At 32.4% G+C, this 120,082-nt stretch overlaps 12 protein-coding genes, 1 long non-coding RNA gene and 1 other non-coding gene across 19 annotated transcripts; 6 read left to right on the forward strand and 8 right to left on the reverse strand.

Annotated features, from left to right (window-relative positions):
- Window positions 1-1,332: 1,332 nt before the first annotated feature.
- Window positions 1,333-2,893, reverse strand: LOC108213925 (uncharacterized). The gene is made up of 5 exons (XM_064090203.1): window positions 2,849-2,893; window positions 2,504-2,663; window positions 1,949-2,390; window positions 1,611-1,772; window positions 1,333-1,445 (listed from the first exon to the last, which is right to left on the reverse strand). The coding sequence occupies exons 3-5, from the start codon at window positions 2,012-2,014 to the stop codon at window positions 1,353-1,355; spliced, it is 321 nt and encodes a 106-aa protein (XP_063946273.1). The 5' UTR covers window positions 2,015-2,390; window positions 2,504-2,663; window positions 2,849-2,893; the 3' UTR covers window positions 1,333-1,352.
- Window positions 2,894-14,872: 11,979 nt separating this feature from the next.
- LOC108213963 (uncharacterized) lies at window positions 14,873-16,424 on the reverse strand. Its single transcript, XR_001805424.2, has 3 exons — window positions 16,295-16,424; window positions 15,603-15,707; window positions 14,873-15,370 (listed from the first exon to the last, which is right to left on the reverse strand). It is a non-coding gene; the product is annotated as an uncharacterized LOC108213963 (long non-coding RNA).
- A 2,829-nt stretch (window positions 16,425-19,253) lies between these two features.
- On the forward strand, window positions 19,254-21,288 carry LOC135151721 (uncharacterized). Of its 2 annotated transcripts, XR_010290606.1 has the most exons (3): window positions 19,254-19,340; window positions 20,313-20,493; window positions 20,991-21,281. XR_010290606.1 is itself a non-coding variant. In XM_064090855.1 (2 exons), the coding sequence occupies exons 1-2, from the start codon at window positions 20,109-20,111 to the stop codon at window positions 21,092-21,094; spliced, it is 489 nt and encodes a 162-aa protein (XP_063946925.1). In that variant the 5' UTR covers window positions 20,094-20,108; the 3' UTR covers window positions 21,095-21,288. The 2 variants fall into 2 exon arrangements, 1 of the variants encoding a protein (XP_063946925.1); XM_064090855.1 differs by lacking the exon at window positions 19,254-19,340 and having other exon boundaries at window positions 20,094-20,493; window positions 20,991-21,288.
- A 24,668-nt stretch (window positions 21,289-45,956) lies between these two features.
- Window positions 45,957-47,640, reverse strand: LOC108211847 (probable inactive patatin-like protein 9). The gene is made up of 2 exons (XM_017383553.2): window positions 46,572-47,640; window positions 45,957-46,303 (listed from the first exon to the last, which is right to left on the reverse strand). The coding sequence occupies exons 1-2, from the start codon at window positions 47,499-47,501 to the stop codon at window positions 46,082-46,084; spliced, it is 1,152 nt and encodes a 383-aa protein (XP_017239042.1). The 5' UTR covers window positions 47,502-47,640; the 3' UTR covers window positions 45,957-46,081.
- A 2,705-nt stretch (window positions 47,641-50,345) lies between these two features.
- Window positions 50,346-51,366, reverse strand: LOC108210956 (mavicyanin). Its single transcript, XM_017382421.2, has 2 exons — window positions 51,192-51,366; window positions 50,346-50,707 (listed from the first exon to the last, which is right to left on the reverse strand). The coding sequence occupies exons 1-2, from the start codon at window positions 51,364-51,366 to the stop codon at window positions 50,346-50,348; spliced, it is 537 nt and encodes a 178-aa protein (XP_017237910.1).
- Window positions 51,367-53,096: 1,730 nt separating this feature from the next.
- Window positions 53,097-57,667, forward strand: LOC108210955 (ribosome-recycling factor, chloroplastic). 3 transcript variants are annotated; one of them, XM_017382419.2, is made up of 11 exons: window positions 53,097-53,241; window positions 53,507-53,657; window positions 53,752-53,821; window positions 53,959-54,054; window positions 54,696-54,793; window positions 55,066-55,177; window positions 56,004-56,045; window positions 56,692-56,748; window positions 56,820-56,870; window positions 57,099-57,155; window positions 57,458-57,667. In XM_017382419.2, the coding sequence occupies exons 1-11, from the start codon at window positions 53,145-53,147 to the stop codon at window positions 57,473-57,475; spliced, it is 849 nt and encodes a 282-aa protein (XP_017237908.1). In that variant the 5' UTR covers window positions 53,097-53,144; the 3' UTR covers window positions 57,476-57,667. The 3 variants fall into 3 exon arrangements, with proteins under 3 accessions (XP_017237908.1, XP_017237909.1, XP_063946279.1); XM_017382420.2 differs by having other exon boundaries at window positions 53,507-53,645; XM_064090209.1 differs by lacking the exons at window positions 56,692-56,748; window positions 56,820-56,870; window positions 57,099-57,155; window positions 57,458-57,667 and adding an exon at window positions 56,308-56,505.
- Window positions 57,668-71,055: 13,388 nt separating this feature from the next.
- On the forward strand, window positions 71,056-77,621 carry LOC108215027 (ent-copalyl diphosphate synthase 5). Of its 2 annotated transcripts, none has more exons than XM_017387340.2 (15): window positions 71,056-71,273; window positions 72,269-72,355; window positions 72,460-72,554; window positions 72,650-72,959; window positions 73,050-73,233; window positions 73,878-74,092; window positions 74,400-74,520; window positions 74,745-74,857; window positions 74,963-75,189; window positions 75,894-76,009; window positions 76,092-76,190; window positions 76,282-76,536; window positions 76,628-76,742; window positions 76,925-77,119; window positions 77,302-77,621. In XM_017387340.2, the coding sequence occupies exons 1-15, from the start codon at window positions 71,153-71,155 to the stop codon at window positions 77,533-77,535; spliced, it is 2,487 nt and encodes an 828-aa protein (XP_017242829.1). In that variant the 5' UTR covers window positions 71,056-71,152; the 3' UTR covers window positions 77,536-77,621. The 2 variants fall into 2 exon arrangements, with proteins under 2 accessions (XP_017242829.1, XP_017242830.1); XM_017387341.2 differs by having other exon boundaries at window positions 71,058-71,273; window positions 72,656-72,959.
- A 3,279-nt stretch (window positions 77,622-80,900) lies between these two features.
- LOC108215029 (N-terminal acetyltransferase B complex catalytic subunit NAA20) lies at window positions 80,901-89,292 on the reverse strand. Of its 2 annotated transcripts, XR_010290226.1 has the most exons (7): window positions 89,108-89,292; window positions 88,765-88,855; window positions 88,013-88,145; window positions 86,873-86,942; window positions 84,998-85,246; window positions 81,318-81,378; window positions 81,189-81,231 (listed from the first exon to the last, which is right to left on the reverse strand). XR_010290226.1 is itself a non-coding variant. In XM_017387342.2 (6 exons), exons 1-6 carry the CDS (start codon window positions 89,183-89,185, stop codon window positions 81,140-81,142), a joined length of 525 nt encoding a protein of 174 aa, XP_017242831.1. In that variant the 5' UTR covers window positions 89,186-89,288; the 3' UTR covers window positions 80,901-81,139. The 2 variants fall into 2 exon arrangements, 1 of the variants encoding a protein (XP_017242831.1); XM_017387342.2 differs by lacking the exon at window positions 84,998-85,246 and having other exon boundaries at window positions 80,901-81,231; window positions 89,108-89,288.
- A 1,981-nt stretch (window positions 89,293-91,273) lies between these two features.
- LOC108211166 (F-box protein At4g02760) lies at window positions 91,274-97,735 on the forward strand. The gene is made up of 12 exons (XM_017382689.2): window positions 91,274-91,665; window positions 93,738-93,913; window positions 94,244-94,447; window positions 94,558-94,668; window positions 94,894-94,979; window positions 95,577-95,701; window positions 96,505-96,569; window positions 96,683-96,743; window positions 96,821-96,883; window positions 96,988-97,052; window positions 97,126-97,191; window positions 97,274-97,735. The coding sequence occupies exons 1-12, from the start codon at window positions 91,429-91,431 to the stop codon at window positions 97,455-97,457; spliced, it is 1,443 nt and encodes a 480-aa protein (XP_017238178.1). The 5' UTR covers window positions 91,274-91,428; the 3' UTR covers window positions 97,458-97,735.
- Window positions 97,736-99,767: 2,032 nt separating this feature from the next.
- On the forward strand, window positions 99,768-102,197 carry LOC108215002 (COMPASS-like H3K4 histone methylase component WDR5B). Its single transcript, XM_017387303.2, has 2 exons — window positions 99,768-100,418; window positions 101,657-102,197. Exons 1-2 carry the CDS (start codon window positions 99,783-99,785, stop codon window positions 101,942-101,944), a joined length of 924 nt encoding a protein of 307 aa, XP_017242792.1. The 5' UTR covers window positions 99,768-99,782; the 3' UTR covers window positions 101,945-102,197.
- A 778-nt stretch (window positions 102,198-102,975) lies between these two features.
- LOC108215001 (uncharacterized) lies at window positions 102,976-108,800 on the reverse strand. The gene is made up of 3 exons (XM_017387301.2): window positions 108,451-108,800; window positions 103,923-104,064; window positions 102,976-103,220 (listed from the first exon to the last, which is right to left on the reverse strand). The coding sequence occupies exons 1-3, from the start codon at window positions 108,726-108,728 to the stop codon at window positions 103,137-103,139; spliced, it is 504 nt and encodes a 167-aa protein (XP_017242790.1). The 5' UTR covers window positions 108,729-108,800; the 3' UTR covers window positions 102,976-103,136.
- Window positions 108,801-110,433: 1,633 nt separating this feature from the next.
- LOC108211462 (small ribosomal subunit protein uS13z/uS13y/uS13x) lies at window positions 110,434-113,603 on the forward strand. The gene is made up of 4 exons (XM_017383067.2): window positions 110,434-110,575; window positions 110,661-110,821; window positions 112,864-113,052; window positions 113,175-113,603. The coding sequence occupies exons 1-4, from the start codon at window positions 110,573-110,575 to the stop codon at window positions 113,278-113,280; spliced, it is 459 nt and encodes a 152-aa protein (XP_017238556.1). The 5' UTR covers window positions 110,434-110,572; the 3' UTR covers window positions 113,281-113,603.
- A 463-nt stretch (window positions 113,604-114,066) lies between these two features.
- TRNAV-UAC (transfer RNA valine (anticodon UAC)) lies at window positions 114,067-114,139 on the reverse strand. Its single transcript has one exon. It is a non-coding gene; the product is annotated as a tRNA-Val (tRNA).
- Window positions 114,140-115,151: 1,012 nt separating this feature from the next.
- On the reverse strand, window positions 115,152-115,745 carry LOC108213408 (transcription repressor OFP12). Its single transcript, XM_017385196.2, has one exon. The coding sequence runs from the start codon at window positions 115,743-115,745 to the stop codon at window positions 115,152-115,154; it is 594 nt and encodes a 197-aa protein (XP_017240685.1).
- Between the last annotated feature and the right edge of the window lie 4,337 nt (window positions 115,746-120,082).

Below are 120,082 nucleotides of genomic sequence, written 5' to 3' on the forward strand. Positions count from 1 at the left end.
AAAATTACACATAATAATCCAGCAAAATCCACAATGTCATATAGTTCAAAGAAATCCTTTAATTTTTGAATACCATTTAAAGAATCATAATTGAATACTACTAGATTTTTAATTACACATTTTATAAAATCCAGATTTAAGGATTTCAAAGGATCCGAACTCCAATCCTAATATTAAAATATTGAATATTGTCACACGTGTCTATTTTACTAGTTAATATTTTTTTATATAAGTTTGAATTATTAATTTTTTTTAATAGATTGCTAATAGGACTTGAATTTTTAATCTTTCAAAAAAAATTCTTAAATATCATAAGATTAAATATTGTGTAATGTGAAATCTAACAATTCTAATTTATTAAATATATATGAGATCTAACGGCTATAAATTATCATACCAAATTATAAATCAACGGACAAAATTTTTGTATGTTTGGGTTTAAGAAAATATAATATAAATATATAGGCTAATTATTAGGTAGAAACCAATTATTAATTTAAATAGGAAACTAGTCCCACAATTAATGTGACAATTCTAGAAATCACTCCTTGATATAATCAGCCCTCTCATCTTTTTCTTCGTTTTTTTTAAGAATATCAGCCCTCTCATCTTATGAGCAGGCCAAAAATGTATTTATGTTTGTATGAAAATAATTAAGAATCATGCAAGCAAAAGCCAGAAGACAAAGATTTGTGAGTTTCTGACAGGGCCGATACCAACTAATTTCCTGAGAATTCTACAATCAAATACAGAACATGTTGTTCACAGTTATCATAGCAACGCAATTAATTACATATGCAGTCACTCCACAAAATCAACAAAAGTAATAGAATTTTTTACATTAAAATTAGAATAAGGTTTTTAGTGCACGGCCAAAACTTCCTATTTTAATTCTGATGGTCTTGGAGGAACAAACCAGCGTAAATAAATTGTTGTTCACTAACAGGAATGTTGGTGCTAATAGAGATACAATAATTTGGACATCACTGATCACGGTTAATTTTGGTCACATTTAGACAGGGAGCCTCATTTTGTGACAGTAATGGGTGATGATTAACACTCCGGGATTTGTCTAAGCTACCTGCAGCACCATAGAGAAGGAAGTCTTTTATAGACTCCGAGTGTGTGTGCAAGTATAATCAACGAGCTAGTTTCATATAAATCCTGCAAGTTTAGAAACTTACCCATGTGTCCTTGATATTTTGGAGCATTTTCTTCATTATTTTCTGCAATTATAAACATTTCACAAATATATTTAACTATCTATAAAATATTATTACTTTGGTGGCTTTATTTTTCACTGGCATCATACAAAACAAGTTTAAGATTAACCTCAAACAGAACTTCATTTCCTACACCGCAAATTGGGAAAACGAGTGCAGGGGATTGGTAAAAGCTCTTTTGAATGAGAATGTCTTGGTCCAAGAATCAACAACACCAAGCTCCTTCATGACCCACATGCCCAAGAAAAAATCAGCATCTCGAACTAAAACACAAAGGCACCCATCCAACAGTGCCAAAACCTTTACTTCTCCGTGATTCATTCTCTTATGTAAAGAAATTGTACTAAATTCCTCTATAGCAAAATCAAACCTCGTAATTTTACAAACCTCGTAGTTTGGGGGATCACATGCTTCAATTACCGGAGGCACCACCACATGAACAAACTCCGGGTAATTGTATTCTGCAACTTTTCTCCAAACTTCATTTAGTAATTGTTGTTTTTTAGCTTGAAGCATGTCGTTTCCCGCTCGTAGAGCATCGTTTTTCTCCTGAAAAAGTTGAGAAGTTAATTAAATGTAAGTATTAACTACATAAACAAGAAGCAGCCTAACTGTACACTATCTAAGTTATCTTATAAGTACCTAGACTACATATATATACAAATAAAGGCACATTGTACACATGGTAGGAAAAAGTCGGCAAAATCATCAAAATTTTTTAATACCTTCAGTTGAGTGAGCTCATTCTCCAAGTAACACTGGACTTGTTTAAGCTCGTCCATTCCCAACATGTCAAATTGCCCACCCTCGTTGAAGTAGCTAAATTTAAATTTAAAAAAAGTATGTCAAGAGAAATTAATTATGAAAACAAATAATTAATACAACACCAATACTTATCTGTAAGTGGCTATATATATTAAATTAAACTTAGTCTCACCACCCTGCCCCACACCAATACTATAGTCTCTCGTTTACAAGCCCTAAGAAACGGCCTCCTCTTCGAAGACAGCCCTCCCAGTCAAAGCCGCTAAACAACTCAAAACTCCTGCCACCAAAGACCACCGTGCCTCCGCCGCTAAGCCCGTGATCACAGAACGCAACAGCAAAGTTAATGGCCGAAACTGCCGTATCCGCCTGCCAGCCACGTGCGCAGCTCGTGTGTTTCAGCTAACAAGGGAGTTGGGGCACAAAACCGATGGCCAGACAATTGAGTACTAAATTTCGATTAAGTCTTTAATTGATCAGAGTGTGGAGAATATGTTGGCAGCTACATGGAGTACCTTTAGATCGTCTGCTGAGGAGGATTGCTGGAGGTGGAGTTCAGTGAATTGGTGAGATTTGAGAAACGTGTTGAATGATCCTGATGCACATTTTAGTTGGCTTAGTGTTTTGATTGGAAAGCCTATCAGGATGTTGGTGTTGATTTCAGGTGGTAGCCATCTGAAAAACAAGGGGATAACTCAAATAAGTTGTTGCCATTAACATTAACATTATGGATATGATTGGATTATGTAGTACATCAGCAACAAGAATTTACAAAAGTGTTTAGGTATGACAATATTTATAATTAAATAATAATATAACCAACGATATTTTATATGAATCTTATAAAATTATAAACTTACCCATGGTTGAAGAATGTATATTTTCTGGAGCATTTTCTTCATTATCTTCATTATTTCTGCAATTATAAAATATTCACAATTATACATAAATCTTATATTAATCCACATATACATCTGTCATTAAAAATAAAATTCATTAATCATGATTGCACATCAATTGTAAAATAGTAGTCATCAATCATAGAAATCAATAAATATATTACAAATTCAAGTATGAATATCACTTAACATTCAAGTGAAAAATTTAAATATAAGCTAACTTAAAATGGGAAGTAAGAAAATTATATAGTAATATACTAGTTTGACCATCGATAAAACGAAAAGTAAGACTACTTGACATTTGAACATCTAAAATACGCATATATGTTTCAAACTAGATATGATGATCCTAATAGAATTTGATCTTATATTAATCCGAAAGAAATGTTATTTTGCTGGAAATTGAGTCGAGGCACAATCAACCCTTGGAACCGCAACCAGTTCAATTCTTGCAAAATCAACATTAGATCCAAGCGAATCAGATCTGATCTTAACTGAAACTTATCAATATATGTTATAACCAAAAACGATCCAATCCAAATGGATCCGATCGAAACCGATCTGACCCGAATTATCAAGTATACTTACAAGATCTAATAGATTTAATAGAAATTGAAAATAAAAATATAACGCGTGCCCGATTGTACGACTTGAATGAAAACCAAATTACAGACGACACACATATTAAATCACATAAAGATTTGGATCATACAATAAAACAACGATCCCAAGTATTTTTGCACGATATCTATGTTTATAAACAACACAACGCTCTGAATTTAATTTGTATGAATTTTGTTGGTGACAACATTCGTTGTTATAGGTGTATTTCTCTATTCTGAGTATAAAATGTTCAGATGAGGAGATGAGATGGGAGAAAGGGGAAATTATGGGAGGCGGCTATGAATGAAATAGGGTAAAAGATGGTACAATATTTATAGGAAAATTATGTATGAAATAATATGAAAAAGGCCCATTTTAAAAACATATAGGCCCAATCCGGATGAACAAAATTTTATAATTGCGATCAAAAAATTATACTTTGGTGGCTTTATTTTTTACGGAATAATACAAAACAAGTTTAAGATTAACCTCGAACAAAACTTCATTGCCTGCACTGCAAATTGGGAAAACGAATGCAGGCCGGGGATTGGTACAAGCTCTGTTGGATGAGAAAGTCTTGGTCCAAGAATCAACAACACCAAGCTCCTTCATGACCCACATTCCGAAAGAAAAATCAGCATCTGTGAATAAAACACTAAGGCACCAGGCCCTCTGGATCCTCCTCCGAGAGAGCATCTCTGCAGACTTCTGCTGTTGGAAGTATCAGGCTCTTCGAAGTTCCCGACTTATTAGGGCCTTCTGTTGCAACAGAATTAAATTTTCTCATATATGATAATGAGTGGATAATATATCATTCACCCGGTCTTAGAATTTAATTTGATATCATAACTTATGTCATATATGATAATGAAGGGATTATGTATCGCTTTATTATATATATGACCACCACATCTTAGTTAGTTGGACAAAATTTTATATTACAAAAACCCAAAATTTAGAAAATTATCAGATTATTTTTTTTGTGGTTCATGAGGAAGAGGAACAAGATCCAGTAATTCCTCCTTTATGTGATCTTTGTCAATTGTTTTTGTCGTCTTTGTCATTTGTTTAGTCACGAATGTATATATATTTATTATTATAATTAAAAAAATTAAGAGACGCAAACACATATATATTTTGTTAGTTATATACTATATCAAATTTACAGATAATGTAGACTTTTTATCGAGGACTTATCATTTAAATTTAAAAATATTTCTAAAAAAACAAATTTATCAATGAAATGTTTGATTTGACTAAATATACTCGATCAAATTAATCAATCATATAAACGAAATTAAATATATTACGATGTAGTCTTAGTGTATATATTTCAATTTTTTTGGAAGTAATTTTGTTTTATTTTAAAAGATGTATATGACACATATCCTGCCATATGCCGGCCTATGTTACTCAGACTCGGGTTCGGAGTGTCCGACACGACACATATCCGAGTGTCAGATTCGTTAATCTCGAAAATTTAGGACACGGAGACACCGTCCAAATTTCAGACTCGGGTACGGGGACACGACAAATTTTAAATATTAATTATCTTTTATATGTTATAAGTAAATAGAAATATATTTTTATTCATTATTTTTTTATTTAAAATAATTAAAATAAACAATTTATTTGGAAAATAATTGTCACGTGAAAAGTAAACCCATTTTCTTAAAAAAGAAAAAAGTAAACCCATATTAACAGTACAGACTTGATGTCAGCTGGTTCCTTTTATAATATTCAAAATGGATATGCATCCAAATGAAAGGTTTCGAGTTCTACTATTTTAGATAATTTTGTTGGATTTTTAAAATTTTATCAACTATTTATCCCTAATACACATTCAAATAGAGAGCAACATAGGCAAATACTTAACAAAATACATAGCACTATACAGAAGCATAAACAGAGGCAAAAAAAGGGCACAAAATTTAAAGTTTCAATCAAATACACCATCGAACAGAGCAACATAGTAGATACATAGCACCATAAATAAGACACAAAATCGAACAAAAAAACATATTAGATACACAGCAACATTGATAACTCTCCAACCTAACCCTAATCAAACAAATTAAGATACAAAATCAGAACACAGAGAAGAACACAAACCAAGATAAAAAACCCTAAAAAGAAATGAATTTTAAGACACAAAATATCAAACGAATTTTAAGACACAAAATATCAACAGAAAGCTCTAATCGAAATATTAAGACATGCATTAGGACAAAGATACGAATATTACCTGATTGATTTGAAGATTTGCAGCCTGAGAGAGGAGAGGAGAGAGCAGCGTGAGAGAGGAGAGGAGAGAGCAGCGTGAGAGAGGAGAGGAGCCCGGTGAGAGTGGAGAGAGCCGGTGAGTGAGGAGAGGAGAGAGCACACTGAGAGAGGAAAGTGGAGTGGAGTGAAATTGTAATTTTGGGGGTTTATTTTGGGGGTTTATTTCATTGTACCCGCGAACATAAAATTAAAGAGCCCACCTATTTTTTTGGTACCAATTTCACCAAAATGTTGCAAACTATTGTGACACTAATAAAAATGTTACAATTGGTATCACAATTTTAAAATCTGTGAAAAAATTACCATGCGTGCAACACTTTTCAGTTTAGATAACATTTTCAGAAAATGTTGCAACTGCATAGCTATTTTTTCCCCATAGCAACATTTTTAGCAACATTTTTGACTTTTGTCATTGCAACAGGCCAAATATGGTGTAGTGTAATTTTATAATTGTTTTATTTGATTCAAATAAAAATAAATAATTGATAAAATTTTAAAAAACTAATAATATTAGTTAAAATAGTAGAACTCGGAACTTTTCATTTGGATGTAATATCATTCATAACAAATGTGCAAAACTCAATACATAATACTTTTAGAATTCGACTAACGATAAAATGATAGTCATGATACAGATTTTTAAATGAGTAACTCATTTGAATCACTTTTTCAATCAGTGACCAATTTGAGTCATCGGACTGCAATGAGTCACCTGATTGATATTTAACCCTAATATTGTATAGAGTACGCTTCGTTTATACACACACATATACATCCACATCGTCTTCTTCATTCCATTTTTCTTTTCATCTCCTTCGGACTTCTTCTTCTTCTTCTTCTTCTTGATCTTTAATGTCATCTCGCCTCTCCTCAAAACGTGACTTATCTCTGACGAGTTTTGATTTAAATTGCTCCGACGACCTTTAACTTTTCCGGCGACGGAGAAGAAGTCTCGGGTTTTCAATGGACGAATCCGCCCCATATCCCGTGTCGTGTCTTGTCGACACGGGTACGGTCGCCAACTCCGGTGACTCAGAGTAACACAGATGCCGGTTATTTTGGCAAAGGAAGCCATATGGCGGAATGAGAATCTCCTCATACCTAGCAGTGCAGTCTACATGCATTTTTCTAATTTCTTATAATCAGGCACTAATTTTGGTGGGTTTATTTTTCACGGAATAATACAAAACAAGTTTAAGATTAACCTCGAACAAAACTTCATTTCTTGCACTGCAAATTGGGAAAACAGAATTAAATTTTCTCATATATGATAATGAGTGGATAATATATCATTCACCCAGTCTTAGAATTTAATTTGATATCATAACTTATGTCATATATGATAATGAAGGGATTATGTATCGGTTTATTATATATATGACCACTACATCTTAGTTAGTTGGACAAAACTTTATATTACAAAAACTCAAAATTTAGAAAGTTATCAGAATTTTTTTTTTGTGGTTCATGAGGAAGAGGAACAAGATCCAGTAATTCCTCCTTTATGTGATCTTTGTCAATTGTTTTGTCATCTTTGTCATTTGTTTAGTCACGAATGTATATATATTTATTAGTTCTATGGAGACCGTAATTTTATCGAAGACCTCGGAGACCATGTATGTTCAGCAATCAAAACACTATAAAATACTTTATTTTGTAAAATATGTTCTACAAATATCATATATTCATTAAAATTGTTAAAGATCATCTATGTTTAATAAGTAGATAATGTATGTTCTGCAAGTTGAACAAATGTTCTGCAAACTAAACATATTTCATAGAACAAAACATTTTGTAATGTTCCACATGTGAAACTTATATGATATTCAAGATTTTAAATGAAATAATGATTTCGTAGAACATGATTTGCAAAACTATACGTTTTGCAATGTTTTTATGAAATATTTAACTTGCAGAACATAGGTGGTCTCCAGGTTTTCAGAAAAAATGTGGTCTCCATTGAACTTAACTCTTATTATTATAATTAAAAAAATTAAGAGACACAAACACACATATATTTGTTAATTATATACTATATAAAATTTACAGATAATTTAGACTTTTTATCGAGGACTTATCATTATTTAAATATATTTCTAAAAAAGCAAACTTATCAATAAAATGTTTGATTTGACTAAATATACTCGATCAAATTAATCAATCATATACACGAAATTGAATATATTACGATGTAGTCTTAGTGTATATATTTCAATTTTTTTAGAAGTATTTTTGTTTTATTTTAAAAGATGTATATCCATCAATCGATTTGACCATATATATTCAATCTTCCGGAAGTGAATATACAATCAGATATATAATTAAGAAAGTATCTAAACATGTAACATAAATAAATTGTTAATTAATCAACAATTGGTGCCTATTAAATAATATATATAATTTAGGATTATATATTAAGACTTAAGTTCTATGGAGTACAAAAAAAATTGGAGTATTGGAGTACAAAGTTTGATAAAATGTAATCTAGTCATCTAAATTTCAATTTTTTTTGTCTAATAATATTTTTAAATATTTGACAACCTGCATATTATGTTCTGCAACATAAACATCATGATCAAATGGAAGAATAATTACTTTTATAAATCATAGGACTCTCTGTTCTGCAATATAACTAATAAGCAGAACAATAATCTTAATACTTGTTAAAGTTGAAAGATATTAATGATTAATTGACAATTATGTGCAAGACAACTTATAAATGATAGATTATATCAAAATTTGGATAATCAAAGATATTATATAGGATCAAACTAAAATATTATGATTTGTACTCCAATACTCCAATGTTTTTATGTACTCCATAGAACTTAACTCTATATATTAATATTGTTTTATATTAGTTTCATGTCATTTCAAATCAAAATAATCTCGTGTAGGCTTATACTTCTATTTAATAAAATAATATATAATATATATTATAAATGAGATCATATTATATGTGTGTGTGTTGTTGAAATAATAAATTTACTATCAATTTTGTTCACCAATATTAATTGGGGGGAGGGGGGGCTAACAAATATGATAGAGACATAAAACTGTTACAAGCGGAAGCACTAGCCGAAGAGCTTAAGATTTAGGTCTAGTGCATTCTTTTCTTGGTCCTCATTGTCGTTGTCAAGCACTATAGGATGATTGCTGCTTGAATCGCTTGATCCAACAGGAGGAGCAGTCGGTGCAACAGAAGCCCTAATAAGTCGGGAACTTCGAAGAGCCTCATACTTCCAGTGGCAGGGGTCTGCAGAGGGGCTGGTGGAGAAGGAGCCAGAGAGGCAGATACAAGATGATACCCACGGACCGGTCCAAAAGAAATGAGAGCCGCTGATGCAGGTGGATTAGCCGGAGTGGGTGGTGGAAGACGAGATAAAAAAGAGTAAGATGATCCCACCATTGTCCCCGGCGGATTAGTGGCGGACAACCCTAAAAAGGGTTGACCGATCCGCTACGGGTCATGGATAAAGGATTTTGACGGTGGGTTTTAGCGCTCCTCCGCCTTTTTGCCGGCCGTCCCTCCCTGTGGGCATTTTGGTATCCTCGTGGTATGAAGGATGTATATTTTGTGGAGCATTTTCTTCATTATTTCTGCAATTATAAAATATTAGCAATTATACATAAATCTTATATTAATCCAAATAGACATCTATCATTAAAAATAAAATTCATCATGATTGCCCATCAATTATAAAATAATAGTCATCAGTCATAGAAATCAATTAAATATATTACAAATTCAAGTATGAATATCACTTAACATTCAAGTGAAATATTCAAATATAAGATAACTTAAAATGAGAAGTAAAAAAAATTATATAATAATATACTAATTTGACCATCGATAAAATGAAAAGTAAGACTACTTGACATTTGAACATCTAAAATACACATATATGTTTCAAACTAGATATGTTGATCCTAATAGAATTTGATCTTATATTAATCCGAAAAATTTCTTATTTTGCTGGAATTTGAGTCGAGGCACAATCGATCCTTGGAACCGCAACCAGTTCGATTTATGCAAAATCAACATTAGATCTAAGCGAATTAGATCTGACCTTAACAGAAACTTATCAATATATGTTATAACCAAAAACGATCCAATCCAAATGGATCCGATCAAAACCGATCTGATCCGAATTATCAAGTATACTTACAAGATCTAATATATTTTATAAAAATTGAAAATAAAAATATAACTCATGCCCGATTGTACGACTTGATTGAAAACCATATTACAGACACACAAATTTAATAACATACAAATTTGGATCATACAATCAAAATTTATTAACATATATTAACATCAATTCATAAAATTTGGGTTCAAATTCGAAATTTATACAAAATACATGTATATTTAAAAAGCTTGAGATATTAAATATATTAACATCAAAATTTGAAATATCCAAGAGACAAAACAAGTATCCATCAATTCATAAAATTACCTAATATGTAAATTAATAATTTAAATAATAACTTCCAATTTGAATTAGATAAAGTCGCGATCCCAAGTATTTTTGCACGATATCCATGTTTATAAACAACGCAACGCTCTGAATTTAATTTGTATGAATTTTGTTGGTGACATCGTTCGTTGTTATGGGTGTATTTCTCTATTCTGAGTATAAAATTTTCAGATGAGGAGATGAGATGGAGAAAAGAGAAATTATGAGAGGCGGCTATGAATGAAATAGGGTAAAAGATGGTACAATATTTATAGGAAAATTATGTATGAAATAATATGAAAAAGGCCCATTTTAAAAACATATAAGCCCAATTCCGGATGAACAAAATTTTATAATTACCATCAAAAAATTATAATCACTAACTTTTAAAATAATTATGGGTTTTAATTGTACCAAGTTGTAATAAATTTATAATATAAGTAACTAGTCGATACAATTGTATTTGGTGATGACATTATAATATTTTATTTTTGTATATTTCTAAAAACATATTTATCAAGTTTATGATTGAATCAAAAACTCAATGAAAAATTATAGATAATACTATATATAAAAAGAAAAATAATAATTTATCAATGAGGTTTTTCACAAATACCCGATTCTCGAAAAACTTTTGCAAAAATACTATTTTTTTTAAAATTTGCATATATATTTTTTTAAAATATAAAAATACCATATTTCTAAAACTTCTTTACAAAAATACGATGTTTACACTTATAACCGTATCTGTAATCACAAATGCAACTTAAAAAACTGTTGAAATTATATATATATATATATATATATATATATATAGACACACACACAAATATATATATATATATATATATATATATATATATATATATATTATAGTTTTCTGACGAAAAGCTAAAAGTTCAATAAAATACTCAAACCTAGTGGGGACAAAACCCCAACTATCCACTAGAACCTGATTGTGAAACAAATAACGGACTAGAAAATAGTCATTTTGTTTTCAGATCCTTTAACACATACACCTTTGAACATAGTAGCATCGTAATTGACATTGAGATAAGCACCATCCTCAGCCCAATGTTCACAACTATAAGTTACATAAACTGATATTGGAATAACAATTGTCTCCAACACATGAATAATTTTTCGTCGTGAAAGGTAAACTCTTGCGATATTCACCACCGTACCATATTTGATGCGAGTCTTATGGATCACCCAAATTACAATATAAGCCATTATTAGAAAAATTACCAATACCCTTAACAAAGCACACAAAACATCAACATTCCCAAAAAATGGGCACGATCTTGATAACAAGGTACTCAATAAGAAATCACCCGAAAGGATTAGATCTTGATTTTGATGAAAGAGAAGATGCTTGATCAATGAAAGAGGATGATGGTTGAAGAGTAGAGAAATGACGGTTGAAACCCTAACTTTGAAAGTCTCACTCTCAAAACTGCAAACCCTAGAATAATATGTTGAAATTAGATTTAACTGCAAAGTTGCAACGGCTTTCATGAGTTCTTCTGCTGAGCGAGTACTAATATCAAAAAAGTAACAAAAAACTACTAAAATCAAATTAAAAAAGGACAACAACAAAATGGATAAAACAAGGACATTCTGAAAAACCCATCAATAAATTAAGCTAATTTTCACATTGCATAAAGTGAACAACCAAATTGCAAGACTTTAATCAAAATGTGATGGAGAGAGATAGAGGGAGAGAGACGGATAAAGGAAGAGAGGGACAAAGATAGAGGGAGAGAGGGAGGGAGAGAAAGAGGGGGAGAGAGAGAGAGGGAGAGGGAGGGAGGGAGAGAGAGAGAGAGATAAAGGGGGAGAGAGAGAGGGAGGGGGGAGAGAGATTACCTGAATAGTGGAGGTGGGGTGGGTTGGAGAGGCAGCACAAAAGTAGACAAAGGTCTGGCTCTTGGGTGAGGCCCACTAATAAGTGATGGTGCTGCAGAGCTCTTCTTGACACAACAAAGCCCAGATGATATCTGAACAAGAAGATGAGCTCCCATTGCTATGATTTTACTATCTAACAATTCTCAACACCGCTTAATCCATGTTTGCCTTTATATATGTGTTCTCACTTTGTCAAACACCAAATAAGAGACCAAGTTCAGTTTTATAAGACGACTCACAGAGGAAAGAAGATAAAAATGGAGAAGCAGTTGATTAAATAGGTTGAGACAACTTCTAGCTTTTTCCGACAAAAAGCCGGCTTCTATTTTTTGTAATCTGTTTGTGTAAAAATTAAAAAACACTTGTTAAAAGCTGAGAATGCTAAATTTTATTTCAGGACTTCTACTTATTTCCCAAACAGTTTAATCACTTATAAGTCTTAATTTAATTCTCAATTCTTGTTCATTTATTTACCTTAAGCAAAAACATTTTTTTTAGATTCATCCAAACAGCCCTATATTATAAAAAAATATTTTTAAAAATACTAATTAAAAAAAATATTTTTTAAAACTACGATTTACAACTATTACAACAATATTTGCAAACGATCAACCAAAATCAACCACAAATTTCAATCATATTTACAATCAATCAATCACAAATGCAATTTTACATACTATGTTACACAACAAGTTCGCTTCCACACCTAAGAAAAAAAAAGAGAAATCTACATAAAATATACACACATCTAAAATGTCTAACTTGCTCGTATCAAGCAATTACTAAAATCCCTTTTTCAAAACCCAAAATTACTCTTGGACAAAATCCCCAATTATCAAAACCCCACCTTAATTATAAATTCCTCATTTATTAAACCCTATGAATTCTTTTATCTCCCATCAATCCCTAACAATCTCACCTCTATGAATTCTTTTATCTCCCATCAATCCCTAACAATCTCACCTCTATTTTCTACTTCTTCGAGCTCTATACATTGGCTATGTTGCACTGTTAACTCTTTTATACTCTCGTTCCCAAAGAATGTCAAGCACAGAAGATGTTTAGATACGTGTCATTGCCTGATGATTTGCGCACCGTATCTTATTGGAGTGAGACCCACGAGTTGCATAGCACAAGAGATATGTAGGTACGTGTCGTTACATGATGATTTGTGCATTGTGTCTAATTGGAGTGGGATCCACAAGGTGCATACGAGGATTTATGTAGCATAAGGTTTAGAAGCAAGTATTGTCCACGACATAGCTCTGTATATGTGGTGAGAGATGATTGTATCAACATGAGTCTGCTTCCCATTTTCTCCAATCACCTCATTTAGTTTATGTTTTACATCAGTTTTTTTCAAAAATTAAATCAGAGTTACAATTTTAGTTGGAAACGATTTTTAAAAATAAAACTTAGTAAGTAGTAATTTTGGAAATAAGTTTCAAAATGATCATACTCCTAAAAATACTTTTAAAAAGGTAGTATTTTGAATATTTTTTCTAAAAAATCCAATTGAAATAATTTTAATCATCTTAAATGACATAGTATCGAAAGAGTTCTTCAAAATAATTAAATGATCTAATATACTTAGAGGGGTGTATTGGATTTAGATTTTAAAGCATTTTTTTTCATTCATGAAATCCGAGGGTATTCGATTGGGATTGTTTGAAATCCATTAAAATCTTGAGGTATTCAATTGGGATTTTAAATTATGCTACAAAATCAGGTGGTATTCGATTGTGATTTTAAATTATGCTTGAAAATCTGATGGTATTCAGTTGGGATTGTTTAAAATCCATTAAAATCTGATGGTATTCAAATATTGATGGATTTTTTTAGATTTCATAAAATGATGGATTTTGTGGCATTGTTCAGTGTATTTTAAGTTTTATGAAATCCCATCAAAATCAGTGGGATTTTGAAGCATTGTGCTTAAATCCTATCAAATCTGCGACATTTGATCAAGAATCCGCACAAAATCAAAATCACATACAATCCATTAAAATTCATAGACTAAAAACAATCCATTAAAATCCCAATCGAATACATCCCCGTTAAAATCAATTGATTACTACATATATTTTTGAGACTAATATAATAGGTTGAAGAATTTAAGTTTTACTATATTATTTTAATATGTCTTATTAATTCTCTGATCTAATCGTTTCAATTTATCATCAGTTATGTGATTAAATAATTCCCATCAATTGAATCTTATTTATGCAATTTAGAATCCCCACCTCTATTTGACATATTTCCTTTAGATTGATTAATCCTGTAAATTAAATACCATTCAATATCATTAAATTTGTAAATCTAAATCCAAAATATTTATAACTTAATGATTTTAGTGTTAAAACTTTATAATATAACATATTACACAACATGTGTCTATATAATATAATATAAATGAAATTGATGAAGGTATGATATATAACACAAAAACAAATTCATCCTTTGTCCATCATCCTCAAAATCAATGGTAAGTCCATTTCTTTTATGGTATTGTCATTGTTTCCACTAATTGTATCATTCAAGTATTGAACTAGTTGCTCTTTCTTTTTCGTAGTTTCACTCGGGCAAGGAGTTTGTTAACAATTTTGCGGTATCAGACGAAACCTTCCAGCTTATTGAAGGTAAACTTTATACTATTAGTACAATTAATTGGATGAGTAGAAATTCGGGCCCATTGAAGCAATATTATATTCATCATTACTGTCAGTGGCGGATCCAGGATTTTGACAAGGGGGGCTTCACTAGTATTAAAAAAAAATTACGAAAGTCTTAAAGATCTCAAATACATAATATTCCCTAATTATTTTTATACATTGTCACGAGGAGGTAATTGCATTCTTCGAGATGCCATTTTTTGAAAACGATCTAAAAGTAATTCACTATTGATCTTTGCAAATACATCCTTCTCGATGTATACCACCAAGCTATCATTCATCCATTCATCTCCCATTCGATTTCGCAAATCAGTCTTGATGATATTCATTGCAGAAAATACTCTTTGAAGAGAAGCAGTTGCCACAAGTAGAAGTAATGCTAATTCAATCAAACGATACACTAATGGATATGAGCAAGACTTTTTAGTAGCTGCCAATTTTTTTTGCAAGAGTTCCCAAATCTCCGATACTAGAAAATTCTTGATCTCTCTTGACATCATAAATATACATGTCTAATTGCTTGCGAATCATTAGAGTTTCTGTCCATGAAAAATCCTCTGGATAAAGATTAGAAAGATGCACTAGTTTATCAACATCGAAGGCAGAATATGAATCTCTAGGATCAAGACAAGCTACTGAAAGAAGCAAGTCTGTACTTGTTTCTGGAAACCGGTTATCAAACTCTTGTGAAATTAAATCAACCACGTAAATTTCAAATGATAAATAGTTATATTAATAAAGAGGTAATGTATTGAGAAAAACACAATTGAAATGGACTAGGCAAATTACCTCACAAAAAATTTCAACCCGATAATGATGATAGTTGGTAACACTTTGTCCATCTCTTCTCATTCGGGTACGAGATTGTATGATATCATCCATATTATTTGTTGGCTTAAAAAGAAAGCAACAAAAACAATAAGCCGCATCCTTGGATACACTATAATCCAACCAATCATGTAAACCAAACCAATCCGCTTGAAAAGACCTTTTTAATTCACCAAATTGACTATTTGGAAAATTATGACTCTTGGTTGACAAGGACCTTTAGATATGTACTCTCTCCTAACGCGATCTCTAACCCCAACATCAAATTCTTCAATAAGTTTCCGTTCTCCCGGATCACTTCTAATATCATTTAGATCAAACTCAAGTGTAGAATTGGAGTTTATTTCTACATTTAATCTAGGAGAGGGACTACTACCACCACTTGAATCCAATGAATTTCTTGGCCTTTTAGTAAAATATTTAGCAATTGACATTGAGCCTACATAAATTTTAACACTTAAATATTCAGTTCACAATTAATCCCTAATTTTAACATATACAAAAAATAAAAATATATATGCAAGTGTGTGTGTCTACACACACACACACACACACACACACACACACACACACATATATATATATATATATATATATATATATATATATATATATATATATATATATATTTTATATATATTCAGAAATCAGACCTGAGCTTGAAGAAGAAGGAAAGAAATTGTACAAGGAGAGCAGGGGAGGAATGCTTGCGTTGAGATTGAATTGAGTGGTGAATCGCCAGGAGCACAGCAGCACAGGAGCAAGTAGCAACAAAGAGGAGCGCATGATTTCTTTCAATTCAACCAGCAGCAGGTGGGTTTTTGGTTTAGTGAATGGGCTGGGCTAATAATATAAAAGTATGGGCTAAAATTGTTGGGTGGGCTCACTTCCAAAACCTAAAAAATTTATACTACAATATGAATTAACTATGGGCTCAGAGGTGGGCTTAAGCCCCATTTTTTTCTAACACTTGTAATTGATTTTGTAGTCTGTAATGCCAGATTTGAATCTTCCCTACAAGGAGAAGGAAGAAAGCAGTGACATTGCTTCCAAGCTAATTGCTTTCGGCTGCAGAGCGTGCTATATTTTCGTACTAGTACCTGAAAACAATCAAAAGTGCCCCAAGTGTCGTCAAAGCATCACTCTGTTTAATGATTTTGCTAGAACCCGTACGTGGGCAAAACTAGAAAAGACCTATAAATCAAAATACTTATTTTGAATAGGCCTTTCCTCGTTTTGCCCACGGGTTTGGATTAAGGTTGGGAATGAGAATCGGGAATGGCAATGGAGGGTATGGGAATGGGAATGGTATCATAACCCAAGGGATAGGAAGGGTATCATTTAACCACCCAAAAGGATTGGGGTTCCCATTCCATAACACCAAATAACTAATCCAAACACTTGTCATGGGATTAAGGTTCCGATTCCCGTTAACCGGGCTCATTAACCATGAACCAAACACCCCGAATTTACGTTTGATCGCTTTACTGCTGCATATATTGTCTACAATTATAGAGATTTTCCCGTCCTATTCTTATTTCATTAAGTATCTTTAGGGTTAGAACAAACATATATAGTACAGAAGTAGTGGCTAAAATGTGAGAAACATAATGTCATGGAATGTGCACTACTAGAAAAGCGGGCATTTCCGACCGACCAAACTGGTCGGAAAAAAAGCGGGCATTTCCGACCGACTTACCGACCAAACGAGATCGGTCATAAAAATTCGGGTCATTTACGACCGCCATTACCGACCGCACAAAATCGGTCGGTTATAAGGGTCGTGGGTCCCGCTCACCAACGTCCTTCAGCTGACATGGACGCCACGTCGCTAAAACCGACCGATACATTTCCGACCGCTTTTGATCATTTCCGACCGCCTATACTGGTTTAAAGTAATTAGTCAGCTTCTTACTTGTTGTCGCCTTGTGATTGGCTGAGTGGAGATGTGGTGGAGCCCAGCTTTATTTCCGACCGACGGCGGTCGGAAATGACTTGCTTCGTTTCCGACCGAATTGAAACCCCTGGCGGTCGGTTTTGACTTCTTAGAAAAACAATAAATTCTATTCGACTAAGTAAACTATTAAAAAAAATTAAAAACATTGCACATCCAGAAAACCGACCACATTCAATATATTTCCGACCAAACTCATAATTTTAACACAGAAAACCCACCACATGCAACACATTTCCGACCAAACTCATAATTTTAACATAGAAAACCGACCAAATTTAAACCATTTCCGACCAGTCACTCAAGTGCAGAAAACCGACCAATAAAACCGTCATTTCCGACCGATGTAAAACCTTGGCAGTCGGTTATGACTTGTGAGAAAAATAATAAAATTTTATTCGGCTAAGAAAACTCTTAAAAAAAATTGAAAAATTTTGAAACTAGCTTTTAATCAGTTAATAATTTAATAAAAAATTATTCATCACTTAATATTTGATTTTTAAAATATTTTTATTTTCATAACAAATTATAAATACTAACTAACTAATTTCAAATTAGTTATTCAAACAACAGAAAAATGTAGAATCTTTGTGATATGGTCTAATTTAGGGTACTAATCATAATAGCAAAAGAAGAAAAATATAAAAATAATTATAAAGACGCTTTTCTGTTACGAATCATGCATTGCAATGAATGTTGGAGTTCAGGGTTTGGATTTCATCTGAAGTTATCCTAGGTTTTACACTTCCGAAATATCAATTTGTTTTTTAGGTGATCCAACCGTACAGATCGTAAATTAAGTACTCATCGTAGTTATATACCAAAAATCAAGTCAATAGGATTTTATTTGTTGAGACATTATAACGAAAATATTATGTTATTCTTAAATATAGACGTAGGGTTATTTTTTTATAAAAAAATAAATTTGTCTTTTAGGCGATCCAACCGTACGGATCGTAAATTAAGTACTCATCGTAGTTATATACCAAAAATCAAGTCAATAGGATTTTATTTGTTGAGATATTATAACGAAAATATTATGTTATTCTTAAATATAGACGTATGGTTATTTTTTTATTAAAAAATAAATTTGTTTTATAGGCGATCCAACTGTACAGATCTTAAATTAAGTACTCATCGTAGTTATATACCAAAAATCAAGTTAATAGGATTTTATTTGTTGAGATATTATAGTGAAAATATTAGGTTATACTTAAATATGAACGTAGGGTTATTTTTTTTTAAAAAGTATATAATTAATTTAAATGATCCAACCGTACGGATATGAATATAATTACTTAACTTATATTGATCCTTAAAATCAATCATTTTGAACATTAGTTGAAAGAATATTATAATGAAAATTTATTTTTTATTTATCTTATTTTGTAAAATAAAGGTAGGTATATATATAAGTCCCTTAAATTTTAACTTAATGTTGTGGCTGGTTTGATGGTTGAGCACTGTACTTGGTACTCAGGGTGTCGCGGGTTCAATTCGTCATGAGGTTATATTTTTGGCTTTCCCGGGCTCTTTTTTCACGAAAAGTTAAAACCCCCGCCGAGCTTAAACGATGGCGTTTTGCGTGTATACGGCGTCGTTCTCTTTTGTTTCGATTAAAACCCTCCTAACCTCTCGATTAGTTATCTCCCCCAGCTCTCTCCTCTCTCTCTGGTCTCGTCAATCTCAACTCTCTCTCTCTCTCGCTCGCATATCTCTATGCTCACTCTCGGCTCTCTCTCTCTGTAAGCTCTCTCTCTGTAACCCTCTCTCTCTGTAAGCTCTCTCTCCGCCTCTCTCTGTGTGTATCTCTCTCTCTGTACACTATGTTTATTTTAGGGTTTTGAATTTTTTTGGCTCTGATTTGTTGTAATTTGCTTTAATCTGGTTCCTTCTTTTCTTGAATGAATAGATCAGGGTATTATATGTTTATATTTGCTTTAATCTGGCTGAAGTTTAGTTGTTTTAGTTTTTTGATTTGTTTGTATGATTTTTTTGCTCTGTTTTTTGTATCAGGCCTAATTTATGATTTGGTTCTGGGGAGCGAGCCTCTTATCGTTTTATTTTGTTAAATACTGCTATACACTTAAAGATTAGATAGCTGTTTGTTTGTTTGGATTGATGGTTTGTGGGTGTAAGCCTGTCTTCGAAATTAATGAGGTTTTGGTGATGACTCTTAAGTCTTAACTGGTGCTTTTCGTCATTTCCTTGCCATATGTTATACGAGGGTCTTATTGGACTTTTTGGGAATGGGAACACACTTTCACATTACATAGTTTCCTCAATATTTTAAAAGCTGTAATAAACCTCCCACCTGCCTGTTAACTGACATTTTTTTTGCTCTCAGTAGTCTATTCTGTTTTTAACTTGACCAGTGCCTTAATAATATGCATGCCTTCCCAAGTGTCATCATTATGTTAGAAGCTATGGAATTTTTTACCTCCTTGGTACCTGTATGACAATCTTTTTTCTGTCAAATCTAGTCTGTGTTGAGTCATTGGCTGATATTATACATGCCTGTTCCTCAATATGCTAGAAGCTGTAGTGAATATCGTTCCAGACTGGTACCTGGCAGTTTGTTTGCTGCCAATATGATTTGTGTTGAAATACTGCTTAATGATTTGCACGTGTTTGAAGTTTATGGTCATATTGATGCATTGCGATGTTTATACCCCTTGTTTACTGTGTTCATGTTATGCAACACTTCTGGATGCCAGTTTGGAGAAGGGTGTCATTTTCTGGACTATGTTCCTGGGGGCTTTAGCGCACTAGGACAGATGGGAAACATGGGACCAGGCGCAAGAAAGCCAGCTCCACCAACATATGCAGATGGTCCTGCTCCAGCTATCAAAACTAAGCTCTGCAACCAAATCAACACCCCAGAAGGATGCAAGTTCGGTAATAAGTGTCGCTTTGCTCATAGTATTCTAAGACTTTATTGAATTATGTAATTCTTATTACTATTTCATAAATTATCTAGGAACAAAATCTATAAACTGCTGCTGTGTAAATATAACATGTGCATTATATCTTTTCAATGCCCATCAAGTTATTTTTTCAAACTTGTTATTATGTGACTTGTCTAACCTCCATTTGTATCATCTACCTGCATTTGTATCATCACATCTAAAACTGGAAGTTATATGATATACAAGGATGTTGAGCAAGCCGCGAGACTATGAATTGCTAAGCTCATATTTAGTCGTTTGTATGTTGAATAGTTCATTTGTTTCGCCTTGTATCTGCTTCATTTCACTTTTTGTTTAATTTTATAATGCATTTCTAATTTAATATATACATGTGGCATGGTAGCAATAAGTTGTTATGAATCTGCCGTGGTTGTTTCATTGACTAACATAAGTTGACTAACTATATATATCATTGTTCGTGTATAGGCTATGGTGCCAAAAAAGACAAAGGCAAAAAGAAAACGGCTATTTCTCAAGGGATGATGATGGTGATTGCGATGAGGAAGATTGAAATGAAGCTACCTAGCTAGATGCATTATTTGTAGGGATGCTGATTTTGTTAAAACATTGCTTTTGTCTTTTGATTGTTCAGCTGTAACGTATATTGGTTGTTGGCTTTTGCTAGCTTTTGGCTGATTGTTTAGCTGTAACATTTATGTCGTACATAATTTTATAACTGTCCTTTTGTAAATATATGAATACTTGTTGGCTTTTAAATTATGTTGTACTGAATTTTAATGGATATGATTCTTGATTTTGGTTTTGAAATTGGATATTGTATGTGCATTGTTGGTTTGGTAAAATAACAGGGATATGGTATAGTTTATAATGTAAATACTGCAATTTTTTGAAATTTTATCTCCAGAAAACCGACCAAATTTGATCATTTCCGACCAAGAATGGTAAAAAAGAACCCAGAAAACCAACCAGATGTATACATTTCCGACCAAATTCATATCCTAAAACCCAGAAAAAACGGCCAACTCATTTCTGACCAACTCATTTCCGACCAGATGTATGCAATTTGGGTGGTCGGTTTTAGCCCAGAAGCTCCCCCAATGGACCCTGAAAGCCATTTCTGACCAACTCATTTCCGACCACTGGGTGGTCGGTTTTAGCCCAGAAGCTCATCCAATGGACCCTGAAAAGGTATTTCTGACCGACTCATTTCCGACCACAATTTGGTCGTTTTTACAACTGGGCCCCACAGCTGAGCCCTGAACTTCTTTACCGACCAAAACATTTCCGACCGTCATTGGTCAGTTTTGAGACAATCCACATGTATGACACGTCAACGGTGGGCCAGATTTATCTGATACAATCCACGTGTATATGGACATGGCAACACATTTCCGACCGACGGAATCGGTCGGTTATATAACTCATTTCGGACCGATACGTCATTTCCGACTCGGTTTAAAGGGACCGACGTGGTCGGTCGGTCCGTGGTCGGAAATGACCTCAAAACCGACCGATTTTGCTTATTTCCGACCGATTTTGGCGGTCGGAAATGCCCGCTTTTCTTGTAGTGGTAAGACGCATAATGTACTATACTCTAATTTTTATATACAGTTTCCAGTACAGGTAGGAGAAAAATACTTGATTAATTAAGGAATTCTCCGCCTTCAAGTTTCTGAACTCCTCCAGCAGTGATAAAATTCACAACATTATCCTATGAATTAGTACAAAGAGCAGTGATAATAATGAAGCCGAGAAAAATGTAAATTTCTATATAGCAATTAACAAACATGCACAAGTATAACTCGTTTTTTGTGAGCACATAAAGAACGAACGAATGCTGCATTTTGTTGCATATGTTTTATAGATGTGTAATACGAAGAAAATACCATTTGTAGAAACTAAAAATCGATTTTTTCCAAAATGAAATATATTACTTGTTTTGAAAAAAAAAGTTACATGAACACATTAGTACCAACTTACACTACTGATCATGTTTCATTTTGCCCTGTAACCAATGCTAGAAATTTGATCGCTACTACGGTTATGATTTATCGGACAACCCTAGCTAAAAAAGGTACTTTGGACATTTCATATGGTATTTTCTGTAATCAAAGCCTAATTTTCACTGTGCTCAATATTGTAAGACATTTTAGGTGAGCATGGGTTGAGAAGAGGCAATGCAAATGCGAAATGAATATATTTTCCCGAGTGCTAGCTGCAATTATGTGTAACTAACATTTTAAGCTTAGTGTGCAAGTTCTAAAAAAATGGTATATAGTTGTTAGTACCTTAGTAATGTTATGACAGGTTGCAATGCTCCTGCCTCAAGAGAGCCATTTTTATGTTTCGAGGGGACAAGTTGATGACATGCTCAATCACGCTAACCTATCAAAACCGCCAACTACTTTTTAATTTGAAAGATCTGAGCTGAATTTGTAGCTAGGATTTATAAACTGAAATGTATACCACAAAATTTCAGGCACCTAAAATTTCACCCTCCAACTTACCGCTTATTTCTGTATGGTAACATCCTCAGAGCAAAGCAACAAAGTAAGGGCAGGTAAAGCATTGCATTCTACAATCTGAAAAATAAGGAGAGAATTCAAATTAACTGTTGTCATATATAAATTATAAGTAGTTTTAATTGAATTATGTAGTACCTCAGCGGTAATTAATTTACAAACCTGATTTTTGTTTTCATGATTTTCAAAAGATAAAGTTCTTAACGCCCCAGCAACTGCTCTCTGCAAATCAGTGACAAACTGCAGTACAAATCTATATAACTAAATTACAACGCTGACCACTCTCTATAACATGGTACAGAAATAGAGCGCCAAAAAAAATGCAGCACAAGGTCCATTGAAGAGATAGATCTTAAATTAAAAAAATGATCACAAATCAACGATTAGTAAATATGCAAGGTATTGAATAGTTGCTAATTCAAAGTGGACAGCGGTTTTCACATTTTCCTGTCCTACTGATTATATAATAAAAGTGCAACTTTTTAGTCTCTTTGTAATAAAAGTAGTGTAATTTTAATTTTCAATATTGTGAGTAAAAGGTTACATTTTTATCGTATACTATGACATTAGTGGCGAATATTAAAGGGAAAATAAAATTTTTTGCCACTGAACTTATTGTGTTTTTGCCACCCAACTAAATTTTTTTTCCTTTCACTCACTAATGTTAGGTTTGGATTTTGTTTTAGCCACCAACTTTGCTTCGGATAGCATTATGATAATTTCTTTGTAGCATCATTAATACATAGTGATAATATGTAATATTTTGATAATGTGTCGTATGTTTATATTTTTATATATAGCAATAATAATATAAAATGAGTCGATGAAAAATTAAAATAAGAAAAATTCATAACTAGAATTCTAAAAATTCAATAAATCATGAATATGAAATCAATGACTTTAAACAATTCACCCTGATAAGATAAAGTGTAATTGAGTGATATGATGTATCATCTTTCGCTATTAAAGTTTCAATCGACTAGCTATATATTTTTGGTAAACGACCTTGGGGACATAAAAAGTACTATATATAAAGATACAGACATATATCAAATCATCAAAATATTACAGAATACCACTATATTTTAATAATGCTACACACCACTATATTTTAATAATGCTACACAAAATTAATGTAATGCTAATAATCAATTCTGAACCTAACTTCAGTGACAAAAAAACTGAAACTAACATCAGTGAGTAAAATAAAAAAAAATATAGTTAAGTGGTTAGTTTCTAAAAACGCAATAAGTTTAGTAACAAAAAAATTATCATAATGCAATTAATCAAATCTGGACCTAAGTTTGTGGCTAAAACAAAATTCAAACCTAACATTAGTGAGTAGAAGGGAAAAAAATTTAGTTGAGTGGCAAGTTTCCAAAAACATTATAAGTTAAGTGGCAAAAAAATCTATTTTCCCAATATTAAATGTAGATAATCGAAAAATTAAGGTAGAACATATAAGATAAAAATGAAAAATAGTCGCGCATCGCAAGAGCTTGATTCACATAATAATGTGTGCGCGGGATGATACACATGCATGTGGGTGATGCATGGAAGGGAAAAGAAAAATGACACGCATTGTGCACGAACTTAATTCTCATAATAATGATGTGCGTCGGGATGATGCACATGTGAGTGATGCATGGACGGGAAAAAATAAATGACACGCATTGCGCACGAGCTTGATTCACATAATAATGAAGTACATCAGAGATGATACACATGTGAGTGATGCATGGAAGATAAAAGAAAAATAACACTCATTGGGTGAAAATCTACATTATACTAAACGCGCGTCACCTAGAAAATAGGTACTAAAAAAAATTAACAAAAAGATTTACTTTCGATGCTAGATATGTCAGTGCACGAGCACACTCTTTTTTTAATTTGTTCATGTGCAACTGTCCGTTCCTCTTGAACGCTGTCGACAAATGCCTCAGCTTGAACTGCACAATTAAGTGTGCAAGCTCCTCTACAACAAAAACATATAAAATCTTTAATCTAAAAAATCTTATATATATGTCAAACATAAAATTAAATTAAATAATTCAAAATAGAGGTGTTAATCTATCATTTATTCTTAGTCTCGGCATAATAGATATAATATATTTATAATCTCGCTAAACTATGAATTTCTAGTTTCTACAAATCAACAAAATTCTCTGTATATTGAAATTATTATTTTAAAAACATTTTATTGTCAAACCAATAAAATTAGAACATCACACACAAAATAAAAGAAAATCTATTAATCTACCAATTTTTGCGCAATGACCAACTTTTTTAATAGCTGTCTTGAGGGAATCTCTATGCATCCTTAGGTTGTGTTCACTTGGAGTGAATGAAATGGAGGGAGAATGGAATGAATTTTATTCTCTAAAACCGTGTTGATAAAAAAAAATGTATATAATTTTCATTTCTTCAATCATTCCAACCTTACTTTTTTAACTATAACTCTAACCCACATGTTTTGGAAGGAATGCTCATTCCATTTCAACATCATGTTTCTTCACAATCTTTCTCACAAAAAAAATTAACTACATTCATATTTTGTCACCATTGTCTCATACTTTCTTCTTTCTCCTTAAAACTTCTATATAATTTTTCATTCCATTCTCCCCTCATTCCATTCCATGAAGTGAACACAGCCTTAGTGAAGAAAAACTATCTGCATCTTATGCAGATATTTGGGTAGATTTTTATGTTAGAAGAGGTTTTTTCTAGCAAGCTCTTTTCACACTTTCTGGGATCGGTGTCGTGCATGGTGAAATCAAGCTGTGTGGAGGAGAGGAGATAATAGTGAGGAGTATTATGGTAAAGAGGTGAGTGATTATATTATTAGTTTTGCATTATATTGTTGCTTAAAAGTTACTCCCTCTGTTTTTAAATATAGGTCGTTTGACTTTTTGGCACACACTTCTAAATCTTTTGACCGCATAGCTATTATAATTATTTTTAAAATTTTCTTTTTTAAAATTATAATAGTAATCATATATTTTTATTAAAAAAAATAAAATTCTGAAAATGATGATTTTAACTATGCGGTTAAAAGATTTAGAAGTGTTTGCCAAAAAGTCAAACGACCTATATTTCAAAACCGAGAGAGTATCATCATAATCATCTTAATCTTTAGAGATTTTATAAGATTTAGTAATTTATATATGATATCCATATTAATTACTCCCACTGTTCCATTTTATATGAGCTTATTTGACTTTTACGAAAATTAAGAAAAAGGTAGTAAAAAAGAGTAAATTTACTTGAAAAGTGGGTAAAGTGGTAGGACTTATCAAAATTTAATAATAGATTTGAGATAGTGGAGGAAAGTAGTGGGTACAGTGATGTTTATTAATAAAGAGAGAGTATAAATTAGAGAAGTAGTGTGTATAATAGTGAAAATAAGTGTTCAAAAATATTAAATATAATATGTTCATTCTTTTCTGGACGTTGCAAAAAGGAATAAAGGTCATATAAAATGTGATGGAGGGAGTATGCGATAAAATAATATCTACGAATTAAAAGTTATTTTTTTTATTTTATGAATATTATATATATATTTCCACTCTATCTTGTGGAACACTCTTAATGAGTAATCTAAATTAAATACTTCAAAAAAAAGTAATCTAAATTAAAATTGTCCTTGAGTACTCGTGCGTAAATAAGTTATTTTTGACGGTAAATCATTATCATTTCAATAAAACTGTTTTGAAATAAAACTTCTATATCACGTGGCTATGACCCACCAAGTAGGACCCACCCGTGTGGGGCCCACGTGGGTGGGACCCACCTCCAGCTCAGCCTTAAATCAGAGGCTCCACATGTATAATTGATTAATTACTCAATCAAAATATATAAATATATAATTAATAAGAATATATAAATAGATAATTACATGTAGGCCCCACATTAATTAATTAATTATTTATCCATAAGCAAACGTTACACTAAAGTAATGTTACTTTGTTTAATTTAATGTTTTTGTATGGCTCTAACGTGAGGTCTAAAGTAACAGTATTTGAGTGTCTTATTTGCCCATATATGACGGAGTATCATAAATGTTTCTTCAAGAAAAAGCTTTATAAGAACATCACACTCGTTATTAAGTTATTATACAATTGAAGTCAAAATATTATTTTGGTTTGTCGGTAAATTTTAACTAAACACATTTGTATAATACAAATTTTAATATATTAATTATGATATATGTATTATTGTGAGTGATTTTGATGCGAAGTCTAGCCTACTTGAGATAAAATGTCATAAAATTACACGTAATAATCAAGCAAAATCCACAATGTCATATAGTTCAAAGAAATCCTTCAATTTTTGAATACTATTTAAAAAAATCTTAATTGAATACTACTAGATTTTTAATTACACATTTTTTAAAATCCAGATTTAAGGATTTCAAAGGATCCGAACTCCAATCCTAATATTAAAATATTGAATATTGTCACACGTGTCTATTTTACTAGTTAATATTTTTTATATAAATTTGAATTATTAATTTTTTTAATAGATTGGACTTGAATTTTTAATCATTCTAAAAAATTCTTAAATATTATAAGATTAAATATTGTGTAATGTGAAATCTAACAATTCTAATTTATTAAATATATATATATATCACTACTATATTTTGTGACTTATTGTAATGGTTAAGATTGTTACAAAATGGTTAAAAGCCGTTACAATAGGTCTATTGTAACACCGCATTTTCATTACATTTGCTGCCGTTACAATAGATCTATTGTAACGTCCTTGTAATTAGTGTAACGGCAGTTATATGTATAGTAACGGTCATTCATTATTTTATTAGACCGTTACAATAGATTAATCTATATTACAAGAAATGCAATAGTAACGCCACTTTAAATTTATTCTAATTTATTTTTATATATTTTTTAATAATTAGTATTTAATTTTAGTTTTATCTAATTAATAAAAATTTCAAATTTATATGTTGCACAAATAAAATATGATTTACAATGCAATATATTTAATTAAGAACAAAAACATCATAATGTTGATCATAATTAAAATTAATATATAATAGGTATCATTCTTCACTACATGATTTGAAAATTATGCAACACTCAACTCTTAGAGCGAAGATCAAAACCTAATTAAAATCCAACAAATCCAAGTCAAATACATAGATATTTAAAAAGTTGCATACTAGGAATAACGGCAAAGCCCTAACACTTAAAAGAAACAAAAGTCTTGCATGATCATATAATATTTTTACTCCAGGAATTCATTTTCTTCATCATCAGCATGCATATGGTTTTCCTGCGCATCATACCAAATTATAAATCAACGGACAAATTTTTTTGTATATTTGGGTTTAAGAAAATATAATATAAATATATAGGCTAATTTTCAGGTAAAAACCAATAATTAATTCAAATAGGAAACTAGTCCCACAATTAATGTGACAATTCTAGAAATCACTCCTTGATATAATCAGCCCTCTCATCTTTTTTTTTTCTTTTTTTCATCTTATGAGCAGGCTAAAAATATATTTATGTTTGTAGGAAAATAATTAAGAATCATGCAAGCAAAAGCCAGAAGAGAAAGATTTGTGAGTTTGTGACACGCAAAGGGCCGGTAGCAACTAATTTCTTGAGAATTCTACAATCAAATACACAATCTGCTGTTCACAATTATCATAGCAACGCAATTAATTACATATGCAGTCACTCCACAAAATCAACAAAAGTAATAGAATTTTTCACATTAAAATTAGAATAAGGTTTTTAGTGCACTGCCAAAACTTCCTATTTTAATTCTTGATGGTCTTGGAGGAACAGACCAGCGTAAATCCTGTAAGTTTAGAAACTTACCCTTAATCTGAAAAATGTGTCTTTGATATTTTGGAGCATTTTCTTCATTATCTGCAATTATAAACATTTCACAAATATATTTAACTATCATTAAAATATTATTACTTTGATGGCTTTATTTTTCACTGGCATCATAGAAAACAAGTTTAAGATAATTAACCTCAAACATAACTTCATTTCCTGGACCGCAAATTGGGAAAACAAGTGCAGGGGATTGGTAAAACTCTTTTGAATGAGAATGTCTTGGTCCAAGAATCAACAACACCAAGCTCCACACTAATAATTAATACAACACCAATACTTATCTGTAAGTGGCTATATATATTAAATTAAACTTAGTCTCACCACCCTGCCCCACACCAATACTACAGCCTCTCGTTTACAAACCCTAAGAAATGGCCTCCTCTTCAAAGACAGCCCTCCCAGTCAAAGCCGCTAAACAACTCAAACTCCTGCCACCAAAGACCACCGTGCCTCCGCCGCTAAGCCCGTGATCACAGAACGCAACAGCAAAGTTAATGGCCGAAGCCGTCGTATCCGCCTGCCAGCCACGTGTGCAGCTCGTGTGTTTCAGCTTACAAGGGAGTTGGGGCACAAAACCGATGGCCAGACTATTGAGTACTAAATTTCGATCAAGTCTTTAATTGGTCAGAGTGTGGAGAATATGTTGGCAGCTACATGCAGTACCTTTAGATCGTCTGCTGAGGAGGATTTTGGCTTAGTGTTTTGATTGGAAAGCCTATAAGGATGTTGGTGTTGATTTCAGGTGGTAGCCATCTGAAAAACAAGGGGATAACTCAAATAAGTTGTTGCCACTAACATTAACATTATGGATATGATTGGATTATGTAGTACATCAGCAACAAAAATTTACAAAAGTGTTCAGGTAAGACATTTATAATTAAATAATAATATAACCAACTATATTTTATATGAATCTTATAAAATTATAAGCTTACCCATGGTTGAAGAATGTATATTTTCTGGAGCATTTTCTTCATTATTCCTGCAATTATAAAATATTCACAATTATACATAAATCTTATATTAATCCACATATACATCTGTCATTAAAAATAAAATTCATCAATCATGATTTCCCATCAATTGTAAAATAGTAGTCATCAATCATAGAAATCAATTAAATATATTACATATTCAAGTATGAATATCACTTACCATTCAAGTGAAAAATTCAAATATAAGCTAACTTAAAATGGGAAGTAAGAAAATTATATAGTAATATACTAGTTTGACCATCGATAAAACGAAAAGTAAGACTACTTGACATTTGAACATCTAAAATACGCATATATGTTTAAAACTAGATATGATGATCCTAATAGAATTTGATCTTATATTAATCCGAAAGAAATGTTATTTTGCTGGAAATTGAGTCGAGGCACAATCAACCCTTGGAACCGCAACCAGTTCTATTCTTGCAAAATCAACATTAGATCCAAGCGAATCAGATCTGATCTTAACTGAAACTTATCAATATATGTTATAACCAAAAACGATCCAATACAAATGGATCCGATCGAAACTGATCTGACCCGAATTATCAAGTATACTTACAAGATCTAATAGATTTAATAGAAATTGAAAATAAAAATATAACGCGTGCCCGATTGTACGACTTGAATGAAAACCAAATTACAGACGACACACATATTTAATCACACAAAGATTTGGATCATACAATAAAACAACGATCCTAAGTATTTTTGCACGATATCCATGTTTATAAACAACGCAACGCTCTGAATTTAATTTGTATGAATTTTGTTGGTGACAATGTTCGTTGTTATAGGTGTATTCTCTATTCTGAGTATAAAATGTTCAGATGAGGAGATGAGATGGGAGAAAGGAGAAATTATGGGAGGCGGCTATGAATGAAATAGGGTAAAAGATGGTACAATATTTATAGGAAAATTATGTATGAAATAATATCAAAAAGGCCCATTTTAAAAACATATAGGCCCAATCGGATGAACAAAATATTATAATTACCATCAAAAAATTATACTTTGGTGGCTTTATTTTTCACGGAATAATACAAAAAAAGTTTATTAACCTCAAACAATACTTCATTTCCTGCATTGCAAATTGGGAAAACGAATGCAGGCCGGGGATTGGTACAAGCTCTCTTGGATGAGAAAGTCTTGGTCCAAGAATCAACAACACCAAGCTCCTTAATGACCCACATTCCGAAAGAAAAATCAGCATCTGTGAATAAAACACTAAGGCACCAGGCCCTCTGGATCCTCCTCCGAGAGAGCATCTCTGCAGACTCCTGCCGTTGGAAGTATCAGGCTCTTCGAAGTTCCAGACTTATTAGGGCCTTCTGTTGCAACAAAATTAAATTTTCTCATATATGATAATGAGTGGATAATATATCATTCACCCGGTTTTAGAATTTAATTTGATATCATAACTTATGTCATATATGATAATGAAGGTATTATGTATCGCTTTATTATATATATGACCACCACATCTTAGTTAGTTGGACAAAATTTTATATTACAAAAACTTAAAATTTAGAAAATTATCAGAAATTTTTTTTTGTGGTTCATGAGGAAGAGGAACAAGACCCAGTAATTCCTCCTTTATGTGATCTTTGTCAATTGTTTTTGTCGTCTTTGTCATTTGTTTAGTCACGAATGTATATATATTTATTATTATAATTAAAAAAATTAAGAGACACAAACACATATATATTTTGTTAGTTATATACTCCCTCCGTCCCTTCCATTTCTTTACACTTTCCTTTTTGGGGTGTCCCATCCAATTCTTTACATTTCAAAACTTACCAAAAATAGTCAATGGGTCCCACCACTTCTCTACTTTTCTTTCCTTTTCACACTACTTTTACTCCACTATCTTCTTTTTATACATTAAAAATCAATGGGTCCCACCACTTCATTCACTTTTCTTTCTTTTTTCCACTACTTCATACATATTTCTTAACCTCTGTGCCCAACCCATTTGATAAGAAATGGGAGGGACGGAGGGAGTACTATATAAAATTTACAGATAATTTAGACTTTTTATCGAGGACTTATCATTTAAATTTGAAAAATATTTCTAAAAAAACAAATTTATCAATCAAATGTTTGATTTGACTATCAAATTAATCAATCATATACACGAAATTAAATATATTACGATGTAGTCTTAGTGTATATATTTTAATTTTTTTAGAAGTAATTTTGTTTTATTTTAAAAGATGTGTATCCATCAATCGATTTGACCATATCCTATATTATAATACCTGAGTTTACCCAGGTATGCAGTTAACCAATCCTATATTATAATACCTGAGTTTACCCAGGTATGCAGTTAACCAATCAGAAAATAGGAATTATTTTAGGACCAATCAGAGGTCATTCCTAAATTTTACACCAATCATATTCATTTTCCAACTTTCCTTCTACCACTGTATGCAGTTAACCAATCAAAAAATATGAATTATTTTAGGACCAATCAGAAGTCATTCCTAAATTTTAGACCAATCATATTCATTCTTCAACTTTCTTTCAACCACCTTATGCAGTTAACCAATCAGAAAAAAAGAATTATTTTAGCACTAATATTATTTATTATACAATATAATTAATCAACTCCTTTTCATTATCTGATTATAACTCAACTAATTAGACTCCTTTTCATTATTTAATTAAAAATAATCTAATTAGATAATAATAAAATTTGAGATTTACTTTAAGTAATTTAATTTAATTCAATTCAATTTATGAAAAAATAAATTATTTTAGGATGTTAACCAATAAAAAAAGAGGAATTAATTTAGTGCCAATATATCATTCCTTACAACTAATTAGACTCCTTTTCATTATTTAATTAAAAATAATCTAATTAGATAATAATAAAATTTGAGATTTACTTTAAGTAATTTAATTTAATTCAATTCAATTTATGAAAAAATAAATTATTTTAGGATGTTAACCAATAAAAAAAGAGGAATTAATTTAGTGCCAATATATCATTCCTTATTTTAGGCCAATGATATTTATCCGTTAACTTCAGATAATTTTAAAACAAATCAGAGTCCATCCTTAAATGCAGTTAACCAATCAAAAAAGAAGAACTATTTTAGGACTAATCAGAGGCCATTCTTAAATTTTAGACCAATCATATTAATTCTTCAACTTTTTTTCAACCACCTTATGCAGTTAACCAATCAGAAAAAAATAAATTATTTTAGCACTAATATTATTCATCATCCAACTTTTCTTCTATTAAATTTTATCCAAAATGTCTTTCGAGTATTATATGATATATAAAATTAGATATTTACTATTTTAGAAAATTAAATTCACACTTAGCTAATATAAACATTGTTTTTATAATTATAAATATATAATTATAATGTGATTGGTTAACTGCATACCTGGGTAGACTTAGGTATTATAATATAGGATAAATACAAGTTAGCATCTAGAATGACCAGTTTTCATAAACCTCACAGTGATTTTATAATTTACTAAGACAAATTTTTTATTAAATCCATAAAATTTATTGACATAAGTGAATTTTTACAAGATATACACTTTTACGGCATACTCGATTGAATTTAATAATTTTTATTATTTCATAAATAAGTTAAGTGCATACAAATTATCAGAAATTTGGCTATAAAGACAATTATGCAAATTAAATGAATATACGTATAAATTAATTTAATTATATAATATAATAATAACGACTGATATTAGGCATGTATCCACCAGATCCAATCGACCTTAACCCAACATTACTTTATTCAATAGGGGAAATTAAAAAACATTATGACCTTGAAATTACTCGCCCGCTCACGTCCCCATTCACTAACTGGCTCCCCAGTTCTCATATATATATTATAAAAAAAATTTATACATAAATATTACAATATTGTTAAAATTAAAATAATTTTATACAAGTCCACCCATAAATTTTCATATGACTAAACAATATTTCTAATTTGTTGCGGTGGTTAAAATATTAACATGTATTACGTGACATACATGGTTTTTTGAGTATTATATAATATAAAATTAAATATAAAATATTTCTAATTTATTGCGGTGGTTAAAATAATTTTATACGAGTCCACCCATAAATTTTTATATGACTAAACAATATTTCTAATTTATTGCGGTGGTTAAAATATTAACATGTATTACGTGACATATACGGTCTTTTGAGTATTATATGATATAAAATTAAATATTTCGTATTTTATAAAATTAAATTCATACTCATCTAATATAGTGAAAATGCCCTAAATAACTAATATTTATGTAATGCATGCCCAAAATAACAAACGTCGAGTTTGATGCCTTTTTGATGCCTCTTTTAACCAATCAATGGCGCATTCAAAGGATGCGTGTATATGAATCAAGTGATTTAACCACTACGGAGTACTTCTGATCCAGATAAGACAACCCATGCATATTTCTTCATATCCAAAATAGCTTTGGACTCCGTGATGCTGTATGTGTGATCATATATGTGTTTTTAAAAGGGAACAAAAAAAAATGACACGCATTCTGACTATGCATGTTTGTTGATCACGCATACTATATATGCGTGACTTGCAAGAAGATTTAAAATTTAGTTTAATCCTCACTCACGATTGATGCTCATGCACAAAATCAGCCAAAGCATGCGCATTAACTAGATCCGCACTCAGTATTCGCATTCAGAGAATGCGACTCTGTGTGGTTATTTTGGTCCATTTTAGTGTGGGTGATCATTATGGACAATATGCGCAGAAAATGAGTTATATTGGATATTCACCCTCTAATATAAACATCGTTTTTATAAGTGTAAATTTATAATTATAATGAGAAAAATATTATAAAATAAACACAAGTTAACATACAGAACGACCAATATAGAAATCTCACAATGACTTTACAATTTACTAGGACAAAATTTTCATTATGTTCGTGATTAAAATAGATATAAAAATAAAATATATTTATCTTTTTAAATTCATAAAATCTTATTTACATGAGTGATTTTGTTACAAATTTATACTTTTAAGGCATGCTCCATTGAATTTAATAATTTATATTACTTCATAAATAAGTTAAGTGCATACAAATTTTCTAAACTATGGCAACGAAGACTAATCATGCGGATATAAATGAATTTTTGCGTACAAATTAATTAAATTATATATTATAATAATAATGATTGATATCAGGGGATGCATCCACCTGACCCGATCGACCTTAATCTGACATTACTTTATTTAATACGGAAAATTGAAAAAATTTATGGTCCTGAAATTACTCGCGCCGCTCTATTTACTAATTGCCTCCCCAATCCTCATATATACTATAAAAAAAATTCATACATAAATATTACATAATTGTTGACGATAATATAATTTTATATGTACATTTTTTATTCTCTTATTAGTTTTCAATATCTCATATTATAAAAACAAATTAGTTTAGATCAACATTGGTGCAAATTCAGAATTCAGTATAAAATTGAGATAATTTAGATTTTGGATCCGAAACCGGGAGCAGGGATTGCATTCGCATTCCATGATCTCTAAACGATAGTCGATCCTTATATAATATTTGATTGAAAAGAAAATATGATTATTTCATTTCATATAATATGAGGGTGTTGAGCAGAGTATTTAAGAAATAATATTATTTTCTTAAAAAATTTATACCTATATTATGTAATAAAATTATATAAATGATAAAACAATATGTACTTGAATTTGTAAGTATACAAACTTATTTTTATTTTACAAAAATAATCATTCGGTGCGTAGCACGGGTAAAATGCTAGTATATTCAATCTTCCAGAAGTGAATTTACAATCAGATATATAATTAAGAAAGTATCTAAACATGTGACATAAATAAATTGTTAATTAATCAACAATTGGTGCCTATTAAATAATATATATAATTTAGGATTATATATTAATATTGTTTTATATTAGTTTCATGTCATTTCAAATCAAAATAATCTCGTGTAGGCTTATACTTCTATTTAATAAAATAATATGTAACATATATTATAAATGAAATCATATTATATGTGTGTGTGTTGCAGAAATAATAAATTTACTATCAATTTTGTTCACCAATATTAATTGGGGTGGGGTGGGGTGGGGTGGGGGTGGGGTGGGAGGCTAACAAATATGATAGAGACATAAAACTGTTACAAGCGGCAGCACTAGCCCTAGAGGTTAAGATTTAGGTCTAGTGCATTCTCTTCTTGGTCCACATTGTCGTTGTCAAGCACTATAGGATGACCGCTGCTTGAATCGCTTGATCCAAGGAGCAGCGGGAGCAACAGAAGCCCTACTAAGTCGTGAACTTCGAAGAGTCTGGTACTTCCAGTGGCAGGGGTCTGCAGAGGGGCTGGTGGAGAAGGAGCCAGAGAGATACGAGATGATACCCAAGGACCGGTCCAAAAGAAATGAGAGCCGCTGATGCAGGTGGATTAGCCGGAGTGGGTGGTGGAAGACGAGATAAAAAAGGGTAAGATGATCCCACCATTGTCCGTGGCGGATTAGTGGCGGACAACCCTAAAAAGGGTTGACCGATCTGCTACGGGTCATGGATAAAGGATTTTGACTGTGGGTTTCAGCGCTCCTCCGCCTTTTTGCCGGCCGTCCCTCCCTGTGGGCATTTTGGTGTCCTCGTGGTATGGAGGATGTATATTTTGTGGAGCATTTTCTTCATTATTTCTGCAATTATAAAATATTAGCAATTATACATAAATCTTATACTAATCCAAATAGAAATCTATCATTAAAAATAAAATTCATCAATCATGATTGCCCATCAATTATAAAATAATAGTCATCAGTCATAGAAATCAATTAAATATATTACAAATTCAAGTATGAATATTACTTAACATTCAAGTGAAATATTCAAATATAAGCTAACTTAAAATGAGAAGTAAAAAAATTATATAATAATATACTAATTTGACCATCGATAGAATGAAGAGTAAGACTACTTGACATTTGAACATCTAAAATACACACACACACACACACAGATATATATATATATATATATATATATATATATATATATATATATTTCAAACTAGATATTTCGATCCTAATAGAATTTGATCTTATATTAATCCAAAAAATTTCTTATTTTGCTGGAATTTGAGTTGAGGCACAATCGATCCTTGGAACCGCAACCAGTTCTATTCATGCAAAATCAACATTAGATCTAAGCGAATTAGATCTGACCTTAACAAAAACTTATCAATATATGTTATAACCAAAAACGATCCAATCCAAATGGATCCGATCGAAACCAAAATATAAATCATGCCCGATTGTACGACTTGATTGAAAACCATATTACAGACACACAAATTTAATCACATACAAATTTGGATCAAACAATAAAACAAAATAAGTACCAATCGATTCACAAAATTAATTTAATGTGTAAATCCATTTAGATTGTAACTTACAGTGGTGATTTAGATAAACTCGTCATCCCATCATTTTTGAACGTATAGCAAAAAAGATCAATAAGTAAATCTTGCAATAATCACGAACAACTCATCTCTCCGCTTTCAAATGGTATTATTCTTCTAGGTGATGGTGTATTATATTGAACGGGTATCTTTTTTTGATATAAAAGGAGAAAAATGAGAATTTTATAGAGACGGAGATGGAGAAGAGAGAAATTATGAGAGGCAGCTGTCAATGTAATGTGATAGGATAAATGGGACACAATATATATAATAAAATTTAATAAGAAATGATATATAAGCCCATAACAATGAAGAAACATGTAAGTTTAGTTAAAATATATAAAAAGAAAGAATTACAATTAATAGTGTTATACATGAATATGTCATGGGCTCCAAATATACTTGTATCAAGACTTGATGTAGAAACGGGTTTAGTATGCCCAATTTTAGGAGAGCCAAAGCTCTGTATCGCATAGCATAACTTTGATCTATTAAATTAATGTAACTTATATGGGCTCAGTAAAAGTTACAAGACTTAGAAGATGATTTTAGTTAGCTTGCACTTATCAAGTTCTAGAACAACATACAATCATACATAACGATGAACAATGCACAACCGTAGAATTTAGTCTTAAAAATCTCAAAAGATAAAAATTTAACTCACTAAAATTTGCTGAAAATTCTCAATTTTTGAATTTTCCTAATCACACAAAAGAAATTATCAACTATCAAATGAATTTTTATAAATATGACATCCACCTAATCATGTTAAACTAATCTACACAACAACGGATAGTTATCATTTCCTAACATAGTACGAGGCGAGGCAATCATATATAAAAGTTTTACGAATTTTTATTTTTATTTTTAGTCGTATTATTTTTTTGGATTTTTTTTTGTTTCTTAAAAACTCATCCTCACACGTATATAATATTATACGGAGAAAGGTTAGTAATATTCTTCTATCCATAAACATGAAGTGCTGCTACAAAATAAAATGCGGCTCCACTCAATTAAGCTCTAACTCTCATCTCACTTTTGTATATTAGTTTTTCCAAAAATAGCGTAAGAATAGCTTCAGCAAGTCGAGGGTCTCAAGTTCAACTTCTCGTTAATGGGTTTCTTAATTGTGTTTTAAATGGCAAAAATTAATGAAACAGATAGTTTGCAAATTGTGTATGAACCCGGTTTAAATTAGATCCATTAAATGGGCTGAAAGAAACTTAAAATATATAATTAAAAAGATAATTTTATTTTATATTTTTCAATTTTTATCTAAAGAGAAATCGAAAATAAAAATGGGATTACGAGTTTAAAACATCTTTTAAATTGGGTGATGCATCTAAATAAAAAATGTCAAAGAGAGTCACCTGCGTGGAGTACAAAATATCAGAGTATATGCTTAGAGATCCCTCATCAGAAAAAAAAAAAAAAAAAAACAAAAAAACTCTGAGTTATTGCACCTATCTTCCTCTCTTTCAATTCGTCCTTGTGTCTCTGAACAATCACACTTTTATTCTCACTCCATACTCAGATATCTCTCTGCCAGACACTTGCTTCCATATATATTTATTTTTCATCTAAATGACGAGTAAGGCTTTTCTTTTCTTTTTTTGACACATATGACTTATAGCCATAAATGAGTGTTGAGTCAGGGTCGAACCGAGAACCGGAGACAACAAATGATAAACTATTAACCACTGAATTATCCAACCGTGCTCAGCACGGCTCGATTTAATTTAGTTCGATTTTCGCAAAACTGTTGGAACAAAATTAAGAGCATAAACAAAATTTATGTGTGAAACTATTTGAATCTTAGCTGAAGACTGAAATCTGATTTTATATTACATTATTAGAACATACTCCCTCCGTTTTGAAATACAGGTCGCTTGACTTTTTGGCACGCACTTTTAAGTCTTTTGACTGCTTAGTTTAAATTGTTATTTTTTTTAAAAAAAAAATTCCAAATTATAATATTAATCATATACTTTTATTCCAAAAAAGAAAATTTTAAAAATACTGATTTTAACTATGCGGTCAAAAGACTTAGAATTGTGTGCCAAAAAATCAAACGACTTATATTTCAAAACAGAGGGAGTATATCTCTCGAAACAACTGCCATAACTATAAATCTTAGTTTGTGAAGGAGACTGGCAGTTTTTGGGTTTCATATTACTCCTTTTGTTCTTTTTTAATTATTACATTTCTATTTTTTTAGTCAAATTGACTAATTTTTGACCAAAAATTATAAGTCATTCTTTCATTATTTTAAAAAAGTAAAAATTACATCTTAAGGTAGATTAAAAGTTATTTTCGGTGACATATTTTTTTTTTCAATTGATAAAATATTCATAAATTTCCGTCAAACTTTAATTAATTTGACCGACACAATACCAAAAGTGACAACTAAAACGGGACTAAAAGAGTAAATCTTTTTTAATCATTGATCAGCTAGTATTAGTATTTTTTAATCTTGGTACATGTAGTCATGTAGATATAGTCAACTACTGTAATTAGACTGTTCCAGCTGTACTGTACATGTTTCTTAGTAAAGTATTTCTTAGTCAAAAACGAGTCACTAAACCATAAATCTAGAGAGGTTAAATTCAAATTAGGACTGCTAGTACAGAGATTAAACACAGATCAGTACTACCAGCTAAATGCAGAATTATTATGCGCGTGTTTGTTAAAGAGAAGCACAAACTGATTCTAACTTCTATTTTTTCACCCATTTGTGTAAATAAGTAGAAGTATTTTTAAGAATTTGAGAATGTTAACTTTTCTTTCCGAGTTTCTGCTTCTTTTCCAAACACTTTATCAACTTATTTACTTCTCATTTTTAATCCATTTTTTTATTTTAAACTATAAATTTTTTTTTTTAAATTTACTCAAACGACCTTTATATAAAACCTTGATAGAGAGGAGTTGCCCCGTGACTTCATTCCCGATTTTTATTCTCATCAACGATCCGAACGAACCCTGACATATGATTAAATGTATTAAAATTAGAAATTAAAGGAGTATAATTATAGCACACAGATTAATTGTCCAATTGCTGTATTACTAGTTACTACACCCTTTGCATGTGTACCAAGTGTCTTGCACCTACTTAACCTCAGTGGGTTCATTTCCATAGATTTACACGTATTGTATTTCAGGAAAGGACTCTGAAGCTTCTGATCATCTTTCACAAGACTCAAGAAATTTATCAACAGAGAATAACATAACATGCATCTCTACGCATCAGTTTGTTTTTCCTAGAACTGATCACAGCTTTTTGGTCTCGAATTTTGCTCACCTCTTGTAGTTAAACAACTTTCTCTGCTAGTTATTCAGCACCATGAATTTTTATGCAGTACTCCCTCCGTTTCAAATTAAATGTTCACTTTAGAAAAATCACACAGTTTAAGAAAAGTGGTTGTTCACAAATTAATTGCATTAAATGATCAAATTATGTGGAGTGAGATTGATCTAGGAAATATAAATAAAAGATATGTGGAGTAGAATTGACTTTGGAAATATGATTTTGCATTGAAAGTTGAATTGGACAAATAATTTGAAACAAAAAATTTTCTTCAAGGTGGACATGTAAATTGAAACGGAGGGAGTAATTTACAAACGGTTTTTCTATGGTGTGTCCATGAGCACATGCTAAGCGCAAAAAATTTTGTGCTTAAATCATTTTTATTGGCTCCATTTCTTAATAATGATGGACCCCCTGCAAATTGACCAACCACACCAATGAAAATGCTCCAAATACAAAAAATTTCGCGCTTAACATGTGTTCATGGCACACACTAGACAAACTCATTTAAAAAACACATTACACATTGGATCATGACTTAGAGCAATAAATGGTTAAAAGGAGTATTTTCAACATAAAACTGGAATATATTTGTTTGTGGAATAAGTCACATGTTAGTTTAAAATTAAAAATAAACTAGAAACTGACTTAAAGTCTCAATTTAGTTTGAGATACTTTTTTGAGTGACTTTATCTTTTTAAATTTTTTTATAAAAACTATCCATAAATCATAAGTTACCCATAAATCACTTTTATTTTCATTATTATATTTTTAATAACTCACAAATCATGCATTAAAAGTAACAATTATCGGAACAGACATTTTAAACTCTAAACTTATCACATTAACTCATAAATCACAATTTTAAACTCAGTCAAACAGACTGAGTCTTATCTTCTTCGAAATCTTGACCTTCCATACATGAGCCTGAGAATGAATAAATGTGAATCGTTCCTCACAAATTAAACCTTGCGACATGCAAGTTCAATTATTGTGGGAAAAAATGGGTGACATGCCTTGTTGTTTCTTACATTGATGATAGCCAAGAAACAAACAAAGGCTTCATAGTAGACTGATCCTCATTTCGTTAAACTTTTGTGAGGCTTGTTCGTGATGTTCCTAACATAAATATGTGTACATAATAATGCATCACATGCTAGAACGTCAGTAGCTTCACTAGCTGTTTTTGGAGCACATATAGATGCGAATATTGCAGGGAAAATAATATCGACGTAGGAAGAAATGAGAAGATCGAAAGGGACAAGATATTAAATTACAAGAATCTATCGAGTAAGCCAAGGGGAGACAGGATCCTATCATAATGTATAAACTAATAGTGTTACATTATAATACATGGGTATAGTTACAAATACGAACAAATAATGTAGGTGCTTGTGATGAGAGAGGGAGAGATATGATCTGGACTCTGGCGGGAGACAGGCCGGAAAGGGTGATATATGCCGTGAAGATATCTATAATAATTAAGCATGCATGCTGCAAAATGATTTTTTTGGCTAATATTTTTACCAAAAAAATAAATGATTGCCGAATTAGAAGCAGAAAATGAATCATTTGTAAATTTTGAATGTAGGAATCTATGAGCAATTGAGCATGTTTGTCTGGGCTTAATTTAAATGTTTTCTGATTTTAATCTGAAAAATGTATGTGTGTTTGTAATAAGTAGGAAGTCGGTTTAAAGTAAGAAATAGTTTGAGACACTTTTTTCATTGATTTTTTTTTTGAATTTTTTTAATAAAATTATCAATACGTCATAAGTTACCAATGAATCATTTTTATTTTTATTATTATATTTTTAATAACCTCATAAATCATTAAATAAATCAAATTACCTAAACAGATATCCCGACTTATCATACAATAAGTCGTGACTCATAATCTCATTCAAACGGGGTTTATGTCAATGACTCATGATATACAGGTGATTCATTAATGACTCTATTTAAATTAGTTAGTTTATTAAATTTTTATAAAAAAAAGTTCTGAACCATATTCGACTCTACCTAGACTACTTAATTAATTGATTAAATTTTTATTTTGATTAATTAATTAGACTTTTTATAAAACTATATTCTCAATCTTTTTGAAATGTTTATATTAATAAAAATATATATTTAGATTATTTAATTAATAATTAGACTCTAAGGCAAATAACACTCGCTCTCTTCCAAGTTTTCCATCACTTCTAAAATTGATATTACACAGCATTGTAATAATAAAGAATGTACTTGAATCAATTGATTAATTATATAAATCTACTTCCCACATAAATAAGGAGTCTTTTTGAGCTTGTTTGAAGATCAAAATTTTTCAAAAAGATATAAAGATTTTGGCTTTCATAACACCGGATTGAAACAATCATTTGAATCAGAGAGTTTTTTCAACTAAAAAATTATCATGTATTTATCTAAAATATAAAAAAAATCCAAAACAGAAAATTCAATAAAAATAACTATTTAATGAATAGTAAAATGTTAAATTAATTCCATAAGTTTGCAAAGCATTTTTTAAATATGATTATATTAAAGGTTTTTGTAACGTGTGTCCAGGTTATAAAACAAAGTTCATGGATTTTTATTGGTGAAAAGGATCATTGATCATATTTATAATTAGAAGACCAATACAAATGCAACACACTCATATGCCCGAGTCGGTGTTTATCGCTCATGGCACATCATGCAAAAACAATTACTCTCTTTATTTTTTATTATATGATGTTTTTATTTTTGACACATTTTTAAGTATTTTGATCGGATAGTTAAAAATATTATTCTTGATTGATTTTTTTTGTAAATTAAAATTTTGATTATATATTTTTATTTAGGAAAAAAAATTGAAAATAATATTCTTAATTATCCTGTCAAAAAATTTAAAAATGTGTTAAAAATCAAAATATTAAATAATAAAAAACAATGGGAGTATATTAAATCATGCACGTAAAAGTTAGAGGACAAAGATATATGAGTACATAATAGGCAAAGCAGCGGACCAATCGAACTGAGATTCATAGTGATTGACCCACTTTTACTATTGTCGGGGTCAGGTGTTTTGGGATTTACCTTTTTGACCCACCCAAACAGTTTCTAAGCAGCCTTGGAGACTCTTCTTGATTAAGTTTTGACCAACTTCACGCTGAAGCAGTGAAGCCATATATATTTCTGGATTTTTATTCTTTGTGTCTGGGATTGTTGATCACATGGTGTAGATGGTAATATAGCTGCCGATCCTTTGCACAGTTGCATGTTATGGTCTGTTGGCTTTGTTTCGAACATGGGAATTTCAACAAGAATACACATTTCTCATTTTTTGAGGAGCATAACACGAAAAAGTCTATCTATTTTGTTCCATATTTGAAAATGTGTAAAAATACATACATTTCTTATTTTTTGAAAATATATTTTTTATTTTTCGAGATATGTTATTCAAAATCAGGGACGGATTTAGCGTTCGGGTACTTGCTCACACTAACCTCCACAATCGATACATATTTCTACTATAAATTTCATCAATTTGTTTACTTGCCCCCATAGTTGGGATGGATTTTTTTTGCCTCTTCCTTTTATTTACGCTTTATTATATTTTGCGCACAATTTGTTTACTTGCCCCCATGATTGGGATGGATTTTTTTTGCCTCTTATTTTTATTTCCGCTCTATTATATTTTGCGCCCCCTACACAAAACTATCTTCTCGTGGAGATGTGTTTTGAGAATTTTTAAATCCAGACTACCCTTTTTTTTATCTAGCAAATAGAAAAATGATTTACATAACAATGGTCTTCTTCCTTGACAAGAAAGTTTGAGGATTTGAGAGACAGGGCACACTTGTTAATCTTGTCAGCTTTAGAGGACTACTCCTAATCCTTGTTTTACTAAATGTCCATGCTTTTAATCCTTGTTATTACGGAGTAATTCTTTTGAGAAAATAAATACAAAGGTCAAGAACAAACAAACTGCTAGGCGCCATTTTTAATGTACTTTTACACCCAAGCACCACAATATAGATTTTGAGCCACTAGTACATAGTACCACTCGATCTCTCACTTCAATGATACACACAGTATGATACTCCCTCCGTCCCAGTCAATTGTATACAGTTTCCTTTTTAGGACGTCCCATCAATTATATACATTCTAAAAGTAGTAAACTTTTATAATATAAAATATCATTACACCAACTACTTTCCTCCACTATCTCTATTCTATAATAATATAAATACTATTACACCTACCACTTTCCTCCACTATCTCAAATCTATTATTAAATATTAATGGGTCCCACCACTCTACCCACTTTTCATCTAACTTTACTCATTTCTTACACAATTTATTGGTCTCCGTGTCCCAGCCATTTGTATACAAATGACTGGGACGGAGGGAGTATGTATTTAGGCAGCTGGTGTTCAGTATGTCGCATACATTTAGCAGAAAAACACTGGGCCTGAAATATATTTGGATTAGACAATTTTCTGTCTAATTTGATTCGGCTAATTTTACATAATGTCTTACAGGTCCAATTTAGCCAACGATTATAGCCAACACTATTGGAGATGCTCTGATACTAGAAATTGATCGTCATCGTCGATGAGAAATAGCTCTCAGTTTTCGGATGCTAAGAGCAAGTCCAACAATGTCCTAGTTAGAGCCCCAAATATAATATAAAATATGATGTCCTAGTGATTTAGGACATGGTTATGTAAGTTCAACTCCAACAATGTGCCTTATTTTCAATATATGTTTAATATTTTATTATTAAAGTCTTCCTTTCATCATTAAAACACAATATAAAGTAGAGAGAGAAAGAGGGTGGATATAAAATTTTATATTAAAATATTGGATAGGACAAGGAGAGAGGTGCCCTATTAATAGAGCTTGAAGAGATTGTCCTAGTGATATAAGGCATCACTAGGACACTCTTGGATCAACATTTTTCATCAAATGCCTTAAATTATAACTTAAGACAAGTTATAGGGCTTCTCTTGGACTTGCTCTAAACTCTCCATAACCTTACATGGAGTCACATTAAATGGGACTGGTGGAGCCTTATTTGGTTGCATCAAACATTTAAACTGAGACATGATCCAAGTACATATACTAATTTGGTACTACAAGCACACATGGGGACCCGTATTTTAAGCCTTCAATTGCATACATTGTTAGATTTCAGTCTATTAACAATTTAACATGATCATTAAACACATCTAATAGTATACTATTATTTGCCAGTAAAATTCAAAAACTGGGGAGACTGGATGCTTAAAAATAGGTCGCCATGTTATTTCTATCTATCAAACTCGATTACAGGGACAATTAAAGCAACCTGATAACTACAAATTTGAATTTTCGAAAATTTGAAACTAACGAAATGCAGGGAACTATTAACGGCCGTTAGCAAGAGGGCTGACTACGATATCTTTGCACGGACTTGGTGGTAGACTACTCCTTCCTGTAGCAACAAGGCGTTGCACAAAGTTTCCAATCCTATCTCCGTTCGTCTCGGCCAACAAACGCTTACCGCCAAATGGTAGCGATTCGACGGCTCTCTCTTTCAACACTTGCTCCGCTGTCGGCTTTTCTCCTTCACTCGCACAAGCAAATGCCTGAAAAGTGAAAACATATCATTCTCTGTTAATTCTGGTCAGAAAAGTATACAGCATTGTAAATTTATGCAGAGTATTTATAATTCAGAATGAGTATTAATTATAAATCGGACGGAACTATTTATGGAAACATTCTACTCAACTCTAATTGCTAAAAATAGATAAAATTTACTGTACACTTAGCTTACACAGTGCAACAGAATGAAATCTACTGTAGGAATTGTGTATCGACAAAAAAAATGTAAAATTAACTGAAACTGTAACGTACCTGAACTCTGACGTAATCCGAGTGATTCCAGCAAAACGCATTCCCGAGCATCTGATCAACCGTTTCCGAGACTCCATCAAGCACAATGTCAACAATCGACGATTTCACACACTCCCCGTTACGTCTCACTTTTTTCGTCACTTCATTCCATAACGGTCCATTTCCAAGCGACAGCACGAGCAAATCCTCGACGCCTGTAACCGCCGGAAAGTCGCGCTTATTGTGGAGGACATGAGTGAGCGCCGCCGCGGTGGGATTGTTCATCACCAGGCCGCCGTCGATGGCGAGGCACGAAGTTTGTTGATCAATTGAGGTCAGATTGAACGGTTTGAACAGGAACGGGGTGGCTGACGTGGCACGGCACACTTTCCAAAGCTCGAAATCGAAGCTCGGCGACTCGGTGGCGTCGGCGCGGGAGAAGACGAACGGCGCCGAGCTCTTCACGTCGAAGCAGGGGACGAGGAGAGGCTTACACGTGTCCTTCAAAGTCAACACCGTGCCGTCGTCGCGAGTCAACGCGAGCTTCAACACTCTCTCCATGCTGTTACTATCAAACCTCTTCTTCTTCCTAAAAACGCCGCCGTTTTTGAGCTTATACAGCTTCAACTGATTCTCGTTAACAAACTTCACCGCCTCCTCCGCGGAGTACATCGGCCGCCCGGCGCCGTCGTCCGCGGCGATCATCGCCGCGAACAAAGCGCCGATCCCCGTCCCCGCGATAACATCGAAAAAATCGGCGATTTTCGCGGCGGAATTCCCGGTCTTCCTCCGGATCTGATCCTCGAGATGAACCAAGCCAGCGCCGGCGACAATGCCGGTCGTCCCGCCGCCGTCGATACTCAGGACACGCGTCTTCTTCCCATCGCAGTGATACAGCCACTTCTGCTCAAGCTTCGAAAATATCTCCAGCGTCACATTACTCAACTCCATCTCTCTTCAGTTCGGTTTTTCGGTTACGGTTCGGTTTTGCTCGACTCGTAAATATGCCAGTGCTTCGCACACAAAAGCAATATCTAATTATTAAACAGTGGGATTGAAGGTGGGAGACAAGGATCCGTGTGGTCACGCTTTAGAACTGAGGAAAATAGATGTGTAGAGATACAGATGAGGGTGTAAGTATAGGTTGGCAGTGGTGGGTAGTGTGGTAGTGAGGAGAGTGTAAGTGAGGGAGGGCAGTTATTTAAATAGACGTGGGTTTGGTTTTGTCCCTTCGTGTCTCCTTCATTTGCGATGCTGAGTGTTGAGTAACTTGAGTTTGTGTAGACTTGCTTTCTTCTGGTGTACTTCAAAGTACCGTATTAACATTTATATTAATTTTATTTTCTGGATAAATTAATATTGCATGTTTATGTTACTTGCGCAGTTAAGTTAGTCAAATATTTGATTGATTAATTAAATTATACAAAATATTTTCCAATAATATTTGATATATGTTTTGATATAAAAAAAAAGGTTGGAACCGAACTCTCAAACTCTCCGCCGTAATAGGGTCGTTTGGTTCGAACAGGTGTCTCTGATAAGGTATGAGTTTTATTCATTTCAAACTATATCTGGTGTTTGGTTGAATTTTTTTTAGAGAAACTCATTCTTGAAACCCACGAGATTTTTATACTCAAGTGGGGAGCTGAGTATGAAACATGGGTATGAGGAATCAATTTTTTTCCTTAATTTTCATTACTATTTATATCATTTCATTCAAATTATTAACACAAAATGACATTAATGACTCAAAAATATATATAAGTATTAATTTTATAATATTATTAGATTAATTATAATTAAAAACACATAAATATTTTAATGCAATTATATTCATTCCACCGCTCAATCAAACACATTATATAAGAAGGGATACCTTACCCCTACCACCTTAACCTGATTCTTGATTCCAACCTCATATCCTCTCCCTAACCAAACGATACCTAAGAGTCCGTTTGGATAAATAGGATTAAGAATCATTTGGATAGATTAAAAAAAATGACTTATCAACGAGTATTTCATGTGATAACAGCAACTTAAATGGTATGTTTAGCTAATTTTATATCATTGATGACTTGTATGTTATAAAAATATAATAAAAAGTAAATTTAATAAAATATTTATTTGAATGCTTAATTTGATATTTATTAAAAAATATAATATACACATTGATGGAGAAATCGAACTCAATATAAGGGGAACATTGTTTATGAAAACAATCACATGCAAGTCAGATTTATCTTATTTCTTCAACTGTCATGAGTTTTATCTTGAACTATATTTAGATAGAATTGATCCCTCTCCTTCGATTATCATCAGTTTCATATCGAACTCGGTCTATCAAAATGTTGAGTGGTTGCCTCGTGAAGACCAAATAATACTTACCCTGTTTCGTGAAAACAGTTCAATGATAATCATGTCAGAGACAAAACTTGTATGTAAATTTATAAAACGATCGGTATTGCACAAATCAAATTATAATACTCCTTCCGTCTCATTTGATGTGACTTTATTTTCTTTTTGGGACGTTCTTAAAAAAAAATGAACCTATAATACTTAATATTTTTGAACATTTACTTTTCATTGTTACACCCACTATCTCTATTTTTTTATACTCTCTTTTCATTAAATAAACACTATTGCACCCACTAACTTACTCCACTATCACAAATCTATTATTAAATATTGATAGTTCCTACCACTTTACCCACTTTTCAACTACATTTACTATCTTTTTTTCATTCTCCGTGAAAGTCAAACCAGCTCACATAAAATGGGACGGAGGGAGTATTAGTTAGGCACAAACATCACTTGTGACACTGTAATAATTTGATAATGCCACCAAATATTTTATAAATATGTTCTCTCCTTCTCAGCAGAAAACTGTCCGATTAATTCCTAATCAATTCTTGAAAAAATATTTTATCTATTTATCAATCACATTCTGATTTGACTAAAACTTCGTGATTTATCAAATAAATTTCTGATAAATCTTGCATCAATAAGTCAATCGATTAATCTCTATTTCTGATTTTTACGATCATGCTCTATAGTATAAATTGTTAAATATCTTTAACAAGATTTGATAGGTATCTATTCCACTAAACTTCACAGCAAACATGCAGAAAGTTTGGAAGCTTTACAAGACATTGATTTTATCTCATAGGACCCTCATCTGTGACTAGCCTTGTTGGTAAGAGCCAACTAATAGTTTGTCAGCTTGTTTCAGTGCAAAAATCCTTCTCATCCTCCTGTCATCTATGCATACATACTACTCCCTTTACACATGAAATTAACCAGAAAGGGGATAAGATTGACAGTTGTTTTTTCCATTATTAATGTTCTCACCTGTTTTTTCACTTCACTGTTTACCATCTGTTATAAATGTTCCCAGCTTAAAAATGACAGTGCCGTAATATGGTACAGCTCCGTCCCACAATACAAGTTTCTTTTGTAATATGTGTGGTTTGTCCCGTCTGTGCAGTTTAGACTTGTTTCGATTTTGCTATAACGTGGAATTCAGTGTGATTTGGCCGTCTGAGCACTTTGGACTCGTCTCATGAGAACAAGATACTAAAAAGATGGGAGAGGTAATAACCGTTGAAATATAATGGAAGAGATAATAACCGTTGAAATATAAACACTTTAAAATTTTAACTAGACTGATTCTCAACAATAATACGTTAAATATTGAATTTATATAAAGATGCAACTATTGAAGGTTGAGGCCTATTCTAAAGATGTTACATAGTAAAAAGTCCCAAACAAATGTCAAATAAACTTATACCATAATTCCTAATAAGCAAAAATTGCTAAAAGTGCCAACACTATTGTATAGAAGCAACATTTGGTGTTGAGGCTTGATGAGCCGGTACCATTACCGGGAACTGGCGGTATTCGCGGTGCGGATGTTGGTGGCAGACTAGGCCCGGGAGCTGGTCCCGGAGCAACGGAGCGAGGGACCCGTATATCGACCTTCTGGCCGGCTTGGCAGTGCTGGGGGTAGCCGCAGATGTAAAAGAAGTGCGCCGGAGACTTGATGGTTATCGAGTCGTTTCCTGTGGTAAAGATGGCTATAGGATTTGTTGCATTGCATGATTTGTAGTTCTCGTAGCTTACTTGCAACACATTGTGGAATTCTTTGTTGTACTTGAAAACTACCAAAAAAAAAAAAAGCAAAATTTTAGAATCAATATTGCTTCCATTTCTGTCAAAAAAAAAATAAAAATTGCTTCCATTGTTAAAATTTTGGAATTATTATTGTTTCGATCAACAATCAACCGATTAGAACGGATATCAAAGTCGATCAAATTATCGACTAAAACGGATATCAAAATCGTCAAGGGATTAATTTCTCCCATGTTTAAAGTTAAATAACAACAAAAATTTCTCCCCATAGACTACAAGTCTACAACTAATACCAATATGTACCAAAGTTACAAAAATCGATTATAAACATGGTTATAGAAATCGCAAATCGAAAGACATTAGTCAGTTATCCAACGACTCAAGATTTATTAGAGATTTTCTCGATATATGAGAGTTTTTTAGTCAAGTTCAAATATAATCGATAAAATAAATTTTTTAAAGATTAATCGGGATTATCTCGTAAAGATTAATAGTTGCAAGTAAGAAACTTACTTATGGTATCACCAACATGAAAAGTTTTAGTTTCCGCCCAATGCTTATAATCCACATCCATAACACTTGTCCAACCAGCAGAATCGCCAACTTTATACACTTCACCTTTGATTAATGAACTTGTTAATGCTGAAAACAAGACCAATACCACCATTAATCTCATTGCAAAACCCATGATTTAAGTTTGAAAACTCTAGGTATCTTGTTGCAGAGAAGAGCTTGAGGGGAAGAAGAAGAGTGATTATGGGAGAACACACATGGATTATATTTATAGTGTTAAAATATGTGAGATGTTTTATATGGCAATGTGTAGAAACGTGAAGAAAAGTGAGGAGATTATGGAAAGAAGAGATAATCATGCATGTTAATTGCTTTTAATGATCTTTTTCCTAGTTATTATTGGATTAAGCACAATCTTTGTGTGTGTAAACGGGAATTGTTTTGGCCCTTTTTGGCTTTACGTTTCTTGACCGAAACGAAGGTGCGAGCCGCGTGAGTTATCTAATTGTTAATGAACATCGGAGATTTTTAGCTATCACGAGTCATAATTAATACATTTAGGGTAATATTATGGGGCCGTTGGGGTGAAATTAAAATAAGTGTTTTTTGCTTAAAATAAAAAAGTGTAATAGAAGCAAGTTAAGACTTATAAGTGATTAAACTGTTTGGGAAATAAGCAGAAGTCCTAAAACAAAAGTTAGTAATCCTAACTTCTTTTAAGTGCTTCTTGACTTTTTACACAAGCGGTACAAATAAATGCTTATAACTTATAAACCCAGAAGTCGACTTATAAGGTCAAACCAAACACCACCTATGTAAGTAAATTTTGTCTCAAAAATTTTCCCTGACACACCACAAGAGCTCACCTTGTTCATATTTTGAGGACGTTTGATGCTCCAGGATCTAATTCTAGACATTGGACTATAGATGATGCTTATGTGAAGGTCAACTGTGATGCTATTATTTTCATAAGTAATATAGGTTGGATTGCTCGATATGTTCGATATGTCATTGTAATACTTTTTTAAATCAAAAAATATGAATATTCTAGCGATCTGAAAACAAAACGACTATTTGTTTAGTTCATTTTTTATTTCATAATCAGATTGCAGTTGACAGTTCAGGAGTTCGTCCCGGCTGAGTTTACGCTTCGTATTAATAAAATTTGTTTGTCAAAAAATTTTAATTGATGATTTATATGTATATAAAAATTTGATTATTATCAATATAATAAAAATCAGTCAAAAAATGTCAATTATATTTAGAAAAAAAATTGAGATCTCTAATGTTTTCTTAAATTTATATCTAATCAAGACAAGCGTGAACAAATATCATGTTTCGATTTTTGACACGGAATTTCTAACCGCATTAATCCATAATAACTAGAATTATTGATGTTATTAAAAAAATTTAATATAAATATTTTGTTTATTTTATATAGGAAACATTTTAAACTTTAAATATATGCCCATAAGTTAAACCTTTTTTTGTATAGGTAATCAGTGTTCTGAAAATTTCTGATTTATTCAAAAAAAAATCAATTAATTCTTATATTTTTATTAATTTATCGACTACATTCCGATCTATATATCTTCATCTTATCAAAAAAATCAATAAATATGTACAAATCTTTTTTTTAAAAAAAAAAAAGAATCTACAAAATCTTAATCATTAGGTTTATCAATTAATTCTTTTTTTCAATTTTTTGGTTACCGTTCAGTTAATGTTATAATGGACTAATGCTAAAGTTATGTTGGGCCAAAAGCTTACCAAAATATATCGATTCTTTAGCAAAAACCACCCACCTATCGGCCCAATCTTCCACTCTCTTTTTCTTCTATTGAACCTATTGGGCCCAACTAAATTATATATATTTTTTTATCAACTATTTTAAAATTCATCTGCCAATTCTAACATAATTATACCTTCACCACACAGTCACAATCACAAACAATGGCGCTTTCAGTATCATCTTCTACTGCTGCAATTTACCAAGCAGCTTATCTCAAGCCCAGCCCACCCAAAATTCAACAATCTTTAAGACCCAAAGGTGAAATCTTTTTCTATAATCTTCCATAAAGATCAAATCTTTAAATTCTTTTTGCAAATGCTTGTACTAATTTGTGTGTATATGTTAAATTACATTCATTTTTAGCTATAATTTGATGCTATTGTTATGGTTTATGCTACTTTGATGTATGTTGAACTTGGTTATTAATGTGAAAATACAGTATACTATATGTATTTAGTGATCATTCGACGTAAGCGGAGCGAGGGAGATACCATCTGACCGTGTTTTTGTGTGTGTACTTAAGGACCCAATTGCGTGAAATGCAATTTAACATCTGGGTGTGTGAAATCTTGGGCTGCTTCGGCGAATTATGTGAAACTTCAGATGGGATGTGGAGAATTTGCTGAGAGGAGTATGGCTGTTGGTCGATTGTCGCAGAAAAGGCAAGTGAATTGGTGAGGATTTTAGTGTACTTATGATTTTGGTTGCTGCTTAAAGTATTGCGTTTGATGACTAAATTTGTTGTTGGTTTGTGTGTGTGATTTTCAGTTTAGGAAATGTAAAGTGTGCAACTTTAGAAGATATTGAAGCTGAGAAATCGTTGATTGAGAAGAATGTTGTAAGTTTGTCAGTTATGTATGTCTTGTTTTGCTGTAATAAAATTCGGTGAGGACATCCTATGGAACTGCTCACAGCTAGCAGATTATGCATTGTGCAAAATTAATGGTTATTTTCTGTTGATTTGGTACTACTTAGAAAGAAAGAATGGAAAAGACTATTGAAACTGTTCGAGCAAATTTTGGCTCTATTAGGACCGGACGATCGAATCCAGCAATGCTTGATAAAATTGAGGTATAATTTCACTTGCAACTTAGTATGTTTTTCTTTAGTTTGAAACTTTAGCAGTCAGCTATCTAGAGAAGATAACTAGTTGCAGTCAATATTTAAATCCTTCTTGCAGCTTCTTGATGTATTCCTTTTTCCGGAGCATGGTGCACAAACAAGACTATACAAAATCAATATTTCATGTTTTCATTCTAATTTCAATGTTGTTTAGAATATTTTATAAAAATAAATTTAGTTTCCTGAACTACTATACTATATATACTAACTCGTTGATTTCTGTCCAGATATTTTTCCTACTTTTACATTATGCTGTTGATAGTATATTTTTGTTGTGAGACCATCTTCCATTGTACAGTAATATGGCCTCAGATCACCTCTATTTACTACATTCAATATTTTTTATGTGAACAGCTGAGCTGAGTGTACTATAAGGTGTTCGGTTCTATTTTTTTCCATACCTTTTTTCCACCATGTGTTTGATATGTCTAGTCTTCTTTTATGGAACGCCCATAATGGATAGCTGGGACTATGGATTTAAGTGACATCTGCAATGCTTGACAAAGGGGAACTATGAAAATGTTCCTGTATTATCTTGTGGGGTCTTCGTTTCCTTATTGATGACTTATATCCTTTATCTATGCATATAGGTGGAGTACTACGGGACCTCTACAAGCTTGAAAAGCATAGCTCAAATCAGTACTCCTGACTCAAGTTCTCTTCTGGTGAATCCTTATGACAAATCTAGGTATATTCTTCGGGAAACAAAAAATTTAAGTCAAACATAAGTGGCTAAAATATCGCTGGTTTAGCATTTTACTTCGCTACAAATACAGTACTAGTTGAAAATATATTATGTAGCTGATTGTTTGACCGATGAATCAGTAAAATTCAGACTGTTGTCTGCTTTGTGTCCTAGCCATTGAAATAAATAAGTTAATGGAATTAATTAGTTGTTTCTTCTTAATTCTTCTTAAATCATCCTGGTGTCATATACACTGTCTGGGAATAAATTTTCAGCTTAAAGGCTATTGAGAAGGCGATTGTGAACTCTGATCTTGGTATAACTCCAAGCAATGACGGAAATGTGATACGCTTGTCTATTCCTCAGCTAACAGCTGATAGAAGAAAGGTATTGCTCACGTGGCAATTTCTGTATAGTTAGTTAGCCTTTTCTGAACGATGCAGAAGTGCTATCAGTCTCTGTTCTGGAATTTTTACCTTAGAGTTAGACAAAGCTATCTGTAAGTGGCTGATGCGGTGTCTGAAAATTTTCTACTCTGCCTAAAAAGTTTCTTCTCTCTCCATATCCATCTTTATGTCTCCGTGCATGATTGCATGAGTAGGCTTTATTGTTTTGACTTTAAAATGTAATAATGGGATTTAGAATAACGGAGCGTATGATTTAGGGGTAGAGATTCTTGTATTGGTACACATGTTTAGGTATCTATGTGTGTACATCTATACTAAATTATTACAGCTAAACATACAAAAGTTTGGTCGGTTGGTTTGTAGTTTGGTATGACGAGTTATAACCGTCAGATTTCGTAGTCTAAATTGATCATAACCGTTGGGTTGTATACAGAATAATGTATTTGTTTTGATGCTACTAAAATTGAAGATTTAAAAATATTAAAGAAGACCCGTGCAGCACACGGGTTAAATGCTAGTATAAGTCTTTTCATGACCTTATAAGGTATAACGTCTCACTTAAGCCCTTCGATTTCAGCATTTAAATTTGGCGCTTCTTTGCTCTGTTTTAATATAACCGCAAGCTCTTTTTTTAACTGTCTGATTTTTAAATGGATATATCTCAAGATATATTAAATAATTTCTAAGCTGTGTTGGCTTAAAATCAGGCGGCATTTCTCGGAATATGTTTCTTGTAAATGTAAGCTCACTATGCCATGGTATGAAGCTATTAACTTGATTGTGCTTTTCTTGTTTGTTTCCTGCAGGAATTAACAAAAATGGTTGCAAAACAGGCTGAGGAAGGCAAGGTATATTGTTATGTCATAGGTGTTTTAAATGCTCATAACCTAATCCAGGATATTCCCTGGCACAAAAACACAAAGAGATAATCTGAAACTTTCTTATGCGTTTTCGTGTAATATAGAAATATTTCTTGTAACAAATTGGTACATCTTTTAACTTATTAGTCAATATACGTTCTCAGTTTTTATTCTTGTGGTTACATTTGTTTGGGTGCACCGATGTTCCATTTGTGTGAATTTACTTACATTGTTTGTAGTAACTGCACAGGATTATAAATGGCAGACTGTACTGCGGGAAAAGGAATCAAAAAAATGTATATATATTGGCCATCTGGGCCAAAGTTAGATGGGGTGTAATCTATTAGTCGGACATATATGATAAACTATTGGATTTTGGTTAGGCTGGGACAGAGCATTGTATCAAGTTATTATCAACGTCTGTTAACAACAACCTTGCGCACATGCTCATTTGATATCAGCGTCTGTTAATATTAACCCTGCGCAGATGCCCATTTGATTACTCTAGGAATGTATCTTCCATCAATAAGATGTCGATCATTATTGCCCAAGTACTCATTTGATCTGGAGTTTGTTGTCAAGGTTAAGACGTTGGATATTATGAGCTCATGCTCCTGTTTGTTGGCTTGTATAGGTGGCATTAAGAAATATAAGAAGAGATGCCATTAAATCTTATGATAAACTTGAAAAGGTATGAACCTAATCAGCTTTCGCCTTTTTCCCTAGTAACCTCTCTAATGATTTTTGTAACGATACTTTCAGGAGAAAAAGCTCTCGGAAGATATTGTAAAGGACTTGGCAAGTGATTTACAGGTATCCCAACCTGATAACAATTTCCCCAGTTTCAGCTTATTCATAAAGAAACGCACTGTGCTTTAAGAAAAAGTTACATTTGCCAAATTCTTTACCTTCAGTCTTCTTTGGATTTTTAAATGTCGAGGTTTCCTGCCATTGCACTGTATATGTATATGTTTACTTCTCTACTTGACTTTTTGGTCCTTTCAATTATGTTTATCTGATGTTAAATTTGTTCCTCTCCAGAGAGTGACTGATGAATATATAAAGAAGGTTGACTCCATCTTTAAGCAGAAAGAGAAGGTATATTACTGTTCACAGAAAAGAACACTTGTGAAGTTCGAACATTCCGTATATTAAAAACATAAATTAGTCTCTTTCATTTTTTATCATTTGACCAGGGCTTTTCAGATGGCTATATATTTCTTCTTAATCCCATAGAACGGCAATGAGTGCGCCATTAATTATAATTTATAAGATATAGTGTAGGTTAACAAGTACATATTCAGCTGCTAATAAGTAATAACATAAACAGACAAAACTTCTTACAGAACTTATCTATGCTTCTTATTTTTACTCATTTTTACCTTGTCTTTTCTTTCCAGGAACTAATGACAGTTTAGAAGCATCTCTGCAGTCGTAAATTCGTGATACCTACGTGTTCTAAAACAGTCATCGAAAGCCTGAAAGGTTACTTTCCCATCAAACTGCTCACACAAATCTTCTGTTTGCAATCACTTGGCCTCTTGATTCGCAAGTTTTTGTAAGAATGTATATTAAACAGGAAAAAAAAAACTTTTAATTTTTTATTCTCATCGACCTTTTATAGCATCTTATCGAAGATGGTCTATGAGCAGGGACGGATCTAGTAAGAGGCAATGGCACACTTGTCCCCCTAAAATTTTTTTTGACATGTTTTCACAATTCTAAATCTTACAAAACTGTAAAAAAAAATATATGCATTTTTCGAATATGTGCTTTGTATCGTCCTAAGAAAATAATCCTAGATCCGCTCTCCTCTGTTTATGGCCAGGAATGGATCTAATAGTTGGGGGAAAACCAAGCACAACCATTCTCATGAGGCTTAACGGGCCTTTCTAGGCCCAGGACCAAATATTTGCCCATAGATTATGCTAATATTTATTAAATAAGAATAATTTAATTAGTTCTAAGCATGGACACTAATTACTTGATAAACCAAAGCATCTTGTTAAGCTTCTAGGGTTATATACTCGCTTAATGATACTCATATGCGTCCAAATTAAAGACAAACCCTGCACTACAGTAGTAAACAACAATCTAATTGACTTGGTGTAATAATGTTTAATATTTGCTACAACAGTCGATCACATGAAAAATATGATAATCTTGTACACATGAGATTGATTAAAATTGAGGGGAATTGACGCGGTATTCTCGTAATTAATACTTTATTATTGGCCATTAGGTAATTTTTAATTTCGGGTTATTGTATAATACAGTTGGAATGTAATAAAAATATTGTGCCAAGTGCTAATGCAGTATTGCATGCTGCTGGAGACCAGGAAACTCGCGACAGAGCATGTGTCAACTCGAAATAGAGTATAATATGAATGATTAAATAATGAGCGTGGTTAGATAATTCAAGTCATGTGTTTATCTTCTATTGTTTCGGGACATCGAGGTTCAACTCTTGTCCAGTTCGGGAAGTATGGAGAATAGAGAATAGGATACTCATGATAGAGCATGTGTCAACTCGGAATAGGGTATAATATGGATGATCAAATAATGAGCGGGATGAGATAACTCATGAAATTATCTTACTTAGTCACGGAATATCCTTGGTTCGATTCTTGTTCGGCCCGGAAAGTATTAATGCAGATAATAGAAGTAAGTCTAACTTTATTGATAAAGAATTCTATAAAATGACAAAAAGAAAAAAAAAACATGTCTAGTTTGGGTTTCTCTAATTTTAATTGTTAAACTCGTACATGATTTTTTGTTAGAAAAACTAAATTTGAAATTAATGTCTCGAATCTAAGAAATAAGCTTTTGAGGGAGTTGGGTATGAAATATATGTTTCGGGAATCATTTATTTTTCTTATATCTCCATAGATATGATATATGAAATTTTTTATATAAAATCCGACTAATGACTTAGAATATATGAAAAGATATTAATTTAATTAATATTCTCAATTGATTAAAATAATAATTAATAATATTTTCAATCAAACATGTTCATATCATTCCACTATTCGATAGAACATAATATCAACGTAACATATTTTTAGGATACACAAGTCAAATTATTTTCATGAAGAGTAGTGTTACATACACGAAACTAAGTACATAATTTCAGGTTCTAAGAAACTAGTTTTTTTTTCTATTTATTGCTGTACATTAATATTTTCCTTTTTAGTGCACAATTTACGCAGCAGCACTAGTAGGATATTGAGCAATTTGATTTTATATACGCAGGCTTTTTATATATATAATTATATGTAAAGTGTACACTAATGTATTAGAGACAAGAATAACCTCATAGAATATACCCAAGCCAATTGTCAACTTATTCCCAAAATAATCTCTAGAATTTATTAGTATTGATCATTTGTTTGGACTTAACTTGTTGCAAGCTCTTGGCTTATGTATTATGTTTGTAATTTAGCATACAAGAATAACTTCGATAAGAAGAAGCATCTAAAGCTAAATGGTTAGCTTATTATTAAACTTTTTATGGAATATATGCGTGCTTGATGATACTCATGTGCCTCCAAGTTATGACAAATTCCATGTTGTATGAGTTCTTATTAGCAATTTGCATATAAAAAGTGTTAACGGTGACTTCGTCTTATATGCTCCTAATCCAATTATATATTTCTTGTATTAAGATATGTTCATAATCCAATCAGAATTTCATGTGTTAAGATATGTGCTGGATGTTGAGCTAGGAGTTAATTAACTATTTGGCTAATGCGCAAGTAGTTAAGAATTTGAAGTTGTGTTCTCTATGACAAAAACTATAAATGAAACGATCAAAATTAAAAATATTTCATCCTAGTGAAACAAAAGTAAAGATTTCCATAACAGAGGCGAGCGAAATTGTAGCATTCTAATTTCTAAATCGATTCTCGTAAATCGTAATAATGACGAGCAAAATGGTAGCCATCTAAATCGTGAAAAGAGGATTGTAAGAGACCAATACAACTATCGTGGTGTGACAACAGTCCAGTAGCCAAAGACAAATATTGCATCTTGGATTATAAAAATTTCATAATCAAAAGCATCACTAACTTACGTTTTGATCTGAATAGCATGGGATACATGAAATCCTGTGAATCAGTGAGAACCATCTTAGAAGATTGAATATTTATGAGTGATCAATAACAAAGTAGTATCGTCTGGGATACTACTGGGAAAGGTGCCTTAATTTTTTTTTTGTTATAAGAAAAAGTTAGAATATCGGCACATCTTTAAAAAATAAAAATAATGATCATTTGTACATTATATAACTATAGCATGATCTGTTTTTAAAACGATAAGTTATACTTATAATTTAATCAATTTATTTATTAACGGTTGATTAAATATAACTTTCATAACCGATCACTGTAACGATCGATCATAGCCCCTAAAAAAAACATGGAATGGGGTTCATCTTCCATATGTTATAATACTTGTGCCCAAGAACTTAAAAAAGTGAGAGTGTCAATATCATGAGCTACAAATGTTTCGTGTACAAGCACATCGGCAGAGTGTCTGTAAATCAGCGGGCACATTCTAAACTTAATTATTACTTTCGAGACTGCAGCGGTTATTTTTATTCAAAAAGTACGGCGAAAGCATGCAAACACAAGCAATTATATAATTAAATGTGTAGGAAACGGTTGCCAAAGTTATTAAAAAAATCTCGAAAGTGTTGAGAACTATTATGATATGATGGTTAATCATTGTAGATCATGTTTTTAAGTAAATAATCTTGTTTTGCAGTGGTTAGGCACGAGGCAGGGTGGGCAAATAAAGCGGCTAGGGGCCATTGCCAATTCGTGAAACATTAATTAATATACTCTAATTTCATATATGTTCTGAATCGCAAACAATAAATCGAATTATATGCAGGTTCTTGTCCGAGATGTATACCTGGTCGCTAGACATCAGAGTTATATGTCCATTTTTTTTCATTAGATATAACTTGCCTCATGTGGTCATTATAAATGAAAAACTATAGAGAAAAAGGAATTTTTTGAAAATATCAAATTAAAATTTTCATTTTCAAAAATAAGATAAAATCATATATGCAAATATGTGTACCTGGAAAATAACTACTTTCTAATCAGCAACCTCATATAAAAATTTGATTATAATTTTAGAAACAAATTTAAAAATATGGATGTATTCTAAAATTTCTTAAGATTTTAATTTCTTGTTTCTTCCAAAAACCAATGTTCACTATTTCTTTTAAAGTTAAATTATTAAAAGTACAACACATACTTAACAGTACATCACAATCCGACAAAACTAATATTCATCATTTTAATAACATTTTATATTTTTATGATAGAACAAGTTAATATTATAATTGCATCAAAGAAGTTAATATTATAATTGTTAATAATTATAATAATTCTTTTCTATATATATATTAGATAGGTAGATAATTACATGTAACTTATCCTTATTTCATTTATCAAAATCCATGTCATAAATTACAATGATTATAAGGTGGATGAGGGCAAAATTTCCAGTCGCACAACTCACAAGTAACAATACTATCCTAGCTTGAATGAAAACTTTGATGGTCAACTCGATTTTTGCTTATATTGTTTTTCATTACGACATAAAACTAATTATGAAAATATTAATAGAAACATGCTGTCTTGGCCACTTTAATCTTCAAAATGCATGTGTGTTTATCCAATATCTAATACATCCATAATATACATCCACAAATGTGTACCTAAAAACTAGAATCTACAGTTATAAAAACTAGCTATAAACATTTTAATTATTATAGTTACACTGTCAAAACTATTTTTTGCTTTCTAATCTTTTGGATTAAGTGCCTCGTACACATGTTTATAAACCTAGAAAAGATAATCATTGATTAAGTACGGCCGTCTCAACTCTCACAATTGTCATGCGTTTTTGTGCTGCATAGTATAAAAAAACAAACCAGAAGTGCTTAGATTTGTTTGATTTTTATTCTAACACATCCCAAGTCCAACCTAGGATGAATAGTTATGTGGTTTAATATGGTTTTATCATAAATGACATGAGGGTAAAACCAGAGTACGGAACTAGAAGAGAAAGTTGTTCATATAATGCATGTCTTATGTACAAGGTTCTAACTGTGGAGGCAAGCTTCTGCTAGGGTAGCTGTAATAGAAAAAAATATTACCAGAACCTGAATTATTTATATTTTCTAGGTTAAATTGAGTAAGAGTTTTTTATTCTATGAGTTTTTGAGTATGAGATGAGATTTGAAAATTTTAAAATATAATATATTAATAGCATTCTTTCTACTAACTTATAATATCTAAATAGATGTGTCTCATTCAATTGTATATGTTACTTTTAGTACGATTTTTAAGACTTTTTTAAAATATAATTATTTTTTCTAAATAAAAGTTTGATGTTAAACTTTAATTCAAAACAAAATAAAAAAAATTAAAATAATATTATGAAACTATACTTTACAAAAATCTCGAAATGTGTGCAAACGTATATAACCTCTGCTGTTAAGTTCTCCGGTGAGTTAAATTCAGTAGTAAACTTAATGAATTTTTTTTTATAGTCAATATTACATATAATATGATATTTATAATCTATTCAACTGGAAAAAAATTGGAAGATAAAGGCTTTCAAATGATCTTGTTCACACTCTAAATTTGTCTTCTCACTAAAGTAGATTTAATTTATATTAAAATAATATTTACAGAGAACCATAGATAATCATAGAACCCTCACCTCTAGTATTCGTTAGGGTTCTGCAGCAGAATTGCACATGTAAATAGTATTCGTTAGAGTTCTGCAGCAGAATTGCACATGTAAAAAATGTCAATATCTATGTATTAATATATTTTAAAATTATTTTTGAACCCATACACTGATGAAAAAAACATGTTTTTAGATTTAGATCTTAAAAATCTATTGTGATTCTATGGTTGACCGGTTCTCTTCTGAGCGTGATCCTATTTATATAATATTATTATATTAAACGACAAAATATCAGCTCATTCACGCCTATGCTGACCTCTGCAAGTTGAAATTTATGCAAAATTTAATTTTGTCGACTTCTTATCTGTGATTCCTGCAGAGTTACGACTTGATAACTCCTGCGAGACCTAATGTCCTCCATAACTTGACCAACTTTATCTGAAGGTCTGATGCGTAATAAGACTTATTATATATTATTAAATTAGATTTATAAAATTATTAAATAAGTGTGTGTATTTATATGTATTGTAGGAATCTATCGGAAAATTAACCCGTTGGCATTATCTCTGTCACGCTGCAGCAGTTTATTATTTCAAGGGACGTCGTTGAAATCTTAATTAGCAAGGAACTTAAGTGAGAAGTTTGGCATATTCATTAATACATAATTTAATTTGAACAAACATAATTCCCTGCATTATTATTAGAAATAGTGATGATATATATATATATATATATATATATATATATATATATAATATTAAATGTATCAGATTATTAAATGTACCAATAAATCTTAATACTTGTTAAAGTTGAAGAATATTATTGAATGATTGATAATTTTGTTTAAGACAACTTTATTATAAATGATAAATTTCATAAAAATTTGGATAATACAAAATTAAATATAGATGACTAAATTATATTTAGATGACTAGATTAAAATTTATAGTTGAAATTGAATAGTATTTAAGTTTATAAATTAGGGTCAGTAATAAATCTTAGGGAATTTATCAAAAATATTATTTTTTTAAGTTTTTTTTTGCGATTTTACTATCTTTTAAAAAAATGTAAAAGTACTAACTTTTTAGAAAATATTTATAAAAATACAATTTACAACCAATTAATTGGCCCGTACCAGTGCCAAGTATGGTACATCTGGTTGCATGTGGTTACATACAATATTTTTGCAAATTTTTAATATTATTATAAAATATTTAAAAAAATATAGTATTTTTGCAAAAACCAATTTTGAACTTATGTATTTTGAAGAAAAACCCTAAATATTAATAATATATAATGATTCATATCCATGAAAATCTAGATTTAGTTTTAATAACTTGCATATATATAAAATCACAGTTTTCAAAATATATGTTGTTTTCTTATCAAATTATGTTCGGTTTGATTTAATTATATAATAATAATAACAATTTAATAGTATATTTATAAAAAGTTATGTATGTGTATATATATTATTTTAATAATTATTGTTAATATATATATTCATGTGTGTGTGTGTATTACTTGCAAGTATATTAAGAAAAATAGGTGAAACATTGAAAGAAACCAAATGAAACTGGTGAGTATATTTACTCCTTCCGGAGTATATTTACTCCTTCCGGCGTTCTTTACGTTTATTGTTAGAGTTAGTTTCATAACTTTTTTTATTTTTATTTTTTTTAATAAAAATTTGAACGTCAAACTTTTATTCGAAGAAAAAAATAAAAAAATATCATGAAACTATATTTTATATAAAAATCTCAAAATGTGTATCAAAAATAACATAAACAATCGTAGTGTGACAAAAAAAATATTTTTATAACACATATTTTTTCCTGAACAACTAAAAGAGGCTAATAAAAGACACTACCTACTAAATATAAAGGGCTTTTTTTATACATATATATGTTTTACATATATATTTCACAAATAATGCAAGGATAAGTTTTATTTACAAATATACCTCCATTCTTTCTCTAGAATACGTTAATTCTTTTTGGGCCCAATACAAGCCCACTACTGCCGCACTCCGTGCTCCAACCGCTGCCTCGATTTTTTCTTCCGCACTCCGTCAACATCAACTAGAATCTAAACTTTTGAACAAGGTATAATCTCGGTTTCTAATTTCAATTCTAGTTGCAACTGAAGATTTAAAACATATGATATCAGTTCGGTTTTGTAGATTTGATTGAAATTGAAGTTGAATGCTATGTATTGCTTACGATTATAGATTTGAGTATGATTTTTTTTTTTTTTTTGAGATTACAATAGTTTTGTAGATGATTGTTGATTTCGTAAGTTTGTGTTGTAGTTTATGGCTATTCGATCTGAGTTGCAATTAAAGTTTATTGTCCATTATTGTATTTAGTTGATTGTTGCAAATCGGTTGATTTCAATTGCAATTTAGGTTTCTTTTGGTTGACTAACCATGATATATGAAATTATAAATTTTTCAACCAAAATAACATAAGAATTCATTTTTTACTTGTGTTTTAATTTGGACTAGTGCTTGTTGCTGAACTTGGTAGTTTTGAGTTGCAATTTTTGTTGATTCAGAAGTGGTTTTTATGATTTAGTTATATTGCATCCCAACTAACATGTTAATTCAGTTGTTTCTAAAGTTGATTTAGTTGCTGATTTAGGATTTAGTTGCTTTTGGTTAGGTGGCCCTGCAGGGGCACTCATTGAAGTTGCAATCAAGATTTAAAAATATTTTGAGAGGATTTTAGAAGTTTCATTGTTAAAATTTATTAAGTTGATCAGAAGGTTGCATATAAGATGTTAAGTTGCATAGAATGTTGCTAATGTTTAATCAACATTATAATTCTTTGTGTACAACGAGACCATTCTGAAGTATATTGTTTTCTATATATTGTTGAATTTGGTTGATTGTAGTTGCAATTGGCTATTGATTTTTGATATTATTTTATGAAGGATAAATGGAAAATATCGCAGTCATAATACAACATGGTGGTCAATGGAATGAAAATCAAAACTACATCAACTTTAAGGTCTGCGGATTGTTGATTCCAAGCAACTGCACTTATAACGCCTTGCCAGGACTTATTCTCAATGAACTGATGTTGTCTCCGGAATCATCTACATAAAAAATCGAGTATCAAGTTAGAGATAGTTATCCTCCACTTGATATTGCTAATGATTGTCAACTTATGTTTTATATTGAGTTGAAGAAAAGAGAACCAAACTTTACAAGATATCTTCTGTGTTTGACAATCGGAGAAAGTAATGCCCAAGACAGTATTACGTCAACCAGGAGTGGAACAAGTGATTATCACGAAGACACAGGGGGAGTACCCGAAAATATCAAGTCAATGACATTGTATCCTCCACAAGGACGAGTAAGAGTGGGAAGAGCAAAAAAAGAGGGCGCAAAGCTTCTTGGGAGATATATGCAAAACAACATGAACAAGTCATATGCGAGAGTTGCAATCAATACAGACATGATTGAAGAACTTGTCGAAATCCTCCATTCAGAGTTGCTTGAATTAGTTATTTTATATGATTACATTGATTGTTTTTTCTCAAGCGAAGACATAATTGTCGTGATATAGTACACGGAATAAAACTACTAGTTTTATATATTTGACTTTGAGGTTAAGGTATCAAGTGACTATCAGTTGCATTTGAAGTTGATTTTTGTTGCATATCGGCATTATAATGTCTTCTAGACATTAGCAACACTGAATACTACACAATATGTAAATATCAACCTAATTTGCAACTTTGTGATCAACTTTACTCTATTTCTAACGTTTAAAGTCCAGCTTCATTAAGAACCCCTGCGGGGTCAATAATCCAAATGAATTTAATCTTATCATGCACTGGCATGATAATCCTTGTAAGAACGTATAAACCTACAATGCAACAACACATGCAACACAGTAATATCATATGCAACATTATCTGTAACTTAGTACCCACTTATAGTTGTAAATTGTTAAAGTTGCTACTGTTTAACTTAATAATCCAATATGCAACATCATATGCAACTTATTAAATAGATATGCAACTTATTAAATAGATATGAAACTTCATCTGCAACTTTAACAAATTATTATTTCAATATGCAACTTGACAACCTAAAATGCAACATATAATGAAACTCAGTAATATGATATAATTATGCAACTAACAACCGTATACAAACAAAATAAATCATAAACGAACCAAATCATATGTTTTGAAACCATATCATTTACATAATTCTGAATTCCATCATATCAAATCAAGTTAAATCCCTAACTACTATTAACACAGGCAAATCATTTCATAGATCTCGTCTTTCTCTTCTTCGTTGGTGTCTTTATTGCTTTCTCATCTCCTTTTTTATCCTCTCCCTCGCTCTCGCAGCCATAAATCTGCTTTGCCATGCCATATGAGTAAAACAGAAAAGAAAGTCTGCTTCTATGAGTGCTAATATCCAAGTCTCCTTGCGGAATTTCCTTCTTATCAGCAAGATACTCAGCAAAAGAGATCATGTACATACCACTATCACTGCAGCAAATATAACATAATATAATTATACAAGTTCTACAAAATTTAACAAACCTAAAAAGTCATGCGACTTACATAGATGATGACTTAACGCAGTCATGATGCAATACTAGTCCAAGAAGATCGGCATCTGACTTGTTCAAATAAGCCTTGGATGTGAAGTCAATATCATCACGTTCGTAGAAGCCAGTGATCCTCATATAAAAAGGCAGTAACTTGAAAAATGGACGCAAATTTTTTACAAGAATCTCCTTCACACCATCACATTTTAAGGTGTTATACACATAAACTTCCCGATTCGCAAAATTAATTCTTCCAAGAAGCACGAAAGTCATCAAACTGCTTTACAGATAATGTTTCTAGTAAATCACTAATTTGCTCATACTTGTTATTCGTGTTAAGTTTTGCTGTCTCGTGCTCTTTAACAGGAATAACATATTGTATCCCCTGTAAAATACAAAACAGTAAATACAGATATATAATGAACATCTAGTTTGCGAGAAAAATGCAGTACCTTAGGAGGTGCAATCACATTATCTTGAATTGTAAAGTTCGTCTTCTTCCCTTTCCCCTTTAACTTCGACTTTTTCATTGCAACTTCCTTTGGGCTCATCCTAGATTTCCCCTTTGAAGCAGAAGCACACTCCGAAGGAGACCTAGACACCGAAGAGAACTTCGTATGCACCATTATAAATCTACAATGCCACAACACAAGCAACACATACCTATGATTTGCAACATTGCATGCAACTTAGTACACACAATGAGTCGTGAATGTAACTTAAAAGAGGGAAAATCCCAACAATTTTCAACACATATAAAGCTCAACAATTACAATATACTTAAAGCACAAATTGTACTGATTCTTTTTGAACAACTTGTACATTATGTCTTTCATATCTAGCATAAAAATATCGAGCTGCCCTAATTACATTGTTAATTAAAATAACTCCTAATGTAACTCCTAACATGTTGATTAAGTCAACTTAATCAACTCAACTCCTAACATGCAACCTTCTAATCAACTCAATCAATTTTAACAATCATCCCAATATACAATAAGTGCCCCTGCGGGGCCACATATCCAAAAGCAAATCAAACCCAAATTATCAGCCTCAACAGTAAAGCAACATATACAAACCCTAAATATACAAAATCAAACACATATACATATTCAAATTCATTCAAATCGAAGCACACAAATTATCATACTAAGAGCAACAAATCATCCAATAAAAATGTATTTAGGGTTTTACAAAACAAAAAACGAACAAATCGAACAAAAAATTCACAAAAGCTAGGGAGTGAGAATGACAAAGCATCACCTGATTAAGCAACAGAACAGAGTAGGAGTGAGATCAAAAGCTTCGCCGATGAAGAAGATGAATGAAGAAGAGAGACGTTGTGAAGAAGAGAGAGATGCTGGAACTGAGCGCTCAGTGTCTCTCGCCACTTAACTCCGAACTACTGCTAAGCCCAATGCAAAATAGTATTGGTCGTATTTTTAAAAAGAGTTACCAATTGTATAGTATAAACTGTAATAAAAGCTTGTGACTTTAAACGAGGTAGTAAAAGTAAAAATATTATTAATTGGGGTAGTAAAAACAGAAATAAGATTTAAAAAACAATATATAGGACAAATTCCCAAATATAAATGTGTTCGTTGAAGTCCGTTATAATTTATAGCAAACGTGTGAAAATCAAGAATGTTTGTCTTCCGCACATTCAAACATGTACTTTAAATGTCTTCCGAATTGAATATAGGTGTCCTCGATTCAACTAGTACCAAGCCTTTTTTGGGTTGTTGGTTTACGATTTGTAATCAATATAGATTTTGTTTATTTCAAATGTGTTTGGTGAAGAAAAAAATTCAAATTTATACCTCAAATTCTTATCTTATAATATGGGTTTTTGATATTCCAAAGATGGTATGAGTAGAATTTGGAAATCAGTTTCATTTTCTACTTACTAATTTATTTAAATAATTAAATATTAATATATAATACAAGAATAATCAATAATGCAAAATTATATAATAATAATTAATATTTTTGCTTAGTATAAATAATAACTTTGTTTTTATAAAAATAATTCATAAATCAAGAAATGGATTTTTGTTCAAGAATGAAATCTTATTGGAACTGTCCATATCCGGTTCATCCTTCGGAACCATATCACATCCCGGATATGATGAAATAGGATGAATTGAGACGGTATTTTGTAAATATGTAATTATCTTGAATATATTAACTATTTCTTTCTTTTCCGACCGCCTCGAAGGGACAAAAGAAAGATCTTGTTGTTTCTTCAACAATTTATAATCTCTAGTGGATCTCTGTCAGAGAAAAAAGAACGAACGGATCTTGTAGGATTCCCAAGAAATTCACTCAACCAACACCATATAAATATGATATTTTAAACCCAATTTCTAGTTCCATATGCATACTACTCTTGAGCAACAAACACCTCTTAGACAGAAAGCCCCTGTGGTGTTTGTTTTATCTTTTAAAAATAGTGAAAAGTATGTAAATATTAGGAAATAAATAATTTTAATATATGTAAATAATGTGAAATTATATATAATTCATGGCTCTCAATATATTTTAGCTGATTTTGATTATTCATTGATCGGAAGTGCTTAAAGCAATACTTCAAAATTACATGAAGTCGTTTCTAAATATATAAAAGACAAATAGTAGAGCAGATCGTTTGCAAGTCAGGTATTTAATGTCTCTAGCTTGTATGATATTATAAAAATAGGCTTAATTGTATTTTTACAGATAGACTTAATGTATTTTTACAGATAAGTCACATCTCTTCTCTTGAGTAACAAATCTGATTTATTGGATAGGTACTCATATATAATTGCATTGATCATGCTAATGGAAATGGGGATGTTTAAGATCTATATGTTTTTAATTAATTGATTAAATCTTTATAATTTGTCTTATTATAATTAGTCTAATCATATCTCAAAATATTATTGTGTTCTTTGCTTTTGTATTTGATTAGAAATAGTTAGTGTTTGATATCGACTCTAACTTTCATGGCTAGGAAGATTAGTTAGAATTGTTATTTGATAGGTACACGACATCTTCTCATTTTTCAAAATTCAAAAATATCTATTAGATACAAATATCTAAAGATATTAATGAATTTTAAATCATTCCAATTGAATATCACCAAGTTATTAAAAATAATTAAAATCTTAATTAAGATATAACTACATTTTTAAGAATAATATAATATCATATCTGAATATACCAAGATTTTGAGAATTTTTAATCCGAACAAAGAACACATTAATTTCATGAATTAAAAACATCTTAAAATCTGAATCAAATATACTCTTAAATTCAAAAGGCATAAGTTATATTTTTAATTAATACTTTTTAATCATTATTTGTATATGGATAAGAACAAAACCAACAACATCAAACATTCTTTTATAGAAAAAATAAATACAAAGATAATATCTTGTCCTCATATTTTCTTTATCATTAAAAAATTCAGTATTAACATTTGAATCTATTTTGTATTTGTTTATGGAATATATCAATAGAAAAAGTAAAAAATTTTCATCAAAATTTTTACTAAAACAAGGAAAAGAAATTGAAAAAGAGGAAGAAAATAACGAGATTTAACTTCTTATCCCGAGAGTAGTCGTAACCTTTGTTGAATATATGATCCCTTGCATATATAGTGGAATCTATGTAAATATGATATCTGTCGGCTTCTTTGTACTAATTCTCTCTCATACCCCTTTCATTCTTTCTATATATTTATACCCCTAGTCCTCACCACCTTATTATTCACTAGTACATTGGTACTTGACCTGCAACAACCAAAAAACTAAAACAAAAACTATGAGTTCTGTTTACCATCCCTCCTCCTCCCCTTCCCTTCAAAAATTCCCTCCGGCCACTTTCACAAGACCTTCGGTTTCGGTTTCAGTTTCGGTCCCCAACTCTCCCAATCATTTCTCAGGTATTTAACAATCTTTATCTTTGATTTATTTTCTTGTTGTACTAGTGCACATGTGACGGAACCAGAAGAGGCTAACCTAGTCTATAGTCCCGACTGACGGTGTAAAATATTTTGGCTGTAGTACTTTGGTATTGTTGCCGGAGAGCATTTCCAATAATATGGTAACCAGATGTTGCTGTTTACCTGGGCATGTTTATATGTGTGTCTGTGTCTTTGTCCGAGAAAGATTTGATTAGTTCCAGATTGTGGTCCAAGAGTTTTGATTGTCTGAGTTTTTTTTAGTACTGGAGTACTGGAATATTTTGTTCTTTTTATTTCTTTGCATTTTATTAGTGTCAGAGAAGGAATCTTATCGATGCTTAAACTGGAAAAAGAAAACTAATGATGGAGGATTGTCCTTCTTTTTCTAATTAGCCTGTGATTATTTAATCTCTAATCTTGATTAGTTCTTATAGAGAATAGAGGGGTTAATTTTAGCAGCAACATAAATGGTGATGATCTTGTGTCGATTCATTGAATTAAACGTTGTGATTTAAGCCAGGAAATAGATCGTGTCGAAAAAGAAGATGTTCACCCCCAAACCCGAAAAGGAAAAAGAAAGGAGGCTAATTTGATGAAACAGTTCTTTTTTTGGCCAGGAATAGGCCAGTCCTGAGTCCTGACCACTGTACTGAAAAAAGGGTCGGTGCTCGTATGGTCTCCATGCACATCGAAGAAAGTTTGGTGTACGTAAACGTATAAGATCCATTTGGTGGCTTTCACGGACCATTAGGGTCCGTCTGTCAGGGAGGTCTCGAGTTTGAATCCTGTAGTGCCTTTTAGTGGGATTGTTAGAATTTAGAAATAGTTGTTTATTATGGGAGGAAGATGATGCTAAAAGTATAATGGATTTAGTTTATTTGTTTCTGTTCTCAATCATTGATTAAAAGACTCTTGTATCTTATTATTCTCAATTTAATATTATTGATAAGATGAACTTAAACTCTTATCTGCAGGGCCTAATGCTGTTAAAGGTAAAGACATATGGGTCAAGCTCAGATTTGGTGTACAATGCACTGCAGTTTCAAGATCTCGTACTACAGGTAAAGGCATTAATTTAGTTGACAGATTTCCGAAAAAAATATTAGTGTCGACTAATCAAATTTATGTACTGACGTATATGTGTTTAATTGGTTTGTGCTCGAAGAATATGAATATGCAGAGAGTCTCAAAAGCGATTTACCTGCAGTGATAAATTGGCAAGAGATTCTCGAATCTGACAAAAAAGGCGAAAACACTAAGGTATACTCCAGAAGAAATTTTAAAAAAAATGGTAGATTTTTTATAAAACGAGTGATTATTTTTGTAATTTTGACTAATTTAATCTTATTCGTAAGTTTCAGCTTCATTCGTCGATTAAGATTATCAAATGCATCAACTCAATCCGAGAAATGTTCCGTTCCATGGACGATGGAGCAATAAGCCTTTCTGCCTATGACACCGCGTGGGTTGCTCTTGTGGAGGACATGAATGAACCCGGAGTTCCTCAGTTTCCTGCAAGTCTTCAGTGGATAGTAAGCAATCAGCTCCCTGATGGCTCGTGGGGCGACGACAAGTTGTTCCTAGCTCATGATCGAATACTAAACACATTGGCATGTGTTATCGCGCTAAAATCTTGGAATGTTCATCCTGAAAAGATGGAAAGAGGTACAGAGATCAAGTACAGATTGTTCATTATTCATTAAACTAACAGTATTGATCATAATTTTATCGACTTTTACGGTTTGTAATTTGTAGGATTGTTGTTCATTAATGAAAACATAAGCAAGCTTGAAGATGAAGAGATGGAGCATATGCCAATAGGGTTTGAAGTAGCATTCCCTTCACTTGTCGAAATCGCGGAAACTTTGAACATACAGATCCCAAAGGACTTGCCTATATTGCAAGAAATTTATGCTCAGAGAGATTTGAAGCTCTCAAGGTATCAATTCAATCAAAAGCTCTCTTACATTACTTTCAAATTAGACTTTGCAGTTGATTGTAGCATAAAATTGGATACATGGCCGTGGCGTAGCCAGGCTTAAGCTATATATGATACCCGGACTCAGCTGAAAGTGTCCAAACCGGATACGTGTCCAAATGTCAAACTCTGCAGTATTTTCACGGTTTTATATGGTTTTTTGTCTAAAATAAACGTCGGAGTATTCATACTCATGTCCAAGTGTCGACTATCCGATACGGGTACTCAAAGTAAAACGAAGAGTCGGGTAACGTAGGGCTTAAGTCCTTAATTACCCGACCTAAAAAGTTAATGAATTTTTTTTTAATCTCTAATCTCACTTCGTATTTTTTAATATTTCCGCTCCGGATCATTTCAAGTCCTGATTCCGCGACGAGACACCTGTAGTGTGTGAGCATTATGTGTATGCTACTGCTTTCCACCGTCCTTGAGAGAATAATGACCTTTGAGAGATAAAAAAAAGCACTGGTCTCTATCTTTCAGTTTCAGATCACTCTGAAAACGAAGTTAAATAATAATGCAACAATATTAATATTATTTCATGTTTATTCACGTAGCTTTATTTTATCTTGAGATGTGAAGTAATAATTGTGTTTCTGCACCAGGATACCAAAAGACATAATGCATAAGGTGCCCACGACACTACTTCATAGCTTAGAAGGAATGGCGGAAATGGAGTGGGAAAAGCTGCTCAAATTACAATGCGAAGATGGATCGTTTCTCTTCTCACCTTCCTCCACTGCCTTTGCTCTCATGCAGACTAAAGACGAAAATTGTCTCAATTATCTCAGCAGAATTGTTCGGAAATTCGACGGCGGAGGTATTATATATTCTCGTTATTCTCGTAAATGATAGAACGATAAACTGTAGTATCGTGAATCGTAGTATTGGTATTATATATTCTCGTTATTACTGTAAATGGTAAACGACAAATTATTCGTGTTGTGAATCGTCGTAATATTGTGATAAATCATGATATTACGATAATCGATAAACTGTTAGTGTTGTGATTAGAAATTTGTTCTTATTAACGTTATGAACTGTAATATTATGATAAATCATAATATTACGATAAACAATAAATTGTTAGTGTTGTGATCGGAAATTTGCACTTATACGGATTTCAGTTCCCAATGTGTACCCGGTGGACATGTTCGAGCACATATGGGTTGTGGACCGGCTGGAGCGCCTAGGAATTTCTCGGTATTTCAAGTCGGAGATCAAAGAGTGCATGGATTATATTCACAGGTACTTTCTATTTCGGTTCGGAAATAAATACAGTTAAATCTCGATAAATGAATAGTCTCGAAATTAGAAAAAAAAATAATATGTAAATTTTGTCGATATGTTAAGAAGTGGCAGTGGACTATGACTGATGCAGAAAGAGACAACAGAGAAAATTGACTAAATTTTTGCATGCAGGCTGCTTTAGAAAATAATAATATTATATTATAATATATGAAAATTTTCAGGTATTGGACGAATCAAGGAATCTGCTGGGCCAGGAACACAAGGGTGAATGACATTGATGACACTGCTATGGCATTTCGGCTGCTTAGATTGCATGGTTACACTGTTTCTCCAGGTTAATAACTTTTCGAGTTCGGTATTTAAATTTCTGTAACCGACCAGTATCGACTGTTACGGAATATTTATGTAGGGTTTATATTTTATTTTTTTTATTTTTCAGATGTATTTAAGAATTTCGAGAGCAAGGGCGAGTTCGTCTGCTTTGCCGGGCAGTCGAACCAGGCGGTGACCGGAATGTTTAACCTGCTAAGAGCATCTCAAGTGGTGTTCCCGGAAGAAGCCTTACTGGAGGAGGCTAAAAAATTTTCAATCGAGTTTCTAAGAGGAAAACAAGCTGAGAACCAGCTTTTTGATAAATGGATCATAACCAAGGATTTACCGGGGGAGGTAAATTAAAATTTACTGTTTTAAATTTACTGTTCTCTAGATAAATTTAGTTAAATTTTGAATGTCTAAAAGATGGTATAAATGGAGGCACATGCATATCTAAATGATCACTAGGTTGTGTATCATACTTATATGGGATCAAGCAAAATATAGCCCTACTAATGATGAAATGGATATGAGGCCATGAGACTGAGACGTGTATGCTTTTCTCTTGCTCATTCTACTGTTCCAAATGGAATATTTATCACCATGCATTATTAAAATGATATCATATTCCTCGTCGGTGACTATTATTCTGAGACGGAGAGTACATCAGTCTAACATTGATCACTTTATATGAAATTCATGATTGTAAAAAATTAGAGTCGAAATTAATCAATTGATCTGTCCATTCATAATTTATAAAAGATTTATCGGATATTTTTTCAATGAATCAGAAATTTTTAGTCAAATTGGAATGTAATTGATAAATCGATAAATATTTTTTACGTGATCACGTAAAACATAAAAAATTTCGGATACCAGACTTTTTACTTTTTCCAAAAGAGTTTAAAGACGATTTTATAACTAGAGGTAAGATCTGCGTGCATTTCTCGAGAGAGACGATTTTATAACCAGAGGTAAGATCTGCGTGCATTTCTCGAGAGCACGGGGAAGTGAATGGAACATGTCAACTGATATTTGTGGCACACATGAATGAACAGGTTGGATACGCACTAGATACACCATGGTATGCCAGCTTACCTCGGTTAGAGACAAGCTTTTTCTTGGACCAATATGGTGGTGAAGATGATGTTTGGATTGGAAAGACTTTATACAGGTACCTTCAAATAGACATTTGAAATTGACCATTGACCAACAACGTTGACTTTTTGACTTTTTTGTCTGTTTGCTTGTTACAGAATGCCTCATGTGAACAATAACACTTACCTTGAGCTTGCTAAATTGGACTATGCAAAATGCCAGACTATTTATCAGCTGGAGTGGAACCAGATGAAAGAGTAATTTTTAAAATTTTTTACTTAATTTTGTTAATTGCGCGCTAATATGTCGTGATTATGTTAATTAAGCGAGGATTAATTTACATTTTAGGTGGTGTGCTAATAGCAACCTGGAGAAATTCGGACTGAGTGAGACGAGCCTTCTGCTATCGTATTATTTAGCAGCTTCGAGTTTATATGAACCCGAATCGTCGAATTTGAGGTTCGCCTGGGCTAAGACGGAGGCTTTGATCGAGACGATTAGATTGTACTTTGGTAACATTGAGAGCTCGGCTGAGCAGAGGGAAGCCTTCGTGCAGGACTACATGAAAACTACGGAGAATTTACAGTACGTCAGTCCTGGAAGGTCAGAATCTAATCTTTTCAAGGAAAATATATGTAAAATGTAAAGAGTAGAGAGACTGTTTCCGTGAAAACTTACCATATATGATTTACAGGTATAAGTCACCGCGTAAGAAGCTCCTGGGGACACTAGTAGGAATATTAAAGCAGCTTATGCTAGACGCTATGGTTGCACATGGCATCGACATCCACCAGCAGCTCCATCAAGCGGTGAGTACTGAGTCCCTGTCTGCGAGTCCCTATCTCCAGTCTTGTTTTTTCGTTTAACCACATTCCTTGAAGCAATCATTGACACCTGATAGCGAAATGCAAGCATAAATTAAACTGTACACGTATACGTATCAAAACTATTCAAGACATATGGCTGAGATAACGAATAAATTCTATTACAGTGGGGGATGTGGCTTACGACATGGCAAGAGGAAGGTGATGTGGACAAAGCTAAAGCACAGCTCCTGGAACAAACTATTAACATATGTGCAGGCCGTTTAACATCGGAGGAGATACTGTCAAATCCGCAATATAAAAATCTGTCGAAAATCACCAATCAACTCTGCCATCAACTCGGTCCTTTTCAATACGGAAAGGTAACTTTCACATAAACAGTCTTGATTTTTCATAAGTCTAACAAAAGAGTTCAATCATTCACTAAAGCATAAAGTCTGTCAGTCCTCAGCTGGATATAGTACTTTTTATCGTCAATTATCAAAAATTTAAATACTCACGCACCTAAAACCCTGACAACGGAAATATTATTGTATTTACACAGTTAAACGAAGAAGATAGCTCTGATAAAGAGATCAGAGGCATCACAGCCATGGAAATCGAATCCAAAATGCAAGAACTAGTGAAGCTCGTGCTCTGCAACTCACCAGACGGTCTAGATCCCGAATTAAAGCAGATTTTTTTCACGCTAGCAAGGACGTTCTACTACACAGCCTACTGTGATCCTATCACTATCAACAGCCATATCAGCAAAGTACTCTTTGGCCGTAGGATGTAACACGGAATAACAATATTCCTATCTAAACGTAAATATTATGCGACGTTGCTAGTTTCTCTATAACATATTCAAGTTTTGCTGCTTTATTATTATGCTTTTATAATTTTTCTATAATCGTGATCTTCACCCGATAAGGAGCCTGTTTGTCCCAAATTAAAGCCAGCCAAGGTTTAAACTGTTTGACTTTAAGCTAAAAAATGTCTGTTTGTGTAATAAACCATAAACCGACTTAAAATCAGAAATAAGCCAGAAACTGACTTAAATACAAAAGTTAGTTTGAGGTACTTTTTCAGTGACTTAACTTTTTATTTAATAAAAGTTACCCATAAGTCATGAATAAGTCAAAATCACCCGAACAGACAAACTTATCACGTTCAGTTACGGGTCACAATTTTAAACTCAGCCAAACTCCTCAAGATCTTATCTTTACGACAAGAAGATCAAATTTGACAAAACGACAAGAAAATCAAATTTGACAAAACGAAGAATGATTTTGATGCCAAAAAGATAATGACGACAAGAATGTGCACACAACTACACAAGAACATAAGATGTGATGTGTAACATATACATGTCTATACAAAAAAAGAATCACTTCGGAGAGGAGTTCGCATAGATATAGTGGAATTATTTGAGATAGCACCAGAAAAGGAAGGAATATATACGAGAATGGGATGATTAGCTGTGGTTGCTTCTTTTGAGCCAAGCCATTTGCTTAATGGGTTCCTGACCCTGGTTCCAGTTCCTTTATATGTTCCTTGCCGAGGTTCCCAAAATGCTCGAGCCCTTGTGGAAAAAGACAGGCAAATTCATCAGAGAACAAATACTAGTGGGTTCCACTTCACTATTCTTTAAGAAAATGCATAAACTGACCAGAACAAACAACGTACCAGGTCCTGCTCTTGGAGTCTTGGTTCTCGCTCGATATACTCCATCTATCCCGTTTAATTGTATACGTTTCTTTTTAACTATTCGACACGCATTTCAATGCTCTCATAAAATATAGTTCCGTAACTTATTTTTGAGATTTTCTTTTTCGGAATAAAAATATAACATCCAAACTTTAATTCAGAAAAAGAAAATTTTAAAAATAAATTACACAACTACACTTTACAGGAGCATTAAAGTCTGTGCCGCGTCCCCGTCCCCCAATGTATACTACTCAAGGGGACGGAGAGAGTATCTAAGAACGGAGGCTACTTATTTACCTTATAAGCTAGATTAGCTATTTGATGTGATAAGTTATAATTTTGAGGAACGTGGTAGAAAACACGGCTTCACATAGTACTAGACATTTCCCGTCCCATTCCTCATTTATAGATAACGGGTAATTATTCCAAATTTCATTTTGAATAATAGGATTTTCACTTCCCACCTATTTTACCCTATGTCCCACTTTTTTTACATTATATTTTTACTAATAAATTTTGAATTTAATATTATAATAATAATAGAAAACGCAAATAGAGATAGTTGTTGGAATTACCATTCAATATAATGTACAAACTTACTAAAATTGAATTGTTTATACTATATTTATGAAACTTAGTGGAATAGTGTTGGAGATAGCTTTAAAGAGCCAAACATTTGTACATAGAGCCATCAATCATGATTCATGACCCTTGTGCAAGGCCATTCTTAGTATATAGAGACACAATAACACATACCTTTACAAGACTAAACACAATACACAAAGCTCTATGTGTGGCATACAAATCCCCCTAGGTACATGTACTAGCAATCTGGGAATAAACACAATCAAGTCCTTATACCATGACAAAGTTAAATTCTCGAAATGTCAGGATACTGCATTTGAATATTAAATTTCAAAATCCTATTTCCAAAGCATGCAAAACTTGTTTGACATGTGAAATGGTCAGTACAGCACTCATAATTGAAGGACCAAGCAACATAAACTTCCAAGTGAAAACACACAACATTAAGAAATACTATACAACTTGTCAATATTTTAGTGAATAAAAACAATCACAGTATAAGAACAATTCACAGTCTATATTGTCCATAACTCTGTAGCTTAACCATAAAGAAGTTATACACATATTTGTGTGTGCATATATGGTAACAGGTTGGCATCATGTAAAGAGGGGAACATGTATGGATTGAAAGGGGCACAAGATTGATGAATAATGCATGGCCTTTTCGACGAAATTTGATGCATAGCAACATAGCAAAAGGACAAACAGGAAAATAATGCAGCAGATAATTCAAACGGCACACAGAATCACAAGTGATAAGTATAACAATCATAATAGAACTAATTTCTTTTTCATCGGATGGAAACTAGGATTAGAAATCTGCCCTTTCAAGACTTATCACTACTTTAAAGGTTTGGCCCAGATGGCCATGGCCATGTCCCTATTACGGCGCTCGTGAAACCTCAAATAATTCTCACGTAGCTGTTCAAATAATTCAGGCCCTATAGGCTCATATCCTACAACTTGGTGTGTTCAGCAGTTAACACTCTCTACAGGGAAATTAGAGAATAGAGCACTAGTTATGGCTGGAAATTTTTGTGAGCCCATGAGTATGAGAAAGCAGTTGAGGGCTGAGAGCAACATAAGTACAAAAGTATCAACTTCAGATACATACATAATACGAAAGATGACAAGTGTGTGCATACAGACAACATTAGATAGAGCGATTCAAATAAGTTCAAACACCACTTGTTCAGCCGAAAGCCGCTTTACTTGCAGTATATACCAAGGCGCAACACATTTTCCTTGTGTTAACAGAATCTGAGAGCATTTATATGAATAAATATCAAAACGGAGTTTTCCAATTATCGAACAGAAATGCAAGCCTGTTTTCATATGAAGTAATAGCTGATACGTCCAGGCGTTTAGAGGATAAATTTAAAAAACAAGCATTAGTCAATTAACTACCAATACTTAAACAGCTAATTAAATGAGAAAGTAAGGGGAGCAGCTATGGTACTATTATAGACTCAGGCCACACTGGTGCTGCCACAATAATTGGCCAGCCTTAGGTAAAACCAGAAATTCTAAACGCAACAAACTGATATTCCATGAATGCAATGCTTGTTGTATTCAGCAACAATTGCTATCATCCAATCTGCTTCACCATCGTAATGCAGAAAACTGGAACTATCAGACACTTGACGAGTCCCACACATTTGGTTTCTTTGACAGAATACTACAATTCTATAGTCAAGTCTCATCAGGCAATAGATTCGATTTAAGCAATCAAGATGGTCCCATAAATTGGATTGATAAGTTTTGTCGCAATTATAAATGCCCCTTTTGGATACAGTATGCCCCATCAACTTTAAGGAAAAAAACAAATTGCGAAATTCTAGAATATGGTGGAAAAAAGATACACCGCAATCACTGAAAGTCTTGGATGTTAGGAAAAATTGCACTTATGTAACAAAACAATGATAGTGCAACTAGCCTCAAGTTTCAATTTAATAGATGTTTGAACAATTTTCTAAAGAGAATAAAATCCAGCATACAAGTTCATCCCTCTTTCTACAAACATTAAGTTCTACATTTGAATAGAACAATCGACACCACCATGGAAATTTCCACCAAGTGCATTGATTGAAGTTCAAATGTAAACAAACCTAATCATACTCCAATTCATCTGGTGTAACTGGCCTTTTGAGGGGGACAACAGACTTCTTCTCCACATCCCGAGATAATGCTTTTCTCATGTCTAAATATTAATCAAATGTATATAATAGAAGTCAGATAGCACATACATTATGCAACAACAAGAATTATATTTGTCAAAATACTCACCCAGCGCATCTTCCTCGCCAGAATAGTAGCGCAGCACACGCCTATAGATTACATATTCAAGCTGCACGAAAGATGAGTTATCAACCTGCTGCTCAACAAATTAACATAAATTCGTTGAAAATAAACTACAACCATCAACTCCAAAACCAATTTAAGGTCACATTAACTTAAAAGCAAACTCCATTAACTCTAGGACAAAAGACAACTGACAACATGATAGTGCTACAGGGACTATAATTGATTACCCGCCTTGTGATAAAAGAAAGAGCATTATGTAAAAACATAACATTAGAGTGATTAGCTACTAACATTGTGACCTATTATCAATCAATGACTAGGTATTCTATTTGAAGCTCGACAAAAAACCAATGGGGACAATCTGATAGTGCTATATGGACTACTTGATTACATCCCTCGAATAAAAGAAAAGACATTCTGAAAGAGCGTAAAATTTGAATTATTTAGCTATTTACAGTGTGATCTACCATCAACAAATGACTAGGTCTTCCATCTGAAGCTCGTCAAGAAGCCAAAGGTCCAAAGATTTATTTCATCTCAGAAAAACGAAAAAAATATAAAATTTAACTTGAAGCACAGGCTTTCTCTTGGAAAAAAGATATTAATTCCGGTAATGACTTTGATCAATGTACAGAACATTTTATACTCTTGGAATAAGTTGATGGGGACGGAGATGCGCATGGGGGGTGGGGGTTTAAAACAATTCTAAAGAAAATGCCCCTATTTACACTAAACAAAAAACAACCATTCCTAATTTAATCAAACTTTAAAAGACAATTCAAAAATTTTAACCAAATATAATTACAAAATATATAATATAGACTTCCAAACCCTGTAATATAGCTCACTCTCTAGGCTTTCCATAGATTGTTCAACATTAATTCTTGAAAAGAATTCAAATCATCAAGTTAAATAAACTATAAATATCATGATCAATGTTGTTAAAGGGCACACTAAGCCGCAAGACCCTACTGGAGCCTAAGCGGGAGTCGCATATTATATAAAAATCACCTATATATTATATACAAGGAGTCTTCCTCTATGAAATGAGCAAAAGTTCAGCTAAGCTATAAAATATTCAAGTCCCACAAAGACAATTATAGGAAGATCCTCACCAAATTCATCATAAATTCTGTACTGTGCAAATAGAATTTTATAAGTCGGAAATTATTAAGGAGATTAAGTTAATTAACAAACATGAACACAACATAAATATATAAAGTACAACCAAATAAACCACTATTTCATATAGATATATTAAGCACAGATTAAATAAAATATATTAATTCATGATGTAGTTAGATAATTTTATTAACTAATTATTTAAATTATAATGAAGTGTTTAAATAGAAGTATATAAAATATAACTAAGAAATATTTGTATTACCTGTATCATATTATCACGTCTCTCCGCATATAAAATACCAGTCATCGGTGTTCATATGTGTATGTGTGTGCGTTTGTGTGTAATAGTGATGATGATAAAGTCGAGATGAAAAGTAACAATGGATAGGATAAGAAAATAAGATGAAGGGTTGAGAAGATTAAGCAAGTCATGGCAGAGTCATTTATTTCAAAATTGGACTGCTTTTACAGCTCAAATACACTGTCCTCTCTCCATTTGTGCCTTGTCGTTGCCCTCTCCTGAAATGCGCCTCTCGTCTCTCTAGATAATTCATGCGCCTCGCCTCATGGTAATCAAGGCACATTAGTCGCACCTCGTGTGTGATTTTAACAACACTGATCAAGAATAATCATGATACAACACCAAGATTGCCTCAGGACTAACACATTAAAATGGGACCAACTAAGAATATATAGCTAAGGTTCTAGGCTTCCATCAGTGAGATCTCAGGTCAATTTCTCATCATAGCTAAGGTTCTAGACTTCCATCAGTGAGATCTCAGGTCAATTTTGAGCATATATTTATTTGCTAGCTAATTTCTATTTCATGTATGGCTAAATCTCTCTGTATCATAAAATATGAAACTATAATGCATGAATAAACTGACCCATGCACATACCTTAATGGTTAAGCTTTGAAGTGCTATCAATAATATTGGTTTCCACTTCTCTCCAGAAAAACATTTTTCCTTGTACACTTTTAAACTGTGGACCTATCAAAATGTCACACCTAGGACAGGGGTACGGCAATTTCATTTAGGTGAAGAACTGCCCAAAGATCACAACTCCAAATAATTAAATAAAAATGACTGTGTCTCTTGGATAGATGAGGCAACATTCTGATAATGAGCTCCAACACAAGTGAATAAAGTTTTTTCCAATGCAATGACAAGTAGATAGTTACAACTGTCGCCAGAAGCCAAGTATTCTACGAGTGAGTGCATGGGGAAGAAGTAAAAATCATGATGCAAGTGAAGATGAAGCTTTTCAGGCAGTCTTGAAAGAAACTGTGCACCATTGAGGCAGTTTGTGCAGAGCAATGGGTTCAAATACAGCTATATATTATTTATCAGTTGCGCAATCATTCAACACCTAGTTAAAGATGTAAAACGGACTATATAATTAGAAGTGCTTGCACCTAATGACATATGGACATTGATCTCTGTCCAAATTTCTTAAATAATTTGAGCTACAACCACAAATTTGGTTATTTCTCCATTCACTTGCTTATTCAGAAAATACAAAATAATTTTAGAAATCAAAGTTCAAACGTCCATGTTAGTGTTTTGTGTATTAGCAGTGGAAGAAAATGATATGCAGAAAGATTCTACGTTATATATTTTTGACAGATAAACTATAGGCCAATACAACTGATAACCTATTTTTTGAAAATAGTGATAAAATTTCTTTTTGAAAATAGTTCGAGCCGCGTTCCCGTCCCCCAATGTATACTATCCAGGGAGACGGAGGGATTGTTAGTCAAAGCTCTGCAAGGATGACGATGACGTGATGACGATCACGATCACGTGACACGATGATGATGATGATGATGTGAGACGATGACGTGGCACGATGACAATGATGATGAGCATCACGATCATGATCACGATAACGAACTCGAACACAAATTTTTAAGGAATATTGCAAATTAGGGATCTTCTAAGCTTGTTTTTTATTTTTGCTTCTTTCTTTTTTGTCTTTTTCTGGTTTGTATTGCATATTCAACTTAAGTGTGGTCTTTTAATTAATCAAAGTGTCCAAATTTTAGGCAAAGGATCCGACACGGAATAAATGTTGTGTCCGAGTGTCCAAGTGTCGGACACGGGTACGAGACGACTACCTAAACAGAAGAGGCGGAGAAACATTGACGATGACGATGAGTTGATGATGATGAGTCGACGACGATGACAATGATGATCACAACGACATGTGACAATGATGATTAAATTAGAACGTTGAAATAAACATCTCACTTCTCTTTAGGATCAGCCATCATTGTAACCCTTAGCTTCTAAAATGTCGAAAATCTAATTGAGGTCAGAAGACAGATGTCCACCAATTGCTCTTCTTAGTATACACAATTCCTCCAATACTTTAAACCCTTCTAACTTTCTTGTTTTCCAGTCCAGTCACAAATTTTAGCCTAAAACTTAATGATATGTTACTTCAGATCCTCCCAATTGTTGTGTTGACTCTGTTGACCACTCCTACCTTCAGCCTTTCAGTTTTTAAATAATCAATATATCATCTTTTCTTACCCTTCTGTTTTTCACCTGCATTTTTTAAGCTAGTCCATAATGTCACTCTTCATACTACTTCGTTAACTGCTTCTTTTGCAAATTTGACGATAGTGTGGTGGTGACCATGTCTTCTTTTTATGTCCCTCTCCTATCACATGAGCACATAAGTAGACCCCCTAACTTGGAAAAAATATGAGAACGGGCTTTATAAACGCCTGATCTCTGATTCTTTTTTCTCACAATTTTTTCAAGATCAAGCTTGATCATCTGCTCAAGGGGATAGGGAAAGAAGATATAATCAGCGAAACATGCTATCACTGAATTTTACAAAATAAAAAATTAATGCAGCAGTGTCGGTGAAGAATGACATTAAGAACTATCTGTATAAAATGCAGGCTAGAGAATATAAAAATTGAAAATACGGTAGTTATTTGAAAACTGATAGGTTGAAAGTAGTGGGTGACAAACGGACCAACAACATTAGGATTTAGACATAATATTAAGCACTTTAAATAATCTGATTACCAAATTTCCACAAAAAAGTCAAACATATTAAGCTGACGTGCAAGTTTTACAAGAGTTCAATTACATGATTGCAACTTTTACTCAATTTACTCATTCAAATGCAAATTTTTAGAGTTTGAAAACCCATTTAGTTATATTACAGTATACCCATTTAACCTATTGGTCAACCCAGGTCTGTTTGTTTGTCTAAGGTTGTACATCATCAGAAGTGGTATTCTCCTTGTTGAGCTTCTTGATGGTATGACAAAATTATATGATTGGAAAGAGAGATAGAGGCAGTGGCGAACCTACCCTGATCCCAGGGCAGTTCACGGCCATCCTGATAACTTAGTAGAGTCAAGTTTGTTCATATAAGACAAGTTGATAAAGTGGTTTTGCAGAAACTTTCTTTGTGTATAACCAGTTTCCAGTCCCACCATCATGGGGACGTCAAAAAGGAGATCCTATCAACTTGTTCCGACCTTCTTTTTATGAGCTTGGTCTTACTTCACCGTCGAGAAATGAAAGAGGACTTCCATCTCCAAGTTTCACTCAGACGTAGCTCCCTTCTTTTTGGGTATGAAGCAGTGTCAAACCAAAATACCCAACAAAAATGAGCTCTCCCTGAAAGACATTATATTATCTTTTTTACTACATTAGGTACATCATTTAGTTTACTTATGTATTTGGCCCTCCCTAATGTTTGAACCTAGGTCCACCACTAGATAAAGGACATGAAGACTTTTATATTTTAACCACGAAACTAAGAAAAACTTTCAAGTAGGGTGAAATTAGGAATAAGATTTTAAACAAAAGAAATATGATGTATTTAAGTGATCGCCAATTTAGTAAAAATTTATGTGGTCAATGTGTATTGGTTGTTATAGTCATTCTCCCACATATATCACACCAAGTACTCCCTCCGTCCCAATTTGTATGACCCTCTTTGACTAGCACGGTTTTCAAGAAATGAATGCTTGACTTAATCTTAACCACATAAAAAGAGTTAGTGGGGTGTAAATAAGTGTAGTTTATGAATGTGTGGTTGTAATGACCTTAAATAGATGTTGTAAAGGGAAGGTTCATTCTTTTAGTACATCCAAAAAAGGAAAGTGGTTCATATAAAATGAGACAAAGGGAGTAGAAAAGTTTAACAATAAAAAGTCAATTAGTATAACCGCTGACAAATTATTGAAGATTTAAAATAAAAAACCAAAAAAAACATTAGATAGTACCATAATTTGTGATAATGTTGAGAAAAAAAACTTGAGGCTCTTCAGGATCTTACTCTTCATAAGTAATTCAAGATGAAGAAGCAAGAAACTTCACATATAGTTCATCAAATTATCATGCATAAGATAAGTGTCTATATAGAAGAAAAAAATATACCTTTTCGTACATCTTTATGGCCGGTATATTTGATGCTCTAACAAAGAGATCTACAAAGTATGCCTTGTCACTGTCAAAAGAAATCTCTCTTACTAAGTACACAAAGAGGCGAGTAAGAAAACTTAAAGCAAACAGATATCATAGCAAAATCTTCTACCTTAGACCAAGAGAAAATAAATGTGGGTACTGCAAAATGTATTACAAAATTGGACTACATTCTGAAGCATAACCAAATTACTAGAGTTTATATGCCAAAAAAGAATTAGTCTCCGATTGAGTCTTTATAATTAACATTTTACTACTAAGCACAATATCCTGAAGTCGAAGACCACGTCACTCATCATTCTGTGATCAGTTAAGAAACGTTATATTTGACATAATTCTTCATTCATATCATTGATTAATTTAGGACCTTTAAATTTAATTGTAGTTCCCTATGTTGAGATTAATAATTCAAAGTTATTTGAATTGTTTTCAAATAATTTAAATTGTTAAGTATTGGATAAGTAGAATTAGTTGGATATTAGATTAAATAAGTTAGTAGTGATATGTCCTATCTTAAGGCATGTTTATCCTTTTGAGTTAGCCTATAAAAAGCAAGTTACTTAGAATACATATTAGATCATAAAATCATTCTCCTTGGCATAACATTCTTTCCTTTCTCTCAATAAAGTACCAAAACCCAAGACACCCTAAGATTACTTCATTTCATTGTCATACAAGTACACAACATTGTCAAAAGAAAGTCATATTTCCACTCTTTAAAAAACGTACAAGTTATTACTTACTGTTTCTTCAGAAAGAATGTCACATGACACATGTAACCACAAGTTCTTAACATTATACAAGTCCTCTTTTACATCAAGATATTCCATTCCCACTTTAGTGACCAGAAAAGATTGTAAAAATAGGTTGTGAGATCAATAAATCCTACATATTTAGAATGCAAAAATAAGATTCTGAGAAACTAATCCTATTTTATACTCCCTTCACTACATTTACTTAATCTAAAGGGAAACTGTACTTATAAACACGCCCTTCGGTGTGAAATGTTGTATGACAGTAATCCACTTAAATGTGAGATTCAACATTGCTACTTAGTAAATGAAAACCACACCAACTCCAAGGGGCTCAACTTACATCTTGTCGCTGATGTCCTCCAGCAGGTTCATCAATTTCTTGGCTAACTGTTGTCTGCGGTACTCTGGAGCTACGGTCACTGCGGTGACATGACCATGCCAAGACTCTCCTTCTCCTTCAACTTTACCCATGACTGCAGAATAATCACATTTATTAGTTCCCAATACCGTTGTGTAACGTTATACACAATAAAAGTAGAGGCATGAGCTAATAATAACGAAAAACAGTCTCAATTCTCAAACACTTGCTAGGTATTAGTTATTCATCTTACTTAAATAAGATGTCTATCATTCGCCTTGCTCCCTATACATAACTTAATTGCTACGAGTACTTCCACTACATACTTCGATGCAAAAAAACACGTTCTAGATTCTCAAATACACTAGCTAAAATCCAACAGCACAAGCTCTAAAACCACGCGAAATTCAATCTTCTAAATCCACAATACCGAGAGATAGAAGGCATAAAGCCATAAACTAATAATAACGAAAAACAGTCTCAATTCGCAAACACTTGCTAGGTATTAGTTATTCATCTTCCTTAAATAAGATGCCTATCAGTCAACTTGCTCCCTGTGCATAACTTAATCGCTACGAGTACTTCCGCTACATCTTCGATGCAAAAACACATTCTAGATTCTCGAATACACTAGCTAAAATCCAACAGCATAAACTCAATGAAATTCAATCTTAAATCCACAATACGCACTCAAACTCAGCAAATCAACTACAAGTTTGAAGCGAAAAACATACTGTATCCCATCACTTGATTCCCTGGAGACTCGGCCACATGGAAATAATCAGGCCAGCGAGCTAAGTAAGTCATGTAGAACGACATATTAAACTGCATCAATCAAATATAACAAACTAATTAATTCACCAACACTTATCCTACTTCAACCAATCTCGATAAATACATAAACAAAATAATCTCGTCAAATGAACAGATATTTCCGAGACAATGTCGTTTTAACAATCTCGATTAATGAGTAAAATTATTTGGTCCTGAGAGTAATACTAATCGAAAACAACAAAAACAACAAGCGTGGATAGATAAATTGAGTAACGAGTTGAGAATATGAGAGAGATGAGTTACGGTTTCGGTGAGGTGATCGAGATTGACGGATGCGAAACGGAGAAGATCGTTGCAGCAGAATCTACGAATCGTCGACATCGCTTTGCGATTTTTCGGGTTGATTGAAGTGATAAAATGAAATCGATGTGTATGAGAGGGGAATAGAACGATAAGTGTTGTTTGGGCTGATTAGAGTTTACGACGAGTGAGGGCTTCGACCAAACTTGATCTTTGGCCCATAATGGTTTGAAATTTGTTTATTTTTTCTAAAATCTCAAAAAAAGTTAATTACATAAGTTTTTGTTGAAGATAAAAAAAAATAATTGGTAAATCATCGAACCTGTGATCAAGAGGATATTTGTCCCCTCTTTAACCAGCTGAACAACCCTTGCGGGCAATTACATAAGTTTTTGTTGAAAATAAAAAAAAAAATTGGTAAAATATGTAGTTTTTTGCTGAAAAACTATATGATAGATTTCAAAGCATTTTTCAAACAGTAAAGACTCTTTATAGGAAAGGAGCTCCTTTCATGTGTATGGTACAGTTGTAATTCGAGTCTGACAGCTTGCAAGTCGCCCGGCTCGAACTCGTTTAATTGGACTCAGCTCGATTTGGCTCTACTTGTTAAATGAAAGTTTGGGTAAAGGTCCGGGCTTGTCTAGTTAAACGAGTCGGCTCGACTGGATTCGTAAAATTAAACGAGTCGAGTTCGGGTAGAGGTTTATCAAGTGTAAAATTATACGAGCCACTCATTTGACTCGTTAAAACCGGCTCGTTTAGCTAAACGAGTCGAGTGAAGGCGGAGGTTTAGACTCGATCGCCTAAACTAGTCGGCGTGGCTCGACTCCAATTAGACTTGGTTCGAAAGGCACGTTACTCGACTCCAATTACAGCCTTATGCTTTAAGAAACAGAGTAATCATTTTCCTTTTATAAAAGGAGGGCTTTTCATATTTCTGGAAAAAAGCTGTTTTTCAATTTTTACGAGAAGGTCTAGATTTCACTATCAAACATCATAAAAAATGTTTTTTGTATTGTAATTCAAAATGTGCCAATATAAATAAAAAATTATCAAATAATTTTTTGATGGCCTTTCTGCCGACACCCTTAATTTATAACCATAATAGTCTAAATTTTATTTATTAATCTAAAATCTCAAAAAAAAAGGTTAATCGTATAAGTTTTTGTTAAAAAAAGAAATTTAGAAAATTATATTATATATATATATATATATATAAGTCTTTTACTATTTTTAATTGATAAATCATTAACATATGATTAATTTTTGGATTTTTAATGCAAACGAGGACCATTTTTAACTGAACAAGTTAAAGAATGTAAAAGCCACATTTTATTAATAATGACAGTGAAGGAAAAATCACTTATAATTATAAAAAATCAAATAAATTAACCTATGCAATGAGAATCGGTTAATTATTTGTTTTCTTCTTAGTTGTTGAATAATTATTTTTTCCTCGAAAATTTATATCTAAAATCATCGGAGATTTCGTTGTCTATCCTCCAAGCGGGTAAATTTTCAGTCTGATTTCTCTTATTTTTGTGGTTTTGCTCCGGATCTATTCTCGGGAGAATTCTTAGATCTAAAACTAGCGGATATTTCGTAGTCTCTCTTCTCTGTTTCAAGCGGGTGGATTCTCGGTCCGATTTATCTTGATTACGTGGTTCCGCTTGAGATTTAGATTTATTTATCTTTAGTTATTATTTCAGTTTGGTGTAGTCTTTCCATAATAAGAGCTAAGTCGTTTTTTCCGCTGGCGAGAGTTTTGGTTTTACTCTCCTTTGTTTGTGAGAGTATGATATTCAATTTAGTGATAAAAACTGTTAAGAGATTGCAGTTATGATGGATAGCTCAAACAGAATTAACTCCAACTGAATGTGGAAAAGAGGGTACTTGTAAATATCTAATCTTCAAAAAAGCACGTGATTCCATAAAAAATGAATTAATCAACGATTATTTCTGTTTTATATTTGTTCGACGTGACTATTTTTTAGATGCCATATGATTTTTTTATTATTGAATTGTTTTTCTACTAAAAAAATAAACCCAATCGACAAATATTATGGCAATTTATATTATTTTTCTGTCATAAAGTCGATGACAATAAATTAATGAAAATAATAGAAACCAATAAAATCGAAATCTACCACAAAATTACAGAAAGATGACATCTGAAAAATTCGCCTTCCACTAATAACCCACCCCAGTACAGCTCACTCTCACTCCCTAACAGAATAAACCACGTCACCCCCTGTAAAAGCCGCACACAACCAATCACCACTCACTTTCTTAACGCCTCCGCATCGCCGCCGCAGCGTCACGAGATGGAAGCGTTCACCGAAGCATTCACGCATCTAGCGAATTCGTCATCCTCTTCTCTGGAGTTTTTGTTCGATCGGCTCGTGGAATCCTCGCCGTCCGATGAAGCGCAGGCCGAGATCACTGAGCAGGCGATTAGGATCGCCGGAGTGTTGCGCGAGGCTGGATTGCGATCGTCGAGGAAGCGCGACGCCGCGCATAATTCGCGCGTCTGGCCTTTGTCTGTTGATCTCACAATCAATGTATTATACTCTGCTCTAAAAGTTTTAGTTTAATTATGTATGACACATTGTTGTTATGTTTTCGTTTCTCGCGGTAAAAACTATTCTCTCTTATTATATTGTTTCTCGATGTGAAAACTGTTCTCGTCGGAATCACTGCATATAGATGTATTGATTTGTTTTTGCTGTTAATTTGAATGCGAATTGTGTGATTATTGTAGCTCTAATGAATGACACATTTTTTCCCTTTCTCGCGGTAAAAATTGTTCCCTCTTTTTGTTTTTGCGGTAAAACTGTTCTTGCTTTTTCGTTTTTGCGGTAGAAACTGTTCTCGCATTTTTCGTTTTCACCGTAGAAACTGTTGTCATCAGCATCACTTCCTCTACATATATTAATTTGTTTTTTATCAGTAAATCTGAGTTTGAATTGTGTGATTATTGTAGCAATTATGCGTGAACATTTTTTCCGAGTCTCGTGGTAAAAACTGATTTCACTTTTTTAATGTTCTCACTTCTTGCCGTAAAAACTGTTGTCATCAAAATCACTGCCTTTTTATATGTTAAATTCTCTCTCCGGTAAATTTAAGTGCAATTTGTGTGATTATTGTTACATTTATGTATGGCACATTTTCACCGTGTCTCACGGGAAAAAACTGTTTTCATTGGAATCAGCGCCTTTATTTATTAATTGTCTTTCCTTTAAATTTGAGTTTAAATTGCATGATTATTGTAGAATTCCTATATTATTTTTTTTTGTTTCGCGTGGGAAAAAGTGTTTTTAGATTTTTGCTGTTAAAAATTTTCTCATCAGAATTGCTGCCTTTATATTTATTTGTCTTTCTTGTAAATGTGAATTTGAATTGTGTGATTATTGTAGAATTTATGTATATCACAATTTTTTGTTTCTCTTGGTAAAAACTGTTCTTGTTGGAATCATTGCCTATATAGTATATAGTATATATTGATTTGTCTTTCATATAAATTTGAGCTTGAATTGTGTGATTATTGTAGAATTTGAATATTCTTGGATTCTTTGTTTCTAGGGTTAAAAAATGTTATTGGAATCATCGCATGTATATATATTAGTTTGTATTTCCTGAGTTTGAATTGTGTGATTATTGTTGTGAATTCTGCACCTATATAAATATTTTGGGACATGTTATGTCATGATAATTTGGTCACATCTGTTGCTAGTGCATATATGTTTCTACTACTCCCTCCATCTCAAAATAATAGTCTTGTTTTACTTTTGAATAGTTAAATTGACCAAATTTTGACCGTAAATAAAAAATTATTCTTTTATATTTTTTAAAAACTGAAAAACACATGTTAAAGACTTAAAGTAGATAAAATATGATTTCTAATGATAATTTTTAAGATTTTCCGAATTAGACAATACGTGTAATTGTGGGTCAAAGTTTGGTCAATTGACCAAGTCAAATTAAAAAAAGACTATTATTTTGAGATGGAGGGAGTATTTGTTTAAACATCTCTATGTCTGTTATGTGGATTTGCCAGTTAATATTAGTCGTGTTGTCCATTAAATTTCTAATTGTGTGTTAGGCCAGCAACTCCAAACTGATAAATTGTATGCATATGTATTGATTTGAAAATCGATGTTTCATCAGTATTAGCAAAGCAGAATACAATCGGTTTTGATCCTTTTTCTTGTGATTGATGTATAGCATCATGTCTGTGTATCTGTATATATCCTCATGTGAATGTTAGTGTTTTAGCTGCATTGGTGATAGTTTTTTTAATACTGTGGAGACAGAAACTGAATGATTTTGATACTTATTGTTTGTGGATACTGATATAGTTTTTGTATTGTTGTAATGTTTCTATGAATTTATTTGTATATGTAGTATTTTACTAGGAGTGATGGTTTGGTCTTATTATGTATATGTTTCTAAATTAAATAAAATGTACTTAAATTCATTTACATTACGTCTAGAATGGTTATAGTAGTTTTGGTCTAGTTTTAAGTAGTGCAATTCCTGTCTAGGCTCTTTCTTGGGACTAGGGTTGTCTTACTTTCTAATCCGCAGTAAAACATTGCATTTTTAACTTACTTTTTGCTGCTTGTGGCTGCAGGTTTTCTGCTGGCTTGACACACTAAGTGTCTGCAATGCCGCAGCTACATGTAACTTTTTCCGCAGATGTTCTTCAGATCCCCTGTGTTATGCTAGAATTGACTTGTTGACAACAGTCCCAAAAGTTGATAATCTGGTAGTATCTACCATGATTCAACGAGCTGGTACAGCACTTCGGTAGGCACAGAATTTCATGTCCTTTGTTATTAAGACAGTCTTTCCTTCTTTGTACCTCAATTAGATAATTAGGCATATAAAATCATGTAGATTCATATGCCCCAACAGAGATGGTGTGACTTTTAATGGCATAAAAAATTTGAATGACAATGGCATCTGTGATTAAGATGTTTTATGTATCATGGATGACGGTTCTAACCTAATGCAAAACGGAAACATACATGTATTATTTGCCACTCATCCTTGCATTTTCTTGTGTAGATGTGTGTATCTGCATCTTTTTGTATGTTTTCTGTCAATTGATTGATTTAATTTGTTCTTGGAATTCAGGTCTATGAAGCTTGGATTGATACCAACCCGAAGTGCGTTGCTTGGCTCTTCTCAACCTTTTGTTTACAGTCTGAAGAATCCTACATATGGATCAGGTACATCCTGGTATGATAGATATGATAAGAGATCAAGGCAAGTAAAAGAATCGTGTATTCTTTCTCGGTCATGCTTGAATTCTTTGACTATTGACGGTGGTGCTCCAGGGTACGAGTTCATCTTTTAACCATCAAGGGTCATACTTCTACACACAGAGCCATATGTTCTCTATTACTATTTCATTGCTTGATGGTTTTCTCTATTATCTTATTTTTAAGGGCTGGCTTGAGATGTTTGCACCTCTATAATATAGAAAGGATAGATGATGCAGCGCTTTCCACAGCATTATTTGCCTGTCCTAATCTCCTCGACTTAGTAATTGTTGGCCTGTAAGTTTTATATGATTAGAAAAATTGGATTGTGACTTGGGTTGGGTTACTTATTTATTATTTGCGTTCATATATTTTCACTCCATTTCAGTGTCTTTCATAGGACGTCTTTCATTATCTTACTTATATTAATATACAACTGGGAAAGAAAGGTGATTGAATTTTTCTGTTTGTCAATTTTAAATTGAACTGTTGTTGAATTAGAGCTAATTTTTCTGTTGGTAGTGATGTTGAACTGCGCCAAACTCTGGAGTCAGTGAGCCAGTACTGCCACATGTTAGAGCGTCTATATTTTGAATCTTCAAACAGAGGTAACTTTCTTCAGAATTACGGTTTGCAATTATTATATATACTCTCTCTGTCCCTCTCATTTCTTTACAGTTTTTCCATTGCTTGGCACGCATTTTAAGGCTCCTATAAAGTAGTTTCATAACTTATTTTTTATAATTATCCTTTTTGTATAAAAATCTAAACATTATACTTTTATTCAGAAGAAAAAAAAAGATTAAAATAATTTATGGAACTATACTTTATAGGAGCCTTAAAATGCGTTCCGAGCCCTCCGTCCCCAATGTAAAGAACCCAGGGGGACAGAGTGAGTAATTGATTACTCCCTCTGTCCCAGTCAATTGTATACGTTTCTTTTTCACTGCTCGACACGCTTTTTAAGGCTCTTATAAAACATAGTTCCACAACTTATTTTTAAGATTTTCTTTTTTTGTATAAAAATATAAATGTTATACTTTTATACAAAAAAAGAAAATCTTAAAAATAATTTACAGAACTATACTATATTGTAGCATTAAAGTCCGTGCCGCGCCCCCGTCCCCCAATGTATACTATTGACCGGGACGGAGGGAGTACTTATTTATTTATTTATTTATTTATTTATTTAATTTGTAATGTAGGTTTAGATGACAATTTGCATATATCCCCAACCTGCAATGCTTTGGTACAGAATTGTCCTCGTATCAACTCTTTCTCGCTTAAGGGATTCATGCTGGCGGACTCCAAAATTCTTTGCCTCGTTAAGGTATTTATGTTATTTGAGGAGCACATAACATAATTATATCCTGATCATAGCTTTTGTTTTGAAAAGTTGATTATGCTTTACTTAAGCTGAACTTGAATTTTCAGGAATAATGAATTAGTCCTTGTTTTTAGTTTGTCAACATATAGTAGCTAGAGTGGCATGTTTTAGGGACTAGGGTATGTCTAAATATTATCTGACTTGTTAATATAACAGGGGCAGACAACAAATGTGATCAGCCCATTGGTGCAAGCGAGATCAGCCCATTTTTGTGATAAGCTGATTTAGAAGAAAAAAGTTCATAATCATTTCTGATGTAGTTCTTCATCTTTCCACTTAAATAATTCATTTCCATTTTCTGGCTTACTGAACTTTAATTTTGGTGTGATTCTTTATGTCATAGAAAATAATATTTTTATCAAATTCGTAATACTTGAACAAATTATATAATGCAATTATAATGCTAATATTGACTAAAATATATAGATTTCACATAGAACCTGAGATTTTGAATGAGGTTGTTTGGCTTTTGAATAAAGATAATACAGTTTGTAGAATACATGGAGTTGTATGGTTGGATCGGAAACTTTGTGTGGGAAGTTGTTCAATCCTGGACAGCAGATATACAGGATTCATATTAGTAACTAGAAAACAAAAACAAAATCATAGTTGCGAAGCACCGTATCACTGCTTGTTTAATATATTTATCTTTTGATCAGCCACTGATAGGATCCTAGAGTAGTTCCTCTTATGTGCATGTTCTGTCACATCTTTGATTTTAAGTGATTTATTGATATACCATTCAGGGTTTCCGTAATCTGAGATCCCTTGACCTTTCCATGTCGTGCGCATTAACTGGTGGCTTCTTAAGGTAAGCCTTCTTTTTATATAACAAGTTATACCTCTTGACCTTGTGTCGTATTTTCTTTTGTATATTACATAGGTTATGGTTCTTAACTATAATATTTGTTATTTCCTTTCCAGGAAGCTTGGTGGCAGCCTGCTGGAATATATCTTTTTACGTGATTGCATGCAGCTAAGAAAGGTATGGTGTCTTAAGCCTACATCTGGGTTCCTCCCCCCTTGGTGTATATGCATCTAAGAAAATCACTTCATGTGCAGGAAGAAGTTAAAAACTTTTTTTCTGCAGTTCTTGATGGGAATTTCAAACTCCTTAAACATATTGTGAGTACTTCAATCTTTTTGGGTTCATGTTTGATATTTCTAATTACAAACGAATGAACAATCTTTGCTTACTTTCTAAACTTCCCCATTCATTTCGTTTATAGGACATATCAAACCACGATGGCCTGGCAATAGAGAATGACTGGTCACATAGGTGTTACAGTACAAGGTGATTCTTTACCCTTTTGGATGTCCTGGCTTTTGCTAATGATCATTTTCTAAAAGTACTGGTTCTCTTGCAGTTTCATTCCCATAGATCAATTATGCAAGGCAAGGCCCAATATCAGCATACGGGCTGAGTTCCCAAGGTTTCTCTTAGTCTCAAGTTATGAGCGTGTAGGCAGATGAATTTGACTATTTGCAACAAACTAACTTTTTTCTAAATTTTAGATGCAGTTACATGGAAATTGAAAGTGACGGAGATGTGATTTTTCCTTCACAGCAAAGCTTTCGTAGTTCGGATGAATCTTTTTCTATGAATTCGGGAGCGGGTAGTGGGAGTGAGGATAGCCGAGGCACCAGTTCTTTAAGTTATGTGGAAAGTTCAGATGAGTTGGAATTTTTTTCTCATTAAGGAAAACTCCTCAGTGTACTCTTAGTTTTAATACTCCTACCCGTCTTTCTACCGTTGAATTATTCTAATAGTTTGGCTCAGTTGAATTGGGAGTTAGTTGTTTTACCGTTGCCCCCTTACATATATATTGTTAAATCTGGGGAATTCTTGGTATCACTTTTTGAGATTGTTCTTACATTGGTAGAATACTAGGGTCTCCTAACTAATATATTGTTCAGTGGGGAATTCTTGGTATTACTTTTTGAGATTGTTCTCACATAAGTAGAATATTAGGTACACATTTTGCCTCTATTTTCTACATTACTGTATATGTTAGGTAAATGCAAATCTTCTGTATAATGCAACTGGCAAGTTTTTGCATGAGCCTAATAGGTAAATGCATATACTTAAACAGAAATCATATTTCCTCATGGTAAAGAGGAGAAATATGAAACATGGCATGGGTATATATTTTGAAATGATATTATTGACGATTTTAACAAAATTATAACTGAAATTCATCAATCAAAATAACACACAAGGTTATTGTCATGTGAAAAAACCCTCACAAGGAGTTTGTCTTGTTTTATAATTCGCACAATTTCTAAACACACTCCTCACTCCTTATATATGTGCGAGATAAATGACTATTAAACTGAGCTGCAAATTTTTTTGGTATGCAGATCATATTTTTAACACACATGTCTAGTCAAATTGGTGGGTTTTTTTTTTTTTTTTTTTTTTAAGATTCAGTTTTGGTTTCCGTTTTGGAAATCAAATTAATATATTTATGATGCAGTTTTTTTCATATTGCATCACACTCATCCCATTCATACACCTGACTCCATATTTTTGGCCGCATTTTAGAGCAAGTTCAGTGCCCCTATTCAACTCGCTGTCATTACACATCACCAAGTCTGCTGTCATTACATATCATCTAGTCAAAAGAAAATTGTTTTGATTAATCGGGTAGATTGCTTCAGTACAATGTATCAATATCATAGAAAGATAACCCCATCATCGAAAATATGTGGATTGATGATCAGCTCCAATCTCAAATGCTTTTCTGATTAAATAATAAATAATGCACTCTCATCGTCCAAATACCAATTATCAAGTATGAATGACGAGCTTGCAAGTATCACAATAATTTGGAGGCACTCTTAAATAATTTATCATATAACAAAAATATGTCTTAATTTATTATTTTGATTGATAAATTATGAATGAAGAGGTCGCAAGTATCACAATAAAATTTAATATTTTCTTTATTTTGAAATAGATTATTTGATGTTTTCAAATATATTCCTAAGTGATATATCGATAATTGAAATACTCCATCTATTTGGATAGATTAGTTTTTTGACTTTTTCCACTTATTTTTAAAATTTTGATATGCTTAAAATTATTCTTTTTAAAAATTTCACCTTATGAATAAAATATTCGTGTCATTTTTGTATTCACAAAAAAGTTAATTTTAGAAATAATATTTTAATGCACAAAACTCTTAAAAATATGTGAAAAAAATCAAACGACTAACATATATTTAAAAAGAAGGAATAAATTATTTGACTTTTGCAAACTTATTTTTAAGTTAAGAATCGAGATATTTCAAAAAAAAAAAAGAAGTTAAGAATCGAGATTGGATTGGGATTCTAAATTATTTTTTTGCATTCATGAAATCCGAGGGTATTCGATTGGGATTGTTTGAAATCCATTAAAATATTGATGCATTAAATTGGGATTTTAAATTATGCTATAAAACCTAGTGGTATTCAATTGGGATTTTAAATTATGCTTTAAAATCCGATGGCATTCAATTGGGATCGTTTAAAATCCATTAAAATCTGGTGGTATTCAAATGCTGATGGATTTTTTTGGATTTCATAAGATGATGGATTTTGTGGCATTCTTCGGTGTATTTTTAGTTTTTTGAAATCCCATCAAAATCAATGAGATTTTAAAATATTGTACTTAAATCCCATCAACTCTGTGACATTTTATCAAGAATTCGCATAAAATCAAAATCACATACAATCCATTAAAATCCATAAACTAAAAACAATCCATTAAAATCCCAATAAAATACACCCCTGTAAAACTGATCAATTAACATATCAATTCAAAATTTATCAGTAACTTTTTTTTTTGAGAATGAAATTTATCAGTAACTTCTTAATCAAATAAAAATTCTTAGTTATTTTCAAAAAAATAAAAAATAAAAATTCTTAGTTAAATTAAAATATAATCGATAATATTTTTTTAAGAAGTTAATCAATAATTTTTGGAAGAAAAGTATATAAACTCAAAGAAGCACTCCAAAGTTATATACCCAATTCCCCCACCATGTCCACCCCCTCCCCCCGCCCCTACCGCCACCACAAAACCCTAACCGGCCACTCCCTCGCCATCTCCTGCGTCAAATTCTCCCCCACCGGCAAGCTCCTCGCCTCCTCCTCTCTCGACAAGACCCTCATCATCTTCTCTCTCCAATCTCTCTCCCCTCTCTCCACTCTCTCCGGCCACTCCGCCGGCATCTCCGACCTGGCCTGGTCCTCCGACTCCCACTACATATGCTCCGCCTCCGACGACTCCACTCTCCGCATCTGGGACGCCCTCCTCTTCGACTGCGTGAAAACCCTCCGTGGCCACTCTAATTACGTCTTTTGTGTTAATTTTAGCCCCCGCAGCGATATGATCGTGTCCGGGTCCTTCGATGAGACTGTCAGAGTGTGGGACGCGAAGACGGGGAAAGTGGTGCACGTGATCCAGGCGCATTCGATGCCCGTGACCTCGGTGGGGTATAATAGGGATGGGAGCTTGATTGTTTCGGGGAGTCATGATGGGAGTTGTAAGATTTGGGATAATGAGAGTGGGAAATGTGTCAAGGTTTTGATTGATGATAAGACACCTGCGGTGTCGTTTGCTAAGTTTTCCCCTAATGGGAAGTTTATACTCGTGGCCACGTTGGACGATACTTTGGTCAGCTCTCGACTTTGTGATTGTTAATTGAAAATGTGATTTATTATGTTTGTTGATGATTGATCTTTGAGGTTGTTTAGTTGGTTAATTTAGTAAAAATGTACTAGTAACTAGAGATAACTTCTAATGATAAATTGATCTTCGAGGTTAGTTGATTGTTCTAGTGGTATTGACATCACTCGTACTTGAGTGATATTTGTTAGTTGTGATTGTTAATTGAAAATGTGTTGTATTATGTTTGTTGATGATTGATCTTTGAGGTTGGTTAGTTGGTTGATTTAGTGGTATTGGCATCACTTGTAACTTGGTGATATTCGTTAGTGTGCGAAGAGGACGTCAAAATGTGGTGACTAATTTTTGTTGTTATATGATGATAAATTTTAATTATCAATTGATTGATCTTCAAGGTTGGTTGTCGTAGTGGTATTGGTATCACTCGTGTTATCGGGTATGCAATGGATATGTTAATTTGGGTATTTAAGTGATGCTTATTTAGCTGTGATTGGTAATTTAAAATGTAGTGATTAAAGATAAATTATAATTATAAATAGATGTTCTAGATTGGTTGCTTGCGTTTTAGTGTTGAGATAGAGAATTAGCTGGCTGAAGAGGACGACACTTGTATATGCAATGCATGTCAGTTTGGGCATTTTAGTGATATTTGTTAGTTGTAATTGATAATTGAGATTGTAGTAACTAAAGTTTGTCATGTCTTAACTCAAAAAAGTAGAAATAAGTTTTTATTTGTTTCTTCATATGAAATTGTTATTACGAATCGTTCTTGGAAGTTACTTGGTTGTGTATATGTTGGCACTGCTACAAAATCTTGTAAGTGAATAGGTGCGACTTGTACATGCAATTTATATGCGGTCTAGAGACCAGATTCGATCACTCTGTTGTGGCAAATTGAGGCTTAAATTGCCGTAGTAGTTTGTTAATGAATATTGGAAGCATTGGCAATCAGCTATACTTTTCTTTCATTTGCCATTATTTAGTACAAATAGTTGATTTCTGTATCCTTTTGCTTAGCTGATAATGTGCATTGTCCTGTTTAAGAAAACTGAACTGTTGAAAATTGAATATAAGGAAAGAAAGGATTAAATAGGCAAAGAATAATTTACAAATATTTTGGTTGCATACATTTGAGTGGTTAAGTTCTCATTATGGGGTTTAGCTTCTCCTCCCTTATCAATCTGGACACTTGCAGACTTTTAAGGGTTCCTTTTTTACTTCTGCAGAAGCTATGGAATCATCAAACGGGGAAGTTTTTGAAGATTTACACGGGTCATCTGAACAGAACATACTGTATAACACCCACCTTTTCAGTGACGAACGGCACATGCATTGTCAGCGGATCAGAGGATAAGTGTGTCTACATATGGGATCTGCAGGGAAAATCTGTGATTCAAAAGCTCGAAGGCCATACTGATACTGTGGTTTCTGTGAGTTGCCATCCTACTGAAAATATGATTGCTTCCGCAGGTCTTGATCTGGATAGGACAATCAGGATATGGGTTCAAGATTGACTAAAGATAAATTATACCAAATCGGTGAACCTTTTCTTGATCTCTGTACTTCAATTCTCATCGTTATTTCTCTACTAGCCAAAGATGTGTATTTTATGCTTGAGCATCCGTAACTATAGTGACATGTGAAGCAAACATTATGTATTGTGGTTATAATGAAGTGATGATGCAATGGTGGCAATGATGCAGGCTTTGTCAATATGCATCATGGTTGTTCATATTTTTCTTAGGTGAAGTCATATTTTCAAGTGAATGTGATGTGTGTAGTAGCCTCTATTAACTTTCTTGCGGAATTTGATCATTGTTGATGCATCACCTATATTGTTTTTTTCTTATAAGGATATTATTTTAACATCCATCAGTGTCCTCATTTTGTTCTTACTGGCAGAGGATTGCATCGGCACAAATCTCATATCTTTACGTTACGTAGTTTAGTCGGGGCATGTCTGCATCTTCTCGATGAGCTCCTTGTTCAGAAAGAAATGTATTTTCCTAAGAAAAAAAAAAGATTTCCGCTTTAATGTCAGCAGTTTCAGCCGTTCAAGGATCTGATGCAAAGCAGTTCTGTATACAGCTAGCATTTTGTGGTATCTATTCTGATGGTTGCTTGCTCTATGCTTGAGTTAGAAGCTTTTTTCAGAAGACTAATTGATCATATATTTAGTCAGTCTCCTTGTTTCGGGTATCTTAGCAGCAGTGGATATTTGAGGTCATTGTCATCTAGAGCCATTCCCTAAGAGGAGCCGTTCAGTAAGAAGTTGTATAGCACCAGTCGCTGGTGTTGAAGGTCAAGGTCTTACTCGGTCTTGCCAACTGCACACACCTACATGCTTCGTTCGCCTCCCTCTTTTTACCTTTGCTGACTCTGTCAAAAACTTTGCAAATTCTATACGATTAGGCTTATTCGTATCTCGGTCTCCCTGTATATTTAACTGCTATGCTAGTTGAGCTGTGAACAGAACTTGTGAATCTAACTCTTGCCTCGACTGATATGTGAGCTTGACTTTCAGAAATAGATACTTACTTGTTAGTGCCATTGAACAGAGTAGAGATTATGCTTCATTATAATGTTAGTAATTGTCTGTGCAATATGCTAAATACAGCAAGCAACCTATACATACAAATGTAACAAATCACAGCTAATTGCTAAATGAGCTCCCAACACAATTAACATGATGTAAAGATATACAGATCAAGGACTCTTTCTTAAACCAAAAGTGTCTTCAGTGCCACTTGTGACGTTCTTCCTTCGCTCTGCAATCATATCCGAGTAACTCTGAAGGAGAAAGATAAAAATTGAACATAAGATGAATACCATGATACTTTTTGTTATCCTACGGTTCATAGCTAATAAGATCAATAGTTCTTTGCAATGGATCTCCGGGTTTAGGAGGGTATCCGTGTGCGAGCAGCAAGATCGGTGTGAAATGCTGCCACAAGGAAACTATCAAAGAAGCATCTCATTTTTTATTTTGCTTAGCCGCACTTAGGCAAGCAGGACAACTTCTAATTTAACTGACTAGGATCAATTCATTTCACACCTCATCAAAAAATCCCGCCGGTCACGTATTCAGGCTGACTAACGTTAATTTCTTTTTTGTACAAGTATTGACCGAAAACCCAAAGCTGGCATATGAGGGTTGTCTGGCCAACACCAAAATTTGGTGTGGCGGTTCAAGAGATCACAGGTGGAAACTTTGTTTGTCCAGATACCAATTAAGCTAGGCGGGCTTTCCTACGTTTCATAACTCATTGTTTTAATAATATAGAAAAGCCCCCCCCCCCCCCCCCCCCCCCCCCCACATAGTTCCCAAGTCTGTATGCCACCGGATGTATCATTGTAATGTCCAACGATAACTTGCAAAAATAACTAGTTTAGTATTTACCAATATGCCGATATACATGAGGTGAAGTCAGTGCATGCTTCCAGATAAAAATAACTAAATATAATTAAAGTTTAGAATGAGGCTTCTGATACCTTGGGGTAAGAGTAGAGAAAGATGTACCACCATGCAGATATCAATGAAAGAACTAAACCAGTGATCACCACTGAATGCAAAACTAGCCAGCTACAGCTAATTGCTAGAACTCCGGTCAGTGTTATTGTCCATGGTTGACACCTATCAAACAACCCACAAAAATATTATATTAAAAGTTAAAGCAGTAGAATATGACTTACGAGGAAGGAAGAGTGTCTCGAATAAATTAGATAATAGTTATAAGACCTACTAACTATCTCAAGCTTAAACTGAGTAACAGAAAGAGATAATCAAAAAAGTTAAAATTAGTATTGTTATTGTCATTGTATCTGTAGAACCGGAAAATGATACATACTTGACACTACTATTTTGTTTCTACTTAGTATCCTCAGAAAAACGTGCCATATGAACTATAGCAGAAATCAAGAACAAAAAATAATGAGATTAAACTCTTCATCTTATATTTGCAGCCTGCATATTATCTAGACGCCCCATTTGTTTTCAGACCAAGTCAAAAGTTATCAAATTTAATTGCAGAATACCAAAATTTGAAACTAAACATATAATTTCCAGTTTTACAGCTGAATTATATATACTAACAGACAGTATGCTTGTGCCAAATTAAGATAGGTGTATGAAACTATACATCATTTTCAGCACAAACGACCAAAAAACTCCAAAGCAACATTTTGACACATTTTTTAAACTATGATGTAAAACCATCAATTTGTGTGCCGTAGCTAAACTGTACAAGTTCTTATGGAGATGAAGATGTGGCATTCTCAGAGACCCAGAGAGACTTGATGATTGAGCATCAAACATTAGATGACAGGGCATTCACCACACACGGCTAACAATTGAAATTTTACAAAGGTAACGTTCCTCAAGTATGCCTGAATTATACTTCAGGGTTTGGAAGCTTATTTAACTATTACAAAAAAAAGATACGGACCGTTTAACACTGTAACTTTCATTGACACGAAAACTCCCTGTCATCCCAAATTCCAAAACAACCTTCGTATTGCCCAAAAAACCAAAAATAATTTACCGGAAAAGGAAAAAAAAACCCAAAATCAAGTTACAAAACTGGTGTATCTGCGGTTTTCGAGATCAAGGCAGGCGGATGCTCTTTTGGGTTGGAGATATTTGGGATTGTTCCGATGAGATAAATTCAAGTGTGCGTGGGATTAATTTTAACCGACTCAAAGTGCTCAAGATTGTCATGGCTCAAATCTGCAAAAATACTTTTAAAAAAACAGGTGTGATCTTTTCAAAACAAAAATCTATATGATTACAATTATGTGATTGTTTATTGTTTTTACCGTATATATTACGTGTGGTTCATATTTCATGATTAGCTATAATTGGGTTGTTTTGTATCCTATTTCGTCCTTTTCAATCTATATTTGTTTGAATTTGAGTAGATTGGATATGTGTTGTTAATCCTACATTATATGATTAGTTACATTTTATGTGTTCTGCTTCTTCATGTTCATGTGCGTCTATTACTGTTTCGCTTGTGTTCTTGATTATTGTTTGCGGTTTTTGGAGAGTGGCGGTGGAGGTGGTGGGACTCATGGGAGTGGTGACTTAATTAGTGCATGTTATAAATGATTGACTAATTTTATTGCGCGATATTAGTTTTTGCTTTGTAATTTTGGATATGATTTGATTTAAATAGTAGTAATTGGAGAGCTTAATTTTAGTGATCTTGAATGGTTAGTTAACTTTCTTAAATTTGTTTATCTTTGATTTTGACCTTCTATACATGTTTTAATTTGAAAATTTGTGCTTTTATTAAAAGATTAATTGATAGACTCTTTATTACTGATTATTGTACCTGAATTTCATTATTCATGGGAGCCATATAAGATGATTTTATTGTGCCTTTATGAGGTATTAATACGCCATTAATGGTGGATTGTTTTGATTGGTGTATACCAAATTTATGTTGTGCTGATAGACAGCTAAAATCGTGGAAAATTTGTTTGTCAAGAATATTTGATTAGATATATCTTACCTAAGCTTTCAAATTTTATTTATAATTTCCTGACAAAAAAATTATTTATAATTTCTTATTTATATTTTTAAATATTTATTGACATAATTATTAGTTATTTTCTGATGGTCCTATTATGTATCTAACCAAAGAGATCTCATTATCTCTTTGGTGTAGATTTTTTTAGTGATTTGTTTATATAAGCTTTTGATTTTAATTTTCTTATTCTTTAAAATTATATCATATTCATATTTTTTTATGAGTTTGTTAACTCTTTTCCTCCATCATTTTAGATAGTTTTATTATTTTGCTGTATGTATGAACTTATTATGTTTTATTTGTACTAGTTGAGAATCCGCGCGTTGCGGCGGCCTATAAAAATTATATTAATGATTCAATATTAATATTTGTAGAATGCAATAATTTTGTGCTGTCTATAAAAAATATATTAATGATTCAAATTAATATTTGTAGGATATAATAAATTTTATATTATAAAAATTTTGATGTAATACCAATACTAATATATAAAATTGCAAAATTGGACTATAATTCATGGTGAAAAAATGAAAATAATTTCTACACGCAATTAACAATTTAAAGAACGACGAATCTTAATTTTATATGTGTTTTTTTTAAAGTAATCATGTTCTTACTTTGTCACATTCCTCCATTTTTTTTGGATTGATTGTGCACAAAAACATCTAACTTAAATCCGTGAGATAGCGGTCTATAACTACCTTTACTTGTAACGACCTTTATTTTTTAATACTATATAAACAGCCTTCACTTAAACGTTACTTGAACGGATTAATTTTTGATATTTTTCATCCAAAAAATTAGAAAAATAGAACAGAACGATGTGAGAGACGCCACTTACACGCCCCTCGTTTCTCCTTCATATAAGTATTTTCCTTGTATAGCGGTTTATAATGCATGAATAATATTTTCATGTATACAAAGTAAATCATATAAAAATTAACAATAACAAACATGTCCAATGAACAAAACAACTATTATAAAAAAATAATCAACAAACATACATCACTAATAGTTAATTTATTGATATCAACCATCAATATCATGTCAAGACTATATTCTTCTTCCGTGTTTAGATTTGTCGACTCCCACATAACGGTCTATAACTACCTTTGCTTGTAACAACCTTTATTTTTTTAATACTGTATAAACAACCTTCACTTATTGTTGCAGAAGAACGCCACCACCGAATTAGAAATCGAGCAAGAAAACTATCACCAGAGAGAGGTATGGTTGTGGTATTGAGAGAGAAGAGGTTGTGTTTAGATGATCTAAAACCCTACAACCTATAGGGGTATTTATAGGTGCAGAGAGATTTGTGTGCTACTCTTTCCCATAATTAAATAATCTGAAACAAAATCAGATTAAAACTTTCAAGCTACTATATTCCATAAATAATCAGAAACAAAATTAGATTCTGAAACTTGCTTCTAATATATACGAAACTAAAAAGGTAGTATTCCATAAATAATCTGAAACAAAATCAGATTCTGAAACTTGCTTCTAATATATCCGAAACTAAAAAGGGTAATTCTAATTTTTGATATTTTTCATCCAAAGATATTTTGCATCCAAAAATTCCAGAAAATTAGAAAAATAAGACGGAGCGATGTGAGAGGCGCCACCTACACGCCCCTCGCTTCTCCTTTATATAAGTATATTGATTGTATTTTTCAGGTATGCGAGTGGAAGAAAGAATGATAGCGGGACCTTTATGGGTGTTTTCTTATCGAACATTAAAGCTTTATTGTCTAAGTGTCCCCGGTCATCTCTGCATGTCCGAGGGTTAGATGGTAAACTTTCTTGAACGAAAGGAACTCCTTGCAGCGGCCTTTGTATTCCGATACAATTCGTTATACGAGAAAGTATCTTGTGACAAAAAAAAAAAACTATTACAAACAAAGGAAATAAACAATTCTAATCAAAATTTAGATATGATCACCGAGAAGGCAATAATTAATTTTCAGATTACGCTGTGTTACGGGGCAATATGATTTAAAAGTGACCAAGATACACTGTTGCAGTGCAAATGCTGTTAAAAAAACAACTCCAGAGTAAAGAGCTAACAAGTGTTTGGTAAAGTACATGATCACAAGTTAGAGATTAATAGGGAGTTAGTATCAGATTTCAGTACATTTAAGTCAAAGCTTAGTGTTTATTTCTGTCTACGTTCCTCATAAGTTACACTGCAGATACCTTTTACCGGGCCAGCTTCCTAGAAGAACAACAATGAATACTACTTTTACTCTTTTAGCCGTAAAATTCAATAAGGGAAATCATTTATCAATAATCCGAAACTTTATACATTCTTAATCATCACTGCATAATTTCACGTAATACATATCAAAACCCGCAAGCAATAACATAACACAACATTTGTAAATTGCACAACAAAAGCCAAAAAAAAAAAAACACAATTTAAATTCTGAAAAAATAAATAAACTAGAACAGACAAGAACTGAAACTGAACCAAAACCTTAAATTATTACCACGCAGGTTTGGTGTCCCAAACAGAGTCATACTCAAGAGACAGGTTGTTAAGATAAGACTCCATGTCATCAACTGTGCCATTATCATCCTTACTAGAATTGCTGCTCCACCTTAAATCTTTTCCTCCATTGATACTAAATTTGCTTAAACTACAGTGTTTATATGTAAATGAGCATCTGTTTGTGGGAATTAAGAGATGAGTTTTGCAGATTTGGTGATGGGGTTGTAGTGAAGTAGTTATAGAGAGAGGAGAGAGAAGTTGAGTTATCATCATCATCTTCCCTCTTTTTCACCTCAAGATAGAGCTTTAACAACCTTTCAAGTTTCAACAATTATACCTTTCTTTTGTTCTATTGACTTTGAGGTGAGTAATTTTAGGGCTGGTATTGTATCATGACTTTTAATAGCAAATTTTGCGAGGATGATTTTAATAGATTTTAGAGACTTTTAATGACTCTTGTTGACTTCTTAAGATTTCAAAAAAAATTCATGACTCCTAACACTATGACTTTTAAAAACTTTAACAGACCTTTTTTTTTTACAAATTCATGACTTTCAGATACTTTAATAGGCTTTTCTTAAAATCATAAATAACCTCTCTGAACCTTTTGCTATACCTTTTATTGGCTAATTTGTGTTTCATGTACTCTATACTATTTTCTATATCTTTGTGACTGCTCGTGTTGTAATTTACAGAATTTTTATGCTGCATAACCTGATATAATTATAAAGCTGGATGTCCTTGTTTTACTAGTAACTTTTTTGGTACTTCATGATTATTTCAAGTGGATCAAGTTGCTGTGTTATTTAATTGTTGATTCTTGCATAATACAAATACTTTAGATTTTTGTGATCAGGTAACTAATAACAGATACAAGAATTGTTCAGATCGAAAATGACTAATAAAATAAGATTGCATATTTTTTTTTTTTTTGATGAATATCATGTCCAAGTAGTTAATCTTAAGAAGCTAGAAGTAAGAGTTCCCAGGCTACTGATGTGGTGGTGTAGAGTTTCAGCAGTGAAAAGAAGAAAGGAGTTAAAGAAACAAAAGAAGATAAACAAGGACGGGGTTCTGGGTTTGATCTTGTTTAAAGGAAAAACGACTGGTTTATTGAGAGAAGATAAAGTCATGTCAAATATTTTCAATAATGGCCTGACAATTTTCTGAAAAAATATATATAGTTTGTCATGAAAAGTCATTAAAAGTCTATCAATTGTATTTTTCCACCAAAATCATTGATACATTGAATAACAACCGATTTTTGATAACTCTTTAAAAGTTGTAATTCAATACCTCAAACTTTGAAAGACTTTTTAAAAATCCCGATACAATACCTCCTTACTTTTAAAGAGTATTTAAAAATCTTAATTGAATACACCTACATTTTAAAAGTCAATAAAAATCATAATACAATTCCACCCTCTTATTTTTCACAACCATTCTTCTAAATTTTTTTAATTAAATTTGAAAATTTGATATTGATTCATCAATTTTTTTAATTTATTCAAAAATTCACAGATAAATTATTTCTATAAACATATTTTGAATTTTTGAGTGAAAATTTTGGAAATACACGAAATGATATATTCATAAAAATTCATATTAATGATAAGAATTTTTTCCCGATAAGTAATAATGAATAAATCATAAATCGACATATCAATTTATTAATTCTGCTCCCCGATTGTAAAAAAATTTCTAGAAAAACATATGTATACAAATTAAATCACAAAAAATGAAAATATATGAAAAATGGAATTTTCTCGTAAACATTACTACCTCCATCCCAAATTAGATGTCCCCGTTGACTTTGGGCACGTAACTTTCTACTTCTGAAATTTATTTTTTTATTTTTTTTTTATAAATGAAAATTTCATATTTTAATTTTTATTTGCAAAAATAAAATTTTAAAAATAAATCACGTATCTATGCGGTCAATGAACTTTAAATGTGACCCTTAAATGGTGTGCCGCCATTTAATTTGGGATGGACGGAGTATAATAGTACCTCTGTATACACACAATCACACCCTCATTTAACCAAACCCTAGCCGCGACTTCATTTGCGATTCACACCTACGGCCGTCCGGCGCCTGAAATTCTCAATCTCCGGCAACAATGGTAAATTAAATCTCTAAATCAATTTAAGTAAATCAATTCAACTATTTCAATTTCAATTAATTTATTATTTCTTTTTCTAATTCAGTCGCTCGTAGCAAATGAGGATTTTCAACACATTCTGCGTATTCAGAACACGAATGTGGATGGGAAGCAGAAGATCATGTTTGCTTTGACTTCGATCAAAGGTATCGGTCGCCGTTTCGCGAACATTGTTTGCAAGAAAGCTGACGTGGATATGAACAAGAGGTAGTTTTCTGTTATTTATGGCGGTTTAGTTTGTTTCAGTAAGTTGAGTGTTGGTTAGCAGTTTGTTAAGTCGGTTAAATAATTCGGTATGATTGGGAGTTGTGGCGGTGGTTGTGGAATGTTGTTATGGTTTGATTTTCGAATGTGTTCTAGTTACTTGAGGTGGAATTGGATAGGAGAATGTGTCGGATGGGGATTTGGCACGGACTTTAATGCTTATGTAAAATATAGTTCTATAACTACTCTGAATAAAAATTAAAATGTTAAAACTTTTAGTCAAAAAAAGAAAATTTTAAGAATAAATTATAGAACTATACATTATAGGAGCATTAAAGTGCGTGTCGAGCAGTGGAAAAAATTGTATAGAATTGAATGGGACAAAGGCTTATCGAATGTGTTTTATTAATACGCATTGGAAGCTGAATAGTTGAACAAGGCAGAAATCGAACGTCAATAACATAGTTTGTATAGAGTGTTAAATAATGCGTGTTAGTTGGACTTGTGGTGGTTGTAATTAGGTGTTACGATATCAAATGTTGCTAGCGTTTGATAACATTGCTTTAGGAATTTGAATTGGTTGTGGAACTTGAATGTTGATCAAAGTGTTTGTTAAATGTGTTTAGCTTTCTGTTTTAAGCTGCAACTTGTATTAGGTGGGATATTACGATGTTTAATGTTGTTATTAGTTTGATGTTTTGATGTAGTGTGTTGTGACAATTCATTGGTTTTTTTTTTTTTTTTGCAATGTTGAATCGTTTTGTATGTGGTTTTGATTGATGTGCGACTTGTGTCTCTAACAAGTATTGTTGTTAATCAGAGACATTAATTTTGTAGTAGTTGGTCGTTTAAGCAGTGTTAACATGATATTCTCTTTGTCCCAACCATTTTTTTACATTTTTCTTTTTGGAATGTCCTTTCCAATTTTTTACATTTCAAATTGACCAAATCTAGTGAAATATTATAATACAAAAATTAATTACATCCACTGCTTTCCTCCACTATACCCACTTTATACATTAGATATCAATGTATTTGAGCTCTTTACCCACTTTTCTTTCTCCTTGTCACTATTTTATTAATTTGTTTTCATCTCCATGCCCAATCCATTTGTAAACAAAAGTTAAGTAAGAGATAAAAAGTATTAAAATGAGTATAGTGGTGAGACCGATTTATTATTAATGTATAAAGTGAGTATAGTGGAATAAAGTAGTGTGCGTAGGTGATTTTTATTTTATTAAATTTTAGTATTTTCGGTAAGTTTTGAAATTTGAAGAATTGGAAGATACATCCCAAAAAAGAAAGTGTAAAGAAATAGTTGGCACAGAGGGAGTAGGTTTGACTAAGTGAATTTAAAGTTCTGTTAGTAATAAGTGAATTTAAAGTTCTATTATTAATAAGTGAATTTCCCGTGTCCTTCAAATATTTACCCAGATTATTTTAATATTTGTTGATTATATATTCCGTGTTAAGATAAATAATACTTGGTTTATAACAAGTCAATTTGATCAATATGTATTTTCTGCATTCACATAATGGTACTACTGTTGATTCTGAAATCATTTAATTAAATCACAAGTGAAATTAGTGAATTTTTCTTAACTCTTAGGACAATGGGGATAATAATGTTTTTAGGTGCAAAGTTGTTGGGGAGCACACATATTGTATTAAGCCTGTTTTGAGCTTATGTATTGCTTCGTGGGGTAGTTAGTACTTGTTATAACCAACGTTTGCAACACACAGAGGGTAATTCTTATGTGGCATTGTGTGTGTCCATATTTAATAAGAAAAAGAAGACTTGGGGGTTTCGCTTAACAAATGTATTTTTATTTGCTTACAAAATCATAGTGGTATTTTTCATATTTAATGTTTTTCCTGTTGAAAATTGTCCCTTAATGCTTATATCGTCATTCGTGTCCCATAACTTGTAAATTCCTGTAATCCTTTCATAAAAAATAACTTCTTTTTTTGCATATTTAGCTGGTTTTTCCTTCTGGTATAGACCTTATAAGATAGTCTCCCATTGAATTTTGAACTTCTTGCAGGGCTGGTGAACTTTCATCTGCTGAAATTGACAGTTTGATGACCATCGTTGCCAATCCTCGACAGTTCAAGATCCCAGACTGGTTCCTGAACAGGAAGAAGGATTACAAGGATGGAAAGTTCTCTCAGGTGACATCCAATGCACTGGACATGAAACTGAGGGATGATCTTGAGCGCCTGAAGAAAATCAGGTGCGACCTTTCTCCAGTGTTTCTTTTGATGTGCTAGCTACAGTTCATCACCCTAGTCTGCTTAATTAAAACCGTAAATTACTGAAAACAATTTTAAAATTTACTGCTATTCATTTTTACAGGAACCATCGTGGTCTCCGTCACTACTGGGGTCTTCGAGTACGTGGACAGCACACTAAGACTACAGGACGAAGGGGAAAGACTGTTGGTGTGTCTAAGAAGAGATAAACATGCTCCATTCTCAAGCAGTTCTGGCAGATTGTTCAGTTTGGGGGAAATTCTAGACTATTTAAGTTTTTTATGTTTTGGTAGCATCTTTGGATTTTTGGCCTTTAGGTTGTTCTAGGCCCGTAATAGTAAGCTCCGAACTTCTGATCGTTCACTTTGTTGTTTGATAAGGCTTCGAGCTGTCAGCTAAATTTTGCTCAATTCTATGTTCATGACAGTAATGTTTGTTAGTTTCAGTGGTTTACTTTCTGCTTTGCACAATTTGTATGAAGAGTAGTCTCTCTATAAATTTGATGAATTGAACATGTTCGTGAATTGAACTATATGCAAGTTGTGTTGCTAATGGCAGAATGAGAAGAGCAGCCGGGTATTTGTAATTTTATCTTGTTAGAATCCGGTGACCAATTTGTATCATGTTGTAGCATTTTCACCTCTATGATTTTACATTACTGTGGTAGCCAAGTATTTGCATTGTGTATTTAGTTTAGCAAAGCGAATTAGTCCATGAGATTGTCTCGTCTTTAGTTTGGTTAAACTTCATATCACAGAATTATAGAACTTCTCTTTCAAATTCCTTTTTAGTTTTCTATGTTCTGTGGTAAGCAGATCCATTTAGATATCATCATTTTTGATTATATAACATTTTTTCCTGAAAAATATACATTTTATTTACTTTTTGAGAAAGTTCTCATTTTAAAACTATTTTTACAGTAATGGTATATTTTGCTCAGGTTCAAACTGGGAACTGTAGCGAGCTCGATGTTGATGAAGAAAACATAAAAACAATGCTATCGCCCAGGATCGAACTGGGGGCCTTTTGCGTGTAAAGCAAACGTGATAACCACTACACCACGACAGCTGGATGTCCAAAATCAGAACAATCAACTACTTAACTTATAAAGCTTATTCCAATCCTCACAGGCACAAATCAATGAACCATCATATTCTATAGATAATATGCATGACTATGAAATGAAACAAAATCAAAGATCCCGTAATTTTGTCTGGATGGGGACTCGGGATCCACTAACCTTGTCTGGACCAGAAAGATACTCAACCCTGATTAGCTATGACACTCCAATATTTTATTATTTTAAGTATTTAAATACATACACTAATTGTTTCTTAAGTGTCCACTAGCCACTCATTTAACCTCACTTATAGAGTTATAGTACTTGTCCACTGACAATTGGAATCAACAGACTGCATTACTGCCATACAAGCCCATAGTTAGTTTTAAGCAACTATAAATAAGTCATGTCAATACAACAATCTATCTGCTATTTTCTACAGCGAAAAGATAAAATTCAAATTTTTTTATATGCAGGCGGTAGACCATTGTTAGAATATGATCCTGGTAAGCTCTCCTCCTAACACTGTCTGAGGTTTTTAGTAGAATTGGTCACTTAATATGGTATCACAGCAAAAATTATAAAGCATGAACATATATACAAGTTTTACGAGTTTCAAGATTAACAATGGACACTAATTTGCTTACAAGTTTACGTTATCTATTTCTCGCTCTGTTATCGATTTTTTTTTCTTTTTCGAAAAGTGCCGTCGAAATTAAAATAATGGCAGTATGGACTTCACTAGTTAGAATATTAAAGAACTTTTTTAATTACATCGATGATAAAAAATTATAATTAATTATTAAAATTTAGCCGGAACATAACCATCGAGCCAGTACTAGAGAGTATCAATGTCGATACATTGTATATTGACTCATCAAATCATATATAACTAGTAACTACCGACAATAATCAATTAGTAATTGAATGTTAATTATATATACTTGCACACTACTAGAAAGCCACCACTGAACCGCCGTTTCCGGCGGTTTATGATATAAAACCGACCGGAATCGCACGCTAATCCCGACCGGGGCCGGCCGGATTCAAGAGACTGACGAGCAGGTCAGCAAATGCCCCTACAATAAACTTGTGCATGCTCCTAGGGTTTAGCGAAAGATAGCACGTGAGAAGCTCGTGCAAGTCCTCCCAATTAGCCCTAACGTCCCCCAGCTCACGCGCCTCCACCATCTCCTGCATGGACCGCCGGAAGTCCACGTAAGGGTCGGGCGACAATGTCGGTGTAGCCACGCAGCCATCGACCACCACATTGTCAGCCCTAGTCGACGAACAAGTGTTCGTCGACGATGATGATGATGATGGTGATAGTGATAATGATGATGTGGCGGAGTCGATGATGGAGTTGGAGTGGCCCGGGGAGGAGAAGAAGAAGCGTTGGGAGGCGTAGACGGCGGCGAAGTCGGGTGGGGTAGTGTCGGAGTCTTCGGATTGGTAGAGGGAGTTGAAGTTCTTGATGAGGATTGAGGAGAGAGTGCTAGGGTTAGGGTTGGTTTTTTCTTGAGGGTTTAATTTTTTGATGGATTTTTGAGGGGGTGGTGGATAGATGATCTTGGGGAAGCACATTTGGAGGTTTCTTCCCAATGTTCTTGGCATTTTAGGTTGGTTTAGATAGCTAGGTTTGGGAATGTGTTGGTTATGGGAGATGGAAGAAGAGAGGAATTATTGGTGAAGGAGCAAGCAAGTGTGGAGGTGTTTTTGTTGTCTTACTTGCACTCTCCAAACAAGAGGTGTGAAAGCCAGCTTTTAATTTATTTGCTAGTGTAGAGATGAAGAAACAAATTTATCGATTATATTCTGATTTAAGTAAAAAGAAAGTTATTTATGATAAATTTATGATAATTCTTGAATCAGCAAGTTAATCGATTAGTTTCGGTTTTTAATTTATACGCATTGTAATTTAACTAAAAATTTCACATTTATCAAAATCTCTCACAAAATTTGATGGGTTAATCGAAACTGTTTCGATTTCTAATATGTCCTCTCACCAATTAGTTTTGATTGCGGATGGATATGACCACACCAAGCATAATTAAGAAGAATAAATTTATTGGATGGTTATAAAATGATTAATCAGAAGACTTGCACCGTCAGCTTGTCTTTTATGAACAATAGATTAGACAAGTTATTGAAGTCGACGTTGAGATATGATTTAGTAACTAATTAATATATTCGCGTACGGAGATTGACGCTTTCAACAACGATAGGTGGCCATATATATAAGTATGTTTCAGTGAGATTTAAGCAATGTGCACATGTAAACTGGAGGAGGAAGGTGCAATGGTGCATGCCAGGCAATACTTTAATCAACTCTTTTGGTTTTGTTCGAAAGTCAGTGAAAACTGATTCACAGGGATAATCTCTGAGAGGGATATGACACTTCTTGTTTTCAAACTCTTCTGGATTATACTAGTCTATTTGTCCACATGTATAATAAAAATTTTGGTTTTTTACGGTTTTTATTTATTAGTTGATATGTGTTTTTTTTTAAATCAAGTTGATATGCGTTTTAAAATGTATATAAAATATATTCTTATAATTTATTTCTAAATTTATTTTTTGTAAATATTAGAAATTAAAATAATTTATTAAACTATATTTATATGAGACTGTCAAGATCCGTTCTCCAAAATTAACAATATAGAAAATAGAAGAGTCCTATCCATGCATCTTGTTAAGTTTCGCCTATTTTAACATGTAAAAAATGTAACTTATATATATATATATATTTATATATATAATTTTTTTTATTTTCATGAATATATATATATATATATATATATATATATATAATCATATTTACAATTAGAACTAAAATATTAAGCAAAAGAAAATAGAAAATTTTATATTAAAAAGTAATACCCTCTTAAATCTTAAATTAAATTATATGAATAAATTAAAATGACACTTATTTTTAGATAAGTAAAATGTTCCCCTAAAACTATATAAAATAGTTTTACACAATATAAACCTACAGTTAATACAAAAATATTGGCCCAGTTAACACGAACAAATATTAAATTATTGTGCTTAATTGGGCGAATTCAATGATATATATTGTATCACATGTTAGCACCTTCCAAATATGTGAGAAAATGAGAGTAAGATTCTGAAGTAACATTTCACCAGATCTCGAAAAGAGACCTCACCTCTGTTCGGGTCCTACAGTATTCATAAATTTGTGTACCGAATTATTACTTCTGTATTATTCATGAAAAATGAAACAGCTCACTACTTTGAATACACACAGAATGGTTCAGAAAATTGTAAGAATTTTAATTATATGAATTTATTTGGACTCTCATGCAGTACTAATATTTTCTGAATAGGCTGGCTGGATATTGTATTTTATGTCACGTCAATTGAGCTTTCTGCAACTTCTGAACACTAACGAGGGGCTCAGTGTAGGAGTAAACAATGGAAAAGGATAACAAGTCATCAAGAGCATAGACAATAATAAATATGCATATATGTATTTATCGTGAGTAATGTTAAAAATTGATGTGCTGAAAAAAAAATTACTTGTTTTAGAGTATGATTTAAAATTATATTATTGTCAGGAAAAGTATCGGTAGAAATATTATTTTTGGAGGAATCAGGTAATTAATTACTTTGATGACTGTTTTTTTTTATATATATAATCTGAAAAGTAATTTTTTTTCAACATGAGTTTTTGAGCGAAAATTGGTATCATTGCTACATGTAATTATATTACTGTCAAAAGAGTAGCTAATTCTAGCTGTGCATTTTTCATAATAGCAAATCGGTGGACTTTAGACATTTCATGATTGAATTCGGTAGGATAAAAGAAAAATTCACCGATTTCCATCGTACAAAAATGGGTTACAACTACAAGTAAGAATATTTGAAAACGCATACTAGAGTCAATTATAACTGATTCGAATAAAAATGATTTTTATTATTAACGATTAATTTATCATTGATTCGACAACAATCATGTTTTTTTTTTGAACTGGGACAACAATTATGTTTTTTGTTTGATATCAAAGAAATTTATTATCTCCATCATTTTAAATTCCACTGATTACGATAAAAATTAAATTTAGTTGAAATAATAATAAATGTGATTAATTATTTTTGTGACGTCTCAATCGAGTTTGACAGTCTACCATTAACCAGAACATTTAATATATATTCAATCACGTGGATGTTTTATAAGTTGGTACTATGAATTTGTTTTGTAAAATTGTGCTAAACTTTTATATAGAACAAAAAACTTATATTTCCTTTAATTCTTCTCTTTTTTTTCTTTTCTTTTTTTTATCAAGACCTTTAATTCTTCTAATTTAGCCAAATTATTTAGCGAGCTGGCGATTTTTATCTGCGACGGTAAAAAGGACTATCTGAAGTCTGAACAAAACGAGCAGTGGAGCATGTTTGAGTGTGATCAAATAATTGAACAACTGTCCTCGTTAAACTGAATTCAGGATGCAAATGATGACTGTAGTGACCCTACTACGACATTTGTTTTGATGCATCGACTTATTTAAATAAAGTAATAGTATCGTTTTAAATTCGTAAGTAATGAATTAAATTATACGCTATGAACATTTTGGGAAAAAAATATTAATAAAATGTATATTACGTAGCATTCATGACACATCTATGTTTATACAGAAAGGAAGGGGAACGGGGAAGCTTAAGCGGAAATGGTGCTTTCGGCAGAGGTTATTTGCTTCGTTTTAATGTATTAGATAGATCGTAGCAAATTAAATTACATCTTTTTTTTGATCAAATAAATTACATCTTAATAAAATTTTATGTTATTATTACTTTAATAAAATATATCATTATTTTATAATAATTCGTAATATGACATCTTCGTGCAGATTTCAGAGTATAAACAAATATAGCCAATACTAAAAAAATTGACTAAATTAATATGTTATCACATTCTTCATAATTGTCCTGAAGTATTATTCGAGTTGTTGAGGGTCGAATTACGCAAGCAAAATAAATTTTGACACATGTTAAAGTAGGCGGCTAAGAGCATCTCCAACCATTGAAAACTTTTAGCTAAATAGGTGAGGTGACATACTAAAAATAAAAAATTTAGTCTAACAGCTTGAAAAACTAACTGTTGTTTATAATTTTAGCCAACATCTATGGATGGTTAAATTTGTCGAACCTCTACAGATCTGTAGGAAGATTGCACATCATTTATTATCATATTGAACTGATATATTCTATTTTTACAATCTAAAATATTAATAACATATTATTTTTAAATTATAGTCAACCAATATAGCCAATATCATTGAAGCAAAATGTCTTATAGGTTCAACAAATTTAACTAATATCTTACGAATCTCATTTAGCCAACGATTATAGCAAACACCATTAAGATGCTCTAAGAATACATAACTATTATTATTAGTCGGCGGTCCGGCGCACCCCTCCTAATCTCCTCTGCTTGCTCTTCTCCTTGGCAAAGAGAAATTAGAAAATTGATAAATCCTAATTTTAGAAATTAGAAATTACCCATTGATAAATCCTAATTTTAGAAAATTGTCAAGTCATTCACAAGTGTAGTCAAAAAATAGTTCACTTATTCTACCGGATCTTCGGAGCATTCCGGAAGAGCTTGAATTCTAACTTGTGTCAGAATCAACGTCTAATAATAACTACTTTTAGGATATAATAGTCTATTGATTTTTTAACATATTTTTTGGAGTTTTGATCGTATGTTTAAAATTATTTTTTAATTTTCTTGTTTGTGAATAAATCATATTTTTATTTATAATTTTTTAATAATAATATTTTTAAGTGTACGGTAAACAGTATATACGGTTAGAGCATCTCCAACCATACAAAGCCCTTGGCTAAAAAATGAGTTGGCATTCCAAAATTAAAAAATATACCCAACGTCCTGAAAAAATAGCACTCCAACCACACCAATCTGTTGTCTATAA

Source organism: Daucus carota, chromosome 3 (genome assembly GCF_001625215.2).
Source record: "Daucus carota subsp. sativus chromosome 3, DH1 v3.0, whole genome shotgun sequence".
In the NCBI taxonomy this organism is placed as follows: Eukaryota; Viridiplantae; Streptophyta; class Magnoliopsida; order Apiales; family Apiaceae; genus Daucus; species Daucus carota.

Coding starts and splice junctions, on each gene's coding strand:
- LOC108213925 (XM_064090203.1), bottom strand. CDS start 2,014: ATGTTGGGAATGGACGAGCTTAAACAAGTCCAGTGTTACTTGGAGAAT. Junction 1,773..1,948: donor ATGAGCTCACTCAACTGAAG/GTATTAAAAAAT, acceptor CAACTTTTTCAG/GAGAAAAACGATGCTCTACG. Junction 1,446..1,610: donor GTGATCCCCCAAACTACGAG/GTTTGTAAAATT, acceptor TGGGTCATGAAG/GAGCTTGGTGTTGTTGATTC.
- LOC135151721 (XM_064090855.1), top strand. CDS start 20,109: ATGCCTGTTCCTCAATATGCTAGAAGCTGTAGTGAATATCGTTCCAGA. Junction 20,494..20,990: donor CCCAGAAGGATGCAAGTTCG/GTAATAAGTGTC, acceptor GTTCGTGTATAG/GCTATGGTGCCAAAAAAGAC.
- LOC108211847 (XM_017383553.2), bottom strand. CDS start 47,501: ATGGAGTTGAGTAATGTGACGCTGGAGATATTTTCGAAGCTTGAGCAG. Junction 46,304..46,571: donor CGGATTACGTCAGAGTTCAG/GTACGTTACAGT, acceptor TTCACTTTTCAG/GCATTTGCTTGTGCGAGTGA.
- LOC108210956 (XM_017382421.2), bottom strand. CDS start 51,366: ATGGGTTTTGCAATGAGATTAATGGTGGTATTGGTCTTGTTTTCAGCA. Junction 50,708..51,191: donor TCATGTTGGTGATACCATAA/GTAAGTTTCTTA, acceptor TTTTTTTGGTAG/TTTTCAAGTACAACAAAGAA.
- LOC108210955 (XM_017382419.2), top strand. CDS start 53,145: ATGGCGCTTTCAGTATCATCTTCTACTGCTGCAATTTACCAAGCAGCT. Junction 53,658..53,751: donor CAGAAAAGGCAAGTGAATTG/GTGAGGATTTTA, acceptor TGTGATTTTCAG/TTTAGGAAATGTAAAGTGTG. Junction 53,822..53,958: donor CGTTGATTGAGAAGAATGTT/GTAAGTTTGTCA, acceptor GGTACTACTTAG/AAAGAAAGAATGGAAAAGAC.
- LOC108215027 (XM_017387340.2), top strand. CDS start 71,153: ATGAGTTCTGTTTACCATCCCTCCTCCTCCCCTTCCCTTCAAAAATTC. Junction 74,858..74,962: donor TGGTTACACTGTTTCTCCAG/GTTAATAACTTT, acceptor TTTATTTTTCAG/ATGTATTTAAGAATTTCGAG. Junction 77,120..77,301: donor GTCCTTTTCAATACGGAAAG/GTAACTTTCACA, acceptor GTATTTACACAG/TTAAACGAAGAAGATAGCTC.
- LOC108215029 (XM_017387342.2), bottom strand. CDS start 89,185: ATGTCGACGATTCGTAGATTCTGCTGCAACGATCTTCTCCGTTTCGCA. Junction 88,856..89,107: donor TCGATCACCTCACCGAAACC/GTAACTCATCTC, acceptor TGATTGATGCAG/TTTAATATGTCGTTCTACAT. Junction 88,146..88,764: donor GAATCAAGTGATGGGATACA/GTATGTTTTTCG, acceptor ATTATTCTGCAG/TCATGGGTAAAGTTGAAGGA.
- LOC108211166 (XM_017382689.2), top strand. CDS start 91,429: ATGGAAGCGTTCACCGAAGCATTCACGCATCTAGCGAATTCGTCATCC. Junction 96,570..96,682: donor TTAACTGGTGGCTTCTTAAG/GTAAGCCTTCTT, acceptor TTTCCTTTCCAG/GAAGCTTGGTGGCAGCCTGC. Junction 97,053..97,125: donor CATAGGTGTTACAGTACAAG/GTGATTCTTTAC, acceptor GTTCTCTTGCAG/TTTCATTCCCATAGATCAAT.
- LOC108215002 (XM_017387303.2), top strand. CDS start 99,783: ATGTCCACCCCCTCCCCCCGCCCCTACCGCCACCACAAAACCCTAACC. Junction 100,419..101,656: donor CCACGTTGGACGATACTTTG/GTCAGCTCTCGA, acceptor TTACTTCTGCAG/AAGCTATGGAATCATCAAAC.
- LOC108215001 (XM_017387301.2), bottom strand. CDS start 108,728: ATGATGATGATAACTCAACTTCTCTCTCCTCTCTCTATAACTACTTCA. Junction 104,065..108,450: donor TGGGACACCAAACCTGCGTG/GTAATAATTTAA, acceptor GTTGTTTGATAG/GTGTCAACCATGGACAATAA. Junction 103,221..103,922: donor TTCTCTACTCTTACCCCAAG/GTATCAGAAGCC, acceptor TTTCTCCTTCAG/AGTTACTCGGATATGATTGC.
- LOC108211462 (XM_017383067.2), top strand. Junction 110,822..112,863: donor GACGTGGATATGAACAAGAG/GTAGTTTTCTGT, acceptor AACTTCTTGCAG/GGCTGGTGAACTTTCATCTG. Junction 113,053..113,174: donor GAGCGCCTGAAGAAAATCAG/GTGCGACCTTTC, acceptor TCATTTTTACAG/GAACCATCGTGGTCTCCGTC.
- LOC108213408 (XM_017385196.2), bottom strand. CDS start 115,745: ATGCCAAGAACATTGGGAAGAAACCTCCAAATGTGCTTCCCCAAGATC.